This window comes from Ambystoma mexicanum, chromosome 6p (assembly GCF_040938575.1).
Source record: "Ambystoma mexicanum isolate Mex_15411 chromosome 6p, UKY_AmexF1_1, whole genome shotgun sequence".
Lineage (NCBI taxonomy): Eukaryota > Metazoa > Chordata > Amphibia > Caudata > Ambystomatidae > Ambystoma > Ambystoma mexicanum.
Genome location: NC_090935.1, coordinates 1,056,337,469 through 1,056,481,647, shown reverse-complemented (window position 1 = coordinate 1,056,481,647; position 144,179 = coordinate 1,056,337,469). Strand labels below are relative to the sequence as shown.

General features: G+C 47.7%; 1 long non-coding RNA gene across 1 annotated transcript; it reads left to right on the top strand.

Moving 5' to 3' along the window:
- Window positions 1-56,057: 56,057 nt before the first annotated feature.
- LOC138510178 (uncharacterized) lies at window positions 56,058-120,666 on the top strand. Its single transcript, XR_011280338.1, has 3 exons — window positions 56,058-56,218; window positions 56,341-56,458; window positions 120,367-120,666. It is a non-coding gene; the product is annotated as an uncharacterized lncRNA (long non-coding RNA).
- The last annotated feature ends 23,513 nt before the right edge of the window (window positions 120,667-144,179 follow it).

Sequence of the window (144,179 nt, the reverse complement as noted above, 5' to 3'; positions counted from 1 at the left end):
TCCAGAATGGTTTCCTTTTAAAATAAGTGTAGGAAGAAGTTGAAACTTGCACTTTCACTGTGCTTGACGTTCCCTTAAACAGCAGGCACATGTGTTTGAGGTTTTTTATTGTGCGTGGCAGGGGGCATAGCGATTGGGTTTGTGGGGAGCAGGCCAGTAGGGAACATAGTTCCACTACTTCTTTTCGTACAGTTGGATCACTGGTACCTAGTGCGTGTAACCTAGAGCAAGTAGGGAAAAAAAGTCTGTCATTTAAACAAAGCAAAAATGACGCTGTAGTTTTTCCAAGGGGTGGGACACTTTTTGTTTATAACAGGAAATTGCGCAGTTGTTTCGAGAGACTTTTCAAAAGACCACCACATCGACTTTGATTGCCGAGCCATCGTTCTCGCTGGCAGTGTGATGATAAAGTACAGCTGGTGAATTCTTTCTGCGTCGTTTTTTGCAACATCACTTGAAATCGCTGGGAAATTTCGATGAGCGAATGCAGCGTCCCCTGCGCACTCTTAGACACCCCCTTAAGACGTAAATCATGAATGTGCAGTGGTGTAACACAAAATGAGCGGGCCCAATATCAATATTCTGGGAGGCCCCGCTTGGCCAAATCCCAAGAGACTTACTGGGCCTTACAGGGGCATCTTTCCTAGTGGGCGCTCCAGTGGGCTACATGGGGTGCCTATTACACCTCCATGAAGGTGAGCACACGTACCGCACATTCTAGAGTGGAGTGTAGTGACAGAATGGACTGAACAAAAAGTAACAATCGTCATCTGTGTCACAGAGAGGTTGAGTGGGAGGGGCATGTGGTTTACAGCTGGTTTATGGCCCATCTTTTGCAAAGTGCACTATCTTCCTGGTTACACAATAATTGAAAGAACATGTTAATGCATACATATTCAAACGCAAACAAGATATAATACATTCTGGTTGTGTTTGTGAGAGAAGACACACATGCCAGAAAAGTTGGCTGTTCATGTGGAACATTGTAAAAATGACATCATTTGGCAGTGCTACTGGGTGATGACATGGTGAGGATTAGAAGTCCACTTCAGTTATACATTCTATTATTCAGTAGCCCACGATTTAAAAGATGATACAATCTGCTTACATCTGTGGGTTTTTCACTTAAATTGGCAGGACATATATATTTCCAAGGCTGCAGGGATTTAAGTTGACAAGAGACATCGGAACCCAAGTAAAGTTGACTCAAACCTTCCTCTCATGCGGCTCAAGCCTGGAAATGACTCGAAATATAAAGAAGCTCCTTCTGCTCCCAGGCTTAAATTGCTCAGAGAGGATCTCTTGCTTTGCGAACCGCATGTACGTCTTCGTTTTTCAATTTAGCAGTCCAAATAGTGTAAATGCTGCCTGGGCTTTGTGAATGCGCTTCATGAATTCTATGGAATCTTCCTGATTTTTTTGCTGTTGTTTTTGCTGTCGTAAAAATCAGGCGGATTCCATAGGAAAAGCCATCCTGGTGTAAAATCAAGGATTTTCTGAGGTACAGGGTAAAGGGAGGCGGAAACATAACTCTCATTCCATTCCACCTTGTCTCCAAAAAGCACAAAATTGCCAAGGAGCCTCAAAAGAGATATTAAGACTGGCATAACACCTTTACGCCTGTCTGTAGCACCTTTATTTATACTCTGCGGACTTGGCAAATAAGCACCAAACTGTGCAATGGGCGCTAACAGTCACATTTTTAGTGTGGTGGAAAATACACTGAAAATAGCCCCATAGCATCTGCTTGGCAGATTCTCATGTTTCCCCTGTGTGACACATACTTTGCAGAGCAGAAATACTGAATGCATTGCAAAGTCCATGTGTGTAGTGACACCACACAGTGTTTATGAGAATTACCCACACAGAAATACCTGTTGCGCCATTACTACTTCGGAGTGCCTAGAAGGCATGGTAGCATCATATCTCTATACACATGAGGAGGGACCTCGAGACCCACCCTGCACCACTGCAAGGCCCTTTGAGGCTGTGACAGCCCTCAAGGGATCCTGAGAGGACCAGCAACCAGGGATAACCCTGAAGGCATCATGCCAGGCCGTTCAAGTTTGCGTAGAATGGTGCGCCCCAACTCTCACCCCCATCCCCAAGTTCGTAGAACAACACGCTCTGAGCTCCTGCTACTGCTAACCTGCCCTGCCTGCCCCTATTTCTCTCCTGCTACTTGTTGTGTCTTGCCATACTCGGATTGCTCCTAAAGCAGCAACTCCTTACTCTTGTTACAAGTTACAACAGGCTGCTCCTTTCCGTACCTGCTTTCCTCGTTTAGCATCCCACAACATTGGGTTGTCGACCAGGACCATGCGTGTGAAGCTGCACATTGACACTATTCGCTGACGACGAGCTTCATGTCTTCATGGACTGCAGCATGAAGGAGAAGCCCTGTCCTTTGGGGTCCGAGGTAGGTAAGACAACAATTCACCTAATCTGTGGGAGAAATGTTGTGGCATGGTCAATGTGGTGGATGACACCCCTGCAGCTTGTAGGGTGTCATAAAGCACTGGCAAGATATAAAGGGGTGTGTCTGCAACATGGGGGAATGGTTTCAAGAGGTGATGGTTATCGTGCCAAGCCCTGCATCTCTCTTAAATATAAACATTTTATTTGATTCACTCTTCAGTTGGAGGAGGTGAGGGCCATATCTTTAAGAATGGCTCTTCCTCTGTGGAAAACAATATTGAGCAGGTGTAGAACACTCCATTGTAAAAATACCTATGTTCTCAAAGGGCTTTGCTGAACATGTCCATCTAATTTATTTACACGCTAGTATCCAATTCAAGCCATCCCTTTACCAGGATAATCATCTCCCAACATGGTATTCTGTGCACGATTTTATATTGATTCAAACATTTGATCACTGTGAGGCTTTAGTAGTTGCTGAATCCAGCATTTTCCATCATGCTAGTGTTCAAATGGTTGGTTAAAATAATTAACACTTAAAACATTAACTACTATTGCCTTGCCACTGTATTTCATGGAAGGAAGCCTATGTTTTAGCCCACATATATTGGGACTAGTCAAGTGGTATCTATTTCTTAAAAGCCTTCACATTTGCTGTTTGGAATGTCTTATTGCCTGGTTAGCATGTTGGAATTGGTTCGGGCAAAACTCAAATATCCCAACTGTCTACATGTTTGGGTAATATTCCATAGCCCTCACTGAATTTGGCCAGGGACTGCAAAGGCTACAAAACTCTCCTTAACTGAAGGCACAGCCTGAGCCTCCTCCTTCACCACACACAATGAAGCCTTCACTACTGCCTCGTGCATCACCTCCTGTCCCTCCTCCCAAGGCGTCTCCTCTTTCTGAAGTTCCCACTTCAGGCTCTCCGCCTCCTGAGCCTCCAGCTGCTGCTTAGCCACTCTTCTCCTCTGTCTGGTTGCCCACCTAGCTACCTTTCTAGCCATTGACCACACCCTTTTAGTCAACTCAGAATTTGACTGCAGAATCTGCCCTCTCCTGCTTCAGCAATCTGGATACAGCCACCACTGACACCTCGTGCATGCCATCTATACACTGCAAGCTCTTCACAGCTGATATTGTTGGCTTGGAAGTCTCGCTCACCTAACCCAATTCAAAGCATCATCCAAAATAGAGCTATACTTACACATCCAACTTGCCCTCCTCGGATGAGCTGTGTCCGGGCCGAGATTGCGGCCCCATATCCCTGCCACTTCCCACACATCCATTACCTACACATCCTCATCCAATTCATTAAGACATTCAAATAGGTCAATCAATAATGGCTCCCATGACATGTTCCCTGCAGCCCAATACTTAATATAACACAGTAAATGAAATACAAATACAAAGTCACAACATTTAAACAACAACAAAAGGAACTTACAATGGGAACAAATGTTTAAGGAAAAAGTGAAACCATACCAAAGACAGAACATAGAAAAAGCAAACGTTTTGTTTCTTTTGTCTTTTTCAAAATGAAAACAGGAAACGTCGGAAACGTACAAAGGAATGCAAGAAAAAGGAGCCCTTAGGAAACTTTAAGCACATGCACATTAAAACACAACATGGTGCAAAAGAGCATCCTCCCACCACCATCTAGGGAAACCTTCCACAACTCCTATAAAAACCTCTCTGCATAGTGTTGAAATCTCTCTACCCCCTGCTGTTGTGATCCTGCCGCTTTGAACCATCCTCCAAAAGTGTAATAAAACCACTAAAGTAAGAGAAAGTAATGTATTCCTTTAAAAGCATCTCAAACCTCCCTTCAAAGAGTCAATGCTTTTGATTGGTAGCGCTAATTCATTCAGTAAGGTTTCTGGCTCCTAATTGGAGCATTGGATCACCTCTAGATTCAACTTTAGCTCAGAGAGATGAGTGAAAGGTTGAGCTCCTGTGATTCGAACTAAAATCACTGGGAAACCTAAACTCTATTTTGCGATCCAAACAAGAGCTCAAGCTTAGGTAGAACCTATGGCACTCCCACCAGTATACTAAAACTCCCTCTTAAACATAAGGCAATTGGGTCTGTTTTCGAGCATACATTTTGCTGAAAGGTTCAAACTAATTCATAGTAAGTCAGACGATCACCTGATCGAGCAAATATGCCAGTTCGTAAAAGTAGTCTGCATTAATACAGGACTATATTGTATTTATTGTGAACCTTGTATTTTGAGATATGCTAAATAGTTAGTAAGTCATGTAGTGTATGTTTTTACCAGCAGGTACTGTACCTGCCAATGGCAAATTAGAAAATGTGTTGGCCTGGATGAGAATCAAACCCAGCTTCCTTGGCTTTCGGCCACCAGTAGCGCGCGCTATCACGGCTTCACCAGCAGAATTGTGTGGAAGAAGCCTCGAGAAGCATGGAAGAGCATTGCTCCATCCCCTTCCATCACAGCGCACTATGCTGCATCACATTGCACTGTACCACAGAATGCATGACTCATTTCTGCTCTGAGTGCATCTGTTTCTGTTTCCATGTACACTGTTACAAAACCAACATTAAAGAAATCGTGTGCTCAGAAATATTATTGGCCAAAAAGATGGGCAATAATAAAAAAAAATCTAAAAAATATATTTTTTAAAGTCCCTATGTAAAGTATTGAGCAAATGAAGCTCAAACTTTAAAATGGGAAGCACTAGGAGGGATCCATTTTGTGAAATGGATGCCGCCTGTGCTTGCCTTTGCGGCACTAATGAAGCAAAAGCCAGCCAGCTGTAGTAAACAAAAGCTACCACTTGGTGGCTTTTGCTTCATTGGTGCCGGACTCAGAGGACGGAGACCAGAGACTCCAGGCAGGAAAGCTGCAGCTGCATCTTGGTAAGTGCTTATTTCTTTTTTAAATAAGCACTAGCTGTGTTTTTTTCCTAAGTTTTCTGGGCTGGAGGAGCCCAGAAAACTTAGAAAGAAAACCTCAGCTTTTAAAACGTTGTATTTATGTTTGCGGTAGCTTCAGCTTGGAGCCCTATGGGCTCCAAGCTGAAGTTACCGGAAACATAGATACAACGTTGTTGTGTTCAAAAACGCTGCAGGTTTCTTTCTAAGTTTCTCAGGCTACGTTTCTCAGGCTCCTCCGAGGAGCCTGAGAAACGTAGAAAGAAAAACCGCAGCATTTTTGAAACACAACCGCGTTGTGTTTCTGCCTGCCTTGGCTATCCAAAGTGAAAGCCAAGGCAGGCAGAAACACAACGCGGTTGTGTTTCCATGCCGCTGTGTTTCTGTCTGCAGCAGCTTTCACTTTGGGGATCTCTGGTTCCCCGGGGGGAGCCCACGAGCCCCAAAGTGAAAGCCGCTGCAGGCAGAAACACAACGCGGGTGTTTTGAAATGCTGCAGTGCTTCTCACTGCGGCAGATTTTGCATGGAGTCTCCTGGGCTCCCCCAACCATTAGGGAGTGCAAAATATTCCAAGCGAAAGCTGCCGCAGTGAGAAATACAACATTTTTGTATTTGTAAATGCTGCAGTATTTACAGATCCAAAAACTTTGTTATTCTGAATGCAGCAGCTTTCGCTTGGAGTCTCCTGGACTCCCTCAGGGTTGGGGGAGCCCAGGAGACTCCACGCAAAAGCTGCGCTGTCAGAATAACAACGTTGTTGTATTTATGATTTCCGTGGTTTTCCAACAGCGGCAATCACAAATACAACAATGTTCTATTTTTAGTTGCAGCGCCTCGGCTTTTTGCCTTAATTGTACGTTTTCTGTGCTTCCCTGGGGTTGGGGAGCACAGAAAACGTAAAATGAAAGTGAAGGCAGCCTCCTCAGCTCTGATCTGGCTGCAGTAAGCAAAAGCTCCCAGTAGGGGGCTTTTGCTGCTTGTTTAGCACCGCAAGAGCAGAGCTGAGGAGGCTGCCTGAAATCACAAAATGGATGCTCCCATGTTAACACTTTGAGCCTCGTTTTCTCAAAGTGTTTACATAGGAACTTCCATTCAAAATATGTCTAAACTATGTTTTAGACTATTGCCAATCATTTTAGCATTTAATATTTCTGAGCGCACCATTCCTTTAACACCATTGACAAAGGTAGTAAGTGACGGCATCAAATCAAAGCACATGTGTGGGGAGGCATCTCCCAGAGGGGCTCAGGACCCCTAATTTATTGTATGAGCTGAATGGATGTAGCCTTCTTTAAAGAGATAGTAATTATGAAGGGAATGTTGCCGTATGCGAGAGAAAAGTAGCCGGAGGACACCCTTACATTATGCATTTTGCAGGACAATGACCCCCTGCTGCTTTTATGGTTTAATAGGAGTTCACCAGTGTTAAAACTCTGCTGGATTCTCCTGTCCTAAAATTAATGGCAGGGTACTGTTGAGGGTGACCTAAAAGAAGGAATAGGGTGCGAGGGTGGGGTCTCCAAACGCATCCTACTGACTCACTTCTGTGCTTTCTATTTAAAAGGTGAGAGCAGGGACCCACGCCTTGCACACCATTAGTATTTCCAAAGTGTCACTGTTTTGGCTCCATCTGTGAACAGGATTTTGCAAGCCCTTTCTGTGGACCTTTAGCTTGGAGTCCATCCGCTGCATGTGGGATGCTGTGTGTTGGGAGCGCGGGCAGGAAAGTTGCAGGTTTGGCATACTCTGCAGTTCGAGTATATGTCCCTTCCGCTCGTTGGTGAAGTCCTTTGCCACTTTCTCCTTCTCCTTCTCAAACTGTAGAGTGTCTTGTGGCAGCCTCTGATAAGAAAAAGGTTACATATGTTAAAACATTGCATTACTTTATTTGACAGAAGAGAGGGAGAAATAGAAAGGGGGGTAGAGGTAGAGAGAGAATCATACTGTAGAAAGAGGAGAAAGACAGAGATAGAGAGAGACCACACTAACATACTATAGAGTAACAGACTGTAATACAGGCAGAATATGCTGTACCATTTGGCAGAACCAAGCTCAAGGTTCTGCAGGGGGAAGACCACTGACTCTTGGGGGACCTCTGATAAGCAAAAAACGATTTAAGAATATTTGAACACATAACTAGATATATAATGTAGCAGAACATATTGTGGGAAGTTGCCAAAGAAAGTATGAGGCAGAGATAGGCAGAGAGAGAGAGACAGAGATAGAGAGAAAGAGAGAGAGAGAGAGAGAGAGAGAGAGAGGGCAGATAATCATTGAGGTGAGAGTAATATTTTCAGAGATTGGTGGGCAGGAAAATACTTACCCTGCTCAATGCCAAACACCCTGTTTTTCTATTACACCTGGCGTAATTACAGCTGGCACAATTACAGCCGGTGGAATCAGCACTGACACAAGGAAGCACAATGACTGCCACAACATAAAAGTCCTGACACGGCGGAATTAGCACTGAAATACTGAGTACTGTGCTAATGCCGCCGAAAACAAGGCACAGTTACCTCCAGCCTCCAGGTGGAGGTAAATGCATACAGGTGCCACAAATGAAGCCACAGGTGAACCCAATCTACTCAAGAGGGCTACATAAGGCACACACCTTCCCCAAACACAGTTCCCAACACCATGCTGCCAGCACACATTGCGAGATGGGACATGGAGCTGCTCATGCTGCGCCTGGAACTACAGAGGTAGAATAACCAGCCCAGGGCACAGGGTGCAGAGAGGAGGATAGGCCAAGCAATGCATGCAATAATACCTTGGGTCAGGCCTTCACCCTGGACCCTCACTGTCAGTCAGTTGGTAACTCTGTTCCGCCTCAATATGGAGACCATAAGTGAGCTGCTCCCCACAATCCAGGGTGACATAGAGAGCAGGATCAACATCAGGACAGCTGTGCCCCTACTGTTAAATGCAGTGTCCATCGTGCAATTCCTAGAAACTGGCACCTTCCAGCACTCTGTTTTCATGCTGTACGGCATGGCACAGCCAACATTTTGTGCTGTACTAGTCCAGGTGCTGAAGGACCTCCTGTGGCATGTCTCATGCTACATCTCACTGCCCACCACACCGGCACAGGTGCACGGCATGAAGGCACAGTACCATGTGGTTGCACACATGCCCTGGACTGTATCTGTGTGGCGCTGGTGTCCCCCGAGGCCCACAAAGCGGTCTACTGCAACAGGAAGCACTACCACTCACTGAACATGCAGGTGAGCTGCGATCCCAACCTGCACATCACACACTGTAGTGCCTGCTTCCTTGGTACCACCCACAATGTCATGGTCCTACGCAATAGTACATTGACTGGATACATGGAGAGGCACGGAGGACAACGGATGTGGCTAGTAGGTGACTAAAAGTGGCATCACATAATAAGTGAATGTGCTGCAATGCATCCAACAACATGGGGGGTGCATGTGCACAACTGCAGAATGCATGCCATGACAAGTCAATGTACAAGTCAATCTTCTCCCTCACCAATGACACTGTACACCCCACAGATCATGTACATGTCAGCATTAACAGTATAAATATGCCGATGTACATCAACAGTGAGGACTACCAACACACACATGAATACTGGTACCACAATGCAAGATCAATAATCAATGTCACACAAAGTATGACATTACATACCACACTAATGACCCTGCCAGTACCACAGTCAAGTACCCAAGTACACTCAGCCTGCAATGTAGAGCCGCTGCCCCCAGAAGGCTATGGCGGCCCGATGAATAATCCATCAGGCCAAATGCACGATACCAATATACTGGCACAAGACAGCCGCCATGTCATCTTGATATGACAGCGATAGACGCTTGATAATATATCTGCTGCAAGGGAATAGGGTGCATGTGGTCAGTGAATCAAACACATAGCACACAATGAATCCCCATATGCATGTATGTATGCACATGATGCCCTTCATCCTGATGCAGTGAAAGGCTACACCAACTCATACACTGTGACACATGGCTCTGCCTTCCTCCTTGCAGGTGACTTCGGATACCTGCAGCTGCCTTGGCTCATGACACAGACACCACAATAACGCTAACAACAGTACTTGTGTCTGTATAGAGAGTACCTTTGGCCTCCTGAAGGCCCATTTCTACTGCCTGGACCATACTGGAGGTGCACTCATGTATAATCCAGAAAAGGTGGAATCGTGCTGATGTGTGCCATGCAGCACAATATTTGCACACTATTTGCCTCCAGAGGAATGTCCCTCTAACCCCTGATGTGGACATGGCACCCCCAGAGGATGAGGTACTTGTGCTTGTGGCAGAGGGATCAGTATGCATCTGCAGAGATGACATCAGAGCTGAACGATTGGTGCAGCAGGAACTCAGGGACAATTATTTCTAATATTTTGACATGTATCCATACACATTTATGATTAAAAACAATGACACAATGAGGAATGTCCTTTCATTTTATCAGATGACAATGGTTTAATGTTGTGGTGCACAAACTATCCCCCCTCTTCACACCTGACAATACCACTCCAAATCACTAAGCCCCCCTCCACCCCTCAACAGCACCCCAACACACTATCCCCCTGAGCCCACCCCACAACACCTCCCCAACACATTATCCCTCTTCCCCGCCCCCACAACATCACCCCAACACACTATCACCCCTGCCCCACCCCCACAACATCACCCCAACACACTATCCCGCTGCCCCAACCCACAACAGCACCCCAACACACCATCCCTCCTCCCTCACAACACCACCCCAACACACTATCCCTCTCCCCCCACTCCACAACACCACCCCAACACGCCCACTGTAGGCAACAACTTGGGCAGTGTCACTTGCATGGCCTCTTCCCCCTCAGGCGACCACCAAGTGACTTTGGGCCCAGATTACAGTCAGACAGGTGCATTGGGGTGCTGGGCAGTGACCCCTCTGTAGGAGTAGCAGAACACACAAGTATGAACCCTGGCCCCTGGATATGTTGCAGTGTCAGTTCTATGCTCTGCTGCATGGACTCCGCAAAGGCAGAGATGCCCTATGTCATCCCCCTCACACGCTGACCGTACAATGTCAGTGCAGCAGTTGTTGCAGCTGCCTTTGCCCGGTTGTGCTCCATGCTGCACAATCCTGCGTGTGGCACACTCCATGCAGTCCCGTATGGGCTGGAGGTGGAGAGAGTGGTTGTTTGCAGTAGCCTCCATTTCAACTTGCCACCTCTCAATGGTGTCCAGCCTCTGTAGGATGTTGTGGCTTGATGTTGGCTGGGAAATGGGTTGGGGGCTATGTGGTGAGCCAGGACTGAAGCAAGGAGACCCATATGAGGGGGTGTCCATGTCACCCTCTGGCTGTTGGGTGGTTTCCTCCAGGCTGACTTCATCACGCCTGTCCCCTGTCACAGGTACTTGGCTGGCTGTTTGGCTGCACTTGGAGTAGTGGTTCTCCATGAGGCATGTGGGGTGGGTGCAGGGTCTGCGCCGCTGTCAGCAGGCCTGGTCTTATTGAGGCCAGGTGTGGCTTGCACTTGCGTGTCACATCTGGTCACCCTCCAGGAGTTGTAATGGGCATCGATGCCCTGGAGGCACCTATAGCCGATGGGCCTTCCCCCACATCCTCCTCAGCCTCTTCCTGAGCTGCCTGAGAGCCTGTAGGGGACAAATAACATGCTGTCAGGCTTCGTGTATTTACATGCATTAACATGCAAGTCAAACATGTAATTGATCAGAGTGACAACCCACCAATGTGACCAGATGGTTTAGCAGCGCATGGGTCAATCGTTTGTGCTCATACCCCCACACCCTTCCTCTGGCAATGCACACCTGCTGGGAGCAGATGTAGTTGCATCATCTAGGGCTGCAGCCAGCAGCGGTGCCCTGTTAGGTTTTGTTTTTGGCTCGCTTTACCCATGTAGGTGCCAGGAGTCGGACACTGCCATGGGGCTCATCTGACATACCAGCATGGGGCTGCTGACTGGGCCCTGCACATGTTGGTGTGATGGCTGTGCAGTGTTGTGGATCCTCACACACCACACTCCTGTTGGCACGGAGAGTGCATGCAGGGGAGTGGGGTGCATAGCACTTGGATAGGCCACTTAACACACTCCACACCAGCTTAGCGGTACACTTGGCGGGCTCCCCCCAGGCTGCTGTGGAGGGGGGCTGATGTGGCACCCCATTAGGTCACTCTTACTGCCCGGTCTAGCTCCTCGGCCTGCTGGCATGTGTCCCTGTCCATTCATAAATGTCATGCTAAGTGACACTTATATGGTTGGTCATTTGCAATATGCATTGGGGGGGTAAGTCACCTCCTGCCTCCTGGTTGCTGGCACCTGCTTTTGCTCCACCAACTCCCTCTATCCCCTCCATATTGCAGATGATGCTAGCCTTCTCCTGCCATGGTGTGAGGGCAAGGGGCTCTTTGGTTCCGCCTCCTGTGGCCATGGCCTTTGGCCGGTGTTGGGAGAGGAGGCCCTGCACCCTGACCCTTAGGTCATTCCACTGCTTGCGGCAGTCTTCAGCATCCCGGGGGATCATGCAAACCGCTGTGACCTTCTGGTTTATTGTCAGATTGCGGTCTTACGCTGCCTGAGGTTTTCCTCTGCCTGCTCCCATAAAGCTAATCACAGTATTCCACCACCTCATCAGTGAGGTTTCCAGCTCCCCCCCACTGAATTTGGGCTTCCGGAGCCAGTTTTCAGGCATATTCCCTTGGGTCCTCTCCTGCAACATGATCCCAGTGGCTTTGGAGTTAAGATGGCTGCAGGAAGTTGGGGATTCAGGGTTGATTCTGTTTTTAAAGATGGCCGCTGCCATGCTTCCCGTTCCGGCAATGCCTCTATTTTCACCGGCGCTATTAGCACTGACTACTATCCAGCGGTAACGGTAATTGTGCCAGGGTTTTGGCAGTGAGCCCTGTTTTGGCGCTGATTTCACCGGACGGAATTAGCGTTACCGTAAGAGTGGTGTGTACGTTCACGACACGTTGTGATCCGGCACAAATTGCACTGTAGGACACAATGGTAACGCTTACTCCGCTCAGCGGAATTAACACCGGAATACCGCCAGACTCCTGATGAGGCCCAAAGTCTTTGGTGCCAGGGGCACAATCACACTCTAACTAGGGCCCTGTTTAGGGGCCATTACCAAAGTGATGCATGGGAGCCATTTAAAGCCAGATGTGAATGCATTACTGTGCTCTAAGGGCTGTCCACGGGGAGGAGGTGAGGCAATTCAATTGTGGCTCAGTGGGGCAGGATAGTAAGAGACAAAGGACAGGAAATGTGTACTGCCTCCTCAGTTATGTTATATTTAAACTTGAAGACTGAGAACAGTCCGGAATGTATTGCCAGCTATGTAGGGCAGGAGGCTGGGGATTATGCACTTTTGTACCAGTAATGGAGCACTGGAAAGTGCTTCCAGTTGAGAGCATTTTCACATTGAAGCTGATGCTTAATCATCACAGCTCTAGTTGTAAAGGAGCCTCTGGTGACAAGAATCTGGGGTTTATTCCCAATTCCTCCAACAGCTTTAGGAATGTGCATTTGAATGCAAGTTTGTGCTTTTTATGTCCTAAAGTAATTACCATATAAAAACAATAATAAAATAATAATCTCTATAGTCACAGACACAAAACGCAAGGGGAAATCATAATAGGAAAAAGGAAAACAGAAACAGACTACATGCCCAATAAATGCTGCAGGTATAACATTTATGAATGAATGAACATTTTAAAAGCAGCAATGGTGGGCAGATTACTTTTTGGGACCCAGTTGGTTGAAGGGTCACCCAATTTAGGAGGTGTTCATCCAATTGATGAGACTCATACCAGGTTCAGACACTGGTCCCCAGTCTATCACAGTACACTACACGGTACGTCATTCAACACCACCTACATCACACTCTTCATACCTGCGGCCAGGGCCAACACATGAAGGATCATGTGCTCACTGTTCCGGATACTGGAAGGATACAGTTGTATGGCAAGAAGGCAGCCAGTGGTGAAATGATAAAACATTTTCTTGAAAGCCTGTGCACACTCAATACTCAAGCTATATTGGTGCTGGTCCCCAGCCTAGCACTGAGATTTGTTTGTGATGCATGACATTCCACCAATAAAAAAGCAATGCATTCAGAACTCACTCACAGGTGCAGTTGATCAGTTTTACACCTCTCCTTCAAGTAAATACTATTTAAATGTTCTTCCTCTTCCTCGACTGAATCCTATTTTACTACCTTTCCCTCAAGTCAGTGCTACTGTAATTGCCTATCCCTCTCAATTAAATCCTTTCAATGTTCTACTGCACCCTTCCTTCATCTAATGCTATTCCATCAACATCTCCAGCGGCCTCTGCCTTAAAGAATGATCCTGCAATTGAATCACACATGTCCACCTTAAACAATTTTAGATGGGACCAGCTGAAATGTTATAACCAAACTGGTAATAGGGTTCAGGAAAGCATGATTTCAATGAAACCCACAATGTTTAGGTGACTCTGAAAGTGCCCAAATATGTTCCCCCAGGCTTAATAATAACTGTGACAATCTGTGAAAGGAGGGATAACTGACTGTCATAAGGATACTCGCAACCCAAAAAGTGAATTGGCTAGTTGGTCACATTGGCTCTACTTAAGATGGGATTGGTCTCCGAGTGGATAGTGGTTAGTCAGATAATTGTCCTTAGTTTGTGCTATAAAAGGGGATTCGTTTTCCCAACCAGTGTCTTCCTTTTGGGTTTGGTCAGTTCAAGATGGGAAATTAATCTTTGTCTCAGCAGTATCTGGGTTTCAGTATCAGATCATTTTCACTCTTGCAGGGTAGCAGGACTTGGTACTGCGGTCTGCAGTGGATTCTCAGCAAACAGCTTCTTTAGCCCATCTTGGGAAAACTTGGACTCAGTATTCAAGTATGCAGTGGGTGCTTAGCTAGTCGTTTTTGCAGTTGCTGTGGACATTTGTACTTGGTATGCCACAATGCATGAACAAGTAATTTCTTTGATTCGTTTGGGATAGTAGAAGCAGTAATGCAGTAACACAGCATGCATCAGGTTCGCAGCAAGAAGATGTTCCCCGCAAAACAAAGCTTTTTAGTGGCTTTGCATTTTTTTCCAAGATGTTTCAGTCCATTCTCTACCACCAGAGTGGAAGCTTTATTCCTGGGATTCCTACACTTGTCATGATATCTTCACAGCTATCCTTTTCTCTGCATTTATCTGTGTGTCCGCAAACCTTCCATTTCCTCAGCCATTTGCTGACTGCTTTGTGTGGTGAGAATTCCAAGCAGTATGAAAGAGGCTGCAGAGTATGTAACCTCTCCTAGCTGACTTCTGTAGTAGCAGTTCCCATCCCCCTCTCAATGCCTGGCGGTTCATATGCTTCAGCTGGGATACCTCCTACCTCTTCATCTGCCTCTTAAAGATCAGTGACCAACAAGGGCTGCTACTGGTGGTTTTGCTTTGTCTGTCTGGTCTGCGCTTGGAAAGAAGACATTAAGACAATTGGTCTCAGAATGTCCCTCTTCTTGCCCACACTCCATGATGCAGTTCTCTAGTACCACACACAGCTTGTCTACGAAAGGATAACATCATGCCACCGGCTGCTAGTGACTACCGGTTTTCCTATGTACAGGCTTTTCTTTTAGACAACAGTGCCACTGTTCAGGCCTCATAGTCCAGGAAATGGAGAAAAGACCCTCAGTTTAGTGCTTGCTTCGGTGACCAAAATCAATTAATTACACCAGGTTATCTTCATGCACAGCCAGCATGCAGATGATGTTGAGGATCATATTCTACTGAAACAAGCACCAGGAAGACCTTTAATAACAACATTTGAGAATGCCCGTTTACATTTCCACACTTCATGAGCTTTTGAGACATCTTCTATAACAGAGCAGGACATCCATACAATTGCAATTGCTCATCAGCCAAGATTAACACAAATGGACTCCACTTAAAAATCTGAACTGATGTAAAGGCACTTATCGGGGATTACTGTACACCTACTTATATTTGACATAGTACTGGAAGCAATGGCAGCAACTACAGGGGGCAGCAGTGAAATGAGTGGATTGCAGGTCCCAGAAAGACCACAAAACACTTCTCTTTGCAGATGACATGGTACTGATTATATGGAATTCTAACAAATTGATTCCAAGCACTTGGGTCTGTAGCTGATTAATCTTTCCCTCTAGTTACAAGTCCAACTGGCTGAAATCAGTATTGATGACCATTTCACGACAAACCTCTAACGATGATTATGAACACAGGGGATTTTGATGGAAACCAAAGTGTCTTTCCTATCATGGTGTCTTTATCATATGGATAGACAGGACATCTTTTAAAACTATCATCAAACACCTGGAAACAGATATCAGTTTGGATATCTAGAGGTAGACTAAGTTTAGTTCATCAGTATATGCACACATAAGTGCAGTAAAAATGTACATTTTGTCAAGGATCCTCTACTTAATTTGCAACATATGCAGTATATGCCAAACTAAAAACTACAATAGAAATTTGCTGTGGCCGATTTACAGACATATTCAGGGAAAGGGAAGATTTGTAATCATAAAATTTCAAATTCCATTCATGGGTGGTTTTGGATAGCCGAATGTGCAGGAATATCGTCAAACTACACGGTGCAGAAAGCAATAAATTGGTACCTGCCGTACTGCAGAAACACTAAAATGGATCAATATCAAAGAAAACTGTATTGTAAACATCCCAGTTGCTTTGGCCAAAGCCTTCAATGATCTGATGCTTTAGGAGAGTAAACTGAATAACATTTCTCAGACCAAATAGGTGAAGAGATGATAATTAGAAGTACACCAATGGGGAAATATCCTCCATGGCATGCACTTCCTCAGTCAATGTGTATATTGTCAGAGATGGACTGAATGTGGTATCTACCTTGTAGCACTGCTGAAAGGGAACATGCATAGTAATTGCCTCAAAAACCTTCCAAATTAATGTCTTCTGCCTACAAAATAGTTTTAAATGTAATCAGCAATTAAATAGAGAACTGACATTCCTAATCTGGCAATTTCTATCTACAAAGACTAGTCAGCATCCTGAATCGCTCAAAAGACTTTAATTCTTTGGCCCCCACAGCTGCAATGATCTACCAAACCCTTTGAAATGAGAAGGCTCCTCCAAGTCAAAGGGTGACCTGAAGATGGCACATCAGGTTGCATTGTTTAAGAAAAACAGGAGCCAACTATTGAGCAAAACAAGACATTATGAGTTTGGGCAGTGGCTCATGATCTATGTCAGAGTCAAAAAAGTACTATGTGGACAGATGGAGCATGTGCGTAGTAAAACTAGACGGTGGATCATAATACACTCTCAATGGGAAAAGGAGACGGCTGCCACAGCAAGTTATTACATGGATTTATCTATGGGGTTTTACGATAGGGTTTGGATGGTGTACTCCAATCTGCTACACCCGAAACAAAATGGTACTTAAATCATCTGCCTGTCTGAGAGGTGAGCAGTTTCTTCATGAATTGTAAATTGGGGCAGCTGCCACTGAGAGTGGTCGATGGACTTGTACTAAAATGTTATATTCAGAAAGAACCTGATCTTCAAGTAAATGGAATCCAGGACATTAGTCACAGCAGTTGTATTTGATCAGCTTTCCATTAAGAGGAGAAATTGTTCTTGAAAACTTCCTTTTCTAAATATCACACACATGTCATCAGAGAGACCCTACTGCTTTTTTTTTTATAATGCAGTGATTATTGTGATTTGTTAAAAATGTGAGACTTGTTAAAGCTTTGTACAATTATATGTCTTAAGCAGAATTATGTAGTTTTATAGTTTTTTAAGTTGCAATATTTGTATAGCTTTCTGTGATGGCCTTACTATCTAAAACAAGAAGGGGTGAGTGTATACATTGAAACAATGTGCAGACAGCAACAACAGTTCTTTAGGATATATTGAATGGCAGTTAAATAGCATAAACTGAATTTTCTGGCCAATAACTAGTGCCAACATTGCAAGCCCTCTACAACAAATTATCTTCAAATAATTGTGTATTTCGTTCTCAGACTGATCAAAAGGCATTACAAACCAAACTGAATCTACATTAAGGTCTGATGTAAAACTGGCAAATTATTAAAACGTATTCAACAACACTACCAGCACTTGACACCTGACGTCTGCCCTTACCCTTGCACTTGCAACCAGATGGCCACACGTTTTATTTATTGGGCCTCATATGAGGTAAAAAGAAAATTACCGGGATGCCGGTGCTACCGTGTCCGTGTAGCACTGCTGCCAGAATCTACGGTAGATTCCGAGTCAGCATACATGTGCATTCCAGCATGCCGGTAACAGTAGCACCGGCATGCCGGTAATGCCCCCAAACCCTCATTACTAGCATCCTCAATGCGGCAGGCACCGGCACCGACGATGCCGTAATTACCGGTACCCCGATGCCAGTAATACCGGCACCGCAAACAACGTAATCGGGCCGGAACGAGAAATGCACCGGCGGCCATCTTTAAAAATGCAATCCTTTGCAATCCTCTATCTAGAGCTGTTGAACAGGAGAACAGAGTAGGCAAGAAGAAAGCAGAGGAACATGTCAACCAGGCAAGGCACCGTCGGTCGCCGTAAACCAAGGTTTAGCGACATTGAGCTGAACATGTTGGCCGACACACTTGTCGAACATGCGGACGTGGTCTTCTGTGCCGATCTGCACTGGGCAGCCCAACTACAGAAAAAACTGTGTGGGAGCAGGTGGCCTGCAAGATATCAGCGGTGGGGACAACACCCTGGACTATCTGCGATTGTCGCAAGCGGTGGGACGATCTCATCTGCAGGTCCGTATCCTCCTCTCTGCCGAGTGCACCGAGGGGCTGGGCACAAGAGGTGGAGCCCTGTGCCCCCATCAATCTTGCCACATGGGAGGAGACCTGCAGCACTGTCATCAACATGGAGGGCATCGAGGGCGTTGGAAATGCCGAGATGGGAGTTGCAACATCGGACCATGATGGTGAGTGTCCCTTACCGTAATCCCAAAGTCACAACACACACCTTCATCCCCAACTTCAATGGCGAGGTCCAAATGGCAAGTAGGTGGCACCAAATTTATGCCACATTTGCTCCCACCTAAAGCCACCTCCCACATAACTACAATGTCCCTGCCAGGAACACATCCAACAAACCGCATTGACACTCCCCACATGAGCCCTTAATTGCCAACGGAAGCACCATCTGCATGCACACACACACATACACATCACTGTACAGCTTCAGGCCTCACCACCATGCCATCTCATGGCAAGATGCACCGATCACCACCACCACTTGCACTCCTGACACACCCACCATGTCTATACACGCAAGGTAAACATCAATGCATCAACATAAAGAATGGGAGCACATCAGTTCCATAATTAAACACCACATGGCACATAGCCCCTGTGGCATGGCCACAACACGCAAAATACTAGACACATGTAGGCCACCCAACAGACACCATGCATAACATGGCCGCACCAGAAGGATGCTCTGACACTGAACCCCTCATTCTTGTGTGCACCACACCAGGCCCTCCAACATGTCCATGAGAATGCGGCTGACTCGGAATGTACTAGCAATGATGTATGTCGGATGTATGCAGACCCATGACTAATGCCCTGCCTCACTGTCCCCCACAAGCACAGAAACAGACAGCAAGAGTGAACATGCCCCAACACCCCAGAGAGCCCCTGCACGTCGGCGCCGTGGCAAAGACACCGCCTCCAGCCAGGAGCCTTAAACCTCCACGGGAAGACTGCAGCATGCCACACCTTCCACGCCACAGCCCCCCCACCAAAAGGGCACACAGGCTGGCCAACAGGCTGAGCAGGCACCACCAACCTCCAGCGAGGCCCCCCAACAAACTTCCACTTCTGGCAGCAAGGCCCCCAGTCAAGACCTACTCCTGGCAGCAAGGCCCTCCAGCCAAGATCTACTCCTGGCACCAAGGCCCCCGGCAAACATCCACATCTGAGGCACAGGAGCCACTTCAAGTGGACAAGCTGGAATCCCCCGTGGCCAGTGAGGTGAAGGAGCCACAATCTGCAGTGCAGAGTGAGCTGGGTGAGGCGGCCCAATCTGCCCTACACAGTGAGGAGGAGGTAGCCTCCCCAGGCCACAGCCAGCATGAGGACCTCAATCTTAACCACCCAGGCAGGCAAGACCACGTGGTCCACCTGCACTTGGCTCAGGTGCCCACAGCACAATGGTGGCCAGTGGCCTTGACAGTGACAGCGAGGAAGCTGTGTTCAACCCCTTGAAGCCATCACACCCCACTTCCCGTGCCAGCACCTGGTTAACAGCACATCAGGGATCTCGAGGGGCGACTGTCACGCATGAAAGGGCGGCAGGAGGCTATGCAGGACATGGTGAGGCAGTGCGTGGCGGACGCAGAAGCAACACGGCATGCCACGCTGGAAGCCCTGCAAGACACTGCAAGGGTGGTCAGCAGGGCCGTGTACCACCTGGCCAGGCGTGTGCGGGAAGGGAATCCAGTAATGGCTGCTACGACCCAGGCCATCACACAGTTGGCGACCGCTATAGCGGAGCAAAGAAATGTCACCACTACCTCCCAACCCGGTCCGTCATCGAACACGACACTGGCCAGTTTAACACAAACAAGCCCTGTGCATCACTCACAGTGACTTGTGCACCGCACAGACTCTCAACCCCCTCCTCCAAAAAGGGGGTGTGAATAGTTGTACTCACAAGTGCATGTTGGGATGGAGCAGTAGTGAAGTTGTTGTGGGGGTAGTTGGGGTGGGGGTGTTGGGGTATTGGGTGTTGGGATATTGGGTGTTGGGGTATTGGTTGTGGGGGCAGTAAGAGTAGGGGTAGTGGGGCTGGGGTAGTTGGGGTGGCAGTGTGGGGTCAATTCAATGGGATAGTGGTGGTAGTTAAGTAATGGGAATATGTATATAGTTAATAATTGATAAATACAGCTGGTGTGAGTAAGAAAAACACATGACTGGACAGTGCGTCTTGAGTGTGTGTCATTTTAATTATGTACAGTTGCCAGTGCCCAGTGTGTCCCATGGCCAGTGCCTTGTGTACTCCAGTCCATCAGAAGTATTAGGCAATTAAATCTTGGCATGTTGCACGTCCTTCATTCACATTGAGCGGCTGATTATATCCACCATCTTCCACATCATCATCCTCATCCTCAGGTGGCATTATGTTCATGTCAGGGGGCAGGGTTTACATTGCGCCGGATGCATATGTTGTATAGCATGGCACATACCAACACAATTTTGCCCACCTTCTACAGCCCTTAAATGAGTGCCCCACCCAACCTGCTAAGGCAGCGAAACTGGGCCTTCAACAGCCCAAATGTTTGCTCAATGGTGCATGTGAACGGTTGCAGTCATCTTCGTGCTTGTTGACTGGTTGCCTGATGGGGGTCAGGAGCCACGGCTTCAGGGGGTACCCAGCATCACTTGCATGGCAGCAATAGAAAGGGCACTTGTGATTAATTTGATAATTCCTTGTTATCACTGCCTGTACAGTGTTCATGATTACATGCAACAGAATATTCATAACTGCACATGACATGTTCCTTATTCAAAGACCCAGGTAAGTGACTTAGGGATGATCCATGGTTGGGTGGGGGATGGGTGCTGTTGACATCCCAAGGAACATTCAATCTGAACCTGCACTCTCACAAATGAAGTCCAATAGTCCATGATGTCCTCACATCTAATTGATGTGTTACCAATGAAAATGGCCTATACATGTACAGTGCATATTCACACATTTGCCTAATGTGCTTCATCAAACACAGTGGTTTCCACATTATGCATTCAACTAATTGATGTCACCATGTATATGTCCATCGACACCTTCCCCCATATGACTACAGCAGATTCACATTGGAGGTATGGGCCGCGGGTGAAGGGTTACGTTTCTGTGATACGGCTGGGTGGGGACTGGCATGGTGGAAATAAGGTACTTTGGATGCGTCCTGCTCCTCTCAATCACATGTTGCTGGTGGTAAATGATTGATGATTGCAATTTTTTCCATACTTGACCCATTGTACTTGGAGGTGCCCCTTTAGGTGACAAGACAGGCATACTGATCTGCGGTGTACCTGTGGACTGAGTGCAGTGACTGAGATTTCTCAGTGTGGAAGTTGGATTTAGCTCAGGCATGGCAGCATGACTTCTGATTTCCTTTGCTGTGATCATGTATTTCATGCATTGTGACTGCAGGGTGGTGCATTGTGGTACCTGTGGTTCATGTTTTATGATGTTCCAGATGCATGTGCTGGTGTGAGCAATGTGTATGTTGCTTGCATGTATGCACAGCTGTGTAGGCATGCCACCTCTGCATCCATTGGCTGTGTTCCACATTCTGTTGAATCTACAAGGATCACAGTTTTAAGCACCCAGGATTCTGTGTGTGGTCTTGTTCCATTCTATGTGTGTGATTTGTTATTGTACACGTTGGGGATGTAGAGGTATCTAGGTCTGAATCCTCATGCAACTTTCCCTTCTATTGCCCAACACGTTCTATCTGCACTTCAATTCATTCATGGTAATGCTTACGCCTATTTTCATGAGTGATTATGGATTAATGCAAGTGGTGTGCACTTGTGCTCCTCATGCATGCAATCCTGTGCTATGTTCCAACACCCCTCATGGCCCAGCCGGCAGACACGTTGCCTATGCTTGTGATCCCCCAATCAACACGCCTCATGTGCAAGCCGACAGACACGTTGCTTATGCTTGTGATCTCCCCCCGCAATCAACACCCCTCATGGCTCAGCCAGCGGACATGGTGCCTATGCTTGTGATCCCCCGCCAATCAACACCTCTCAAGGCCCTGTGGTTAGACTCACCCAGCAGCCAGGTACCTTGTGCAGCGTGTTGTGCCATGTAGCGGGGAAGCGTGGACCTGCGCAGCACCATGGCATCATGTGTGGAGCCAGGGAATCTTGCACAGCAATGCATGATGATTTTGTGTGCATCGCACACCATCTGCACATTCAGGGAATGGTAGAGCTTCCTGTTACAGTACACTACCTCCACAGCATGCCGGACTACCAGCTCCACATGAGTACAGTCGAGGGCACCAATTACATTTGGCATGCCTGCCAGTGCATAGAATGCTAATTTGGTTGCATTCACCTCGTCCGCAGTCCGTGGTAACTTGATATGGTTCCTTGCGAGTTTCAGGAGTGCATCTGCCACCTGGTTGAGCACACAGGAGAAACAGGATTGTGAGATTCCATGCAACTGCCCCACTGTGTACTGGTAAGTGCCTGTGGCAAGGAAGTGTAGCACAGACACTACCTTCATCAAGTGGGGGGGGTGGCTGACCAGATATTGAAGAGGCTCACCAGGTCATCAAGAATGAGGTCCACTATTGTGGAGATGGTGTCCCTGTCCAGCCAGTACAGGGTGTTGATCTGTGCAGGGGTTAGGTCAAATGGACTGGCCCTTAGGCGAGGGATTGGTGGTTGCCTGCGTGGTAGAACTGCCTGCACTATTGGTATGTGCTGGCCCAGTCTCACCCTCCTTGTCCTCCTGTGCCTCCGATTCATTCTCTGGATCACTGCCTGCTCAAAGAGTAGCAGTGCAGGCATGTCTTCCAGCTTGAGTACCGCAAGTGCTAATGGTAGCATTGTGGCTTTTGGAGGGGTGTGGGAGTGCTCCTTTTGTGCTGTGACAGACCCCATTGCCTCCACCTGTGCTGTTTCTGTGCACCTGTGGCAGGTTTCTACACAGCAAATTCCTATTAACGCCTGCACTCTAAGGCTGGTGTTAACAGCATCATTGTATCCGTTATTACCGGCATCACCATGTCGATAATTGCATGTCCATGCATCTCTTAATGTACACCTAACTGCGGCATGCCAGTGTCACTTGCACGGCTGCCACGTGTCAACACTCATAGCGGCAAGGAAGAGCCCGGTCACAGCGGGTCCCTGCCGATGCCGGTGACACCGGCATCGCTGCTCATAATACTCCAGTCTGGTAAATGATGCTGGTACGGTAATACCGGCATCGATGTTACCGGACCGCCAAACTTGTAATGAGGCTGTCTTTATTTATTTAATTTATTTATGTATCTATATTTTTTTTCACAGTTATCCTATGTAGTGCACTTACCCTCCCGCTTTCCCCCACGCACTTTTCCCTTCCCCCCTCTCCTGCACTTGCACAATCTCAAGGTCACCTGGCCTAGTAAGATCGCTATCTCTGTCTTCCCTCTGTTCCCCCTCCCTTGCCTAGTCACGCCTTGAAACACTTGTGTATAGGCGTGTTATAAATGCCATATCATATCATATCATATCATATCGCTGCTGATTTGAAAGTCCAGTCTCAGCACAAAAGCAGTGAATTATCTCTTCGTGCTGATAGCCACCAAACTACAGCACCAAAGGTCAGTCTGGTAACAAAGGGCCTCATTACGACCCTGGCGGTAAGGGGTTAACGCCAGCGTTAGCTGCGCCGACCCCTTACCGCCAATTACGAGTTCCCCTAGCGCCATGGTGCTTTTAACACCTGCTTTTAGCGGGTGTTAAAATCCATGGCGCTAAGGGACCATGGAGTTAATTACGCCACCGTAATTTACGGTGGCGTAATTAACGCCTTCCCCACTCCCATTATGCCCTATGGGGCAAAAATGGGAATGGGGAAGGGTAAATGGGGATTGGGGACTTACCGCCCCGCCAAGGTCGGAATGGGGCGGTAAGTCCGCCAACCACCATGGCGTAAACGTAGTTTACGCCATGGTGGTAAAGTCACGGCCCAGGCGGTAACTTACCGCCTGGGTCGTAATGAGGCCCAAAATGTGTATATCCAGAGGAACATACAGAAAGCATAGACTTTTTACAGTGATGTATTCATGATCACTACGCCTTCTTCTCACTCTTATGTTTTAACTTCTTATCGCCTACCACACATAACATATTAAACCCCTCCCATATATGGTTTAGTTTCAAGAAAACATTCATTTTAGGTGTATTTAATTAGAATCGTAGGGCCTGATATACATAAAACCCTTTTGAATGGGAAAACCCCATTGAAAAATGCTTTGTTAATCAGGCCCTTAGTCACACCAGGCTTTTAAGTTAAATGTGCCCTGTGCAAGGCCCTATTCCTTTATTTGCTCAAAATCTATCATAATTGCACATATTTCAACTGATCAAAGAGAAATTGTGTGGGTTTGTGGATGGTTTTGTGGTGAAGCATTGTTCCTTTTACAATTCCTCACCGTTTCACAAATCTGCACCAAATTTTGCATAGTTACCTGTTAGGACCCTCCAGACATTACTGGCTACATGACATTTGGACAGCCCACCCCTTTCCCATATTTCAGCAAAACTCTGAATTTGTGGGTTTTGTGGCTTACCAATCTGCATGGAATTGTGCATGATTACCTGCGAGGACCCTCCAGAGATTACTGGATACACTACCTGTGGATCCCCAGCCCCTTTCCCTGGATTTCAGCACAAGTGGACCAACATTTGTTTGTTGGTTTGTGGCTTGGCGAAGAGTTGTTCCTGATACAATTTAATACCGTTTCACCAATCTGCACCACATTTTGCATAGTTACCTGTGAGGACCCTCTGGACTTTACTGGCTACATGACATTTGGATACCCCACTTCTTCCCCTGGATTACAGCAAAACTCTAAATTAATTTGTCGGTTTGTAGCTTGGCCAAGTGCTGTCCCTTATACAATTTCACACTGTTTCGCCAATCTGCATCACATTTTGTATAGTTACCTGCTCGGACCTTCCGGACATGACTGGCTACACAAAACTTGGACACCCCACCCCTTTCCTCATATTTCAGCAGCTTCACACATGAAACATCAATGTGGTCGTGAAAGGACCGGTTTTCAACCGTAGAATGCATTGTTTCTGGGACATTTGCACCACAATGCACTGCAATGAATTGCACCATGCCAGGGTGAGGCAACAGGTGGGGAGAGAGCACAGTAGGTCCCAGTATGCGGCAGCACACCCACTCTTGCCTCCCCCAAAGTCTGCTCTGGGGTATGTCAGCCAGGCACACATGCCCATTCTCAGTGCAGTTTATTTCAAAGTGCAAGCCACATCAAGCGATAAGCGAATCGGAACAGCGACCAACCGGATCATTAGATTTTAACAATTGATGAGAGTGCTGGCATGTCTGTCCACAGAACCCATTAGGAGAATGGGTACTTTTTGCTAGTGTTTAATAAACATGAGTTTAATCATAACAGAAATGATAGTGGCATGTGGTCTTACAGCTGGAGACCGAATATCAGATGAGAATCATGACTTTGGAGTGTTTCCAGTGGAGTAACTTTGCTGAAAATGTTGGGGGGACATGACATCTGAAGAAAAGATGCCCCAGTCAAATGAAGGGGGACAAAATGGTGTGTTGTGAAGGTTGGGGGGACAAACACCCTTGTCCCCCCCCTAAAATTACGCCCATGAGTGTTTGTAGTTTATGTAGATACGTCTTCAAGAGCACTGTATAAATAATATTTTCAATAGTCTTCAAGGGTTGTGACCAATGAGGTGATGGGGAAGAGTTTAAGTAGGAGTTGGAGAAAGGGGAGGATTACTTGGAGCCAGTGTGTATGGTAAACGTAGTTCCCATTGAATGTTCTCACTTTTGAAATGAATGAGATGCTGCTGTTAAATATGGCTCTTAAATGGCAGAATTTGTGTACGGGTACTGAACGCCAGACCATTGCTAGTGGAGAAGGTCAAATGTACCAACAACCAAAATCTGTGATTTTTGGGCATTAATGCAAAGCAAGTTTGTTTCCATCCAGTGTCAAAATTGGGATGGGCAGTTTTCAATACAAAGATGATCCCCAGTTACGTCATCGAGTTTCAGTTAAAAACATGTACTGTTATCGTTGATGCAGAAGCCAATGTTGTGGACCTCAAGCCTGTCAACTAGCAGCAAAATGTAAATGGATGGACTGAAATTCAGTTAGTTAAGGACCCTCGCTTATGATGTTGGACTGTCTGTACAGAGTGGGACCAACTTGACGTGATGGTCTTGGTGTCAGGGAAAGGATGTAAACCATTCATGATGTGCCACCAATAACTACAAGCATTGTAAGACACTGAAGAAGTACATCATGGTCGATGGCATCAAATACTGCTGAGAGATATGCATCAGCCTTCCCTTGGTCTCGAAGAAGAAGAAGTTCTCTTAAGGTCTCAATTATGTATTATCTGCCCCAAATTGCTTGATTCCTGAATAAAAGTCGCTCAGTTGGTTCTGGCAAGCAAACTGCATTTAAACACTGGCCCCAAAAATGTGTGGATTGATATGAAATGCTGCAAGCCAGAATGCCCAGATGTATGTCCTTTGTTAGTTGGTAGAGTCAATGTGTACCTCTCAGATGCTGGATTCCACAAAGGTCATGGTGGGATGTTTGATAGGGTGGCCCTGTAAGGAAACTGTAGTCATTGGGCAAGCATCCGTTCTGGTTGTGGCTGAATAATGCCAGATGATCATTATCTAGATGAATTGTTTGCAGGCAGGCAAGAAAGTACATTCTGTGGCTGTAACTGAGTGTTCCATCGTTTTGTAACAAGACACAACAGTAATTGTTAAGAAAAAGTATTAAAATTGTTTCTGGGCATACAAGTAGATTCACAGTTTCTACTAGGTGTGCCAACTTGTTGTGATGGAGAAAATACTAGTTGCCAAGTTTTGTGAGGACAAGACAAAATAGCTGTGAACAGATTTTGTTCGAACTGCATGGAGGCAGAAACAAGAGTACTGCATTCTGTGGCCAAAACTAACTGCAATGTGTTTATAGCAAGAACAAAACAGCAGTTGTGACAACAAGTCCATCATAATATCTTGACAAGCAAATAGTAGTCGCTATACATATTCTTTGTAGCCATTTTTAAAGCCAGGAGTGTATTAAATTAACTGTCTGTAATGGAGTGCCTATCTTTCAAGATGTTAGCATGGTCTTTGGGTGCTGTATCATGTTTGGATCCTGACGTATGTTACAGACATGGGTCAGCATGGGTCGACCGAGGAGGTTAGCAACTTTCTGGTCTGGCTAAATAATCAAAATAGATATCTGAAATTTACGGCTTCCATGAGTTCTTTCGAGATCAACTATTTGGACTTAACGATTTACCATCAAGATCAACAACTTTGGGTAAAACCATATGTCAAAAGCACAGACAGAAATGCACTCCTTCATTATAGGAGTCATCACGCTAAACACGTGCGTGATAATTTGCCATTTGGGCAATTTTTACAAACGTAATAGTAGCAGGAAACATGACTATGAAGAAGGAGCAAATGGATTAATGTCAAAACTGATTGACAGAGGCTATTCCTCCAAAATTGTTAGACAGTCCGCCAAAAGAGCATTTAATAACAATCGGGAAGCTCTATTTCAGAAGAAATCTAAAGAGAATCATGATACCCCTTTGGTGTTTGTAAACACATTCAGTAATTCATCCTACAAAGTAAAGAGCATTGTATGTAGGAATTGGAAAAAGATCATGACAGGACCACCACCGATGGTTGCTTTTAAAAAAAGCACAAATATCCGTAACTTGGTGATGAAAAATGATGTTCACAAGATTGTGACTACTGAGAGTGTGCAGAGTACGTTGTGGGGTTTACCACGAGTTGTGGGGCATCACCCTTGTGGGGAATGTGTTATGTGCCCACAAACAAGTAAAACTACTTTTGTCAACCTTGGATTGAAATCAGAGTGGACATTAAAAGAACATACCAATTGTAAAACTGAAAATGTAGTATACATGATTAAGGGGGTAATTCATAGAATTCAGCGCACAAGTGGCGCACGCGGCTGGCGCACAGTGTGTGCGTGCGAATCCCTGCGCCAGCCGCGTGCGCCAAAATCCATTTCCACGCACAGCGTATTCATGGATTCCAGCCACCAAAACCAGCCGTGGCGCACAGTGGCGCAGCGACCCTGCAGCAGCGCCAGTTACGCCCCCAAGAACGCCTCTCGTGCAGGGAAAAGCCATCAACATACCCAATCCAGCGCAAAGGGCTGCGCTAACCCTGTACCAGCACAGCAAGCGGGCTCCGTGTATCACTGGGGTGCGCGGGAAGTACCTCACGCGATTGGCCCCCTGCAAGCAGGGTACGCGTATTTCAGGGGTGCGCGGGAAGTTCCACACGCGATTTCATCATGGTACGTGTATTTCAGGGGTGCGCAGGAATTTCCACACGCGATTGGGCCCGTGCGAGCAGGGTACACGTATCTCAGGGGTGCGCGGGAAGTTCCACACGCGATTCCATCAGGGTACGTGTATTTCAGGGTGCGGGGGAAGTTTCACATGCGAAATCAGCAGGGTACGTGTATTCCAGGGGTGCGCGGGAAGTTCCACACGCGATTCCATGAGGGTACGTGTATTTCAGGGGTGCGCGGGAAGTTCCACACGCGATTTCATCATGGTACGTGTATTTCAGGGGTGCGCGGGAATTTCCACACGCGATTGGGCCCGTGCGAGCAGGGTACGCGTATCTCAGGGGTGCGCGGGAAGTTCCACATGCGATTTCATCAGGGTACGTGTATTTCGGGGTGCGCGTGAAGTTCCACACGCGATATCAGCAGGGTACGCGTATTTCAGGGTGCAGGGGAAGTTACACACGCGATTTCCGCAGGGTACGTGTATTTCAGGGGTGCACGTGAAGTTCCACACGCGATATCAGCAGGGTACGTGTATTTCAGGGGTGCGCGGGAATTTCCACACGCGATTGGGCCCGTGCAAGCAGGGTACGCGTATCTCAGGGGTGCGCAGGAAGTTCCACACGCGATTCCATCAGGGTACGTGTATTTCGGGGTGCGTGTGAAGTTCCACACGCGATATCAGCAGGGTACGTGTATTTCAGGGTGCAGGGGAAGTTACACACGCGATTTCCGCAGGGTACGTGTATTTCAGGGGTGCACGTGAAGTTCCACACGCGATATCAGCAGGGTACGTGTATTTCAGGGTGCAGGGGAAGTTACACACGCGATTCCAGCAGGGTACATGTATTTCAGGGGTGCGCGGGAATTTCCACACGCGATTGGGCCCGTGCGAGCAGGGTACGCGTACCTGAGGGGTGCACGGGAAGTTCCACACACGATTCCATCAGGGTACGTGTATTACAGGGTGCGGGGGAAGTTTCACACGCGAAATCAGCAGGGTACGTGTATTCCAGGGGTGCGCGGGAAGTTCCACACGCGATTCCATCAGGGTACGTGTATTTCAGGGTGCAGGGGAAGTTACACACGCGAAATCAGCAGGGTACGTGTATTCCAGGGGTGCACCGGAAGTTCCACACGCAATTCCATCAGGGTACGTGTATTTCAGGGTGCAGGGGAAGTTACACACGCGATTTCAGCAGGGTATGTGTATTTCAGGGGTGTGCAGGAAGTCACACACGCGATCTCATCAGGGTACGTGTATTTCGGGGTGCGCGTGAAGTTCCACACGCGACATCAGCAGGGTACTTGTATTTCAGGGTGCAGGGGAAGTTACACACGTGACTTCCGCAGGGTAGGTGTTTTTCAGGGGTGCGCGTGAAGTTCCACACACGATATCAGAAGGGTACGTGTATTCCAGGGGTGCGCGAGAAGTTCCACACGCGATTCCATCAGGGTACGTGTATTTCGGGGTGCGGGGGAAGTTCGATACGTGATTCCATCAGGGTACGTGTATTACAGGGGTGCGCGGGGAGCACCACACGTGAATTGCACGTGTGGGCCCTCCCAGGTGTTCCCTCTACACCCTCCACGGCCCCTGCAGGTGGCTCACACCACAGGGGCCTACCCTGCACATGTCCTGCAGGCACCCCATCCACCATGGCCATGCCCCCCAGCCAACCCACATGTCAACTTGCACTACTGCCCACCAACGCATGTCCCCCTGCACCCCCAGCCACCAGGGGCACCCTCCACAGGCCCCCACCCATGTCTCCCACCACCCCCCAGCAGTGCAGGGGCACCCTCCACTAGGCCCCCACCCATGTCTCCCACCACCCCCACCCCCCAGCCACCAGGGGCAGCCTCCACCAGGCCCCCACCCATGTCTCCCACCACCCCCACCCCCCAGCCACCAGGGGCAGCCTCCACCAGGCCCCCACCAATGTCTCCCAGCACCCCCACCCCCCAGCCACCAGCCACCAGGGGCAGCCTCCACCAGGCCCCCACCCATGTCTCCCACCACCCCCACCCCCCAGCCACCAGGGGCAGCCTCCACCAGGCCCCCACCCATGTCTCACACCACCCCCACCCCCCAGTACTAGGGTCAGCCTCCACCAGGCCCCCACCCATGTCTCCCAGCACCCCCACTCCCCAGCCACCAGGGGCAGCCTCCACCAGGCCCCCACCCATGTCTCTCAGCACCCCCACCCCCCAGCCACCAGGGGCAGCCTCCACCAGGCCCCACCCATGTCTCCCAGCACCCCCACCCCCAGCCACCAGGGGCAGCCTCCACCAGGCCCCCACCCATGTCTCCCACCACCCCCACCCCCCAGCCACCAGGGGCAGCCTCCACCAGGCCCCCGCCCATGTCTCCCACCCCCCACCCCCCAGCAGTGCAGGGGCACCCACCACCAGGCCCCCACCCATGTCTCCCACCACCCCCACCCCCCAGCCACCAGGGTCAGCCTCCACCAGGCCCCCACCCATGTCGCCCACCACCCCCACCCCCCAGCAGTGCAGGGGCACCCACCACCAGGCCCCCACCCATGTCTCCCACCACCCCCACCCCCCAGCCACCAGGGGCAGCCTCCACCAGGCCCCCACCCATGTCTCCCAGCACCCCCACCCCCCAGCACTGTGGGGCACCTGCCAGCCGGCCCCCACCCATGTGCAACTCATGTACCCCTGCACCCCCACCCTCCAGCACTGTGGGGCACCTGCCAGCAGGCCCCCACCCATGTCCAACTCATGTTCCCCACCACCCCCACCCCCCAGCACTGTGGGGCACCTGCCAGCAGGCCCCCACTCATGTCCAACTCATGTACTCCTGCACCCCCACCCCCCAGCACTGTGGGGCACCTGCCAGCAGGCCCCCACCCATGTCCAACTCATGTTCCCCACCACCCCCACCCCCCAGTACTGTGGGGCACCTGCCAGCAGGCCCCCACCCATGTCCAACTCATGTTCCTCACCACCCCCACCCCCCAGCACTGTGGGGCACCTGCCAGCAGGCCCCCACCCATGTCCAACTCATGTTCCCCACCACCCCCATCCCCCAGCCACCAGGGGCAGCCTCCACCAGGCCCCCACTCATGTCCAACTCATGTACCCCTGCACCCCCACCCCCCCAGCACTGTGGGGCACCTGCCAGCAGGCCCCCACCCATGTCTCTCACCACCCCCACCCCCCAGCAGTGCAGGGGCACCCTCCACCAGGCCCTCGCCCATGTCCCATCCATGCCCCCCTGCACCTGGGTCCCACCAATCCCCAATCATGTCCGTAATGGCCATCCTCCCCTGCCAAAAGGCCCAACCAACTATCACATCCACCCACATATCAAAGGCAATTACATGTTACACACCCAATGTAAATAATGCAAATGAACACATGTCTGTCACACACAATGGCTGCAAGTGAATGTTAAAACACCCAACATGACATGCATGAAAGCAATGAGATGATACGACACATTGAAGGATGAAAATATAAATGTATTTAAAATCAACTTGAATGGAAATGAAATGAGAAAAACCACAAAGCAAAACAACCAAAAGAAGATGAATGTCCATGAAAAAAATCAAAAACACACAGCACAATCAAAATAAATGGTGTCCAAAGTCACAGTCAGAAAAGAATTCCAAGGGTAAATGATAAACAAAAACCATTGCTCCATGGCGATGAAAAAACTCCACAAAAAAGAACAATCCATTGAAGAACTATTTACAAGATAATCCCGGGTCCATGAGCCCAACCAAATGAAACCTAACTATGACAACTAACTAAAAACTGAACTACATACAAAAACGTGGCGCATTGTCCAATCGCAACCAAATAAAAAAAAAATAAAGGAAACCTAACACTAACTATATAACTATATACAAAGGGGGCGGGCAAGTCCAGCGGCTCACTCTGTGGTGTTCTGGGCCAGGGCATCATCGAACTCCTGTTCGATGTCCCGGAGGCGGTCCTGTTCCACGGCCCTGAGGGTCCGCAGGGACGACGGCGTCTCCTCCTCCAACCCCCTGCGGATTGCCTAGAGGCACTCGGCCCGCCTCAGGGCCCTCTGCATGGAGTTCTCCGCCCTGACCATTGTGAGCCGCGCCTCTTCCGCCCGCCGCTGCTCCGCACCTATCTGCTGGCCCAACCGCTGCCACACAGAAGACACACCCCGTCCTGGGTCCACCTGCCCTCCGGCCAATGCCTGCCCCTCCGATGTTGAAGGCCCCGAGCCTTCATGGCTCCCACCACGTTGCTGCTGCTGCTGTGCCTCTGCCCGTGCACTGCCTCCTGCTGCCTGCACATCCTCCGCCGGCTGGGGTGCAGTTGTTGATGTGGCCACCCCTGCTGGACGTCCGACTCCCGACTGTGGCAGGGATGCCTCCTCCACCAGCCTGGCCGCACCGTCAGAGGCAGCTCCACAGGGCACCCAGGTGACTGATGGGTGGGAAGATGGCACAGAGGACGACTGGCGCATAGGGGGTCCAGTTGAGGAGGGGGTCGAAGCAAGCCCCATCAGACGGAGGAATCCGGCCTGGGTGACCTGTCCCAGCAGGCTGACGTGGTCAACGAGCCATTCGAGATGACGTGCAGTCTCTCCATGAAAAGACTGCAGGTCACCTCGCATGGCCCGTTGACGCAACGCCACACTAGCCAGGACAGGCTCAACCCGGACCTGGATAGCCACGTCCGCAGGCAGAGGAAGGCCAGTTGACGTGAGCTCATCCCCTGCCTGAAAACGGGTCTGGACGTAGGCATCCCTGCTGGTGCAAGATGATGCAGGGACAGGATCGGGGACAGGATTGCACACAGGCACCTCCGCGGCGGCCTGTGCTGCCTCCTGTCCCTGGTCCTGCACTGCACCACTAGCACCAGTGGGATCCCCACCTCCAGACCCCGTCTCTGGTGCTTGCACGGCCTCCTCCTCCACCAAACCCCCCACCAACCTGGATGACTCCGTGCCATATTCCCCTGTTGGGCCCTGTGGGGTCCCAGCTGCCCCTTCTGCTGCCGAGGAGTCCAACTCCAACCTCCGCCTCTTGGACCTCCCCCCTGCAGCTGCGGCCTGGGACGCGGCACCGGACTCCTCACTCCCCGGCGAGATGACAACCTGGGAGGGGAGCCGGGCCTTGCGTCTCCGGCTGGCGGTCGGATCCCCGCCGCTGTGCTCCACAGCACCTTCTCCGCCCTCTTCATCAGTTGACGCTGCAGACAGGGAGAAACAAAACACAGGCATCAGGGCACTGTACAATGGACACATACACACATGACAGTTGTACATGAGTGGCATTGGCAAACCTCAGACATGTCATCACAATCCCCAACACACATGTCATTACAACTCGCACACATGAGCCATACCACAGCCATATCGCAACTGCCACCACCATCCATACACATACAACAGCATGAGCAGCCAAAGGTGAGCCAGACATCACATGCAACACAGGAAGTGCACCACACATGTACACACACTTGCATGCATGTGTACACCTCTGCCAAGTGTCGCACTGTTCAGACGGGCATCCATGTCACATCTGCCAATCAGGCTTCCACATACCGCTGTCACATGCATCCATGTTGCATCACTGTTGCATCCCTGTCAAATACACACACATGCACATGTACACAGTGCTGATACATGCAGCCAAAAACAACATACATGCGTGACATCACGGACATGTCTACTTACATACACATTCATCCAAACATGTGTGCCCACACAACTGCATTTGGCATGCAAGCCTACACACACAAGCACCATCCATGTCTCACACATTACAGCCCTCGCATGTGTCCGCCCCACGGCATTGTACACCCCCACCCATACTCGACCCCATACAAACAGATGTGCAACCTGCACACTACTGAATAATCACCACACGCACTGCTCACAATCAGGATGCATGTACACTCACCGCTCGACTCCAGACGGGTCTGCTTCTCAAGGACCTGGACGTGGAGCGCTGGGGATATGCGTTACAGGACCCTCATCTGTTCTTCTGACAAGTGGCCCCGGCGCCCCTTGGCATCTGCTGCCTTCAAGAGGCGCCGGGCCTTGTTCAGGGTCCTGGACCTGAAGTTCTACCAGCGCTTCCTGACATGTTATAAGTCGCGGACTGCCACCCCCTCCGCGTTGATGGCAGTCACGATGTCAGTCCAGATCCGAGTCCGTCCTTCCTTGTCGGCGCGGGAACTTCCGAAGAGGGCATCATACTGCCCCAGGACTTGCTCCACCAGGACACCAACTTCGGTGGCACTGAAGCTGGTGCCCCTATGCCTCTCTGGCCGGGGGTTGTCAGTGGTCACAGATGGTGTTTGCCCCGACATGACAACCCCAGAGGCAGGAGTGGGTGGGCAACTGGGTCCTGGGGCTGGGCTGTGGAGCGATGGAATCCCAGTCGGGAGTCTTCGGTTCCAGCAGGGGTGGTCACAGCAACAGCACTCCTGGCTGATGTGCAGGCAGCAAATGGCAGGGCACGTGGGCAGCAGGCAGTCAGGCAGCAGCATATGGCAGGTGGGAGCGTGCTCAGGGCTCTGGGGGCCAGTAGTTCGGCCTTCTGGGCAGGAGCGTGGTCTTCCGTGTGCTTACGCGTGGCCAGCTTGATACGGAGTGATTTGGCACGTGAAAAATCTGCACGTCAGCGTGTTATTGGAGGAAAGGCCCTTAGCGCGTAAGTGCGTCTGCACGCATACGCATTTTCATTGGACAGAAGGCCCCTCAAGCGCAATCGCCCCTGTGACGTGACGCGTACAGACGTGCATGGGCATTTCAGCGCACGTGAAAAACTGCACGTCCGCGTGTAATACGAGGAAAGGGCCCATGCGCGTATGCACGGCAGCACGCATATGCGATTTCATTGGACCAAAGGCCCTTAGCGCGTGAGCGCGTCTGTGACGTGACACGCGCAGGTGTTTCCCTCATTGCACGTGATGACAGAACACATGTGGATTTCCACCAATCGCGTGTGAAAGTTCCCGGCACCCTGGAACACACGTACCCAGGCTAATTGCGTGTGGAACTTCCCGCGCACCCCGAAACACACGTACCCAGGCCAGTTGCGTGTACGCTCACTCCCCTCCGATCACACGCGAACCGTATCCGAATACAGGAAACTCGCGCACGGCAAAAGACGTGCACAGGCGTCAACGCGTCTGCCACTCGAAGGCAGGCGGAAGCATCCCCGCGCACAGCATAAAAGTGTGCGCAAACAACAAACGCGTATATACAGCTACAATGAATGCCCCATTTGTCGCTGCACTGATCGTGGGACACCGCAGGAGGAGGAGAATATCTAGGGCACGCATTTTCGCACCACGGACAAGCCTTTTTGGGATGCCTGACGACCAGGTCTATGGCAGGTAGGTTTCCACCCCATATCATCCTAGACCTGGTCAGGGAGTGGGAAGATGACCTCACATCCCCCACCCTTTGCTCCCAAGCATTGAGCCCCTTGGAGAAGCTGCTCAATGTCCTGCATTTTTTGGCCACTGGGTCATTTCAGCGGACCACTGCCATAGTGGGGGGGGTCTCACAGGCCACGCAGTCACGCTGCCTACACCAGGTACTGGCAATCATGACAGCGCGCCCCTCAGTCCGCAGGCACATATACATGCCCAGAACACCCGCAGAAAGGCAGGCCGTTGTCCTGGATTTTTTCAGGGTGGCACACTTCCCCAAAGTGCTCGGTGCCATAGATTGCACCCATGTGGCCCTGCGTCCACCTAGGGCCATTGAGCACATCTACCGAAACCGCAAGCACTGGCATTCCATCAATGTACAGGTGGTATGTGATGCAAAGGGAATCATCACCTCTGTCTATGCAAACTACCCTGGCTCCACCCATGACAGTTTCATATACAGAATGTCCGCCCTAAGCCGGGCCCTGGAAGCTGGGCAGCATGGCGACACATGGCTCCTAGGTCAGTACAAATGCCCTTGCACATGCATGAAAGTCACACACAGACAAATATCCAAACCCTAATAATCTCAACTATTATCACCTCCCCAGGGGACAGTGCCTACCCTCTGAGCAACCACATGATGACGCCAATCCGGAACCCCACCACACCACCCCAGGTAAGATACAACGCCGCCCATATTGCAACCAGGGGCATAGTGGAGCGCACATTCGGAGTGCTCAAGTCACGTTTCCGCTCCCTTGACCGGTCTGGTGGCCAACTACTCTATGCACCACCAGTAGTGTGCAGGATCATTATGGCAGCATGTGTCCTGCACAATGTTGCAACATGGCAGGGCGTCCCGGTGGACATGATGGTGCCCCCACATCCCCAACCACAGGCACAGGCGCTGGCCATGGGAGGGGACAGGGCACGTGGCGGGGAAGCCCGGACCCAGCTTGTGGCCACATTTTTCACCTAAACTCCCACCCCTGCGGAGTGCACACAGGCCTGGCACATACCAGGTGACAATCGATGATGAGAAAGAGACAGTTAACTGTCACAACCCTACCACCCTGAGAAAGTTGCCATGGAAGTGCCACATCGTCTGCATCCCTAGCTACTTAAACACAAGCTAACCTGTGTGACCAAAAGGCACACATATGACATATGACATGATATGGGCCATGCACAAGTATTCCAAGGCGCAATGAGGCAGGGAGGGGGGAACAAGGGAACACAGGGAACGGTACTACTAGGCCAGGTGTCATTGGGATCGTGCAAGTGCAGGGGTAGGGGAATGGGAAAAGTGCAAGGGGAAGGGTGGGGTGAGTCCAGTACAGGGGAAGTAGCCCAAAAAAATAATACATAGGTCGCCTGGTGGCAACTACAAAGGTAAGTGCAGACAAGTGCTGGGAAGGGAGGGCTGTAGGGATAGAGAGACAGTACTGCAGTGCAGGGGTTGCCAGGGAGGCAGTGCAAGTGGAGAGTGGCTGGGCCAGGGACCGAGGTCGGTGAGAATGGGCCAGTTGCAGCTCCTGTGCAGTTCCAGTGGAGAATTCTGCAAGGGAGAGGCAGACAGTAAGCAGAAGCAAAGAGGAAGGTCTTGAGGTGCTTTCAGAACTGGAGATGATTCCCCTCAAGTTCAAGTCAGGCCGGAAGTCTGTTCCAGGGGGAGGGCCCTGCTGCGGAGAGAAATCTACCCCCAGCTAGTTGCTCTGAGAAGCGGATGACACGGACATGCAAGGTGTGCATCACACACACCTGCAAAACAGGCCATGGCCATCACTGTCATGTCACTCAAACCCTCCCAAACATCAACATGACATGGCACGCAATACCCATACACCAATGCAGTAATGATAAGGTACACATTGCCATGTCCTAAATGCACAGTGGCATCGGACACTGCTGCCTGACCCGGAATCAGATGAAATGACAGACCAACAACCTCCCACCCAAAATAAGTCATTTCCAAATGCATTACAACAGTCGTAGACGTAACATCACAATGAATGCCTGTCTACATGCACATTATGCATTGCAAAATCAACACTGCAGCTCATGTGTGCAGTGTCCTACTCCTGCATCACACTGCTCAGCGCACAGCACAGTGAACAGCCATTGTGTGTGATGCACACCCTGAGCATCACATCTAAGTGACAGACCACGTCAAACATCAAATTAGGCATGTACTGGATCCATGATCGGTCACAGGACATGTGCTGCCGGGAAACAGTGGGCACCAGAAGACAAACAGTGTACACGTGGATATGCAAGGGTGGGAGTACATGTAGTGCATCAGAGTGCAAGTGTGTGGTTCTGCAAGGACATGCACTCCACATATGCATGTGCACTCAAGTGACCATCAGTGTTCCCTACACATCACATGTGAACATCCACCATGTGTACACCCCAGCATGTCAAACAACAACTATCCCCTCGCACCTGAAAGGAAAACACAACACATGAACAGGCATTGATCAGCAGAACACACCATGTACATAGGATACCACCATTACTATGTCAGAGTTCCCATCACACTGCAGGGCAAGGCAACTATCAACAACAACGCCCCCTCCCTCACAAATGACCATGACCCACTGAACAACTGCACCTGGGTCATGGAGCCTCCAAACTTCAATTCCACCTAGCCACAGGATCACCTTTACCCTTCGTCACCATCTTCCACCTTGTGTGTAAAAGATGCCTGAACCCTCAGAATCCACACTCATTTCCAAAATCACAAAATCCAAGGCATAAAAACGACCCGAACACCTTCCAGTCGATGACTTGACGTAGCAGTACCTCACAAAGGCCAAGTACTACCACAATGATGCAACAACCAAGGTAGCACAGCAAAACAATGTCACGACAGGATGTGAGACATGTGTGGTACATGACATAGGATGATGCACCATGAATGGATGTCTACTGTCACAGGTCCCCTGTACAGGCGCGGGAGTGTCACGAAACAACCACCCCCACCATGTCCCGGGTGCCTGCAAGGCCAGACTCACACAGGCCCCTGAGACCCTGGTGGGGAAGGAGGTTCAGGGATATGCAGTCGGGACAGGTGTTGACACACTGGATGACTGGAATGAGCGGCAGGAAAGGGGAGGAGGAATGACACATGAAACTAGGGAATGCACGAAAATGTACAACCTGCATGAACACATACACAATCCAAACAGACTTGGACATCATTGTCATGGCCTTCTGTAGTCCAGGCTCAGGAGTGGTACGAACCAACCACCCCCTCTAGGGTTTTGGCGCCTGCAAGTTCGGGGCTTACACAGGCATCCACAACCCCATTGGGGAAAGAGGGTCAGGGAACGTTGCTTGGATAGGCACGGGAAGCAGGAACACCGGGTACAGGGTACAGGTTTCAAAATTGCATAGGATCACGGGTGATTAGGGAGAAAAAACATACCAAATTGAACCACACATACATCCATGCATCAGTATACTCCCCAGCAAGCCTATGCAGAGCAGTTCGTAAGAAAAACAACAAGACACTTAGCTCTGGTTTTGAGTGCTGGCCTCCTGCCTGCGCACTCTCAGGTCCGGTTACAGGAGCACTGCAATGCTGCAAAGAGAGACACAGTCAACAACCTGTACGTGCCAATTGCACAAAAACACAACACCAAACATGCCCCATAGCAACAGACTACTCTACAAACAGACAATCTGTGGTTGATGCTTCGTACCCATATATAACATCACCCCTGTGACGGGTCATACACAGTCAATGCAGTAAGGCAGCCGCTGCTGGATGCATGGCAAATTTCGTGTCACAATTCACACAACATGCAATGTTCCCTGGGTAAGCAGACAGACCCATATAGCAAGCCATGACTACAGAGCAAGTTGCGTACCACCATGACCGAAACAAAGTTGGCAGTGCATTTATCATGAAGTACGTGGAAAAGACATGCACTGCACCCGAGTAAGTCCCTTGCTGTATGTCCCTGTGAGCTGCCCCTTTCCATGTCTGGGAAGGCTACATGGTTGATACAAGTGCCTCAATGGACCTTGGTGTACCGGAGGGTATGTGCCACTGCCCCTGCATGTGTCCCAGACAACCCTACTATCAGCAGCCATCAGTCCACAAACACATCTGAGCTGCATTGTGTGCTTCAACACCAATATTCGTCTAAGCTCACCCTCAGTGCTGTGACTAAGCCTGCATGTGCAACTCGCCTGGTGCAAGCTTTGCTGTGTCGTGGCCCCCCTGTGATGCTCACCTTGCCTTGAGTTCCTTGGAACATGTCAGCAGTTCTAGGATGTGGGTCTGCAATCACTGTACCTCTGCTTCTGCACACATGTGCATGTGGGCACCAACAAACGGGTCCAGAATTCCGTCGTCCAATGGGCCATGTCTGCTGGCAAAGGTGCTCTGGAGGCTCATCCCCCTGCAGAAAGGGCATGAAACACATGATTAATGCTTCAAAGTCATCTGTGTGTGTCTCATCAGGCATCTCATTACTTGACCATGTCAGAGGGTCACATCACAAATCACACCATCAGTCCGTCTTTCACCTCCAAAGTGTGGAACACTATCTACAGCATGAATTGCAACAGGCACATGTACAGGAAAGATATGAAACATACTACACAATGCATAGCAATCAATGTCCACATTAATCATGACACACCCCATCTAGCAAAAGCTGAACAGTGGACAATGACACCTAAATAATCCCCACTAGGGGTGTCAACACAAGTCACACAGCACCAGACATGCCACAGATATGACAGTCCAAAGCCCTTGTGTAAAATGCTGTAACACTGAACCATCCTTGCGAGCCCATGGATAAGGGAGGCAGGAGTGGCATATGTGAGTCAAGGAACCCAAGCAGCAAACACATACACAAGACAACCATGAAAGGCCCAGCTGGAACAGACAGTGGATGCCTTCAAAAGCCACAAAGCACCGCACCATCACATGAAAGCACAATAGACTAGCAATTTTAAACTAAATCAACTATTAACTAATTACGCTAACTATGGAAAACCTACATTACCTATTTAAACTAACTATCAAACAGAAACTTAACTAACTAAACTAAAAGAAAAATCAAAAATGGCCACATACGACCCGGGGGGGGAGGAGAGGCACCCAGGAGGGGAGTGGTACAGGGTGCTGCTCAACATCCACATGCGATGATGCTGAGCCAAAAAAAAATCCTCCACGGGCACAACGCCTGCACAGCACGACCTATGTGGGAGATAGATGGTCGTCCGAGTGTGGCTCATCCTGGAAAGGAGGACGTGGCACAGTAGCCTGGCCACGCCTAGCCGCAGCTTGCCCCTCGTCGGCAGCAAGTCTGCCGGACGGGTGAGCCTGGTTCTGTGTGGCGATGTGACGCAGGTCTGCATGCAGAACCTCCCGTGATACACGTGCTTCCTCTTGCAAGGTAGCACGTGTAACACAGAGTTCCTCCTGCAAGGCCTGGCTGGACAACCGCTGCACCTCCCGGCAAGCCTGTAGCTCAGCCGAGATGGTACGCTCAAGCTGTGCAAACCTCTCCTCTGCCTGCTGCCTCTGGGACATCATAAGGACACCCAGAGTGGATCTGAGGGAAGCATACTCCTCCCTCACGGCATCCATATGCGCCTCTGCGTGAGCAGCAATTGCTTGACGCAGAGACGACATTTCAGCCTGGCGTGCCCTGTCTGAGGCCGCCATGCCCAGCCTGAGTGAGCGGGCCGTGGACCGTGCCACCTGCTGCTGGAGAAGCACCTGCCTAGCAGGGGGAGCACAGATCGGGCCACATGCTCCATTCTCTCAGTGATGTTCTCCATTGCTGCCCCCTGCCGTTCGGAATTGGCAGTCATGTCTTGCTCCCACTCAGTATACAGCGGTTGCGTGTGGCGACCGCGTTTCCGGGCTTGACCCCTGCGGGACCCAAGGACCGGGGGTCCTCGCTGTGTTGGCACCGCCTGTGGCTGCACGACTACATGCCCCCATTGCCGTGATGTCCCAGGCACATAAGTGACTGCTGTGGAGGGTGACCCTGCGTCCCGATCCACCATGGGCGGAGGAACCAAGACTGTCTGATCCCTCAGTGCAGGTGTCGCAGACAGAGGAGTGTCCACATCAGAATCACTCACCCCTGACACATGGACTTGATGCTCATCCAACTCAACATGGACGTCAGAGTCGTCATCAAGGCTGGACTCATAGGCAGCCAGAGACAAGATGGACTGCAGCACTTGGGGGTTTTCGTGGCCTACCACCCCACGACCCCCACTAGTGCCGGGTTGTTGTGGCGTTACCAACCCTGTGTCTGGCATGACAACACCATCCTCTGCCTCCATTGCGTCATCACCTGAAAAATAGAGAGAAAAAGGTCAATACACATGTCAGAAGCACACGACACATACACACACCGACAGCAAAGGCATCCGGCAGACATGTGACACACAACATATGACCTGGCATGCATGCTGGGTCTACTTTGAATAGCTTCTGTGATCAGACCTGTTGAAAGGTGGCAGTTTCCATGGAAGTGGGTCTATGCAGTGCAGAAAATGTGTACGCCACTCACTACCTACATGTACAAGCACTACATGGTGTGTGCCAGGAAATGTGAAGGCAGTGCAATGTCAAATTCAGACATCACGTGCATTGTGCATTCAATGTGTACCATGTCTAGAAGCCAAGCACCCCTCCACCCCAGTACCAAAGCAGGGATGCCTAGCATGGAATCAAAAGGCTGACCATACACCTGTGTATTGACAGGCAGTGTTGACTGGCATCAACAGCTTGATGTGATTCAAATTACAACACTGCAAATGATGCTGGGACAGTGGGCAGGACACATGATGGAAACACCGGAGGACGCCCACGTGTGAAGAAGACACAACAAGAGTTGGACAGAGTCATTGGCCATTGAACAGGCTGAGGCCTGTGAGCCACACAGATTGTCAGAGCCTAAACATGTGTGCAACGCAGGACTGAGCCACAGTTGACATGGGAAGGCTGATGAGATGGCAGGCAATGTATGTAACCAAGGACTTATATTACAGTGATCATCCAGTCAAGGACACATAGGGGCATGCGTGCAATGCACATGGAGCATGAATGGGCACTCATGTCCCTGCGGGACATCTGACCCATGCACAGTACAAGTGAGATACCCTGCATCGAGTACTAAGGCTGTACCACACGGCATATGTCTGGCAGATTCTACGCTGGAAGTTTGCATCTACATAGGACACATGAACAAGAAAGTACACATTGGCAAGATTGAAGCAGACCAGTGCAAAGGTGGAACTGGGGTGCAGAGTGGCGGAGGAGGGGCAAGGGAGCATGCCTACATGTAGTCCCGCATGCAGGCAGAGGAGACATGCATGACGGTAGCATTGCATTACTTACACATCAGAACCATGTACACGTCACATGTAGCAGCAATCATGCACAACACATCCCACAAGTGAAACACACACGTCCTCAACAAACACGCATCAACACTCACTGGACTGGGCATCAAAGTCCAGCTTCTCTCCCACTCCTTCGACCAATTCTGGTGGTATGAACTCCGCAACGAGAGCCTCATGCGGAGTGAGTTCTTCCTCCTCTGGTGCAGGCCCACCGCCAGTCACCAGAATCAAGTTGTAATTTGAGGCACGCTTGGCCTTAGTGCTGCGCTTGATGTCATTCCAATGCTTTTTGCACTCCTGCGCCGTGCGCACCTCATGGCCGAATGAACTGACATGTTCCGCAACATGCTTCCAGTGGGTGTCACGTTGGGCAGCCGTGGTCTGACTATTGGCACCCACTAGCATGTCACGGCTGTGGCCCCGCACGTAGTCCACGAGGAAGTCCAGTTCCTGCTTACAGAAAGGCTTCTTCCTCGATGTGCAGGAGGTCGTGGCTGTGTGTGGGGTCCCAGCCTGTGCTGCAGGTGCAACCTTCCTCCTCTTGGACTGTGGTGCAGACCCTGGCTGGCTAATGCCGCCCTGACCAGTATGGCCAGTGGGTTCGGTGGATTGAGCCAAGGGAGTGGCAGGTGGAGGGATGACCAAAGGCCTGACTTGTGTCAGTGGCAGCTGGGTGCCCACTAATGGACCCTCTGCAGCAACATCAGCTGTGGCAGGGTCGTTGGCCGCAACGGTCCTGGTTGGCAGACTCACAACCGGGGTGCTGTTGGGTGCATCTGCCCCTGCACTTGCCAACACCCGGCTGTTCGGGGCAGCGGATGACATGACTGCCCCAGGGACACGTGTCTTGGTCTGAGCAGCCCGGGCTGCCCCTTTGGTTTCCCCCCTGCCCTGTTGGAGATCTACCAAGGGCTCTTCAAGTGCCAACGCAGCCTGCGCTGGCAGACCCTGAGCCTGGGTGGCGGTGTCCACAGCTGCACCTGCAGCTACCACTACCCTTGGGCCCCTGGCAGTCGATGGAACGGACTGCCGGGTCATATGGGTGACAGTGCCAGATACAGGAGCTGCATCCCCCGGAACCACAGGGGGTGGTGGCATGGCTGCACCAACACATGGCACAACATTGTGCTCAAGTGGCACACCCCTGCCTCTTCCCCCTCTGTGGCTGCCCTGGACACCCTGGAGTCCCCCTACTCCCTGGTCACCATGGCCACGTCCCCGACCACGCCCGCCACGAGGAGTACGCCCAGCTGAGGCGCCCCTCACCTTTGGTGGCCTCCCAACCATGGCACAGATGTAGTAGTGCTGGCAGGGATGGAGTCGTGCCAATGGGAGGTGTACACCACAATTGACCTGGGCAATTGGGGTGAAGGGGGTGGGAAGCAAGATGTTAACAGCCCCCCTGCACCTGCAAGGCTGTATGTGACCACGGTGATGTGGTGACGGGTCACGCAACGCTCAGGCATCCCAAAACTGCAGTATAACCGTGCACGCAACCCTGCAGCCTACGTGCGTGGATTCAACCTCCCGCAGTACGCGGTGGCACCCAGTAACACGAATAACGCGTACGCGTGGGACACGCAGGCTACTATGACATCGAAAATGGGTGCGATACACAGGGGCACCCGCAGCGGGAAAAAGAGCGTGTGCGACTCACCGTCTGACTAGCGCGATGCAGAAAAACACGCGTAGCCAATACCCCCGCCAAAAGAAGAGATACGTCCTTGATAGCTGTGAAGTTGTGATGGCGCGCGAAACAACAGGAAGCAGCAACACACGTCGGTCTCCACGAAAGGCACGTACAGCGAACTGCTGGGCCCGCTCACCTTTAATCCGTGCTTAGGGAAACGCACGCGCGCGTCACGTCACTTACACGCATGGGCCCTTTCCTCGTATTACACGCGGACGTGCAGTTTCCACGCACGCTTACGCGCATGGCCCTTTCCTCGTATTACACACGGACGTGCAGTTTCCACGCGCGCTTAGGCGCATGGGCCCTTTCCTCGTATTACACGCGGACGTGCAGTTTTTCACGCACGCTGAAATGCGCATGCACGTCTGTATGCGTCACGTCACAGGGGCGCTTGCGCTTGAGGGGCCTTCTGTCCAATGAAAATGCGTATGCGTGCAGACGCGCTTACGCGCTAAGGGCCTTTCCTCGAATTACATGCTGACGTGCAGATTTTTCACGTGCCAAATCACTCCGTATCAAGCTGGCCACGAGTAAGCACACGGAAGACCACGCTCCTGCCCAGAAGGCCGAACTACTGCCCCCCAGAGCCCCGAGCACGCTCCCACCTGCCATCTGCTGCTGCCTGACTGCCTGCTGCCCACGTGCACTGCCATTTGCTGCCTGCAAATCAGCCAGGGGTGCTGTTGCTGTGACCACCCCTGCTGGAACCGAAGACTCCCGACTGGGATTCCATTGCTCCACAGCCCAGCCCCAGGACCCAGTTGCCCACCCACTCCTGCCTCTGGGGTTGCCATGTCGGGGCAAACACCATCTGTGACCACTGACAACCCCCGGCCAGAGAGGCAGAGGGGCACCAGCTTCAGTGCCACCGAAGTTGGTGTCCTGGTGGAGCAAGTCCTGGGGCAGTATGATGCCCTCTTCGGAAGTTCCCGCGCCGACAAGGAAGGACGGACTCGGATCTGGACTGACATCGTGACTGCCATCAACGCGGAGGGGGTGGCAGTCCGCGACTTACAACATGTCAGGAAGCGCTGGGAGGACTTCAGGTCCAGGACTCTGAACAAGGCCCGGCGCCTCTTGAAGGCAGCGGATGCCAAGGGCGCCGGGGCCACTTGTTGGAAGAACAGATGAGGGTCCTGGAACGCATATCCCCAGCGCTCCACGTCCAGGTCCTTGAGAAGCAGACCCGTCTGGAGTCGAGCGGTGAGTGTACATGCATCCTGATTGTGAGCAGTGCGTGTGGTGATTATTCAGTAGTGTGCAGGTTGCACATCTGTTTGTATGGGGTCGAGTATGGGTGGGGGTGTACAGGGCCGTGGGGCTGACACATGCGAGAGCTGTAATGTGTGAGACATGGATGGTGCTTGTGTGTGTAGGCTTGCATGCCAAATGCAGTTGTGTGGGCACACATGTTTGGATGAATGTGTATGTAAGTAGACATGTCCGTGATGTCACGCATGTATGTTGTTTTCGGCTGCATGTATCAGCACTGTGTACATGTGCATGCGGTATGTGGAAGCCTGATTGGTGGTGTGGTGGTGTGTGTACATGTGTGGTGCACTTCCTGTGTTGCATGTGATGTCTGGCTCACCTTTGGCAGCTCATGCTGTTGTATGTGTATGGATGGTGGTGGCAGTTGCGATATGGCTGTGGTATGGCTCATGTGTGCGAGTTGTAATGACATGTGTGTTGGGGATTGTGATGACATGTCTGAGGTTTGCCAATGCCACTCATGTACAACTGTCATGTGTGTATGTGTCCATTGTACAGTGCCCTGATGCCTGTGTTTTGTTTCTCCCTGTCTGCAGCGTCAACTGATGAAGAGGGCGGAGAAGGTGCTGTGGAGCACAGCGGCGGGGATCCGACCGCCAGCCGCAGACGCAAGGCCCGGCTCCCCTCCCAGGTTGTCATCTCGTCGGGGAGTGAGGAGTCCGGTGCCGCGTTCCAGGCCGCAGCTGCAGGGGGGAGGTCCAAGAGGCGGAGGTTGGAGTTGGACTCCTCGGCAGCAGAAGGGGCAGCTGGGACCCCACAGGGCCCAACAGGGGAAGATGGCACAGAGTCATCCAGGTTGGTGGGGGGTTTGGTGGAGGAGGAGGCCGTGCAAGCACCAGAGACGGGGTCTGGAGGTGGGGATCCCACTGGTGCTAGTGGTGCAGTGCAGGACCAGGGACAGGAGGCAGCACAGGCCGCCGCGGAGGTGCCTGTGTGCAATCCTGTCCCCGATCCTGTCCCTGCATCATCTTGCACCAGCAGGGATGCCTACGTCCAGACCCGTTTTCAGGCAGGGGATGAGCTCACGTCAACTGGCCTTCCTCTGCCTGCGGACGTGGCTATCCAGGTCCGGGTTGAGCCTGTCCTGGCTGGTGTGGCGTTGTGTCAACGGGCCATGCGAGGTGACCTGCAGTCTTTTCATGAAGAGACTGCGAGTCATCTCGAATGGCTCGTTGACCACGTCAGCCTGCTGGGACAGGTCACCCAGGCCGGATTTCTCCGTCTGATGGAGCTTGCTCCGACCCCCTCCTCAACTGGACCCCCTACGCGCCAGTCATCCTCTGTGCCATCTTCCCACCCATCAGTCACCAGGGTGCCCTGTGGAGCTGCCTCTGACGGTGCGGCCAGGCTGGTGGAGGAGGCATCCCTGCCACATTCGGGAGTCGGACGTCCAGCAGGGGTGGCCACATAAACAACTGCACCCCAGCCGGCGGAGGATGTGCAGGCAGCAGGAGGCAGTGCACGGGCAGAGGCACAGCAGCAGCAGCAACGTGGTGGGATCCATGAAGGCTCGGGGCCTTCGACATCGGAGGGGCAGGCATCGGCCGGAGGGCAGGAGGACCCAGGACAGAGAGTGTCTTCCGTGTGGTAGCGGTTGGGCCACACCATAGATGCGGAGCGGCAGCGGGCGGAAGAGGCACGGCTCACAATGGTCAGGGCGGAGAACTCTATGCGGAGGGCCCTGAGGCGGGCCGAGTGCCTCGAGGCAATCCGCAGGGGTTTGGAGGTGGAGACGTCGGCGGCCCTGCGGACCCTCGGGCCATGGAGGAGGACCGCCTCCGGGACATTGAGGAGGAGTTCGATGATGCCCTGGCCCGGAACATCCACAAGTGAGCCGTGAAACTAGCCCACTGCCCTTGTACATAGTTTCTAGGTAGTGTTAGGTTTCATTTTTGTTTTTATTTTATTTGGACCTTTCGGACATTGGCCACATTTTTGTATATAGTTTATTTTATTAGTTAGTGTAGTTATTTTGTTGGGATAATGGACCCTGGATTGTTCCCATGTACATAGTTGACAGTTGCTTTCTTTTTTATTTCCCATTGGATTTTGTTTTGTGGACATTGACTTTGGACATTACTTTGGATTTTTATTTTTGGTTTTGCTTTTTTTGACGGACATGCTTCTTTTCATTTTTGTAATTTCACGTTTCTGTTTCTTCATTTTTTATTCTATTGATGTTTCCTTTAATACATATTATTTTTGGTGAACTTCAATGTGTGGTATCTCATTGGTTTCATGCATTTCATGATATGTGTTTTGAGATTCACTGACACCCATTGGGTGTATGTGAGGGAAATGTGTTTGATTCGGAACTTGCAATTGGTGTTCTGTGATGTAATTGCAAATTATGAGTGGGTGGATGCAATACTCGGGTGGGTGTTTTGCATTTGGAGGCTGACCATAGGGACCAGGGATCTAGATTGTGATGACATGTTGGCTGGGGAACATGAGTTGGACATAAGTGGGGGCCTGGTGGAGGCTGCCCCTGCACTGCTGGGGGTGGGGGTGGTGGGAGACATGAGTGGGGGCCTGGTGGAGGCTGCCCCTGGTGGCTGGGGGGTGGGGGTGGTGGGAGACATGGGTGGGGGCCTGGTGGAGGCTGCCCGTGCACTGCTGGGGGTGGGGGTGATGGGAGACATGAGTTGGACATGAGTGGGGGCCTGGTGGAGGCTGCCCCTGCACTGCTGGGGGTGGGGGTGATGGGAGACATGAGTTGGACATGAGTGGGGGCCTGGTGGAGGCTGCCCCTCCACTGCTGGGGGGTGGGGGTGCAGGGAGACATGAGTGGGGGCCTGGTGGAGGCTCCCCCTGGTGGCTGGGGGGTGGGAGGGGGTGGGAGACATGGGTGAGGGCCTGGTGGAGGCTGCCCCTGGTAGCTGGGGGGTGGGGGTGGTGGGAGACATGGGTGGGGCCTGCTGGCAGGTGCCCCACAGTGCTGGGGGGTGGGGGTGGTGGGGAACATGGTTGGACATGGGTGGGGGCCTGCTGGCAGGTGCCTCACAGTGCTGGGGGGTGGGGGGGGTGTGAGACATGGGTGGGGGCCTGGTGGAGGCTGCCCCTGCACTGCTGAGGGGTGGGGGTGGTGGGAGACATGGGTAGGGGCCTGGTGGAGGATGCCCCTGGTGGCTGGGGGGTGGAGGTGGTGGGAGACATGGGTGGGGGCCTGTTGGAGGCTGCCCCTGCACTGCTGAGGGTGGGGGTGATGGGAGACATGAGTTGAACATGAGTGGGGGCCTGGTGGAGGCTGCCCCTGCACTGCTGGGGGTGGGGGTGATGGGAGACATGAGTTGGACATGAGTGGGGGCCTGGTGGAGGCTGCCCCTGCACTGCTGGGGGGTGGGCATGCAGGGAGACATGAGTGGGGGCCTGGTGGAGGCTGCCCCTGGTGGCTGGGGGATGGGGGTGGTGGGAGACATGGGTGGGGGCCTGGTGGAGGCTGCCCCTGCACTGCTGGGGGGTGGGGGTGGTGGGAGACATGGGTGGGGGCCTGGTGGTGGGTGCCCCTGCACTGCTGGGGGGTGGGGGTGGTGGGAGACATGGGTGGGGACCTGGTGGAGGCTGCCCCTGCACTGCTGGGGGGTGGGGGTGGTGGGAGACATGGGTGGGAGCTTGGTGGAGGCTGCCCCTGCACTCCTCGGGGGTGGGGGTGCAGGGATACATGTGTGGGGGCCTGGTGGAGGCTGCCCCTGCACTGCTGGGGGGTGGGGGTGGTGGGAGACATGGGTGGGGGCCTGGTGGAGGCTGCCCCTGGTGGCTGGGGGGTGGAGGTGGTGGGAGACATGGGTGGGGTCTGCTGGCAGGTGCCCCACAGTGCTGGGGGGTGGGGGTGGTGGGGAACATGGTTGGACATGGGTGGGGGCCTGCTGGCAGGTGACCCACAGTGCTGGGGGGTGGGGGTGGTGGGAGACATGGGTGGGGGCCTGGTGGAGGCTGCCCCTGCACTGCTGGGGGCTGGGGGTGGTGGGAGACATGGTCGGGGACCTGGTGGAGGCTGCCCCTGGTGACTGGGGGGGTGGGGGTGGTGGGAGACATGGGCGGGGGCCTGGTGGAGGCTGCCCCTGCACTGCTGGGGGGTGGGGGTGGTGGGAGACATGGGTGGGGGCCTGGTGGAGGATGCCCCTGGTGGCTGGGGGGTGGAGGTGGTGGGAGACATGGGTGGGGGCCTGGTGGAGGCTGCCCCTGGTGGCTGGGGGGTGGGGGTGGTGGGAGATATGAGTGGGGGACTGGTGGAGGCTGCCCCTGCACTGCTGGGGGGTGGGGGTGCAGGGAGACATGAGTGGGGGCCTGGTGGAGGCTGCCCCTGCACGGCTGGGGTTTGGGGGTGGTGGGGAACATGGGTGGGGACCTGGTGGAGGCTGGCCCTGGTGACTGGGGGGGTGGGGGTGGTGTGAGACATGGGTGGGGGCCTGGTGGAGGCTGCCCCTGGTGGCTGGGGGGTGGGGGTGGTGGGAGACATGGGTGGGGGCCTGTTGGAGGCTGCCCCTGCACTGCTGGGGGTGGGGGTGATGGGAGACATGAGTTGGACATGAATGGGGGCCTGGTGGAGGCTGCCCCTGCACTGCTGGGGGTGGGGGTGATGGGAGACATGAGTTGGACATGAGTGGGGGCCTGGTGGAGGCTGCCCCTGGTGGCTGGGGGGTGGTGGGAGACATGAGTGGGGGCCTGGTGGAGGCTGCCCCTGGTGGCTAGGGGGTGGGGGTGGTGGGAGACATGGGTGGGGGCCTGGTGGAGGCTGCCCCTGCACTGCTGGGGGTGGGGGTGATGGGAGACATGAGTTGGACATGAGTGGGGGCCTGGTGGAGGCTGCCCCTGCACTGCTGGGGGTGGGGGTGATGGGAGACATGAGTTGGACATGAGTGGGGGCCTGGTGGAGGCTGCCCCTCCACTGCTGGGGGGTGGGGGTGCAGGGAGACATGAGTGGGGGCCTGGTGGAGGCTCCCCCTGGTGGCTGGGGGGTGGGAGGGGGTGGGAGACATGGGTGAGGGCCTGGTGGAGGCTGCCCCTGGTGGCTGGGGGGTGGGGGTGGTGGGAGACATGGGTGGGGCCTGCTGGCAGGTGCCCCACAGTGCTGGGGGGTGGGGGTGGTGGGGAACATGGTTGGACATGGGTGGGGGCCTGCTGGCAGGTGCCTCACAGTGCTGGGGGGTGGGGGTGGTGTGAGACATGGGTGGGGGCCTGGTGAAGGCTGCCCCTGCACTGCTGAGGGGTGGGGGTGGTGGGAGACATGGGTAGGGGCCTGGTGGAGGATGCCCCTGGTGGCTGGGGGGTGGAGGTGGTGGGAGACATGGGTGGGGGCCTGTTGGAGGCTGCCCCTGCACTGCTGAGGGTGGGGGTGATGGGAGACATGAGTTGAACATGAGTGGGGGCCTGGTGGAGGCTGCCCCTGCACTGCTGGGGGTGGGGGTGATGGGAGACATGAGTTGGACATGAGTGGGGGCCTGGTGGAGGCTGCCCCTGCACTGCTGGGGGGTGGGCATGCAGGGAGACATGAGTGGGGGCCTGGTGGAGGCTGCCCCTGGTGGCTGGGGGATGGGGGTGGTGGGAGACATGGGTGGGGGCCTGGTGGAGGCTGCCCCTGCACTGCTGGGGGGTGGGGGTGGTGGGAGACATGGGTGGGGGCCTGGTGGTGGGTGCCCCTGCACTGCTGGGGGGTGGGGGTGGTGGGAGACATGGGTGGGGACCTGGTGGAGGCTGCCCCTGCACTGCTGGGGGGTGGGGGTGGTGGGAGACATGGGTGGGGGCTTGGTGGAGGCTGCCCCTGCACTCCTCGGGGGTGGGGGTGCAGGGATACATGAGTGGGGGCCTGGTGGAGGCTGCCCCTGCACTGCTGGGGGGTGGGGGTGGTGGGAGACATGGGTGGGGGCCTGGTGGAGGCTGCCCCTGGTGGCTGGGGGGTGGAGGTGGTGGGAGACATGGGTGGGGTCTGCTGGCAGGTGCCCCACAGTGCTGGGGGGTGGGGGTGGTGGGGAACATGGTTGGACATGGGTGGGGGCCTGCTGGCAGGTGACCCACAGTGCTGGGGGGTGGGGGTGGTGGGAGACATGGGTGGGGGCCTGGTGGAGGCTGCCCCTGCACTGCTGGGGGCTGGGGGTGGTGGGAGACATGGTCGGGGACCTGGTGGAGGCTGCCCCTGGTGACTGGGGGGGTGGGGGTGGTGGGAGACATGGGCGGGGGCCTGGTGGAGGCTGCCCCTGCACTGCTGGGGGGTGGGGGTGGTGGGAGACATGGGTGGGGGCCTGGTGGAGGATGCCCCTGGTGGCTGGGGGGTGGAGGTGGTGGGAGACATGGGTGGGGGCCTGGTGGAGGCTGCCCCTGGTGGCTGGGGGGTGGGGGTGGTGGGAGATATGAGTGGGGGACTGGTGGAGGCTGCCCCTGCACTGCTGGGGGGTGGGGGTGCAGGGAGACATGAGTGGGGGCCTGGTGGAGGCTGCCCCTGCACGGCTGGGGTTTGGGGGTGGTGGGGAACATGGGTGGGGACCTGGTGGAGGCTGGCCCTGGTGACTGGGGGGGTGGGGGTGGTGTGAGACATGGGTGGGGGCCTGGTGGAGGCTGCCCCTGGTGGCTGGGGGGTGGGGGTGGTGGGAGATATGAGTGGGGGGCTGGTGGAGGCTGCCCCTGCACTGCTGTGGGGTGGGGGTGCAGGGAGACATGAGTGGGGGCCTGGTGGAGGCTGCCCCTGGTGGCTGGGGGGTGGGGGTGATGGGAGACATGAGTGGGGGCCTGGTGGAGGCTGCCCCTGCACTGCTGGGGTGTGGGGGTGGTGGGAGATATGAGTGGGGGACTGGTGGAGGCTGCCCCTGCACTGCTGGGGGGTGGGGGTGCAGGGAGACATGAGTGGGGGCCTGGTGGAGGCTGCCCCTGGTGGCTGGGGGGTGGGGGTGATGGGAGACATGAGTGGGGGCCTGGTGGAGGCTGCCCCTGCACTGCTGGGGTGTGGGGGTGGTGGTAGACATGGGTGGGGGCCTGGTGGAGGCTGCCCCTGCACTGCTGGGGGGTGGGGGTGATGGGAGACATGAGTGGGGACCTGGCGGAGGCTGCCCCTGGTGGCTTGGGGGTGGGGGTGCAGGGAGACATGAGTGGGGCCTGGTGGAGGCTGCCCCTGCACTGCTGGGGCGTGGGGGTGATGGGAGACATGAGTGGGGACCTGGTGGAGGCTGCCCCTGGTGGCTGTGGGGTGGGGGTGCAGGGAGACATGAGTGGGGGCCTGGTGGAGGCTGCCCCTGCACTGCTGGGGGTGGGGGTGATGGGAGACATGAGTTGGACATGAGTGGGGGCCTGGTGGAGGCTGCCCCTGCACTGCTGGGGGTGGGGGTGATGGGAGACATGAGTTGGACATGAGTGGGGGCCTGGTGGAGGCTGCCCCTGCACTGCTGGGGGGTGGGGGTGCAGGGAGACATGAGTGGGGGCCTGGTGGAGGCTGCCCCTGGTGGCTGGGGGGTGGGGGTGTTAGGGGAAATGAGTGGGGGCCTGGTGGAGGCTGCCCCTGGTGGCTGGGGGGTGGGGGTGATGGGAGACATGAGTGGGGGCCTGGTGGAGGCTGCCCCTGCACTGCTGGGGGGTGGGGGTGGTGGGAGACATGGGTGGGGGCCTGGTGGAGGCTGCCCCTGCACTGCTGGGGGGTGGGGGCGGTGGGAGACATGGGTGGGGGCCTGGTGGAGGCTGCCCCTGGTGACTGGGGGGGTGGGGGTGGTGGGAGACATGGGTGGGGGCCTGGTGGAGGGTGCCCCTGGTGGCTGGGGGTGCAGGGGGACATGCGTTGGTGGGCAGTAGTGCAAGTTGACATGTGGGTTGGCTGGTGGGCATGGCCATGGTGGATGGGGTGCCTGCATGACATGTGCTGGGTAGGCCCCTGTGGTGTGAGCCACCTGCAGGGGCCGTGGAGGGTGTAGAGGGAACACCTGGGAGGACCCACACGTGCAATTCACGTGTGCTGCTCCCCGCGCACCCCTGTAATACACGTACCCTGATGATATCGCGTGTGGAACTTCCCGCGCACCCCTGTAATACACGTACCCTGATGGAATTGCGTGTGGAACCTCCCGCGCACCCCTGGAATACACGTACCCTGCTGATGTTGCATGGGATACTTCCCCCGCACCCTGAAATACATGTACCCTGATGAGATCGCGTGTGTGACTTCCTGCGCACCCCAGAAATACACGTACCCCGCTCAATTGCGTGTGTAACTTCCCGTGCACCCCCGAAATACACGTACCCCGCTCAATCGCGTGTGTAACTACCCGCGCACCCCCGATATACACGTACCCCGCTCAATCGCGTGTGTAACTTCCCGCGCACCCCCGAAATACACGTACCCCGCTCAATCGCGTGTGTAACTACCCACGCACCCCCGATATGCACGTACCCCGCTCAATCGCGTGTGTAACTTCCCGCGCACCCCCGAAATACACGTACCCCGCTCAATCGCGTGTGTCACTTCCCGCGTGCCCCCGAAATACACGTACCCTGCTCGATCGCATGTGTTGCTTCCCGCGCACCCCCGCAATACACGTGCCTCGCTCGCACAGGCCCAATTGCTGTATGTGCCACTTTTGTGATGCGCTGGGACTCTACCGCCTGCCTTCGTGTGGCGGACGTGTTTCAGCTTGTGCGTGTCTTTGGCTGTGCGTGGCTTTGCCCTATTCGATTCCATGAATACGTGTGGTTCGAGTGCGTGTGGGCGTTCCGTCTGCTTCCCTGCAGTACATCCCCAGTTACGCCCTTATTTTCGCGCGTTGTTCCCCATTCCGTGCGTTACGCCCCGTGTCCCGCCCACTTTCTGGTGTATGCGCCGAGGTTGTGCGCTTTCACTGTGCGCGTCGCGCACGCCTTTCGGGATGTTGCAGTGACTTGTGCACCATGCACGGGTTTGGCGCACATCCCGAGGTGAACACGCGCAGGGACTTCCATGAATCGCACGCGTGCGCGTGCGCCTGTTTTTTTCCGCTTGCGCCTGCTTGCGCCTGCTTGCGCCTGCTTGCGCAACGATTTTCGGCGCACGTTTATTCCATGAATCGGCCCCTAAATGTCCATGTAATCTATTGTATATTGGAAAAACCAACAGGATGTGCAAGACCCGTATGATCGAGCATAAAAGCTGCTTAAAAAACCGCACTGAAAAGGCACCCTTAGTTGAACATTTTGTAGAAAAAGGCTGCTTCTTCACAGAATTTGAATGGTGTATTTTAAAAAAGGTTAAAGGAAGAACACAAGAAGAAATTAATAAGAAATTAATTAATCTGGAGCAAATCTTACCAATAGCCATTTGACAGGATTAAATGAAAATACTGAGTTTACATAAGGTTAAATAAACATGACCAGGCTTGTTCTGCTCGACTATGCAGGGTTCTGTACTTCACTGTTATTACTTTTTGGTACTTGATATAATTGGAGTTACAATGAACATTGCCACCTGCTGCACCTGTGGTCAATAAGTATATACCTTTTTAGATCATATGCTGCGTTTACTAGATACAGGGGCCAAAAATGCAGTGTCTCTGTTCGGGTTGCCATACTTGAGATAATATGTTTTGATTTAATTAATCACCCTTTATGGTGCTCTGTGTTTAACCCCGAGTGAATTTGACTTTTAAGTACGGCTGAGTTTTTGTGGCTGAGTCTTTCTGGCATGTATTTGTAAACTCGAATGATTTGACGCCGCGCTCCAGTTTATTATTCAATATTTTTCAGTTTGGGTTGGATACGTTTCCATGGTAGTGCGATGCGCAACGTCATCACGTTGTATCCAACGAGATGAAGTTGGATAGGACTGCACACGTAAACTAGGTAGTCCTTTGCACCTATTGGGCAACGCGGCCGGGCGGAACATATTACGTTATCACGTTATACTTAACTTGATGACGTTAGCAAGTGAGACGCTCACAAATAAGGAAGGACCTTGCATTAATGGGCGCCGCGGTTAACCTGAACACGTTTGTTTTGGTTTTGACGTGTTGACACTCATTTTGAGTGTTTTCTGCAGTAAAGGTAGGTGAGGAGCGAATAAGCGAATATGAACTATCGCTGGTGTTTCTCTTAATTAGGGAGATACTTGTGTGGTCCTCGGGTTGTTGTTATTAACCGCCAGGATGTGTTCTTTGTCCTATTAGATTCCTATGGAGACTGTGTCCATGATGTTCTGATCTACGTTGAGGCATTGGATTGCCATGTTAAGACATTAGTAGACATTTCTGGTGTGGGGGAAGTACACAGTCACCCCAGTTAAAGGTAAGGGATAGTGCCGATGATTGACAATCTGGAACATATACGGGTATCGTCCTTACGTTGGTGTTAATCCTCCAGTTTTACATCCTTTGCAAAGTCAGAATTGTTGAAGACCTGTTGGGTGTTATAAAATCAAAAGTCCATGGCCGTAGGGTAAGCTTCATTCATCATATTTTTTGTGAGATCTGACATAGAGGTGTGTAACTCGTTTTTCTAGATGACCTATTACTTAAATGTTATATGTACTTGTTGCAGGTACCTTGGACTCCTAGTGCTTTGTTTATTAGAGAGGTGAAGAGAAGGATTGGGTTTTGCTATTTGAGTCAGAAGATATTAATTACTTTGGACTGATGACAGGTATATTAATAACTTGTATGTCTGTCTACCCTATGGGTGATTAGGGTCTGGCTAGATTTATTTATTGACCAAAGATGCCCATGTTGTAATGTGTATTTATTGATGTGTCCTTAGATATTCAATCTGGTGTGAAAGGAATGGAAAAGATCCACTTGAAGCTCAAGATTACTGTTTGGCCCCTGAAGAATGTCCAGTGATTTTGAACATATAGGACAGAAACTAAATCGGGCTATTGAAACATGGTGGGAAATAAGATGAATTAAGTTGCCACCATTGTTTGGGGAAAGAAGTGATTTATGACTTTTTGTGTTGTAAGGTGGAATCATTTTATGATATATAATATTCCTCTATTTTATGTAATGTGTTTTAATACGTCTATGTGATTTGTGTTGTTCTTGAATAATGAATTAAAATTGAATTTTATGCTATGTTTTTTGAAATTTATGTGCATCAGATGCAACTTAGTATGTCATTGTAACACCATATCTAGAGGACATATCCTGAATGCCATACCTGGAAGAGAGTTGTGTATCTCCTTCCTTTTGATTATATATATTCACAAGTGGAACATTCCTAGAAGTTGCATTTAATACCCATTCAAAACTGTTGTCTTTGACACGTTCTCTCTTCACGCACAATTGCAAATGTACAGATCATTATTGAACCTTTCAAAATGTGTAACAGGGTTAACCTGTTTTAACTGCACTCACAAAAAGCTTGCTGCATTTAAAAAATGCATTATTTCTATGCAAAAAGCCCAAGATGAGAGCTGAACTGAGCAAAAGGCCTCAGTTCTATCTTATGCGGTTTATACATTGTTTTTCAAAGCAAATGCTCTTCCTGCTTTACTATAATGAGCGCATGGCCACATTATTAGGAAAGGACCTTCTTGTTCAAAGCAATGGGCCTCATTACGAGGTGGGTGGTAAGGGATTATTGGCACCGGTAAGGGCACCAGTGCCGGTAATCCCTTACCGCCATACTACGAGTTCCCTTTGCGGGTCCTCCCTTAATGCCTCGTTTTTCCAGGCGTGAAGGACGGGACCCGCAAAGGGACTCTGGAGCTAATAACGGTACCGCAATTTTAAATGTTTTTTTTTGCGTTCGTATAGGAAAAAATACTAGATTTTCGATTTTTCGAAATTTCTTTTCCGGTCCTTTTGATTCAAAACTATTGCATTCGATTCTTTTGTATTCAAACCTTTCACTATAAACTGTTGGTTGCATTTCCAATGTAAACAAACACGATAGTCAGTTCTACTGTTTCTACTGATTACATGAATGACATCATCATCTGTGAGTTTGGAGGACCACTGATGACCCACACGACTTGACCCTGCCTGGGTAAGGAACTGGCAGAAACTTGAATGACTAGACCATGACTGTAATTCTAGTCTATGAGCCTAAAAATGTGCTCTTTGCCAATTTTGACAAATTCTGATTTTTTGACTGTTTCAATATTTTGAGGGCTGAAATAAGCAATGTTTACCAATTTTCTAACAATATATATATTATTTCTTTCACATGGGAAAGCCATTAAGAGACACCATGATGCATTTTTGTAAGGTTAGCCATTCAACATTCCCTGTGCTGGTAAAGGTGGTATGAGTGTTGGCACATTGTCAATATATAACCTGTATTTACACTCATACTTTCTTGGCCAGGTTAAGGGACATTATCAAAGCACAGAGGAGGGCAAGAGGAATCCTTTGCAGGGGTATTTAAAGTGATTTACCTGCAATCTTTTTTGATCCAGGGCTGCAGATCACTTTTAGATTGTTCCTAGATAACTGCCCATAAAAGCCATGGACTGTTTGATAGAGTTTGTATCCCTTTCCACCTAATGGGTTATCTGGAGGTTGGACTGTAAAACCTCACCTGCCTGCTGGCTTGCCAATCCACACCATCACCATTGTGGGTACGATTTTAACCTTTACAGGGCTGCAACGGCTACAGACACACTGTTGATTTGCGGTTGCTAGCTGAACATTTTAGAAGTGAATAGAAGAAAAAAATGCTGGGTATGTACTCAACTACTTTAGCGCTAATTCTAGAACCTATATATTATTATGTTATTATTAATGTCTTACTATTTATCAGTATAAAATACACAATATTACAAGCGCACACACTTGTTGGTTTAGTGATAAAACTGTGTAGTGAAGATATTGATAGTATCTAATGTTAATCATACACATATGAATTGATACATAAATTCCACAAAAAGGTACACCGCTGGCAATATTTCTATTAAATAGTAAGCCTAGTTGTTTCTCTTGCACTGAAGCATACAGATGCAACGTTCTCCATAGCCCTACTTTGGGCACAGCACTATTATGTTCCACAAAACCTGGCACAACCCTAGGTGGGTATTTAGATCACCTTTGAGGTAGGGCATGCAGGATATGTTATAAATCATGCCAGTGTCCTCACCCAAGGTGGATGCTTGTTTTGGGGCGAGACTCACCTCTCATGATAAAGTGTTTCGACCAGCAGAGGTGTCAGTTGCTGGTAATCACAAACTCAGGGATTAATGAGAATATAAATTTGAAGCAGCATCTCCTGGAATGAGTATGATTGTTTACTAGTTAGTCAAAGCCCCTATTGTGTGGACTTGATGAGTCCTTAATAGTAGGATGTTGTATGTTTTCCCTAACAATGTTTAGGCCATCCGGGATGAAGGATTGCTGGGAGATATAGAGGCGATGCTGAAATGTTTGCTCATTTGATACCCATATCTGAACAGCTGATGTTCATCTGCAGGTCTGAAAGGGTGCATATGTTCCTTCAGGCCCATGCACAGAGATATTGTAGCCCTGTGTGAGTCAGAGCTGAGCAGGTGGATTCATCATATGTTGATACAGGCCTTTTAAGTAAGGGGTGATGTAGACTTCACCTTTTGTGACAAATGTTCTGAACACAGGTGAGTTCCCAGTGCCATGTGTGAAACTGGATTGTAATCTTGTGATGGCCTGGCCATAATATCATGAAACATTAGTTGTCACAGGAAAGAAGCTTGTCCACGTATGGTCACAAGGAAATAGGGTTATTCATCTTCTTCATGTAGGTAACAGGCGAGTACAGAAATAAAAGTATAACAGAGACACACACACACCAGATCAGCCACCATCCAGTGAATCTAGAACTAACTACCACTTCTGGAACGTTCACACACTCACCCACACATTAAACACAAACCCCGCATTTCACATTCATCTCACTTAAAACAGCAGGTAGCTTCTTGTCCTGAGGTAATGGTCTTAGTCCTGATGAAGTAAGGGTATTGCTGGGTTGGTGGGCTGTAATCAGATAGTGTAGCCTTTTGAGTAGGACATTGTCGTCAGTGCTTAAGGTGCATAAAAAAAGAAGTAAAATGAAATGGAAAGGAGTACATAACGCATGTGTAGGGAGCTTCTGCATTGTATGACACAAGATGGTCAGTGATGAGTGGCTCCTGAAAGGACATGGTGGACAGATGATGGTAAGGCTAGATGGGGGAAAACCATGAGTTCAGTCTCCAATGTGGCTAATACAGTACGAGCCAAGATACAGGAGTGGGGCCAGAGAAGAGGATCACAAGGGTGGATGAGAAAGGGATGATTAAGGTGCTGAGCAGGCTTTGAGTTGGCTGCATTCAGAAGGCTGTGAATCCAGGCAGGATGACTGCAAATAATCCCTACACCGGGATCATAGGGTACACCACTAATGACACCACAGATCACCCTATGGATGCATGGTCTTCAGTTTGGCAAACATTAAATACGTTAGACATCTGCATTGAACAATAATGAGCAACTTTATTCATAATTAGTAAGAGAAGTGCTGAGGATTTGGGAGGCATGGTTTTCTTGAATTTCTGGTTCAAAGAAACAGGGCCTAAGTTACCACAGCGCACACAGCCATAGGCATCAAATGAATCCCCCATGTCCTTCACTTGCTCCCCCTCAGTTCAAATTCTTCTGTTTCAGAATGAGTCTGAAAGCCTGCAGGGGATTCTTCACAAGGAGGTTGATAAGTGCTAAATTAATCTGGGTTCACCATCCCTTGCCCTAAAGGGGATTCTCTGTCTTTTTCATTTTTCCTGTGACAGTGGTCTTTAATGTACAATGAAATGCATATATTTTCTTAAAATATACCTCAACACATTTCAAAATGATATCTACTGATAATGGTATGTGTTGTCCACCAGTGTTCAGTAAGCAATATTAAAGAAGGAAAAGAAAATCCATCACAACCAAACTATCACATATATTTTCTGACCTACCACTTTTGTCAACAAAATAAAGGCATATGAACTACACAAATACAGCATGTTGTGTCTTCAGGGAGTGAACCCAAAGGTTTTTTTTTAGAAGAAAAACATAACGAGGCGGAACAATACATCATTTAATACAGTCTGCTTTGACATTTTATAAGGAGGTATAAAATACAATAAAACATTGCAACATTAATAAACAACCGACACAGTCATTCAATTGTTGTGAAATATCTAAGAATAACTTAAAATATGAGTATATCTTATGTCTTAAAATAGCAGCATTAGGTTGGTTTTGTTTTCATTCAAAAAACTTTAGTTTTAGATGCAATAGTTTGCAGATGGGGACATGACAACTACTTAGGATACTTGCAATATATTTACTTACCTCGGGTTTCCGAAGCCCATACATCACAGGATTCAGAGCAGGCACAGCTGTGTAATATAGACCCTGGGATAACACCTTTGTGTTTATTATCCAAGGATGACATATGAAATGCTCCGCAATGCAAGAACTATACATAACAAACCCAACAAGGTATGTAAAAACCGGTATTAGAAGATGCTCGGCCAACTTTAGTTTTGAATTTTGTGCCATGCCTGTACCTTTCACACTTTTTATTTCTTTAAATATGTTCTTGTATGTATAATACTGCCAGGAGAAGCAAACTACTATGATGACATATATCATAGGTACATTGAAGACGATGTCAAACGTGGAAGATGGTTCAAGGGCCTTGGTGATGGAAAGGTGCTCACAAATATAGCCTATAATGAGCAAGGGTTTCCCTAAGATTCGCACGCAGAGACCCACATATATGGTTGCTATTGTTAAGGATCCCACCCAAGTCAATACCAAAATGCTGATGTTCCTTCAACGGTAAAGATGGCATGGTACGCCATTTTTTAAACGTCATTAAAAGCACACACATGTTTAGTTTAAAATTGCACAGCCTAGTGCCTTTGAGCACATTCTAAGCACATAAAACATCTTTAATCGGCTTGTTTCAGAAAGAGCCTGAATATCAATAGAAGTTTCACACGCCCTTAGCTGCATGCTTGAATACAACCACACCGATTGTACATGTTTAGAAAATACACAAACCAATACATTTAAGTTAACTTAAAATACCCCTGTGCTCACCTTTTTAATGTTGTTGAAACCAACTTGAATAAACACCAGGCCCAGTTTCCAATCAATAACTTTGCAAGGGGTCTCTTAGAGCCAGGATAAAATCCAGCCAAATAACAAGGTTCCCTGCAGAGTTACAATCAGCTCTTCCAAGTTAATTACTGGCACTGCATGAGATCATCAGACCAACACTCTGACAGAATTCCCAATCCCAGACAAAGGGGGTACACCTGCTGGAGTCAGGCACCCCCTTTTAAGGTTTTTAAGGGATAGCACCATGTACCCCATCCCCATTGCTGTTCCTTTATCTTTTTTTAATTTTTTTATATTTGTTTTTGGTTTTACCAGAAAACCTTTACAAAGCAAAAATCAGGACACAAATTTCATATAAAAAACGGAATTTTACATGTCATAATTAAAAATAAAGTAGAATCAAGGCACAGAAACCAGGGATTTGGCTGAATAGTCTGGTCCAAAATAACTGAGGAAGCTCACTCTCTTAGCCTGTCTATTATTGGTTCATTAGTATAGAAAAAGTCTCCAGAACTTTTACTGTTGCAACAGCGAGCATTACTTCTTGGCCAGAGATCAGTCTATCCCAGAATGCATCTTGGGCTAAGCTCTCCTCTCTAGTTACGAATCTCCCCAGTGATGACACTCTAATGGGCCATGTACCTTCGCACTCCATCAGCAGATGCTTGAGAGATTGTAAGTTCGGAGAGTGGCAGATCTTACAGAGTCTCATTGCCTTCTCTTCCTGGTTTCTTTGGGCCAATATTTCGCCCGTGTGGGCTATGTTCAATCTGAGTCTGAGGAAGTTGTTTCTTATTCTTTGGTCAGGAAACATTTCCAAATAGCGTGGGATGGTGTCGAGTTTTCTGTCCTCTTTCAGGAAATGGTTTGGGGGGTTGAGACTTCTGACTCCAGCAATTGTTTGGATCCAGTCAGCCATCTCTAGTTTTTTTTCACTTTCATGGGATTTTGCATGAGTGTTTCTGTTGTTAGTTCCAGCCTATACAAAATATGTCCAATTTTTTTTCTAAACCTAGAAGTTGTTTTGATTTTGCTTCTTTTAGATGTTGGTTTACATCAAAATGAGAGTGGACATACTGGCTGTGATTATGTTATGGTAGAGGGACAGAAGTTTCCACTCCGCACGGCAACTCAAAGAGTTCAGTCCCAATTCAAATCTCAGACTTGCAAGAGGAGTACACATTGGGAGATGAATAGAAGATTTCCACAGGAGGCCCTCAATTTTGCTCCAGTAGTAATTCCACAACAAGGGCTTTGCCTCAAGGCCATAGAGGAGGACCGGGACTGCTTTGCCTATATAAAACTTCTTGAGTGGAAGTATTGAGAACTTGCAGAATCTTCTATTCAGGTTTTTCATTTGTGCTATAATTTTTGAGGTCTTTCCAAGGATGGAAGGTATCACCTTGTTAAAAGTTGGATGAGCAAGGATTTCATATCCCAGGTATATCAGTTCCTCCACACGTGAAATTACTTTACAGTCCAAGACCCAGTTCCTTGAAGTCACCTTTTTTTTCGGATGTTTAAAGATTAGGATCTTAGATTTTGATGGATTAATTATCAGACCGTTTAGTTTGGCATATTCATTGAGTTTGAACAGGAGTTGCTGCAACCCTATCGCTGAACCATCCAGGAGCACTAGGTCATCAGCGTAAGCCAACCAATGGAGTTTTCTACCATTAATCGTAGGACAGATTAGCAATGGTGAGGCTAAAAAGTCTCCAATGTCTGATAGAAATAGGTTGAAGAATAGCGGTGCACCCAGACATCCTTGTCGTACTCCCTTGAGGATCTGGATTGTCTCTGTTAGGTTGCAGAGGTCATCCAACCTCACCCTGGTGGTAGTGTTCTTATGAAGCTCTATGAGCATGGCTAGAAGAGGGGCCGGAATCCCCCAATTGTAAAGTTTCTGCCAGAGGAGGGATCTGTCCACGAGATCAAATGCTTTGGACAGATCGACCCATACCCCATACAACGGAGATTCTTCTTTCTCATTTGATCTTTCGATCAGCAGGTTCAGGATGAGTCCATTAAGGCTGGTGGAAAGACCTTTCCTGAAGCCTGTTTGATGCAGGGGAAGAATCTGTCTAGAGTCCACCCATAAGGTAAGTTCTTTCAGTAATATTCTCATGAAAATTTTGCTATCTATATCCAGAAGGGCGATCGGTCGATAAAATGCTGGGCTTAGCCTATCGCCCCCCCTTAAAAAATGGGATAATGAGTGCAGTCTTCCATGATGGTGGAAACATTTTTTTCTTTAGAATTTCCTGATACAGATGAAAGAGTAACTTTGCCCATAGTTTTGGCTGGTTTTCTAGCACCAGGTAAGTGAGGCCATTAGGACCTGCCGCTTTAGAGGCGGAAGAAGATGTAATAAGATCCTCAATTTCTTCTTCTGTAAATGCCAGGGACCAGGAGATGTTGGGAAGAATAAGGTCTCTTGAGCCAGTTGCTTCGAAGTTTTTGGAGAGGTAGTCTACCCACTTACGCTCCGAGACTAGGTTACAAAGGGAACTGTTTTGGCTGGTTTCAAGTTGATTTAATGCTCCCCAGAAGTTTTTACAATTATTTGCATTGAGGAGAAAAAGCATTCTTTCCCCGTCTTCTTGGAGTTTTTGGTGTTTGTGATTCTTGGTCCAGTTCTGGTAGGCTTGTTTGACGTTCTGAATTTTTTGCGTACAGCCGAGGGGGTCTTCTGCTGCATTCTGTTTTATATGGCGTAGTGTTTGTCGCAGAATTATTTTCTTATTGTATGTTTCCTCATCAAAATATTGGAGATGTGCCTGTTTCCCTACGCTCTTTACTTCTTTTTTTTTTTTTTTTTTTTTTTTTTATTTGAAAAACTACAGCATCTCTTTACAACATACGGCAAAGAAAAACTTTTGTTTCAAATGTTTCCAAACAAACAAACAAGGTTCCAATAAACAGAGGAAAAATTACCAACCCAAATTTAAAAGAGTGGTCTCTGTATAGTGGGGATTTATGGAGTCCAAACCTCAAAGACCTCGTAAGCAAAGTCTACTTTAAATTACTCACGGACTGTTTAATAGTTATGTCAACAAAGCCACTCAAAAAGGACATTTTAAGACTACGGTTAGATAGTTTACAGTGGCACATACATATTTGTTGACATTGCCAGAAACTAATGTAAGCCACCAGTTATCAATGTCATCATCTAGGGGTTTAAATTGACCAAAATGAATAGTTCGTAAGGTGGACAATTCCGTACATTCTGCCACTAGGTGCCTTAGTGATTCGACCGACTTCTTACAAAATCGGCATACATTGTTGCTTACGGCAGGATTTTTCCACTTCCAAAGCACCTCCTTGCAAGGTAAAATGTTTAACCGAAATCTAAGGAATCGGTCACGGTAAAAAGCCGAGTAGCAGCATGTTAGGTAAGACGGTTGTACATTCAATTTCCTGTGTGGAGGACACAGCCAGAGATTATGATTGTCAGATTCATATCTTTCAAGATTGATAATCCATGCCCAGTTATCATATTTGCATTTGGCATGTTTAGGCCTCACATACAAATCAAAGTTGTTGATGTCCGCAGCCTCTACCCATTTTGTCGAGCTCTGCTGCCATTGATGTAAAATAGCAGTTGAGTCTACTGAGCTACTAGGTACAAGTATGTGATAAGGAGAAGAAGCTTTTGTTGAAGTTGACATTTTTCTCATAAGGGAGATCGATTTCCACACGACGTGACTGTATAAAGAATTTAATGACAATTCATGTCGAATGTTGACAATCGGAACGCACTGTGGGAGATCTAGTGTACGCCTCCAAAAGCGCCCTTCCACCTTATTCCAACAGTGTTCTTCTAATTGCCAGCTTGCTTCTGCGCCAAAGACAAGTGTCGGAACAACTTTCTGTAGATAGAATGTCAAGACTGGTTTCAGTGAGAACTTTCCAAAGTTCTTATGGAATTTTTTCGCTTGTAGAGCAAGCTTAGTTGCTTTCAACAAAAGGTCTTTGTACCAGTAAGATTCGCATAGCGAGTTATTAAATTGCACTCCTAGATATCTTATAGAGTTGACCTGACCCAACTGTTGCCCTCCCACGAACCATCTAAAGCTTTTATCCTTCCTGTTGCTACCCTTGCCAATTGACATTACCTTGGTTTTCGCAGCGTTAATGAATAGATCGTTCTTCGACAAATATTCGCCTAGGCACTGCAAGAGGCGTTGAAGGCCAATTTGAGTTCTGTCTATCAAGACAAGGTCGTCAGCATAGACTATATGTCTAATAGATGTTTCGTTTATTTTTGGCGAAAGACAGTTGACCTGAGCTAGATGAAGTGGTAAATCAGCTATAAACAATTTAAATAAATCAGCAGCCAAGGGGCACCCTTGTTTTACTCCGCGAGTAGTTTCAATTATATCCGAAAGGACGCCTTTTTTATTTAGGCGCACACGAAGAGATGTGTCTGTATGCAGTGCTTTGATTGGGTTAAGAATATTAGCCGGGCAATTCCAGTTGGTTAATTTTGACCATAACATGTCTCGATTAATGGAATCAAAGGCCTGTTTTAGGTCAACGAACGCTAGGAACAATTTAGATTTCGACCTTAAGGTTTCTAATTTTAGAGTTGTGAGAATCGTAAGATTAACATCGACTCCCACCTCTTTACAAAAGCCAGTTTGTCGTACATCCTGGATGCCGGCGTTATAAGCCCAGTTCGACAGTTTACATCTCAAGTTGGAACCAAATAGTTTCCCAATTGAATCAAGAAGGGCGATCGGACGATAGTTTGCAGGCTCTTCTCGATCGCCCTTCTTGAAAATAGGAACAATCAACGCTGTTTGCCAAGACTTTGGAACTTTGTTTATACGAGCAATGTTTTTAAACAGGACCTGGATAAAAGAGGACCACATGACAGAGTTCTGCTTCAGTGCCACATTACTGATCATATCAGGACCTGAAGCTCGAGAGTTTTTCAGCAGACCAATAGCATGAATGATGTCATCTCGTGGCATTTCAACGTCCCAAGGTAAGGAGTCATTCTTAGGAAGTGAACTAGATACTTGTCTTGATCCATTGAATACTTTACCAAAGTGCTCGCACCACCTTGCACCAGTGATAACATTTGGAATAGAGTCATGAAAGGTCGTCTGACCAGTGTTCAGGATCATCCAGATATCACGGGTGTTTTTTGTCACCATCAATTTCATCATAATTTCCGCTCTGTCCTGCTCCACAATACTTTTGTGTGATTTTAACCAATTCGTGTAGATCCTCCTTCTGGAACTAATTTCTCTCCGAGTAACCAGACCTTGTGCATGTTTTTTCCTTAGATGTTTTAGATCTCGTCTTAGCTCTTTTTTTTTCTCCTGAATGATCATACTGAAGGAGTTTTTATAAGCTTTTAGATGTCGATTACTGGCATTTAAATTACTTAGGAGAGAAAAGAGCATGGGAGCATAGTTTACTTCATGTGACGAATTCTCAATCAAATTTGTTAGGCCATTTATTTGATTTTTCGTCACTCTTAGGCGGTTTCCACTATGATTTGATTCAATTGCTGGTGTGTAGATCAAGTCTTCCGTAACGACAGGAAATTGACAGCCAAGAATAAGTAGATTGTGGTCGCTATTTGGTCTGATGATAACTCGCATTGATTTAGTAGAAGATAGAAAATTCTTCGAAACCCAAAAGTAATCAATGATACTATGGGAGGCATCTCGAGACCAAGTTGATTGAGCGGGAATGTCTCCACTTAGGGATCCATTAAGCAAAACACAGTCTCGTATTTTCATGGCGTCTGACCAATAGGACTCCCTGGGACCCAATGCATCTTTATCTTTTAGTTTATAGGCTTGTGCAATGTGATCGAAGGTGAACCAGGATCCATTTAGATCGCCACAACAGATTATTGCTAAGTTTTTGTGTTTTAGCATTGCGTCATCTATAAGATTACATAAATCGTACATAAAGATTTTAGTACTGATTCCTCGAGGGTTCCAATAGCAATTAATGATTAAAAGTGATTTAATTGCATCAGGTAAGGTATTACGTAAGTGCAGAAGGGTACCTTGGATAAATGGATTTGGATTGATACTGATCGGCATTGACAAACATTTAGATAAAGATATTAGGGTTAATAGCCCCGCGCTTGGGCGACCTTTATCGTTCTTAATTGCAGGGTTGATGAAAGAAATGAACCCATCTCGGAATGGTACATCAGACATCCAAGTCTCCTGCAGGCAAATTACTAAGGCATTCTCCAACGAAAGGTCGAAGTCCATGAATAAATGAGAAAAGCCCCGTGTGTTCCATGATAGAATCGAATGGAGCACCTCACTCGGAGCTAATCATGGTTAATTTTGATCATTTCGCTTCCTGCTATTTTCTTCAGAACCATTTAAGTGGTTTTGTCGACGGCGTTGTGAATCAAATTCAAGCTCGGACCGAGCATAGGAAACTTCACATTCAGTGGACCATGGCTTTTCACTCCTTATACATCTGGACTCTGGCTCTGATGAAAAATGACCGGTTTCCACAGAGACGTCAAAGCCGAAGATCATAAGATCCTCGGCTGCTTTTAAGATTGAATTGCGGACGCCCATAGAATCAATGTGGAGCAACACTGCGTCAGAGTAATCTTCAGTAATGTATTCTACGATTTTAATGTCATCTGTATGTATCATTCGCAGGGGAGGAATATGTTTAAACAATCTCAAGACATTGGAGCGGTTCAAGTTCAAGTCTTTGTCTTCATTGTGAATATTTTGAAGTCGTATTTTACAAGCGGCGTTTGTTGAACCTTGTTGGGATTTTACGCTCTTACGTGACATTTCGGTACTCTGCATCTTTAGTTGATTTGAAGTTAATTTAGGGTTCAGTGACTGTGAAAGACAAGGCGACTTTCTCATTTTTCCCGCCGCTTTCACCACTTTTTCATGTTTATCGGCTTGAGACAATAGATGTTTAAACTTTACACTTCGCCTCGTGTCTAGACGCGGACAATTAAGGGGATTGGATGGGACCACGTCCAGTACTGACGGGGTCACATCAACCTCTGAACCGGAATAAGTAGACAAATTACAAAGATCAATAGAAACCGTGTCAATTGAAGTTTCTAGGCTGCTGACATCTGAGTCCAGTCGGCGTCTTTTTGTTCCTACTTTTATTAGCGCAACGCCATCAGTAATCTGAGATCTTTGTACTGTGTTGATTTTTCGAGTAAACATACTGACTTGCGGTGGTGTTGTAAGATTCCTTATGAATCGTTTAGTTGAGGAATGAGACGCTAGGGTGGATTTAAGGGCTGTCTTAGTAGATTCAGCAGTAGTATCTTGAGATCGGGTCTCTTTTTTTTTTTTTTGCATTGACACTTTTTTCTTGGGTTTCGCACCGGCACCTCCAGTCGGCACTACGTTGTTAAAAATGCCGAAAGTTGAACATTGGTTTATCGTAGGTGCAGGCGGTAATTCGGCTTCTGATGATCGGCCCAGAGCTTCAGGTACCGGGTCCATGGAAGCTAGAACAGTGGTTAAAGGATTCTCGAGTGGGGCCACAACTTCAAGGAATTTGGTAGTGACTTGATCAGTAGGACATACGACTATACAGTCTTCATCGGCATTGTTATAGATACCTGTTGCGACGCCGATATCTGGTACAGAGACTGTTTCAGACTTTCCCATAGGTCTTAAAGTAGAGACATTGCCTACTCTGTTTTCGAAACTTCTCACAGTTTCGTGGGGGCCGTATGTCTGATTACAGTTTGCCAGATCTTTTATTACCTCTCCAAAGCTTTTTATCAACCGATCGTATCTGTCTTGCTGGTTTGTTATAGAATCATATAGGCGGATATACCGTTGTGCATTTGATTCCGCTTCGGTTTGCGTCAAATGATCCAACGTGGTCACTAAACTCTCAAAAGTATCCATTTTACTTAAGAGATTTGATAACATAGCGCCTTGATCGCGGATAGTTTCATTCATTGATTCGTAGAGCTTCACAAATGGAATCAAAGCCTGCGAAGATGCAGCTAGGACATTGTTGTGGATTTGAATCGCAGCAGCCACAGAGAGACTTGCTTTCGCTTGAGGCGAACTTGAACCATCCATTCCAGGGCTCTGTGTACGCAGATGATCCTTATTCAGGGATGATGGTCTGAAGGGAGTTTGTGGGCACTGTGAGGAATTTGAGTTCCTCGGGCGTGATTTTCCATCCCCTTGTGCCACAGCCGATGATGATTGTGAATTTGGCATATTTTCTCGTTGGTCAATATATGAAATGTGATGAGACTTTGATTTATGGCCAAGCCGATGATTAGATGACTCTTGAGTCAGGGCACTAATCTCTTTACTGCCACGACCTGCTGTGTCTTTGATTTCTTCTGATATATGACAAGGTTGGGATATCAAACCAATTGGATTAGTATGGAGGACACGTGAGGAGGGGACCTCAGATGACGCTTCACTCAAAGAAGAGTTCGCTGCGGGACTCGGACAGCTGTATTTGGCACACTGTAACTCTGAGGTAGGTAAGTTAGAATCGAGAGTTCTCCGACTACTTGCTCTGTTACACTGTTGAGGGATCAAAATAGAAGTGTGGTCCAAAGGTCGATCAGCAGCAAGAGGATGAGCAATCGAGTAAGTCGAGTTCAAGGCTGGTTGCATAGATGACTCTTCAATAGGTAGCCAAGCCTCATCGACCCTTAGATCTTTACTTTGCTCATCTAGGAATTTACCAGCTCGAGGGACTTGAACAACTTGGTCAAGAGGCGTCAGGGCATTGGCTGGGGTATCTTGTAAAGAGACCATGTTGGCAGATTGTGCTAGAGAGCCAGGGTTTAGCCGTGATTGTAATCCCAAAGGGCCGGAGCCCATATCTATGACAGGAACACTCAATTTAGTGTTGCTCGGCACGAGGCATGAGGAGGAAGCCGCGTCGCCGGGCTCACATAAGCCATGGTCTTGATTAACGGATGTAACTTCCATCAGTTCTGCATCGGTTAGATCGAATGGCGAGAAGAATTGTAAGCTTCTCTGCGGGATTGGTTGAGAAAAAATCCCATTTTCAGAAGATACTGATTTATGAACATCATTTGCATTGATTTGTAGTAGCGAGGATATTGGTACTAAGTTTGTCAATGAAAGTAAAGCTGGCAAATTCGAGCGCACTTCACTTGATACAGCACTTTTAATAATGACAGTGTCAGTGATAGTATCAGTGTCAACAATATCAGCAGTGTCAACAGCCACAGCAGCATCAAGCCTTGGTAGTGGAATAGCTGGCTCGCCAAAGACACAAGAATCCAAGCTTGGATGGATCAAAGGCACAGCAATTGATTCACAGGTTGCAATCGAGGTCTGGGACCGAGTTAGAGTTTGAGGTATAGTGGAGATTTTACGCCGGCTTACCTTGACCGATGCAAGGTTTGATGGTTGTGCCGGCAGCGCTGTCCAGGGATTCAACATCCGTCGCTGCTGGATGGTTTTCCGCCGAGTTTGGGGCCCTCCAGAAACCTCAAGACCTGTTGCAAGTGCAGAGGAGTGGGCAGGGGTGGTCACCATGGTTCCGAGAGTCCCCAGCGAGGCCAGGCGAACTAGACAAGCTGGGACTCAACCGGGACACCGCGCCACGCACCGCGCGGGAAATGTTTTTTAGAGAAGTTAGTTAGAGGCGGAAGTAGGACTTGTTCGTGCGGCTCCTCACAGCACGTCACTCCTTCGGCACAGGCAGCAGAATGGCTGAGCAAACTGGAAGACAGCAGGACTACTATGGTGTTTATATAAGAGCAGCACCTAAGTGTGCCTGCATGGAATTTGAGTATTAAATGCAGGCGTTGTTAGTAAATAATCTTCAAATGATCGCAAGAAGGTAATATAGTCTGATTACCTGATCGTGCTCCAAGGCGTTAGGATCCAGCACTTTACGAAAATCTTTGAGGGTTCATAATGACGGATTTCCGTAGCAGTCTCCCTCGTAATGCCACCCCTGCCTAACAGCTGCACAACAGCAAGCGCCCTTTCCCCTGTCGGGCTTACCGCCGCGAGGGTAGCTGTCTCGGGGTTTTGATGGCGTCCCTGGTCACGTGATTGAGCCCGTGACAGGTATGGCCCCGCCTCCTCCAGGAAGTGTAAGAAAGTCGGCAAGAGCACGGATGATGCTCGCAGTGCCGGTTTGTGATTAATCTGTCCTTCAAAAGCAAAGCGGCTTCCTTCACAGCAAAGCACACGCCACTCGGCCAGCAGTCTCGGGGTTTTGATGGCGTCCCTGGTCACGTGATTGAGCCCGTGACAGGTATGGCCCCGCCTCCTCCAGGAAGTGTAAGAAAGTCGGCAAGAGCACGGATGATGCTCGCAGTGCCGGTTTGTGATTAATCTGTCCTTCAAAAGCAAAGCGGCTTCCTTCACTTGGTTGGCAAATAGACCACACACATTTTCCAAATTTTTCTGGGTGTGTTTCCTCGGCCTATACTGACGGAGGGACTTCCTCCAAAAGGTTATTCAGCTCCCCCCCCCCCCTTGTTTGTATTTGACCACTTTCAGTTTACCCTTTAAACCCTCCAGTTCCTGTACGATATAAGGTTTGGAGGATCTCTGGATTTCAGGGAACAAAAGTTCCAACCTGGCATGATAACTCCCCCCTTCCCAGTCTAGAGTAAGACTAGGGAAAAACAGGGTGAGGGACGATGAGACGGAAAAGTAATCCAGAGTTGATTGCCACGCCCCTTGGCACCAGGTTGGCCCAGCCATTCCCCCACACCTGTTTTTTTCGTTTATCATATCTAGATCCCATGACTGAAGAAAGTCCCACCATTGTTTGCTTTTTCGTATGGTGCTATGTTTGGTTTGGCCGTTTCTCCCGTGTTCTGGGTGAATATGGTCTGTATTCAGGTCCCCTGCGACAATGATCTGTGCTCCCTCGTAGTTGATCTTTGCCGTTGAAAATAAGGTGTGAAGTATTTCTAGGAAGTCTTGAAGTTTCGAACTGGCTGGATTCCAATAGATGTTGACCACAATTACAGTAAGTCGGGAGGCGTTTTGTCCCATCTCTACTTTACAGGTTTGAATGCCCATCGTGTTGTTACATAGTGGAACAATTTCTTTGATGCTGGAGTTTTTAATTACGATTAACAAACCTCCTGCTGGTCTCCCTTTTAATTTTTGTGATGCCTTGAGATTTAGTACTGTAAACCCCTCTATCTCGATAGGGTTGGCCAACCAAGTCTCCTGGAGCAACAAGATATCATTATGTTCAAAAAGATCGTTTTTAAGTTGCTTTTTCCTCAGGAAACTTGGGCCTCCCGTGTTCCAGGAGACTAGTCTAAGGCCCCTTTGTCTAAAGACTGGTCTGTTCCTCTCCAAGTTTCAAAAAGATTTGAGTAATCATTTCTGGAAGTTTTGCTATCAAGTTTTCATTTAATTTAAGCCCAGAAGAAGCTTTACTTTGGGGCTCTCTAGATTTTCCGGCGGTGGCCATAATAGTTGGTGCATCCTCCCCCCATGTGTGTTTTGAGCCTGGACGATTTCCGCACCTGCCTTCCTCCTCTAATTCATAAACCCAGAGGCCTTCTTTAGCCAGGTCATTTTTGATGTGAATGAGTGCGTGCTGTGTCTTTCTTGAGGTAAGAGCTATCTCCACGAAGAACTTGTCTTCGCTAATCGAAAGGAGAGATACTCGATATCTTCTGAGGCAAAGAGAAACAGGTTGTAGTTCTTTTTAATTTCCGACAGTAAAGCAGATCTACAGAGTGATTTTATTTTGTTTTGTTTTTCTAATCTAAGCCATACTTTTGGAATTGTAAAGTTTGGCATTGCAGTTTCTTCTTTTTTTGTGGCAGAATAATACTGATTTCTTTCGAGTTTCTCACTACCTCCATACTGAGGACGTATCTCAAGGATTTTGAATTTCCCTGACCCATTCCAACAGTCTACTTCTACTGGTGTGGAACTTGATGGCGTCTCAGCTTGATGACCTGATGGGGAGGTTCATTGGATGGAGGTAGTGCAGAAACTGTTTTCCCTAATGGTTTTAAGAAAATTGGTGCCAGTTTTGTGGCAACTAGCCTTTTCTCCACATTAGCCTCAATTGTTTTCCCCTTGTGCGATTTATGTTTTAGAAATATTGGGGCAATCTTGATGTTTGTGTGGGCCGGTTTTTGTTTTGAGTTATTGGAAGTAGCAGGTAACAGGATTATGGGTGCCGTTTGCACGCCAAAGTTTGAGGTTTGAACTCTGATGTCACTGAGACCCTCCTTGTGTGTTTTGAGTGCCTTCTTTTTCCCGTTTTTCCCGGGTACTCGCTTGCTGGTCTGGGGATCGGTCGAGTTTGAAGTCTGCGAGGAATTGGTGACTTGGGATACAGTTACAGAAGAGTCAGCCATCTTGTCGCTCTCAGGAGTTGTCAGGTTTTTCAGAAAAATATTTTTTCCTGTTTTTTTTGGGACCTGATTTTTCTGGTTTTTTGATTTCTTCATAGTTTTGTCCCATTGTGTGTAAAAGACGGTCTCTTTTGTTCTGCCCTCTTTATTCCTTTTTTGCCATTTTTTACTCTTGGGTTTTCGGAGTGCTTCTGAACTCTGACTCGAACTACCATTCGGATGCTCTTGTGGATTTTCACCATTAATTTTTTGAGTACTGTCTTTAGTTTCTTCAATTACGTTGATGTCAACATTTGCCAATCTTCGAAATTCTTCCAGAATGGAGTCCGAGAGCGGGGTGTCATCAAAACAGTCTTTGGTACCCTCTCCTTCCAGAGTGTCAGTCTGACTTTGAGGATTTTGGATTTCCAGAGGGAGCTTCTTTAAAAGCTTGTGGGTTGTGGCATTACCTTTTGCCCCCTCTGTCAAAAGTTTGTAAATTTGGGCAATGTCCAAGCCTTGTTTGACTCCCTCTATTTGTGTTTCTTTTAAAGTTGGAATCAGAATAGTGTTCATGATGTTATTTGTGGCAACCAATGCTGATTCATTCTTAGAAATCTCATGTGATATTTCCAAAAGCAGGACTGCTTGATTTTGTACTTCTGTTTTTAGAAGCTCAAATACGGAGACCAGCAAATTTAGAACAAAGCTCAGGGCTGCCAATGTGCTTTCGCTAGCTGAGGGTGATCCGTCTGGAGAGGAGGCTATTGGCCCTTCTTGTTGCTCTTGGTGAATAGGCGAGCTAGCCCTATTTTCTTGAATAGTGTCTGTGGTCATTGGCATAACTTGGACACTCTCTATGGTGGGGGTATTTTCCAGATTTGTATGATTATAGTCAGGTAGCTGCCAGGTGGTATCCGTAATATCGACCAAGTCATTAACACTCTTATTTATTTTTCTAGGGAAATGATCATTGATTCTGCTCTGAATTTTTCTTGTTGTCAGGGTGTACTCTAACCCTCGTTTCCAGCCCTTCTGAATATGGAGATTTGGAAATGCCATCTCAAGGGTTTGCTGGCTGTCTATGTGGCTGCGAGGTTGGCTGACAGTTGGATGCAGCTGTACTGGGGCAGGGTCAGAGACATTGGAAACCTCCTGCCCAGTCTCGCTCCCTGTCTCCAGGTATGAACCATCCTGGGTACCCATCTCTTCCTCAGAAGGAGAACTCCGTAATCTCATTATAAGCGTAGGTTGTCAAATATTGTTAAGATGGTGAATAAAAATACCTTGGATTTATTTAGCTTTTTGCTGCCTCCCCAGTGCGCCAAACAGTCGGTCAACAGTCACTGGGCTTTACTCCTGTCGGGCTTAACGCCGCAAGGGTATTTGGGTCTGCGCTTTGTAGACCAGGAAGTCACGTGATTGGTCACGTGGGCGCAAGTGGGCCGCCTCGTCCAGGAAGCGGCCGGTGCACAGCAAGAGCCCCCTGCGGCTCGCAATGCTGTGATGACAGTGATGATAGCAGCAAATGAACGTTCAATGCCACAAAAATGCAGTTTCCACAGGACAGCAGCACGTTCCCTTATCAACAACACACAGAATTGTATCTCTAATAACTTTGCAGAAATGGGGTTTGTAACAAATCTAATTTTAACTGTTTCCTGGGTCTAGAGACACTGTGCATTATCAACAAAGCATGGCATTCTATTTCATGCATACTCAGCAAGAATTAGTGAGTGGCACCTTAGATTATGAATAGTTAGCTTCCTGTATCCTTATCGCAAAATCTAAAATTAAGCTCAGCCTGTAGCTGTTTCCTGTGCCGTCCTTCTGTCATAAGTTAAAAATAGCCGTGCTGACTACAGTTTGGTTTAGTTCAGAAATAAATGACCATGTGTATTTTCATGGGGTGTGTTTATACATCTGTGGCAGAACATCCTGTATTCTGGAAAACTAAATCTAAAGACTGGTCTGTGTTTTCTGCTGCCCGCATGAGCCTTGGTGTGAACGATCAGAATTGCTAGGTTTCTTGGCATTCCATTATGTATTAATCAGCTGTGGTTGAGCAGTACGAAACCCTCTCCCATAGCAGTGCTGTTTCACAGCTGCTCAGCTCAGTCATTCCCCTATAACACGCTGTTTGCTGGGTCACAGAGCGGCAGAGGGACACGCAAGAGGTGCCGTAGACTCAAAAAGACAATAGTTTGACTTTTTTATGGGCTCTGGGAAGCACAGTTTACTTATAACGTGAACTGTTTTTCATTATTTAAAAGAAACACGCCTTGTCAAAGGGTCAAAGGCAATAGTTTGAACTTTTGTACAGGCTCTAAAAAGCACACTTTACTTATAAAGCAAATTCACGTAGGGCTGCCATGAAAGTGGGCCTCATTACGAGGTTGGAAGCAAGGCTACGTCCAAACTCGCATCCGGGTCCGGTACCCGCGAATGGGCAATTACTGGGCTATTCCAGCCCAGCCAGACCTGGTAATTACCCTTTGCTGGTGCTGGGCCTGGTACATCCTCATTCGCATTGAGCCCTATAGGGCTCAATGGGAATAGGGAGAGTGGTAGCACTGTTACCGTTAATAAGTTATCAGTGCTACCATCATGTTCTGCTCAGGGGTGCCGGTACGGCCACCAGGTCAGACCTGGTGGCTGCAAGGGCACCCGCGAGCAGAACTCCTAGTATGGCGGTACAGTAGCAACGGTGGCGGTAGCGATATAAGCGCCGTTGTTGCCTTACCACAATACTTGTAATGAGGCTCTATTTGCACTCTGTATCAAAAACAGTTCATATACCATTGATATACATTTTTATATCAAAATTCTTATAAAACTTGTTTTGATATCACATTTTTTGGGCAACTTTGAATAAACAATGTATATAAATATTTTATATAAAAAAGCATTCTTTTTATATACATTTCTATATAAAAATATTATTTTTATATTGATTTTTATATACATGTTTATATCAAAACCAACATTTTCATATTCATTTTGAATATACATTTTTATATTAAAATATTAATGTGTATATATTTATATGAAAATATTATTTTGGATGTACATTTTTATATTTATAAAATATCGAAATTGTTTGAGAACATTTTCCACTTCCTATCCCAATGGGCAGAACCCCTCTGCAATGTTTTCACCGCATCACTCTGCAAAACCCTAGATTCAAAGTCCCCGTCTTCGGACCTCACTTCGCCCCCAACCCTCAACTAAACAACACCACCGGCAGATGCTCTCAGCTTTAAAGCATTTTGATATAAAATGTATATTCACTAATATCAAATTATATAAAATGTATACACCCTCGATATAAAAATATACATTGTATATCAATTGATATAAAATTATACCCACTTCGTACACAAATATACATTTGATAAAAAATGATATAATCTTTAATCTATTTTATACATCAAATGTATATCAAAGTATATCAAAAGGGGGCAGGACTAAGACCGGAAACAGGGGGAGTTGCCACCTGTCAAAGTTTAGATGGAGACAAAAGGGGTATCCTTATACTACTAAAACAGTTAGACAAGGAGCTCAGAACCATGCAGTGAGCATTGTCCTGGTCGGGGGTGGACTGGGAACCAAAAAAGGCCCTGGAATAATGTGTAAAGTGGCCCCATTTAACACATTTACAGCAAACCCAAATCCTTCCTATGAGAACATTTGGAAATATAATACATTGCCACAAAAAAATGCCCAGGGTGCGGAGGCCTACCGGGAAATCTCCAGAGTGCCCTATAGGCCAGCCCACCCGTGGTCTTGGTGGAATATTGGGAAACACTGAACAATGAGGAGAAATATTAAGTATTGTAACAATGAATGAGGTCCTCTGCAGACCCGTTGCTTACAATGGCTTGCCATAATTACGTTATGATTAAGATTTAAAGACCAGGTGTGAGGGCTGTACCCTGAACAGACCCTCTAGAATATTGCGGCATGAGACTGTAAATTTAGTGGCATAAAAAAGCACATTTTGTGGCACACATTTTTATTAATTGCAGCATTTTTAAGGAACATTTTGTTATTGATTGGAGGGTGTAAATTTGGCACTTCACAGGAAAGAGGCAGTGTGCCGCACTGCAAGAGAGCCAGATTGTCATTATTCGTACCTTTTGTAGCATTTTGATAGGAAGAGTTCCAGATGTCACTGGCTTGACAGAATTGTTTGTTTTGCTCTATGTGTTTGGTTTAATATGCATGGCTATTTAATATGAACTGTTTTGAAAATATTCCCATTATATGTTCCCCAATTCCCCAAACCCTCACATACCTCTTTCACCAACACCCCTCAGACTCACCAATTTCCCATCACAAATTACACTCCCAGTCTTCTCACTCTTCGTCAGGCACATACTCATGTGCTGTCGCACTGCCAAATCACAATTTGCACTCCCCAGTCCCTGCCACACTCCAACTATTCCAACGGCAGTCTACAGTCCTTCAGACTTTCCTGCTACTTCTGCATCTTGCATGCTTTCTCCCATTCTATTGTACTCTTCCCTCATCCTTTCTCCCAATCTGCAGCTCATTGCCTCTTTCCGGCCAACCACTTTCTTACTGCTTTCTGGCCCACTGCTCCCCTGATGCCTGTGCGCCCTGTGATTACTTGGCTGCTGCTACTTCTCTGATTTCTGGCCCACCGGCCCACTGTTTCCTCTCTGCTCTCTTGTCCACTGCTTCCCCCTCTGACCCACTGCTCTGCCTCTAATTGCCTATCACTCCCCATCTGACCCCTCACTCCCCCTCTCTCTCCTTAGCCTGTCCTATTGTGACTCTTTTTTAAATTTGTAAAAATGTACATTTTGGCCCAGATCCTCAAGAGAATGGGGCAGCTAAAAATAAAGCAGAGGATATGCTATTTTTAGATAACCCATTTTTTGCAACTGGGCAGGCCACCTCATTCTTAAAGGTGCCCTGCACAGTTTGCATGGGGCAGAGGTGTAGCACACATGATGAGCTGGCCAGCCGCCTTCAATATATTGGTGTCAGGAGTGCCAACTTTGAATAAAACATGTGTATAAATATTTTATATTAAAAAGTATTCTTTTTTTATATATATTTCTATATATAAAATATAATTTATATCATAAACATCATTGTTATATTAATTTTGAATATATATTTTTGAATAATTAATTTTTAATATACATGTTCAACAGGCCACTGTAAAATGTGATTACAAAAAACATTTCTGTCCCGTTTGAGGAAAAGAAATGCAAGTTCACCTCTGTTGTCGCACTTAAAAAAAGTTGCAAGACATCTCAGGAAAGAGCTGGCCATGCAATGTGCATTCGCCTCCCACATGCATGGGCTTACCTTAGTTTTCTGCACATTTAAAAGCACATCCTGTTTGAAAATTCAGTATGCACTATTAAATGCGCAGAAACACCCCCTAATTTGTGCAAATCCGCAAAGAGGTGAAAAAGACATCTGAATGGGTGCATATAACATGTGCCCATTCTAATGTCTTTTACAGATTGGGCTACATTTCTCTGGTGCATCTGATGAGATGTTCTTGCACATTCTATTAGTTGCGTCAAAGAAAGTTTTGAGAACATGGCTCCTTGTGTCTTTTTTTATAACAAAAAATGCTGTTTTTTTTCAAAAACTGTATTTATTTGCGCTTGTAAAAGAAAATCAAGTTTTCACAGCGTTTTTCAGGATCGCAAAATTGCTATAAGCTGAATTGTCTGCTTGAGGACAGAGATAAAAGCCTTTAATATGGTTTGCAAGACTATGATGTTTGGCTTCCCCCAAGGGTGGAGTATATAAAACTGTAATTTATTTATTTATTTGCATTATTGTTCACTGCTTGCTTTATCCAGAGGGTTGAGTGCCTTACAAGGTCCAAAGTTTGAAAAGTGGGAGCAGAAGTTACAAATTGTTTTCAGGATAGGCTAGTAAGATTAGGATAGCCAAGTGGTAGCAGGGTACGATTGAGAGGCAGGGTTATGTGTGGGGTTTTGGAATTCAGATTGTCATGAAGGTAAGATGGGGTTTTGTGGTGGATGGCATTGAAAACATTGCAGAGACCTCTGAAGGCAATTCTTTGGGGTATGAGGAGCCAGTGGAACTAGGCACGAGCTGGGATGATATGTGAATTTTTGGGTAGGTGGAGGATGAGACCGGCTGGTGCATATTGTATGCCTTGCAGGGGAGCAAGGGTGCTGCTTGGGAGTTCAGTAAGGAGAGCATTGCCATATCCTTGGAGTGTGGTTCGGAAGTCATCAGTAGGAAGGACGTGTCTGATCTTACTTAGGAGGTGTAGTTGTAGAGTGCATGTTTTGGTGACAGCAGCTATGTGGTGTGTGAAGAAAAGGCGAGGGTTGATGATGAAGCAAAGGGATTGGACGGGCTTGGAGAGCATATTTGTGAGTTATTGGTGGCAAGTTCATTGATCAAGGGGGTGAGTTTGGGTTTGTGTCTTGGAGGCAGATCAGAAGGTGTTCTGTTTTGAAAGGGTTGAGCTTGAGAAAGTTGGTGGCCATCCAGGTGGTGATAGCAGAGAGACATAATTTTAGGATGTGGAGTTGTGAGGTAGATGAGATTTGGAAGTATATTTATGTGTCGAATGTGTATTGGTGGAAATGGATGTTGCATTTTCTAAGGGTCTGTCCCAGTGATTCAACATATAGGTTGAAGAGAAGTTGAGACAGGGAGGAGTCTTGCAGGACCCTGTACTTGACTTGGGTGATGCTGGATCGAAAAGGGGGCATGGAGACAAAGTGTGTCCCATCAGTAAGGAAGGAGGTGAACCAGTCGAGTATAGTGCCTGAGAGTGTCATGCTTTTGGGATGGTTATTGAGTAGAATGCTTTGGTTGATGCTATTGAAGGCTGTAGAGAGGCAGAGGAGTACAGGTAGTGTGTGTCTTTTGTCTGTGATGTTGTGGTGGTCATCGAGTGTAGTGGTCTCAGTGTTGTGTCCAGGTCAAAAGCCAGATTGGAAGCGGTTGAGTAGGTTGTTTGTGATGACTTGTTGTTGCAGTTAGGTAATGACAAAGCATTCCATGATTGTGGCAATGAATGGCAGTGAAGTATTGGGGCAGTCATTTTCGGGAAGTATGGGATTGAGAAATAGTTTTTAGAGGAGGGGTGTGATGTGCCATTTTTGAGTGCAGAGGGGATAGTACCATGTGAGAGACAGGAGTTGATGATGTTCAGCCAGTGGGGAGCGAGGGTGGTGATGCAATTGGATGCGGCTTTAGGTGGGCATGCGTCATCCATGATGTGTGCAGGTTTGGTTTTGGTAAAAAGGGTGTCTGTGGTGATGGGGTGGAATGTGTCCTATGTTATAGAATGTTTGGGAGGGGGGCAGGAGTGAGAGAACAGAGGGCAGAGCATGCCTGATGTTGTGTATTTTGAAGTTGAAGTAGTCCACGAGGGAGCTGTATGCTTCAGGGTATGGGGTGTGGAAGGTGTGGATGGTAGTTTGGAGAGGGATTTGCCAATGTTGAATGGTTTCTGTGTAAGGTTAATGACAGCTTAGAGTTCTTGGATGCAATGGTTGGCTTTGGCATTGCGCATGTCTGTTTTATGTTTGTTTCAGCAGTGCTTGAGTGGTGTTTTGGTGTTGGAGCATTGGTCCTGTTGCCACATTCTTTCTAGGCATCTGGCTTCCTGCTTAACAAAGAGGAGGGAGCTGTTGAACCATGGTCTATGGTGGTGGTTGTAGGATTTTTGTGATATGAGGAAGGCAATTTTGTCAAGTACCTTTGTGATGATGTATTTGTTGAGCAGAGTGGAGGGATGTGCATGTGAAGAGGATATGGCTGTATGAGCGATGCAAAAGCTTTGTCTGTAATGTGTTTGGGTTGTCTTGTGTGGTAGAATGTGTATGGAACGGATAGCAATGTAGTCTGACCATGACACCTAGATTCGATTTTTCACTGAGACCTACTTTTTGCATGAAATCAAAAGGTTGTAGGGTAGACCTCCAGATAACCAGACATGGAAATAATGACAACCCTCTGGGGAAAAAAGCTTGATACACCTTTTGCAAGGATAACAAACTTTTACTTCCAAAAAAGAAAATACTTGTCAGCAAGGGCATTCAAACCCTACTGACACGGAGCGCACTGGGTAGTTCAAAGCAGACAGAAGATTTTGAAGGGCAGTAACATCACTTATGATGCAAACAATGTACAGAATCATATGATCATCCTCATTGGTGGGCCCCTGTATACATATTGTCGTCCCCTTATCGAACACCATATGATTGACTTTGGTTTCTTATGCCGATCTTCTTCCACATCGTGCTTGGACTTGTTGATTTTACACCCTAGCAACACAATTGGTTCGTTAGAAGAGAAGGGTCCTTTCCCTACATTTCAGCCATGTGATGTGCACCTTGTAATTAGACATGAGCTCAGTGGATACTCTCGAGGTTAAGATAGCTCTCTGAAATGCAAGGAGCTTTGTTTGATCCCAGACACTCTGTTGCCCCCACCATGCCTCCCCACCGTTGACCTAAATGTATTACCCTCACCCCACGCACCTCGCAGTACAAATCACAGGGCATTCTGTTTGTGCTCCCCCCTTGGCATCTGCCCCCTCCCTCGACTGCCCTCGACGGACACACTAATAAATTGACCGCTGAGAAATTTAGGAGTTCTGATAGTGGGCATCTGGTGGTTCAAATGAAATGACTGGGGATCTGGGGGGCATGCAGGCTCTAAATCTGGGATGCATGTTTTGGCAGCTCCAGACCTCTGTCCTGCCTCCCACTTCAGTGACAGGCACACCCCCACCACCCTTCGCTGCTCACATTCCTTTCGGATTACATGGATTTACAGTGTGTAACAATGAGAGGGTATATCTTAATTGATACAATGACCTTCTAGTCTACCGCCTGGTATGGGAACAGGGATGGGAGAGTGTGTTACTGCTGAGGCCTGTGTATTCTTCTCTGGTACTTGGTCCTGGCCCCTCTGGACCTAGCTTCCAAAATGGTGGTGGGTCAGTATATTTTCAATGCTTATAATGCCTAAAGTATACAAATTCTACACTTCCTACAGGCTTCTACATTCTATCGTCCCTTCTATATACCTCCCGCCTCCCCATTGCCACCTTGTGTCATTAGGTACACACACTCCAATCGTATTCTCTCAATCTAAACCGCTTGGGGTACAGGGGAGCTGGGCATGCATCCCGGCAAGGTCCATGGCGTTGTCAGCTGTGTGTGTGTAGGGTAGGTGATGAGTTTTGTGAGGCCATAGGGGTGAGTAGAGTGATGATACCCTTTAGTATGTGGTTGCTGTCTGGATGAGAACTACCAGGGTTGAAGTCACCAAGGTAGGTATTGATGCTGGGGGAGCTGTGGTTGTTAGCTGTAAAAGCTAGTAATTGTGTGTTGGTGGGGGTAAATTAGGTGGGTAAATGTGGGTGCGATGGAGGGGAGCATGTGAGAGTGAGTGTTTAAATGGATTTGTATGGTAGTGTGTGGAGTAGCTAAGTGTGAGTTGCTGTTTAAATATGATGGCAATGCCACCACCTTGTTTGTGTGGGTGGCCTCTGTTGTGAATGGGATAGTGTGGCGAAAGCATGCCTGGGATAATAGTGTGTGGTGGGGTTTGAGCCATGGAGTGTGTGCTAATGAGTTTGTTGTTTTTGTTTTCATGTGTGAGCAGGTGCAGAGTGGCAGTTGAGAATAATGCAGGTACAGGCAATTAGTTGTTTTAGTGGAATACTGTGGTTGATTTGACTGCTGGTTGTGTATACAAATCTATGTTGCTCTTTAAAGTAAATGGTGTACATGTCATTTATACCACAGTCAATTCTCTGCACACCCCTGCACGTTTGGAATATCATTCCACCTGGGCTGTCATAGGAAATTGGCTGCAGTTACAGACTGCACTTCCGGTAGCATTGGAATGTAGTGTTCTGAACAATATACAGATAATACAAACTATTCTACTGGCTATGCTGGTTCTTATAGTCCACTGAAAACACTAAGGGCCCGATTCATGGAATTATTTGCGCAGTAAATCGGGACATTGTGCGCCAAACCACACATGCAACTCGGTTTGTCGAGTCATGGAATAGTCTGTGCAGGGACTTTTCCGTACTGTGCAGCGACTTTGCGCAGGCTCAGCACATCTCTGCAAGCGGCCGAGTGCCTTGCAAGACACCTCACATATTGTGGGCGTGGCCTGTGCATAGACCGGAGTTGGGGGCGGAACATGCAAAATGGGGAAGAACAAGGGAAAATGTGGACATAACGAAGGACAGACCGCAGGCAGTCTATTGCACACCTACTATTGCGTGTAATGATACGTATTCATGGTTCTGACCGCTCAACCTCTCGCCAGGGAAATGGCCATGCAATGCACTCAAACTATCCGCAAACCGAAGACAGGCGTACAGACACTTGTGCATAGGAATCTCCATGCAGAGGTAAGATCGGGCATCTGATTAAGGGGTGCATACATGCAGTCGGGCTTCCGATTGCAACTAGGGGTGCTCGTAAGCAGTATAGCCGGGTACTGGAACCGTTCACGGGGGTTCACACGCATGTGTACCGGAAAATGTCGATTTTTATGATACGTGATGCGCATGTTGAGGGGGTGCTGGGAAGAGTTACGGGGACCACACGCACCCCCGCTGCGGCGCTGGCCTGGTTGGGGGGTATGCAGGCTGTTTTTCCGGGGCGCATCGCTATGCACGTGAGGAGTGCACAAAGGTCTGTTTCTATGGCTGGAATGGCTCTGCATGTGGGCGTGTCAAGGGCGTTCTGGTCACGACTTGTGCATGGGGTTACTTTGCGTGGACAATTCCATGAATATGCATGGTGCGCAGATTTTCTTATGCGCCTGGGGCTGCACAGGTTCATTCTCGGCAAGCAGGCTTTGCAAGATCTATGCACACCTTTAAATGAATTGGGCCCTAAGCATACATTGCAAGGGTTATAATTTTGCATTAAACACCTGTTCCAAGGGCTGGAACAGGTGTTAATAGCCCAGGCCCGAGTTAAACGCCTGAGCGAAGCCTAATAACATTGAAAGCAGACTTTGTGCAATTAAAGCAGCATGTGCAGGAACAAAGGTAAGTGCACTTCAAAACATATTATGTGTAACCTTTAACATTCATTTGTGCTTTTGCCTGGGATCTAAAGGGGTTGTGGGAGGGGAAGTAGGTAAGGCACAGGGTGAGGGGCATGCAGCAATTTGAAAGCTCAAAACACAGGCTTATACTAATAAAACCAGCCCACGCTTCAATATTCCTGATTGGTTGTCGACCCACCTGGGGTGCGAACGGTTGATGTAGCACATAGATTGATCAGTGAGAATGCTTAGTGATCATTTCAAGAGTTGTAACTGACCCTTATAGACCCAGTACAAGGGCAATAATGCACATCATGGGCCCAGAAGACCGAGTTAAAGACCCTAGCTCAGTGTCAGGGCCTATAATATCTAGTATGGCCAAGGATGGGGTCTGCAAAGTTATTATAACCTTTGTCACTCTCAAAAGTATAAGGTTAACTTATTAGTTCTGCAGCCTACTCCCTGCAAAGGCCCAGGTGGATTTAGTATAAAGGTAGTTTTCACAGAATTGTAATAGAGCGTGATTATTCAATACAGGTGGATATTTGTAGTGACCACTTTCCAACCAGGCTCGTGCTTAAATTGCAGTTTAAGCATGCACTGGCAGGATTATTTTACCTGCCGGACATGTCCATCACACAAGAAAGGATATAATAAAATGGGAGTTTATTGATCGGGAGAGTTTACAGAGGGATATTGTTGGGCGTGTGCTTGATAATTTTTTATTAGGAGGCTCAGACCAGGGTACTATTTTGTCAGATTTTTTGTTAATCTTGTCCACTTTATCATCTGCATTAGCCTTGAAGATCAGTAAAAGAAAATAAAGGTCCTAGCCAGTCTAGTTTAACACACACTGTATGAAATCAATCCTGCTTGAAACTGTGAAGAACCCATTGTCCTCAAAAAGGCACATAGTTAGTGCCAAAGCCGCCTATAAGTGGGCTGTTTCCACCAGGAAGTATCAAATTGAAGCAGAGTCATGGGAGGTTTGGGTTAATTCCTGTGCAACCAAGGTTGAAAATCTTTTTGGGGATATAGTGAGCAGTGGGCCATTCTATAAACTCATGCCAAGTCGTACGGATGCTATGGATCCCGATCAGGCTTGGGTGGCCCATTTTACCTGCCTATACAGTGCCGGTCATGCAGAATTGGTTGTTGAGCGTCTGCTAGCTATGGATCCTCAGCAGAAGTCATTATCCATAATGGAAGGAAACATTATTTTTACGGTAGGGGAAATTGTGCCAGCTATAAAATTCCTAGCTCGCAATAGGGCTCCGAGGCTGGCCAATGTCCCAGCAGACTTGTTTATCTTAGAACCGGGCCTCTGGGCCATTTGTGCAGTGGGTTTGTGTGATGCTGGAAATGCATCGGAGGGACAGGGCATCCGTATCCTTGTCCTTTACTGCTTTTTAGCGTGTGTTCTGTCGTGTTTTTCGCGCAGTAGCTCATGTGGGACTCCTGGCGGTGCAGCTCTCTCTCTTTTGGTTTGGCGAACAGACCCATGGGATACCCTTATGGCACCCATGGGTAGGGGTACAACCCTGTGCCCCTAGTGTATGTTTTTGGGCACCTGTGTGTGACCCACAGAGCAGGGTACGGGCTGGTGGCAGCTCTGTGCTGAAATGACTGGTGCCCTGAGCGTCCTCCATTTTGGGATGCCCAGGCCCTGTCATTGGAATCGGTAGATTCCTGATGGAGACAAAATGGCCCTCATGGCCTCTTGCCTTCCATCACTTGTTACCATGATCTTCCCAAAGTCCCGGGAAGCCCTGCCTCTGTCCCTTCCCCCCGACTGGCTATTGGGTGGAAGTTCCGTATATGGTAGTGTGGGGAAGTGCCGACCAGACTGGCTGGAGCCTTCTCAACGACCGTATGTTTTGGGTACCTCTGTGGGTGGGACCTGGGTGAGTGGAGTGTGTGACGAATATACATTCTATGTTGTGACTGTCTAGTATCTGGTGTTTGACACAATGGTTGAGACAGCCCTGCCCGAAACCGGTATGAATGCAGCTTGGAGTGTTGAATGGCTCGGTACTTGTCCCAATACACATAACTTGATGTGAGTGTCTGGAGAGAAGTGTGAATGGGAGATCAACAGTATATCTGGGGACCTCTCACTGCTAGGAATCGTGTGCAGAGTCTGAAGTCCACTACAACGAGTAACTGGAGTGAAGCTTAACCTTGAGCCCTGCTGGACGAGAAGAACTGCTGTTGCTCTCCTTCGCAATCTGAAAGCTGCTGTGCTTCAAGAACTGACCCAGAGAGGACCTGGTAAGGTGCCCTCTTCCCGAGCTACGAGGGACCATCATGCACAGCTGATCTTTGCCTAAACTCTCTGGTAGACAGAACCAAGTTGATTTTACAGACACACTGCGCGCACACACAAGATAAATTACAGTTGGTATGTGTTTATTTCCCAAAAAGGTAGCCTGACACGTGTTTCGAGCACTTGCTCTTCTACTGAGGCTACAGGTTAATGTACATGCAGAATAGGCCAGTACATAGAATTACAGAGTAATGTATTATACATGAAAATGACCCAAACAACAAAGCAAAAAGAGAGTGGCAAGTCACCATACAATTGCACATCAGGCATATGAGATCAAAGCAATCATATTAAACACAAAGAAGCAATCAAAGACATACAAAGGTAATTCGATTGCCAATTAAATTGTGCCAGTGCATATGGAGCCAAAAAGAAAAAAAAACAATTCAAGAGATGGCAAATAAATTAGCACAACGAAGAAGGAATGGGGGTAGAGAAAAACAAAAATAACAAAAAATATACGTTAGCATATTTCATCTGGGTTGGCCATCCAGTCAGTTAATATATTTCCGAAAGGTTGAAGCAAATTACCTGAGTAGTGGGAAGTCTTTATTAATAACACTAAACAAGACAAGAAAATGGAAGGGAAAAAGAGCGTGTGAAAAATAATAGCTCAGTTGAGGACATGGTAATTGGAGAAAACAAGAAAAGTTTAACTTACCAATATGTGTGGTAAGCAACAAAAGATAGAAGGATCGTGGGCTCCACTGTAAAAATAGCATAACATACACCATGTTACCTTAAGATGCAGTTGCAAGGTCAATTGAAAGCGTAATCGCGTGAAACTGCAAATGCAGCGGTGAGTGGAGGTACACACGGAACAGCGAGCCAGGTCGCAGACAGGAAGGGAGAGAAGCAGACAGAACAACATAATTAGTGATTGAGCGACGGTGCGCGTCTGGGCACAGATGGGATGTACGCGTAGCCCCTCTGTTAGGTGAGGGGTCTACGCGAAGTAGCTGGTCTTACCAGCGTCTCGGCTGTAACAGTGAACAGGAGCCAGGCGTGCGCAGCTCCTGCGAGTAATTAAACACGTAGCCCGAATGCCCATTGACGGCGCAGGTGGTGAAAAAAAGGACACCATCTTGAGTGAGGACTGGTTACTGAGCGGTAATGCTTGGCGATGCAAGGGTCAGAGGCCCAAGTGTAGGGATCAGCTAAAACACACTGAATGTGGCGAACTCTAATAAATAAGTATGCTGGATTAGTAATAATTACAATTAGTGCGAATGAATTATGAAAAGAGAAGGAAATTGAGGGAGGAGACCAACTTGAAATGAAAAGAGAGGGAGGGAGTGAAAAGAAAGGACTGACCAGGAGTGGAGAAACCAAGTTTCTACAAATGTCATCAGAGAATGGGGAAAAATGTGGGAATAGAAAATAGTATTAAGGATAGCCAATGTTAGGGGTTAGATTCAAAAATCACCTATGGCGGTGGGTGGGGGCGAGTTAAGCCCCATAGGTCTGCCTCGGGGGTTCCTGTCTCAGTTAGGCTGGTGACGGAAACGGATAAGTATATATGGAATAAGTACTAAATGGATGGCCACCGATGAGTTAAGGTTGTCCGTCTAACGACAAGGTTACAATGTTACAATATGAGAGCAATTGCTCATAAAAATACAGATAATTCATGGTCTGTATTGAGACCTTGTGTAACAGTGCGGTATTGACAAATGAGGCGAGCCTCTAATTGTCTCAATTTGAGGACAAGGTTACCCCCACGTTGTGGCAGGGTCACTTTCGCCATCCCAGTGAATTTAATTTGTGCCTTATTGTCCATTTGATGGGCTTGTTGCCAGTGTACCGACAATGGGTACTTTGAGTCAACCTGGGAGATGGATGTGAGATGTTCCCTTATCCTAATTTTTTTTTTTTGATAACATATTTTATTGATTTTATAAACATACAAATTAACAACAATTAATACGATCACACCAATCAGGCATACAAGCTTTCTCTAAGCACGGCTCAAAAAAAAAAAAAAAAAAGGTTCTTCATATAGTAGGTTTTGGGCTTCCAATGTATACATAGTGCAAGTGGGTCTGATAGGGACTCCAAACGTCTATCGCGTCTATTCATGAGTTCTCAACATTTTATGTGTCCTCCCATTTTTGCCAGATCTTGCGTGCTTTCCCTGGGAATCCTCTGGTAGTGTATATTCTTGTTTCCATTTGCACACAGATATCTACGTCCGTTATCCATTGTTCATATTGTGGGGATGAGGGAGAGCCCCACAGCTGGGGCAGGTTCCTCTTTGCGAGCCCTGTGGTCATTGCCAGCATGAGTTTCTCAAATCGGGATATATCTAAGTCTTCATCCATCCCAAGTAATAGCAGTTTGGGGTCCATAGGTATTCGTTGGCTCATGACCGATGATAATCTGTCACAACATTTCTGCCAAAAGATCTGGATTTGTGGACACTCCCATAAAATGTGAAAAAAGGTCCCTCTCGCCTGTTGGCATCTTAGACAGTTGGGATCCGTTGCTCTCCCCCACTGATGTAAGGCCTCCCTTGGGTAATATACCCTATGTAGGATTTTAAGTTGAATCAGTCTGATTCTAGCCGATATGGCGATTTCCCTTGGATACATGAGTGCTTTGGTCCATTCTTCCGGTTGTATTGGTCCCACATCTCTTTCCCATTTTGCTTTCAAGTCTGTAAGTTCCGTTGTAGCGAAAGAGGCTATTGCATTGTACATTATGGAGGTTATTTTAATATCGATACGCTCTACCACAATGTTCTTCTCAATTGGTGTGCAGTCTGGAATGTTCTGTGGGTCTATCGCACATGTGGTAAGTGCATGTCGCATCTGTCTGTAATGGAAGTGTTCCGTGGAAGATAGCTTGAATTTGTCTCTCAGGGTCTGGAATGGTATTATCACGCCATCTTGCATTATATCTGCTAGCCTTGTTATCCCAGCTACCTCCCAGGTTGCCCATTTTGGAAGTTTACCAAGCTCCGGTAGGTGCCTATTCCACCATAGGGGCTGTGCCAGTGTGAGCTTCCCTTCCCAACCTAGATGCTTGTGTGCGTCTATCCATATTTGCGTTCTATGTGCTGTAGTTGTGTTGGGGATCGTGCGTGTCCTGCTTTGGTAGAGGGTCTCTAGTGGGGTGAGCCCTGTTCTCATCTGGCTATCCGCTCTAGTGTGTGGTAATTTAGGGTTGTTGTGAAGGATGTCATTTATTATTGGCATCTGGGCTGCCCAGTAGTATGTTTGCAGGTGGGGAAGTCCTATACCTCCTTCTCATACGGAGCGTTGTAGGGTTTTTAGTGCAATTCGGGGGTGCCCTCCTCCCCACAGCAGTTTCCTGAGAATCTCGTCTATTTTATGGAATTCTATTTTGGGTATATACAGTGGAGCGTTATGCAGGATGTATAGAAATCGTGGTAGAGCCAGCATCTTAAACATTGCCGCCCTTCCTAATAGGGTAAGAGGGAGGGTCATCCTGTGTTTCACATCGTTTGCAAATCTATCTCTAATTGGGTGTAGGTTTTGGGATACGTATTGCGTGAGATCCGTCGTAATTTGTACCCCAAGATACTTGAACTGACCAGTTTCTATTCTGTATGGGCAGTTATTTAGAGCTGTCGCATCGATTCCTTTAATCGGGAATAGAATGGATTTACTATAGTTTACCCGTAGTCCACTAAATGCTCCATATCTATTTAGTATGTGGGTGACAATGGGATATGACACTGATGGATCACTCAGGTAGATCAGTAGATCATCAGCATAGAGGGAGACTCTATCTTCCCAGTCCTGGGCCCATTGGAACCCTTTCCACAGCTGTGATCCTCTCAGCATTATTGCAAGGGGTTCAATTGCCAGTGCAAATAGCACCGCAGAGAGGGGGCAACCCTGTCAGGTCCCTTTACCCAAGTTAATGCTACGTGAGGTCCATCCATTCACCCTTATCTCAGCTTTCGGTGCATTATATAGCAGCTTGACCCAACCTATGAATTGTTCACCCAGCCCCATTCTACCCATGATGTTCCACAAGGCCTCCCAGTGGACTGAATCAAAGGCTTTCTCGAAGTCAATTGTGAGAAGTGCTAGTGAATCCTGCAATGTTGGTGTCTTTTCAATAGCGGCGTGCAGCCTATGAATCTTCATCCGTGTGGATCTCTGCGGCATGAAGCCACATTGGTCTGGGTGGATAAGAGTGTTCATTACTGTCTGGAGCCTGTTAGCCAGTACCTTGGCTAGTATTTTGGCTTCTTCTATGTTTCTAAGTGAAATCGGCCTGTAGGAGCTGCATGCATCTGGCGGTTTGCCTTCCTGTGTATCACCACTATAGTGGCCTTTCTTAAATCCGGGGGCAGGATTCCTCTTCCTTTGGCATACAGGAACATTTTACGCATGTGTGGTATTATTTGTCCACTGCCAATCTTTTTCCACGTCTCTACTGGGAAGCCGTTAGGTCCTGGGGTTTTCCCATTTTGGAGTTGGGATAGGGCTGTTGATAGTTCTTCTTCTGTGATTTCTGTTTCTAGACTCATTCTTTGCGTATCGTTTAAATGTGGAATGGTGAGTGTATCTAGAATGCTGGGATCTTTCAGAGTCGTTGGGGGGGCGTATAGCGCTTCATAGTACGCTGCAAAGGTTTCCGCGATGTCTGGATCATTCGAGGTCCGTTCTGCATTTATGGTGGTTATGCATCTTATCTGGCGTTGCCCCTCCTCTCTCTTCTCCAACCACGCCAACATCTTGCTGGCTTTGTCTCCAGTCTCATATAGTCTAGTGCGCATGGCTCTATGTGCTTGTTTCGCACAGGTGAGTGTGATGTTATGCAATTTCTTTTGTGCCATTTGTAGGGTTCTGTTGTCATCTGATGCACCCGTGTTTATATATTGCATTTCAGCATTTCTCACCTCTGTTTCAGCGTCTTCAACCTCTTTCCTGTGCGCTTTTTTGTGTGCTGCTGTCCAACTGAGTATTTCACCTCTCAAAGTTGCCTTATATGCTTCCCATATGGTTCTTTCATCGTTTATCGAGTCTTGATTTAGCTCGAAATATGAAGCGGTAGCCTCCTGAATCTTTTCTACCAGCTCTGGGAATCCTAGATAATATGTATTTAGCCACCATGTCGGTGGGGGCAGGGGTCTTTCTGTTTCAAGTAGGATCATTAACGGGGAATGGTCTGATATCCCTCGGGGCTGTAGAGTTGCCTCTGTTACCTTGTGTATGTCTTCGCCGGGGAGGAAGAAATAGTCCAGTCTAGACAACGATGCGTGTGCACCTGAGTGGAACGAGTATTGTCTTTCTGTCGGATGCAAATCTCTCCATGCGTCCTTCAGCCCCATTGCTGTTGCGAAGGTGGCTATTTTGGTTGGTATGGCTGGGTTTCTCCCCCTTATATGTGTGCGGTCCTTATTGACATTCATTACTTCGTTGAAATCTCCACTTATTACTAGTATATCTGCAGTATTATTGGCTATGATCGTTGTGTTGTCGTCGAGTAGAGTTGTTATAAGTGCAGGGGGAGCATAGACCGCCTGTATGGAAATGGTTTGGTTCCATAGTGTTCCTTGTATGAGGACAAATCTTCCTCCAGTATCCTGGGTTATACTGGATATTTCAATAGGGATTATCTTATTTATTAGTATTAACACACCTCTCGAGCCCATTGAAAAGCCTGCATGTATTGCTGTACGGTATTTGGTTCTCTTGAAAAATTGGCATCTTGTGCCGGCCAGGTGTGTCTCGGTAAGTAGTACTATGTCTGGATTATGACGATTCAGGTATTGTGTTACCAGTCTTCTCTTAATACTGTTTCCCAGGCCGTTAACATTCCACGCCATGAGAGTAAGCTTTTTGGTGTTTGGTCCACTCACACTCATTCACTCCTTGTCGTGTGTGATTGTCTGTGTCAGTGGTCGCAGTTTAGACGAGAGGAGTCCTGCGCTGTGACTGTTTGGGCTGCCCTGGTGTCCTTTCAACTCAAAGTGCATGTCCAAGCCGTGCTTTTCCTGCTGCCAACAAATAACGTGATCAAGTCCCAACTCTCCCCCCTCCCCATACTCCTTCCCCAACTGAAGCCTCTGTCGCCCACACAACCAAACTTTAATCAAACTGTTGAACTTGGGGTGTCTCTTATTACTGCGGCGTTGGAGGTGCTGCAATGGAGACTCAGGGTTTTCTTTTCGCCACCGTGGATTGGAGATGCCACAGTGGGTGTTTGCAAGTTATCTTCTTTGCCGTTTGCAATCGAGGGGAGGGGGTGTGTGGTGTGGTTTATCGTAGCCGCCAGCCGTTCTGTGCGGTATTTGTTTCCAGCTTGTGCCTCCGTTTATCCACTTGCGGAATGTGTTTCTATGCAGATGCCTGTTGATTGTGTTTAATCATCTCCGTTTTGTGGTATTTCTTCCATTTGCTGCTGTGGCGGCTCATTTGGCAGTCTGTTTGGCCGGGGTCTGTTTCTCCGGTTTTCTTGCCGTCTCCATGGGCCCCAGTCACCTTCCAGGTTGCATTCCGCCCAGCTCCATGTCTCTTTAGGGTCTGTGAAGTGCACCGTTGTGCCCTTATGGTATATTTTCATCTGTGCCGGAAATAGCAAACTTCAGCCCTTGTAGCCGCTTCTTAAGAGGGTCAAAGGATTGCCTTGCTCTTTGTACTTCTATAGTAAAGTCAGGGAAGAAGACTATCTTGGAGCCGTTATATGTCATGGTCCCTTTCGTCCTTGCCATGTGGAGTATCGCATCTCGATCCCTGTAATTTAGGAACTTGGCTATCACTGTTCGTGGTGGTGTTCCGGGGATTGGTCTGCCAGTTGGTATCCGGTGCGCCCGCTCAATTGAAAAGAAATTTGAGAGGTATTTGGGAACGAATAGGTCAGCAAGCCATTGTTCGAGGAACAGCTCCATGCTAGGTCCCTCTGTTTTTTCGGGCAGGCCGAGGATTCGAATATTATTCCTTCTCGATCGACCTTCTCCTTCTTCCACCCTCTCCTCCAGTGCTTTGATGCAATCTAGTGCAGTATTCATTTGTTGACCCATGCTTCTCATCTCGTCTTCCGTCACTGATATGTGCGTTTCTGCCTCCCCTGTTCGAGACGATAGTTTCTGGAGATCATGACGCAGCAAGGAGACCTCTGTACAGATGCTGTCCATTTTGACTTCCATGGAGGTTCGAGAATTGGAGATGGCGTTCATCACGTCTCTGAGGGATAAGTCGTCCCCAGGCTCTGGTGATTCGTCTGTTTTATTCTGATCCGTAGGCGGTGCCGGGGTAGACATTGTGTATAGCTCCATTGTGTTCTGGGTGCCACTTCTCTTGATCCTTTCTTTGCCCATTTCTGGCGTGATATATTTGGCTTTTGTGAGGTTCTGGTATGTAGATTGTTACGAGGCAGCTCAGGTTATCAGATTAGTTGCCCTGCTGTATTGGTGGTATAGGGGCAGCTCAGTGAAACAGATGTGTCACTCTTCAGTGGCGCAGCGTTGCAATCTCGTTCTAGTACAGTTTCAGTGTGACCCACTGCCAGTGCTTTTTGTGCGATATATTTGCTTGTATCAATCCATCTCCACTTGGTCTCGTCTCCCGGAGTCCTATTGGGTCTTTTTGGTGTCTTTATACCATATGTTTGGTGGGCAGAGTGTCACTCATGAGTGGTGTATCTTTGCGTGCCCTGGTGCCCAGAGATTGCAGTGTAATGGTTGGGTTGACCCACTATATGTGGGGCCTGCTACTAGGCGCCTCCACCTTTCATTCCAGTCTTTCTGGGGGTGCCCTTTCTGTGCACGAGTGATTATGTTGTCTTGCAAGCGAACACTTTTCGCCTCTATTATCTTGCCCTTTGCAAGCTGGACTGTGATCTTGGGCACTTGCCTGCGTTGTGGAGAATATTGGTCCTGTAGCTTTGGACGTCTGCTCACTGTGCCCTTGCACCTCTCCCCCTTGGTTATTGGGCAAACCGGGTGGTTCTCCCCTGTTCGTCCGGGCGCGCGTGGGGTCACAGCGCGTGGTTTTCTCCCGGATATTCTTGGCAGTAGGTCGGGCTTTGGAAGTCAAGGGGGTGGAGAGAGGCAGGCGGACAATCAGTTCGGGGTGCCGTCTGCTGTGCCTCGGTGGTTCAGGAGATCGTGATGGCCGTTCCCCTCCCTCCCTTCTCCTTACCAGTCCTTCCCTGCGCTGCTCTCCAGGTTCTCCTCGTCGCCGCAGCGGTCGCTGCTGCTGGCAGCAGGCGCTCTACGGGGGACCGGAGCGCCCGCGCGGTACTCAGCCTGCCGTATATTAGGCGTGCATGCTCGCTGGATGGAGGTAGGTCTCCTGTGGTACGCTGGTGCTGTGGGCCTCGGGGAAGCCGGGAGGTCGTCCCGCGGGATGGCTAGCCCAGTGAGGGCCATGGGGGGAAGGGAGGTGCTTGTTTCTTTCGGTCTGCAGCGAGTGTCAGAGTGGAACTGGCTGACTTTCCCAGGCGGAGGTCGGCGCCACTTCCGTCGGATCTGTGGGCTGGGTCTCTCACAGTTTTATACGGATTATCTTCGGCGTCCATTATAGGCAGCGCCTGTAGTTCTAGCTTGTGTCGCCGTCGGCCATTTTGGTTTCATTTTGGCGCCGACTGCTTCACTTTACAGATGTAAATATCTTGGGACTGACGCTTCGGATTCAGCTCCAGTTGCAGATGGTGTTCCTACTGGGTTTCCGCCACCTTTGAGGAACCTTTTTAGGGATATATTTGTCCAAATTCCCAGGATATTTCAGAATGTGGCTGGCGGCTACGGGAGCTCTACGGGCTCACATCTTCATCGGTCGCTAGCTGGCCACGCCCCCCCCTTATCCTAATTTTTAATGGTCGAATGGTACTGCCAATATAGCACTGTCCACAAACACAAATAATACAATATACACAAAATTTAGTGTTACAATTAATGAAAGATTGGATTCCATGGGTGCCCAGTTGGCCAAATTCAATTGTGCTGGTTTCGTATGCATAAGCACACATAGAGCATCCCCCACACTTGCAAAAACCTTTGTTATCTGGTTGGTGTAACCAAGTAGTTGTATGTTGTGGGTTCGACACAAAGGGGGGTGAGAGGATGCCCTTGAGATTATTGGCCCTAGTGTAGATGAAGTTGGGCGAGTCATCTACCCAGGAGCCGATGTCTCTGTCAAGCTGAAGGATATGACAATGTTTATTGACGATTTTATACAGACTAGAACTATCTGCATTATATCTTGTAATGAATTTCAGTTTGTTGCTATGCGTACTTTGAGAGCGTACTTTAGGAGTAAGCAAATCCTCTCTCTTCATGGATTTAACCTCACATTGTGCTTTGTCTAAGAGGCTGCTGCTGTAGCCTCTAGCCAGGAACCGGTTGCGAATTAACGCATATTCTGTGTTAAAATCCTTGTTTAGAGAGCAGTTGCGTCTGGCACGTACGAATTCCCCTTTAGGGATATTTTGTGAAATCGATTTCTTATGGCAGCTGCTCGCATGTAGTACTGCATTAACTGATGTGGATTTGCGATAGGTCTTTGTAACAAATTTATTGTCCGAAATGCTGATCGAAAGGTCCAAAAAATCAATAATGGTGAAGCTAGAAGTATGGATAAATTTAATACCGCATGTGTTGGAATTTAAGTATGACACAAAATCATTAAGAGAATCACAAGAGCCTTTCCAAATCAGAAACACGTCATCTATGTATCTTTTCCATGTATGAATATATGGTAAGAGCAAATCATTAGTAAAGACAAACATTTGCTCATAGTGATGCATAAATATATTAGCGAGGGCTGGGGCATAGCTGGCTCCCATTGCTTTGCCTATCAGTTGTCTGTAGTAAGTATTATTGAACAGAAACACATTGTTAGAGAGTGCACATAATAAAATTTCTTTAACCAATTCTATATGCTCAAAAAAGGAGGCCGAATGTTCTCGAAAAATAAAATGAACACTGGCGATTGCCCTTTGATGGTTAATAGAAGTGTATAGTGCCTTCACATCAAGTGTCACTAATAGCATATTTGGTAATACAGAAAGTGAATCTAAGATGTGTAAAATATGCATAGTGTCTCGAATAACACTTGGAATGGAGGTTACCAGAGGTGCAAGACATTCATTGATGTAGATGGAGATTGGCTCAAACCGGTATGAATGCAGCTTGGAGTGTTGAATGGCTCGGTACTTGTCCCAATACACATAACTTGTTGTGAGTGTCTGGAGAGAAGTGAATGGCCTGAAAGCCTCGTGTACCTGATTGGTTGCTTGTCTGTATGAATGCACGTAGTCGTGATTGGATGCTTGAGTGCGACCCAGCGGAATGAATGGGAGATCAACAGTATATCTGGGGACCTCTCAGTGCTAGGAATCATGTTCAGAAGCTGAAGTCCACTACGACGAGTAACTGGAGTGAAGCTTAACATTGAGCCCTGCTGGACGAGAAGAATTGCTGTTGCTCTCCTTCGCAATCTGAAAGCTGCTGTGCTTCAAGAACGGACCCAGAGAGGACCTGGTAAGGCGCCCTCTCCCGAGCTACGAGGGACCATAGTGCACAGCTGATCTTTGCCTAAGCTCCCTGGTAGACAGACCTTCGACAGACTGCCGACCCGATACGGGGATTGCTGTGGAACTCCAAGGAGAAGCTCCCGGACTGTTGTCTGTCACTGTCATCGACCGCTGTTGCCCACTGAAGCCGCCGTGCTCCCGTTGCCTAAGAAACTTCATTGATCCAAGGACGCTCTCGTCTGCATCGTCGCCGCTGTATCCTGCTGGAGAAGGCCTGACCGTCGGTGCGCCGAGGAGCATCCACCAGTGGGTTTCCTGCCACCCAAAGACCAGAGAGACACCGACCACTCAATACCCTTGCTGGGCCACAGTTCTTCAACTCTTTGCGGTCCAGAACTATCGACGCCGAGGTGCCCCGCACACCTCTTCCTGGCAGGACGTTTACGCTTCCCCATCAACGAGCACCGGTAGGAACGACGTGGCCACTTCACCGTCGTAGCTCGACCTGTCCTCCGTCGGTCGTTTGACGACCCGTGACTCCTGCCTGAAAGGGAGGACACTCAAGAAGGGTTGTCGATTTCCTCGACGTGGGAAGTCTAAGGGTGAACAATATATGGACTGGGCTTGTATCTTTCTACTACAGGTTGCCCAGGTGGGGGGATCTCCACACAGAGCTGTGTTTAACGGTAGTTACCAGTATTCTGCCTATTGCTCAACCATCTTGCTTTCCTTCCTCTCTCTACTGTTGCTTTCCTCTTTATTTTGATCTGTTTGTCATTCTGACCGTATGCACTTTAATAAGATCGAGTAACGTTAGTGGTACCACTTTAGAACTGTACATATTTACCATTGTTGATTTTTGGAGTACAAAGTGAGTTATCGTGATTGTGTATATGACTTTGAATATTAATTATATAAAGACTGTGTTTTAACTGATACAGTGTGTGGACATTCTTTCGTGGGGGCTTGGGGACTACACTGTACATAAGAACCAGCTCGCATCACCTCCCGAGAAGCTAGGCCTTGATTGCTCGTCCATTGCTACCGTAATAGAGAATCTTGGCAGGGGGTCTCTGTGCCTCCCCTCTACCATATAGAGAGCGGAAGTGCAGACACCCCGTCCGGTCTTTACAGTTTGCACCCAGCTTTATGGTCTAGTGCTGTGATCTAGCCAATCTATTAAAAGGGTCTGAGGATGCTACCAGCATCGTATAGATTTGTGTTTAAAACCAGGAGGAGGGCTCTTTTGGGGAGATTGGAGTCCTAGGTGGAATGTAGTAATATTCTTTATCCCATCTAGTTAGGGTTCAGACCTTGTCTTGGAACAGCTGAGCAGTCTTTGAATCTTTATCTGCTGGTGACCCATTCACTGTACATTAGGGAGGAGCCAATTTGTGTTGCCTTCATGGATCTGAGCACCGCTTGCGACAAGGTCAATCGCGATAACCTTTGTTGTGTGCTCAGATCCATGAACTGTCCCGTAGTATTGGTGGATCTCCTGGAGAGATTGCATCTTTCAACAGTAGCCTGTGTGAGGAGTAGGGTAAATGGACGGTGTACTTCCCTCTTCCAGGTGGAGCGAGGGGTGCACCAGGGCTGTGCGCTGGTCCCCCTGCTCTTTTGTTTGTATATCAATGGTCTTTATGATCACTTACTTAAATTCACTCCGGCTATCCCCAAGTTGGGTAGCAGGCATCTGCCACTACTGGCCTTTGAAGACGACACAGTCCTGCTGGCCCCTACTCCCCAAGCCTTGCAGCACCTTTTTGAGGATTATTCCTCATTCATGGATTCTTTGGATCAAAAGGTTAATGCACAGAAATCAGCTGTCATGGTACGTAGCATGGTACATAGCTGGGGGAAGTGTTCCCCCAGATGCCAGGCAATGTTCAGCAAGGGTGCACTGATACCTAGAGTCTACAGTTTTGACTGTCTGGGTGTCCGATTTTAGGTGAACGTTGGTGCTGAAAGCCATGTTAATAAGCAGGCTGCAAGATTCAAACATGATATTTGGGGGTGCTGAGAGCAATGGGCAAAAAAAACGGTGGAGATGCTACTTAAAGTTTACAATGGGAAAGCTACCTTTGTTGCTAGGTATGGAAATGAGTTGTGGGGATATAACAACATCAAGCTCCTACAGGTGGTGGAGAACACCTTTCTTAAAAGAGTATTGGGGCTTCCTTGATCGGCTCCAGGTGATGTGGTGCACCAGGAACTGGGTTTCAGGTTTATCAGTGGTATTATTGCAGTCCAGCCTGCAAGTCATTGCTGTTTTGACTCATGGGATAATGAATGATCTGGTCCCCAGGGATACTTATTTGAATATCCCCTGGTTTAAGCAGGTAAAAGCCATAAGGGTGGAAGTGGGTCTGGCTAATATTTCTATACATCAGAGGTTATGTCTAACAAGGTTTTGAAGTCTGCAAAAGTAAGGGTACTCAAGCATATCCTGGAAAAAAGGGAGTCATTGGAGATCCTGAGGCCTGCCAATAGGAAACATACGATCATAATGGGTCTAGGTCTTCTTAATGCACTGTGATCACTGGGGCGCATTTTAATTGCATTCCTTTGATAGCACTGGTGGCTGCCTGGTCTAGCGTCTATGAGAACAAATCATGTATTTTCTGTGATATGCCCAAGGAGGACTTGGCCCATTTTGTATTGTTTTGGCCAGCCTTCTCTCCTATTAGGGATCAGATGCTAAAGCCACTCCTGCGGGGTCATGGATTTCTTCAGTGTGAACCTGCCCTGTGCTATTTGTTATCAGCGGATTCAGTATGTGTGGTTTGGGCTTTATTGTCATTTTTAAAGAATGCATTAGCTGTTATAAAATATTTATTGAAAACTGTTTCAAATGTTGCTTTTTGTATTTTTGAAGGTTTTTATGGTTGTCATACTGTCAGAACTTATTTATGTGTATTGATCTGTAATTATGTTTTTTATTGTTGATGTTTTTATGGGAATGTTCTGTATTTCCGCAATGAACTTTACTACCTACCTATACTTTTCAAGAGCACAAAAAATGTGAGGCAGCTGTTTCCATTCATTTAGCAGCCCTGGACGCCATGCTGCTGGAAAAGCTTTCATAGGAAACAAAGTAAAGTGACGTGTTTTTTTCCCACTGTTGGCCCTCTATTTCTATATTAGAACTCTGCGGGTAGGCTATTTGAATGGTGGAATGCTCACTAAGCATTCTCATCGGACAAAAGCCCACAGAGTTTGTTTGTTTGTTTGTTCATTAATTTCTAATGCGCACCAAAACCTTAGGTAACAGGGCACAGCAAAAAGATAATGCAAAGCTTACAACGTTACAGATTTGTGCAGGTTGCAATTTGGTGCACAGAAACATAGGATAACAGAATAAATTACAAATAACATTACAGTTAATGTGCCAATTTTCAGCTACAGTTCTGGGAGTGCAGGTTATATGCGGTTGAGGTGGCTGGGATAGGTAGGCAAGGGCAGCGAGGATGATAGGGTGACTAGGGGTCATTAGAATATATGTGTTTGATAAAGTTATTTCTGAAGTGTAGGTAAGGAAGGTCTGCTCTTAAGTTATGTGGCAATGAGTTCCACAGTTTAGCAGCCTTCACAGGAAAGCTGTTGCCACCAATCGTGTACAGAACATTACATTTCAGTGGTACCAGCAGCCTGGAGTACACCTGCAGCCAATTCCCTGCTAGCACCCAGGTAAATTTAGGACAGAAAGCAGGAAATTGGCTGCATGGACATGCCATACTGCCGGTAGCATTGAAATTTACTGTTCTGAACAATTTGTGGGCTATAGTCCAATGAAAAGAGTACTTAACATTTCAAGGATTATAATGAATGTTAAAGATTATTTTATCTTGACCAAACAGAATCCTCCTTGATAACTGTTCAGATTAGACCAGATAGTAAGTCTCTTTTCATAAACAAGAGTATGAACAAGGTGAACACATCCTATAACAACAACTGTCAAAAAACACAAAAACACACCAGTGACAACAGTGTTACAGAGGTTGGGGCGGGGGGGGGGATCTAAAAGAACCCTGCAGCATACGGTTCATTGTTGACAGTTTGGGGTCATAGTTATCTGATCGACAATTCTGTTCAACCTTTTATTTGTGGCAAAAGAAATCTCTAAAGAAGCCTCACAGGCTCTGTATTAGTTCCATTGGTAACCTATCCAAACAGTATGGGGATACAACTGGAGATCATGCAGAGCAGGGTGCTTAACTGAAATAGGGAAATTGGCTCTTCACAAATTCAATCCACTTTAAGGCAGAGAGCATCCATTAGCCCATCAATATATGTCTTTCGGATAGATCAAAGAGGGAGAGGGGACTGCTGCCTCCCACTTTGCATTGAGTCTGCAGCTCGACATAGGTCGCATGACATTGGGGAACTATGGCCTGATAGGAGTCATGGCAAGGGGGGCTTGCAGACCTGCACATCATGATCTCAGGTATTAGCATAATCCAATATAAGGATTTTGAAATAGGGGAGCTAGGGGATACAAAATGTTGCATGGTTTCTGCTCTCACACATAACCTGTAAGTGTTTGATATAGCACAATAAGTGTACTTTTCTTTGGGGAGTTAATCTGCACAGTTAACATCAGGACTCCCAAAAGAAACAAACCAAAAAGTCAATTTCTTTTTAAAATAACATGATTGTGTATGCAGCTCCAGATATTCTGCAGCGCCGCTGTGTCCCCTTTTCCGTAACACAAGGGCAGAATGTCAAGGTAAAGAAGTGGAGGCATTGCAGATGTGTTGCCCCAGACACTAAGACTAGAAACAACCCTCTCTGACAATGCAACTCCAGGGCCTCCATCAGGGCTAGTTCAAAGAGCGGCCAGCCACCTGGATATCGGCCTCCCTGGCAAGACTCATCCTGAAAAATAATCTGTTGGGGATCACTCCCTGTTATGTCAGAGGGACACTGGAAGTCCTCGGACTTGGAGAGCCCAACTCCCTTCTTCTGAGACACACAGAGGACTCAGTCAATAGCAAATTCAAATTGTGGTTTATTACAGGCAAAGACCTTCCTCGGCTCGCAGGCCGATTTTAGTGCGATATTTCATCAGCAGGACATCACAACCTGGGCCCTTCTCCAGAAAACCTATCGGGCTCCATGATTGGGAGTTAAGCACCTTCCCACCCATAGTGAACACCACACATGTTATCCTACTGGCTCTAGCATGTCAGGTGGCTGGCCTGGCCCATCCCCAAATTACAATCTATAACAATGTTGCATTGTAGTGGGCCTACCATTGGTTCTTGCCCGTTGCTACCCACCCCCAGGGTACTAAGCTGTGATTGGCTAGAACTGACACCCCCCGGCCTGGGATCTGCAAAGATTCTCAGGTCTCGGTGTACCATTTCATGCTAATAAGAGTGACTTTGTGTCTGCAGTGTAACTTGTGTATACCACCTTAGTCTATAAGAGTGCTCCTCTGCTAGATACAACACTTGTCTCACATTGTACTATTTTTGTTGCGGTCTTATGTCTGGTAGCCTGAGTTTGCCTCTCTTTCCCACCGCTGGTCGCTGTCCATTGTCTGCTTCGGCCGGTTCACGTGTTCAGCCACCATGAATATGAGCTGTGCAGCTCTGAATTATGAAGAATTATTCACATTTACTGCAGCTGGTTCCTTTGTAGTCTGATGGTTGGAATGTCATCCATATCTCGTGGCTTTGGCTGCGGGTCTCCTGTCTCACACGTTTTGCTCCTTGTCCAGGCTGAATCGGCTCAGCTCGTCTCTGGCTCTGAGAGGCCTGTCGCCTGCTGTAATTTTCCTAAACCATTATAATGCAGTTTCTACAGTGTCCACGCTATACTTTCTCCATAGGTTAGTCACACTTGGCTTTGTCAGGACCCATAGGTGCTCCTGCAGTTCCATGGGGTTATTCACATGTAAGCATCTCCAAGCCCTGCTCACAATCTCTTGCTTCTTGTGGTTTCTGCATGCTACATTTAGCTAATGGCAAAAATAATAAAAGAAATGACAGTATGTATACATGTCTGTCCTCTAACTATAGAACTGCCCGCTCATGTTCTTCATGTATTCTAGTGTGTGTTTGTGTCCCAAAGTGCATATGGCAAGTGTGCTTCATGTCTAATGCTGCTATGTCGTGGTGTCTCTAATGACATCATCAACATGGCTTCTTGGTGCTTAGTCCTGGCTGTCAAATAGAGGTATCTTTGATCATGGCATGTGAATCTTCGTCCACGCTGGGGTAAATTCGCACAGCACCTGGTCTGTAAGGCTGGTTGATGGAATATGGTTGGTCAAGGGGATTTCTCTCAACATACTTGTTAATCGTGGGACCTTTGGGAATCGGTCTGAAATAGAATGGGTGATTGCGGTGCTTTCTGGCCTTCTTCAGTGTCATGAATTTTGTAGGCAGGGAAGGAGGGAGAAGGCGTCCCCATCCATCTTCAAATCAATACAGAAACAACCAGGGATTTGGGGTATGCCACTGAGAGGACTGCAATGGCACATCTGTCTTCAACACAGCAACTATAAAATAAGCACAAGAGAAAAGATCAAGAAAGGAAGGTGGCAAACATGTTTATTTTGTGGTCAGTCATGCAATCTATATCCGGGGTAGGGGAAGGTGGCTAACATTCATGTTAAATTTACAGGGCTATCAAGGTTTCTATTTCCTGAACATAAATTAGCCTCATACAATGAGGACTGAGATGAGTTCTGGGGATGAGGGGGCAATGGCAGCCACCGTTCCCATGGAGTTTCTAATCTAAACAATGGACTTTATCAGATCTTTAAAATGTTTACTGGTCAAGATAGAGATGTGACAACTCACTAGGTCATTATATCCTGGGTACAAATTTAAAATTTTTATGTCCATGTTCCCATCTCGCATCTTCTACACAGTCTCTAAGTAACATTTCCTGCACTTTTGTTTACTTCAATTCCCAATCATTTCCCCTGTGCATTATTATTTTCCACTCTGCTAGCATAGATAAACCTTCCACCCACTCCACGAAGGGGGACATGCCAAGGTTATCCATTTAAGCTGTCAAAGCTGCATAACTGTAATAGGAGTCTGAGAAAGCTTTCTGTTCATGTGCCTCTTTGAAATCTATGTATGCTAATGATAGCAAACATTAGGGCATTCATGCCCGCTCAGGAGGGCGGACATGCCTGGTAATGGCCCGCCAATCTGAGCTAAGGCAAGCCTGAGCAAAGCTACATGTCATATCAAATTGGAGTTCTAAAATAATACTGCAGAAAGTTTGGGAATGTAAATTTAGGACCTCCTGGATTTATTTGTATTATTGTATGGTTTTTACCATTTGAGATATACAATGCTCTCTTCCTAAATACCTTCCTTCTCAATCCCTTCGCTCACCTACCTCCAACTTTCTAAGGGTCAGACGCTTCTCCAGGCAGAGATAAGGGGGTAGATATCTCTCCTCTGCAGGTACCTTCCTCTGGAATGGCCTCTCTGCCCCTCTCAAACTTGAGCTGGGCCAGCTGAAGTTCTGGTAGCAGCTCAAAACTTTCTTCTCCTACTCTGCTTTCTCTCTCTCCCTCCCCTGCTAACCTACCTGTATGCCACACTGACTGGTTGCTTAGCTACCTTTATAGTATCACTTGGTACCAGGTACTCTCTTGATCAATCACCCCTGCACCGCCTCCGGGACTTCCACGCACTTAGGGGCTGTAACTGTAACCTCTACAGTCCCTTGCCTCCTGCACTTATCCAGAGCCACGTTGCCTGTGCTGCACTTACTCAGAGCATTGCTCCCCTGTTTTTCCCCCATCCCTCTACCTGGCACTTCTCCCCCTCCCTTTCCCCTTGTACTTCTTGCTCTCGCACTTGCATGATCTGAATGACACAAGGCCTAGTAAGATCATTTGTCTTGTCCTCCCTCTGTCTTCCCTGCCTTGTCTTGTTGTGCCTAGAAACACTTGTATACAGGCATGTTACAAATGACTTATCATATTATATTTTGGTCTGCAAATATTGGTCCAGATTCTCTGACTTCACTAACTGCTTATAATAGTTTTCCATTATGCCTAGTTTCTCCTCTTCCCCCCTTCGCAATTCACCGTTCGTAACTGTGTAACATAATTCTCGATGCTTATGTAACTTAGCTGTCAGGAAGCAGTCGGCCTTATAGCCTTGTCCAGTTTGAAGCAGAAGATGGGATGAAATGTCTGCCACATGGGCTTCCATTTATGCTCTAATATTCTGCAATTCCCTCAATGATCTCAAGATATTCTTGTGTGCATGATCCTTTGCGGTTGTCCCTACTTCCTGTTCCAATGCCAGCCATACCGAGTCTTGCGCCCGTAAGAATGCAACTGTTTCAGAGATAAGCTCCCCTCTAATCACTGCCTTGATAGCATGCCACACACCTCACCAGTCCATCCCCACTGTATAATTTTACTGAAAGTAATTCTGGATAACTTCCTCCATGTGCACCCTGAGTGCTATGTCCCACAACACTAACTCATTCAGCTTCCACAGTTTCCTTTCTTTCGGTAATACAACCCCTAACTCACCCTGTAGCAACACTGGGGAATGATCAGAGAGATACTGTAGGCCTATGTCCACAGAGCCCACCATGGGAATCAATGTAGCAGAAACCATTAACATATTGATTCTTGAAAAAACCCTGTGCACCGCTGAACAAATGTGTGTACTCTCTTCGGAAAAAACCTCCAAGTCTCAATAAGCTCAACTCCCTTAAAAACCTCACCAGTTCCTGTCTATGTCTATTGTCCTTAGCCATTGAAGACAGCATTTTATCCATTCAAAGGTCCATCATAGAGGTGAAGTCTTCACCCACCATCAGCTGACCCTCAATCAGACCTCCCAGATGAACTCCCAGCAGCTTAATGAAATGCTCCTGCCTTTCATTGGGGGCATAAAGTGCTACCACAATAAAAAAGCTGTTCCCCCAAGCAATCCCTTCAAAATCTGTATCTTTATACACAAATCATTTTCTAAAGCTCATATTCTTACTGATCAAGATTCCCACCCCATTTTGCTTTGCTCCAGAGGATACATAATACTATGTGGGCCTCATTACAAGTTTGCCGGTCTGGCAACTACGGTACCGGTAAGCTTGCCGGTACCGTAGTGACCAGACTGGCAAACTACTAGTTCTACTCGCATTCTGAATGGTGCCGGTGCATCCAACCTCCCTATACCCAATGAACCCTAAGGGCTCAAATGGGAATGGGGAGCATTTAGTTCCGGCGCCCGCAAATGGGCAATTACCGGGTCCGGTTTGACGGAAGCCAGCTGGTGTTACCGCCAAACTTGTACTGAGGCCCTATGTCTCAGCCATTTTTCATCATCTGCTATCAGGGTTGTTTCCTGAAGAAAAATAATAGGAGCTTTCATTTCAGCTAACCGCCTCAAGACCGACCTTCATTTTGAGGGAGAACTAAGACCTTGTACATTCAGGGTAATCATTGGTCTCTCCTCCATATACCTCTCCACAGTGAGAAGTGACCAGCCAACAAACACCTTCTGGATCTCATCCTCAAGCCACAGTAAACATTCAGTGGAAACATAAACTTCTCCAGTTCGATCCTTTCCCCACCCCAAACTCCCCCCCAACACTCCTCCATGACGCACCCCCTGGGACTGTATCACCATCCTGGAAACTCAGGGTTTAAATCCAGAACCCCTCCAACCCCCGCAGTCCCCCCACCTCCTGTATTCAATAAAGAACACGCTGTTAAACTGCAAGCCCCCCAATTAACAGCCTCGCCGCCTAAACTATGCAAACAATAAACAGCACCGCTTGTACAGACATCCATGATGAAATACTGGTTCCATGTTGACCTATCAACAACCCCACAATCCCTTTATGGACTTCCCACCCAAGGGGACCACAGTACGACAATATTAATTACAGAAACAATGTCCTCAGATAACCTGCTGTGTTTGTGAGCCCTTCCCCTTTCCTTTAGGATATGGCAGAGCGGGTCTACATCCATCTTTTCTAGAAGTGCGCATTTCCTTCCCCTCCACAGTCACCTTGTGTGACCCCTCTGCTTGTCGGTTTTCTCTCTCCCCCGTCCATCAGTTCTGCTGCCTCTTCTTCCTTAGTGATATTGTAGGCTCTCCCACCATACTCAAAGCTCAGTCAGAAGGGAGAGGTCCACCGGTAAATCACCCCCTTCTCTCGCAACCAGCTGGTCACCAGCTGCAGGCTCTTATGCCTCTGCAGAGTCATCTGGGCCAAATCCTGATAAATCCTTATAGAGGAATCTCAAAACCGGACCACGTCTTTTTGTCTTGAAGCTCCCATAATTCTCTCCTTCGTTTGAAAGATGTGGACCCTGGAACGTACGTCAGGTAGCAAATTCGTATTCTGCTGGTACTCAGTGTATACTCAGTGTGTATGGTCAAGTAGTATCTCTTCCTCCTCTGGGGTATTTAGGACCCGATGAAACAAAGCACAAATGTAGGCCTCTAAGTCTGCATCTGACACCAATTTGGGAATCCCCCGTAGCTGAATGTTATTTCGTCTGGACCTGTTTTCTGCATCCACCTGAATATTCATTACCAACTTCAGTTGCTGTTCCAATTCCCCACTTCATTTCGAGATCTCCTCCTTCTCAAATCCTGCTCACATAGGTTAGATTCCTCCTCGTCCATTTTCTTTTCAATTGCCAGCACATGCTTGCTCAGCTCTGAGATTATCTTGGAAAGCATTGCCACACTGTCTTTGATTTCTTTTTTTATCTCAGATAACAACAGTTGGATATCGGATCTCCTTGTGGGTGGATCCTCAAATTCGAGCTGCATGGTAGTCAGCGAATGGACCTGGGCTGCCACCACTACTTGATTCTTCTTTGCACTGTTTTTTTCCTGCACAATTGCTTTAACATCTCCTGCTGGCAGCCCCTTGGTTTTAGCTGCTTGTTTGGCAATTGTTGCGGGAAGCACACACCTCTTCTCAGAGGGCAATCGCACACCAGATCCACCCACTGTACTCCCCTGGTCACACACAGGCAATGGGTTGGTGCAGCGCCCCCTATCAGGAAACTTGCCAAGTGGGCCCTCCCAGGCACTCTGTCAAGTTAACAGTGACTTGAGGCCTTCACTGCGCTCATTCCACTTCTTCGCAGGGACGTCATTTCACCAAAACGCCAGAGTAAGCGGAAGTGACATCACACAACCCTTGACCTCTGATGACATCACAGAAAGTGATGTCATTTGACTGCACCCTGAATTGACATCGCGGGAAGCGATGGAACACAACTTTTCACCCCTTGACAAAACAGCAAGTGGCATCACATAGCATTGTTTCTAAGTACACTACGAAAAAAATGGTTACGATATCACTGTAAAGTGATATACATTTCATACAAGAATGGATCACCATATGTATCATTAATATCAGCGTGTATAGGCACATTTACCAAATTACTGTGAATGCAAGCAGACGACCAAGGCCAAACGATAATCATGTTATTATACAGCACTTACGCTTAAGCGCTTCATATAGAACAAATATGCATACAATATCTCCCAACCTGTATTGGTACTCATTTATCAACCTCAGCAGAATGAAATGCTGAGTTAACCTTGCCGAGAGATGAACCTGCAACCTGCAGATCACATGCACATTGCAGCAGCGAGCGTTCAGCCCACTGAGCTATCTTGACGGCTATAGCTATCAGAAAACCAGCCACTACAGAAACAAAGAGCCACATGCTGCTGGCCCAAAGACCCACATGCTGCTGTCCACAGCCCAGGATCCCCAATTTTAAAAAATAAAAGTTTTTGTTCCTTTTTTTTAGAGGTAGCAATGGAGACCACAGGGGTAGCAAGGGAGACGTCAGGGGTCGTAGTTGCCACCCCTGGCGACCCCTAAATGACGTCCCTGCTTCTTCGGCTGCCATAGATGCTGATACAGGCCAAGCAAGCCCTGCCCGCTGACCTCACATAGAGCGGGCTACTCCACTAACGGCCTGAGAGTGGGATCTCCCCTCCAAAACCACTGGAGGACCTAGGTCCCTCTGCGCTTTCCACTTAATCCGCACAGCTTTCAGTGGTCTCCAGGAATGGCACTCCTCACTGTGTATTTCGCTGCTGATGGCCGCTCACCTCAGCGCTCCCCTCCATCGCTGCTGCCGCCTTGCAGCTGGCTTCTCCGGCTCCCAGATGCAGGTCATCGTACCAATGGAGATCGCACAACAGCCTGTGCTCCGCAAGCCAGTGCAATGTTGTCCCGCTTCACAATCTCTCCTGGACTCAGCTCCACTCTTAATGCTCCACTCTTATAACCCGTGGACCCATATGCAGGCAGAGTGGTAACATGACCTGGTTGACAATGCGCCCCATGCCCCTCCACCCCAGGTAGTACGCAAGACATTGGGTAAGTGTTGGCAATAAAAGGCTGTGGCATTTTATTGCACAGTTATGGTCATAACAGACATAATCATAATTACAGTAACCATAATATGTTGTACCTTTGGGCATCGGGTCCCGAGGATACCCCCTCTGGCCCGTGCTACCACGACCTGGATGGGTTACTGGCTGTCCAGGTTCCCCCAAAAGTTGTGCTAGTATTTTCCTAGCTGAATTGTCTGTTCCCATTAGTTTGGGCTAGTCCCTTGACCGTGCCTGGTACTGGCCCCTGTAAGGGTTTTGTCATTACCTAGTCTTATCCTTTACAGGGTGCGTTAATATGGCAAAGCCGTTCTCCCGCTATATGCCCACACATTGCTGGCTTGTAGTTATGTGCGGCCCAACGTCTTGTGCTGGCCTCTTAGTTCCCCTTATACAGCAGTCTAAGTTTGTTTCTTTTTAGTAAAACAATCAAAACCAGATTGTTTAAGAAAATTAGATCTTGGCTACCCCTTTAGAGGGATGCTTCCCGCTCTGACCGCTCGCGGTCTTAAATGGTTCTAGGCCACCCTTCTATTTCGTATACTTGATGTAGTACTTATGCATAGCCCTGCTCGGAGGGGCCTTCAAGCCCATCTGCTGTGGAGTAGGTTTTCTACCCTGTATTCGCTGCGTGGGTGGTTACGTTTTATTACTTCCGTGCTACTTGTAGCTCTCTGGCCACGGTCCTCGGGCGTTGGCCTGTTATATTATGCTGTGTGGTGTTTATTCCCCACTGCTTATTATTTTTGTACAAACCGTTTTCAGGTTCAGAGCTTTTCCCTCCCCAGCTCCAGCCCTCGGTTGTTGGCCTTCTGTTTACTTTATTTCTTGCTCGTATTTTATTCAGAGTATTTTTTGCTGCCTTATGAGCTGTGTCGCCCTATTCTCTAGCATCCTGATGTACTATCAGCCTGACTTGTGATTTTTCACATGTGTTATGGCCTCTCTTTGTGTTTAAATACTTACACCTTATTCTCTTATATGTTCCGATCCCTCTTTTGTTTTTCCCCCTCTTCTCTGTTCTGTACCATTTGGGAGGGTGGTGACTATTTTTAGAGATATATCGCCCTTTTTGTTACCCTGGCTGCCCTTTGTGACAAGCCTGGGCTTTTATTCTGGCCCCTAGTTTGTGCGTGTTTGTCCTGCTTTCTTGTGTTGATGCTCCTTCTTCCTCCATCTCGGTTGGATAGGCTCGTATCTGAGGCTCTGTTTTAATCAGCTGCCAGGAAACGTGCTTCTGTGTTTTCCTTGGTGGCTCAAAAACTGTTTCACCCTTGCTGTGGTCTGCCACCTCTAACCGCTGGGAATAACTGATCATCAACTTGTGTACTACCTGCATGTTGCAGGAAATCCCAACGGTCTGGAAAGCTTCTTGTTTGTTGACACCCTAGTTTCGGGGTTGTTATAATATTGGCTCTCACTTTGGTATGTGTGTTGTAGGTGCGAGTACCTTGGGCAATTGCTGGGTCTTTGTCCTGCTAAACTTTAAATTGTGTCCCTTGAATCTCTGAGTGCTGTACTATTATTACCCCTGATGTGTGGCGCTGATTGTTTGCCCTCAGAGAGGTAAAAGGCTGAGTTTGGCTCTGGCGGGGTTTGAAAAACTGCATCCGCAGGCTCTGGGCTGATGTTAAAAGGAGCGCGGTGCTTGTTGTGCTAAAGGCCCGGCCCTGCATTTCTGTGCGGGTTTACAATATGCTACGGATAAAAAAAAAAAAAGATTTTTAAAGGCTGGTGGGCTGTGTTTGGTACTTCCCAGACTGTACACTGGAACCACCGTCTCTGAGGGGATGTATAAATGCCAGCACTCTGCTTGCTGTGCTACCTGACTGGTGTGTTTCTTTGGGCCCCTGGCTGGCTGTGGGACCGTCGGTGGGTTTGAGAAACCGTTTGTCTTCTGATGTCCCCCGTGAGTTCCCTTCTACCTACCTTGCAGTGGTGTTTCTTTGGTGCCGTCTCCCCTTCTTCACATGGATCCTTACCGCTAGCACCCAGTGTCCCGAACGCCTTTGTGTTCTTTTGCCGTATTGTCGTTGCCCCATTCCGGCCTGTGGAAAATTCTGTTGCACTACCTCAGTAGTGTTGTTGCAACTGGGTCCCCCGAGTACGGGTTTCCTTAGTTGTGAGGTGGTGTTTTGAACCCCGTTTCAGGGTTGTATTGTTTATTCTGCGTGCAAAGAAATGTTTGGCAAGCTCCGTTTGGATAGCTGCTTGGAGATCCTTTTCTATGGGTTCTCCTTTTATGGCCTTCTGTTTCTGGCTGGTGCTGATTCGCATATGGCTTGTGTGTTGGCTCTGCTGGGTTTGGCAAAACTGCATCAGCAGGTTCTGTCCGGATGTACAAAATTGAGCGCTTCTGCCAGCTGAGCTGACTGTTAGGGTTCTTATAAAGCTTGTTGGGTGCGCCTGTTCTATGGCTTGTTTTCCCCATGGCAGGGTAATGGTGTGTAGCTGTAAAAACCTTTTCATGGGCATGGTCAAACAACATTGTTTTGCTCGTGAAAAGCAAACCTTGACTCGTGTGATTTATCTTGGTTTAAATAAATATTGATTTGTACTCAAACAGCGATTTTGCTTAATCCGTGTCTAAAGTTTTCAGGGAGCTTGTTCGTTTTGATGACATTGGTTATGCTTCCAGCTTGCTCAAATAGGCAAACTGTATTGGTGGTGCCCTCCCTTTTTGATGAAGATCGTGCACCAACCTGCGCCTGACAATCTTGTTATGCTCCGTGTTGTCCTGCTTCCAAACATGCGGAAATTTATTTACCCATGTTAAGACCCTTCGTTATTTCTGTGCCAGCTGCAGTGTCTCAGTGGAGCTGGATGGATTGAGTTTTGTAGCTGTCCCTTGGCTCTCTTGTCTTTGCCGGTCACTGTGGGCTGTCCGCCGTGTGCCTTTGTCCTCTTGCCTGTTGCCCCATACTTACTGTCCGAATCCGTGTCAAAAGCTGGTGGGGTTGGGCCGATGTCAACAGTTTTGCATTTATTTAGCGCTACGATCCCTCAGGCCTCTGAGCAGTGCTTTTTATTAATCATGGTGTATGGTGCTCATTTATCGACCTCAGAAGGATGAAAAGCTGGGTTTGGCCCTGCCGGGAGTTGAAACCTGCATCAGAAGGTTCTGTCTGGTTGTCCAAAATGGACATTCTACTTGCTGTGCAGCTCCGGGTACAGGTTTGCTTTGGTGTCTGTTGCTTGTGTGATCTTGGCAGATGTTGATGCTGGTTCTCGCTTGTTCTCCTAGCGTGTGTCGCTGTTAAGGCTGTTGTGCATGGTCATGGTATGCACTTGGTGCTGGTCCATTAGGTGATGGGTGTTGCTTTGGTGTGTGTTGCTTGTTCGGTTTTGACAGGGTGGATGGTGGCGCCTGCCTCGGCTGATACACCGTCTTCTTTTTCGGGTCTTTGGCTCTGAAATCCAGTGCAGAGGCCGGAGATGTACATCATTGGAGCCGTAGCCTGTGCGCGGCCAACTTGTTTTGCTACCCGTATAGGTAAGTGTTGTGGTGTGCCCCGTAGCAGGGTACTGTTATAACTTGAGGTTTCCTTTGTTTGTTAAAAAACCCATTGAATGTGGGGTGCGCCCTATTGTTATGTGCTTGTGATCCAATTAAAACCGTTTTTTCTCGGGTTGACATTCTTTCCCCCTTAATTCGCAATGTTTGCTACAACCAATGAATGTGCGGTGCACCCCATTGTCACGTGCTTGCGACCAAAAACACAGCGGTTTTTCTCAGGTTGACATTCTTTCTCCCTTAAAAATGTGCAATGTTTGCTACTGTTTTCGTAATTTCATTTGCATGGAGTGTGATATGTCATGCATTGAAAACATATGAGTCATGTGCCTGGGCGCATGACCCCTGGTTTATCTTGCTTGGAAATGCTTTTCCCCACTTAATTTGAGAAAAAGTTTTATAAAATTTTTCGTATTATCTAATGTTTTTGTTCTGCTGCGTATGTGTTGTAAATTGTGCTTAAACAGGGAACATTCCCTTGCTTATTATTTGCTGTCACTGCTCCGAGTCGTGTAAACCGTGCCCATTGTGTCACCAGACTTCTGCTTTGTCCGTGTGGTTTACCCATGAATAACTCCTATTCCTGAAATGATGTGCGTCTTAACTTGTTTTGCTCTAGCTTTGCAATTGACCAATGCCGCGAGTGCATATTTACAAAAACACGTTTCGGTTTTACATGTGCGGTATCGCTTCCCGCCGTTGCTCTGCGTCAGCTTTTGTATACAGCTAGAGGGACCCCTTTGTGCACCAATGTCTTTTTATTTTGGGCGGGTTCCCTCAAACAGTGTATTAAAAGGTCCTGTAGCACTGCTCTGAGGAGTGTAATTGGCTCATGTAAAACATCTCTCGTGCTGCAATGATGTGCATGTGCACGCGTTTCTTTGGCTTTGTAAATCAAATTCTATGTCAAGACCAGAGGCTCGGATTTCTGAGCATTTGTAGTTCATTTCTATTGGTCCTCAACTGACCATGTGACAATTCCATAAACCAATAAACAAGTCCTCAATGAAACAAAACTCCTGTCCTCTTTCCCTTCCTCCTCTTTCTTTGCTGCTCGGCAGCGAGTTAAGAACTTTCTTTTATTAATCTATTGTGAATGTTGGTGTGCATGATAATTTTCACCTACATGTGACGAGAGTGTTTATTTTATAAGGCGGAATATTCCGCAACGGTTAGGAGGTTCTAAGGGGCCGCGACCGTGACGGGGCTGGTGCTCCGGCGGCCGCAGCTCCTACGAACCGTCAAAGAGGGCACTACATAACGGAAGGGAGAGCGCGACGGGACCGTGTAGTTCCGGCGCTCTCTCCTTCGTTTTTCATTGCAAAATGTATACGTTAGGAGTTGGACACGAGTGAGATTGAGCCGAAAGAAAGATTCTTTTATACGAATAAGGGCTTAACAACACGCATCGCACGAGCGTAGCGTCCTGTTTACAAGCTCAGCAGCGCCCCTGCAGGCAATCTTCTGACACCGCACCTAAAACGTGCACAGTCCCAGGTAAAACCTGTGGATTGGAAATACTGTTACATCTTTGATATAAACAAAACCAGGGAAGACTTATAAATTACAATTTTAAAACAATATCTGAACCTCTGTACTGAGAGAACCCTGGTATATATTTTATATATATTTTTGATATATATATACATATATATATATAATATCATAATACTACTCCCCAGGGCCTGGGAATCATGAGTTCCTCTAGTGATGAGGGGAAGGCTGGGGTCAGCCAAAAGAGGAGCCACTCGGACATGAATGTTGTCTTCCAGAAAGCCCTGGGGGCTTCTCTGGGACATAATCCTCAGCAGATAGCGCTGATGGAGGATTGGCTCAGACTCTCTCAGGGCCTGGAGGAGGGCAAGAGTCTTAAGGCACGGATGAAGACAAAAGGGGGCAGTAAATTGGCCGGTAGGGCGGATGAAGCCCACACCCCCCCGGGCTCTCCACCTAAAAAGAAAGGTGGTAAAAGAAAGAGAAAGGGTAAGACGGTGCCTAGCAGGGGACGAGAGTCATCCTCCGATTCCTCAGACGAGGGTGAGAATGATTGGGAGGAGGAATACCCTGAGGAAGAGGAAGTGTTATCAATATCCTCATCAGGGGATGAGAGCCATGAAGCGTTAAAGAAAAGGAAGAAGGAGGAGGAGGAGGTTGCCGATGAGGGGGATTTTGATCCAGAAGCACTGATCCATCCCAGATCATCAGAATGGGAACCCCCCAGAAGAATTTCGGCATACTTAAAGAAACGCCTGAGGGTGCCATTAGCCAAAGAGGCGAGAAGCAAGATGAGGGCGGAATGGCCCAGACCACTCCTCCCTGAGGGGGCGGCAGACACGCCGGTAATAGATGAAAAAATGATAACTTTTATGAGTAAGTTTACTAAAGATGTGAGGAAGGGCCTTGATAGATCCTGGCGTTCGTGTCAGGACAAGATGCTTGATATGACGGGACCCCTCACAAAGATTCTCCAGATGGGAGAAGAAGCGAAGATGAAAGGGGAGCCGATAGACCCGGCAATCCTTATCGGATGGGCCCAAAGGGCGATATGCATGTTAGGGAACGCTAATCATGCCATAACTACAGAAAGGAGGAGATGTTTACTAGTAAAGATCGACCCAAAATTGAGCGAGTTAGCCTCCTCAGAATCCGCCACTTCGGCGAAGGGAAAGTTGTTTGGGGACTCCTTTATCAAGGAGCTCACCAAATTTGTAAACTCCTATGCAGCTTTGGATAAGGCTCAAGCCTCCCTTAAGAGGGTTTTCGGAAGGCAGAATTTTGGACGGGCCAGCAGAGGAAGGGGTCGTTCGGCTGGCCGGTTCCAATACAATCGATCCTACCAAGACAGGACACAATGGAGAGATTATGAGGAGCGCAAACAAACACCTTTCTTCCCATCGAGAGGTAGAGGAAGAGGAAGAAACTGGAGAGGTGAACGTCAGCAAAACAACCCAGGTGAGATTATCAATCCCACATCTAAATATCATAGAAGTAGGTGGGAGAACTGCTCAGTTTTTAAAGAATTGGTTGAACATATCAGGGGATACCTGGGTGATTCAGACCGCGCAAGGCTTCTATATAGATTTTCTAGATACACCTCAGCAGGAGAAACCACCAAGAGGGATAGTATTGAGCAGGGAAGACAAGATCTTACTGGAAAGAGAGTTGAGAGGTCTGGAAAGCAAAAAAGCATCAGATCAGTCAGGAGGTTACATAAGCAAAATGTTCCTAGTAAAAGGGAAACACAAGACAAGACCAATAATCAACCTAAGAGGTCTAAACAATTACGTAGTGTACAGACACTTCAAAATGGAAGGGATACACCTACTAAGGGATATTCTAATTCAAGGAGACTGGCTAGCCAGGATAGATTTGAAAGATGCATACCTGACTATCCCCATAGCAGAGGAACACTGCAGATTTCTGAGATTCATCTGGGGGGAAGCGACATGGGAGTTTCGATGTCTACCATTCGGCCTAGCATCAGCACCATGGTGTTTCACCAAGATGATGAAGCCAGTTGTATCACACCTCAGGGCTCAAGGGATAAGACTCATAATATATCTAGACGATATATGTCTGATGTGCCAAGAGAAGGAGACATTGGTAGAACAAGTACAGTTAACAATAGACTTATTAGAAAGCCTGGGCTTTATTATAAATTGGGAGAAATCCAGCTTAGTTCCAATTCAGGCAATGGAATTCCTAGGCTTCATAGTGGACTCGAATCAGGGAACCCTCAGCCTACCCATTCACAAAGTGAACGAGATCAAGAAACAGCTGAGACACACACTAGCGAAGGGAGAAATATCGCTGAGGGACATTGCGAGATTAGTAGGGCGCCTAGCGGCATCAATACAAGCGATTTTTCCAGGGCCACTTCATTACAGAGCACTCCAGAGGTTGAAGATTTATCACCTCAGGAAGGGCGCTTCATACGAATCAAAGGTGAACATTTCCCAAGAAGTGAGGGAAGAGTTGAAATGGTGGCTCATTCATATGGATGCATGGAACGGGAGAGCCATATTTGGTTCATCCCCGGACCTGATCATAGAATCCGACGCCAGCAGATGGGGCTGGGGAGCCCGTTGCGGAAACCTGTCGACAGGGGGCAGGATGGTTGGATCAGGAGACGAATCTCCATATAAACTGCCTGAAATTACTAGCAGGGTCTTTTCCAGTGAAATGTTGGACACAGGAGAAAGTTCAATGTTGCGTTCTGCTGAAAATGGACACTGTCTCGGCAGTCAGATATATCAAAAGACTGGGAGGGACAAGATCCAGAATTCTTGCAGAACTGGCAAAGGAATTCTGGGAACTTTGTCTGGAAAGGAGAGTTTCAGTGAGAGCAGAGTACCTACCGGGCCAACAGAACGAAGTGGCCGACTGGAACTCCAGATACCTCAGAGACACCAGCGATTGGAAGCTGGACGAAAGGGTGTTCCAGGAACTAATGTCTCGGTGGGGTCCATGCCAGATCGATCTATTTGCATCGAGATTGAACAGACAATTACCCTGGTTCTTCAGCTGGAGACCGGACTTGGAGGCAGAAGCGATAGATGCTTTTCTGCAATACTGGGGTCATCAGAGGAACTATGCGTTTCCTCCGTTCTCCATAATAACGAGGACGCTTGCTCAGGTGAGACGTCAGAGTGCATCCCTAATCCTAGTCACTCCGGATTGGAGAAGTCAGGTGTGGTTTTCCAGTCTACTGGAATTGACTTACCAGAACCCACTGGCTTTACCCAACGGAGAATTAATCATTCAAGATCCCAGAGGTCTCAGTCACCCTTTGGTGAAGTCAGGCGGACTCAACCTCTTAGCGTGGGCGATTTCAGGGGATCTTGGATTAGGCCAGGACTATCGGACGAAGCTGAGAACATCATCAATGAATCCTGGGCCCCAGGGACACATAAGGCTTATAAATCAGCATGGATTAGATGGAGTAGCTGGTGTTTGGAGAGGAACATACATCCCGATTGAACGGATGTAGTGCATGTAGCAAATTTTTTAGCGCAGATGGCAGCGCAGGGTAAGGCATATAGGACCATTAACACGGCCAGATCTGCGATATCGGCTGGGCATCCTAGAGTTGATGGCTTAGCGATTGGGGAACACCCATTAATTTGTAGACTACTAAGAGGAGTAAAGATGATTAAACCTCCTAGCGAAAAATATAGTCAATTATGGGATGAAGATAAGGTCCTGAGATTATTTTTGACATGGCCAGATAATCAAGATTTGACTCGTAAAGCAATTTCAGGAAAGTTAGCTATGCTCTTATGTCTTTTAGCATGTAAAAGATCTTCTGATGTTAGAGCTCTGGAAGTTAATAGGAAAAGTATATCCCCTAACGGAGTGACTTTTCTCATTTCAAAGAGGACCAAAACAGGATTGAGATCTATTTCATATGAATCGCTTCCAAACCAACCGAAATTATGTCCAGTCAAATGCCTAGCGGCATACGAAGATATGACGAGGGAAGTAAGGCCTCAAGGGATAACTCAATTATTGATAGCAATTTGTAAACCTTTTAAAGCGGTTAGACCGGCTACCATAGCCAGATGGCTTAGGTGGGTGATGGCAGAAACAGGCATAAATATTGAGAGGTATGGCGCCCACTCAGCTAGAGGAGCGATGGCTACTAAAGCATATAACATAGGCGCTAGAGTAGAAGACATTATGAGGTCTGCGGATTGGTCGAATGAATCGATTTTTAAAACTTTCTATTTTAAACCTTTGGAAAGTGCAACATCGTTAGTGGTAAGTAAGCTTTGAACAAGCATAATCCGAGCCTCCGGTCTTGACATAGAATTCAGATTTTCCACATATTCGTTACAGAAAGTCATAATTCTATTAAAGACATGGAGGCGAAGGATTATCCCACCCGATCAATCGTAAGAATGAGATGTTTACATAACATGTTTCTGTTGTTATTTATGTAACAAATCATACAAGAGGTATAATGACTATGAAGATGTTGCTAATGATCAATGATTATACAGGTTATTACTAGATGTGGAATTTACGATTGACCCACCCTGTATCGGTTTATAGTCACTTTTCTAATTTATGTTTTCTTTAGGGACGACGTCAGATGGCAAACAAGCAGGAAATTGAGAATGGAAGAGAATATCAAAGACGTACAGAACTCATCCTCGCAAGGACAAAGAAAGAGGAGGAAGGGAAAGAGGACAGGAGTTTTGTTTCATTGAGGACTTGTTTATTGGTTTATGGAATTGTCACATGGTCAGTTGAGGACCAATAGAAATGAACTACAAATGCTCAGAAAAACATGGTTATTGTATTTTTTATCAGATTTGTATTCATGTTCTTTGGTAATGTTTCTTTGCTGCTGAACAGTAAAGTTGAAGAGTAAGCATAATCCTTTGCCTCCGTGTCTTTAATAGAATTATGACTTTCTGTAACGAATGTGTGGAAAATCTGAATTGCCTGCGTTCCTTTATGTGACACACTTAATTGGTGTATGCACTGATGAGCGTGTTGCCCGCGTTTGTATTAGTTTATGAAAAACTCGAATTGCCTGCAGCCGTTTGTACAAAAAACCCTTGTTTCCCAGGTAACTTGCTTCTGACTGTTTAAATCGATATTTTGCCAAACATTTGTGTCCCCGGTAAATTTGTTTTTTGCTTGAGCTTGCTTATAAACCACTGCTCTCATGTTGTATCTTTTTATTCCTCAGAGCGGTATGGACACTCGCGGTTGCTCTGTGCCGGCTTGCTTCCAAAATGAAAGCGCCATCCTTTCAGACCTCACAGGGCTCTTGCGTAGCCCAGTTGCTGGGAGACCACGGCGTAGAGGCTGACTTACTTGGAAACAAAGTTGCAAAGTCCGCCGCCTGCGCCGGGTTCCCTTGTTGTTGCTTGGACGGCTCCTGGACCGCTCGTCTTTTCTCGCTGTCCCTGCTCAGACCGCTTACAGCCCTCGGAAGGTACCACTGCCCGCGATATCTTCCTTCCTATCGTCCGCCTGCTGTTGTCTTTCGCCGCCAACCGCTCTTGCAGTGCCGCACTGGATATTTGAACAGGACAATGTTCAAAAGTGAGAGGGGAAGAAAAACAAAAGATGCTGAGTGCACAGTGAACTTTTGTAAAGAAAAAAGGGGGAACGCTGAGAACACAGCAAACTCCCTTGTGTTTGGGTCCCAGTGCACGGTCCACAAAAAAGAAGAGACTCTGAGTGCACAGAGCACTCTTTGTTTTGGGTCCCTGTGCAGGGACCACAAACTGGTTCTGTAAAAAGGAAGAGATTCTGAGTGCACTGAGTACTCTTTGGTTTGGGTCCCCGTGCAGGGACCACAAACTGCTTCTATTTTCTGCTGCAAAAGCAGCTCCTTATAAAGGACCCAGGGACTTTCCCCTGGGTCCTTCTGTGTGGTGGGGGCTGTGGTGCCTGACCCCTGGCCGGCTGATGCCGACAACAAATTACACCTTATGGTGCCTAAGACTTGCTCCCCCGCCTACTTCCTGTCTTTGGGGGCCCTGGTGCTTTGCATCCCTGTGGGAGGAGGGAGAGGTGTTGATTAACACCTTGCCCTTCCCTCTGTGTTTCCCGGTTCAGCGACTGCGCATCACCTTTGTAGTTTGGTGGGGAAGAGGGAGAGCACTGGCCCATTTGTTGGGCTGCTGCTCCCCCTCTCCCAGCCTGCCTGCCATGGGGCACAGGTCATCAGGCCTCGCCTGGTGCCTGCAGCATTGCCCAGTATCGGTGTCCACGCACCCTACCTCCCACAGACCACTCCGCTTCAGCTCTGGCCGCCATTTTGGCAGCATAAGGGTGCTTGCTTCAACTAAGGTTTGTCTCGGTTCTCTGTATCAGCGGCAGCCACTGCTTCATTATAGGGTGCCCCCGACGTTCTGACACCTGTGAGGGTGTATAAAACCACCAGCAATCACATCAAATAGGTGGGGGAAGGGAGCAACTGAGGGGATGTAGCACAGAGCTCACCAACCCACGTCCCCATGTTTCTTCGACGGTCACGCCCCCTTAACTTTTATTCTGAAAAGGAATATTGCTTACCCAGCTTTGACTCGAAGCACCGTAGGTTAAAAGGTATGCAACCTATAGCTCTCCATATGGTTTTGTACTAATACTCTGATGATCCCTCACCATTAGCTCTCCTGGTTAGGGCAAATGGGAATTGTTGTCCAAAACACCTGCAGAGCCAAAAGTTGCAGACTCCTCCTGCCCTAGGTTGACATAGAAGCAATTCCAATTTGTGTTAAACGGCCATCTTCTACTGTTTGGATCGCAAGCAGGTCACACGCCTTTCTACACTATAAACACATTTCAACGTTAAATCTAAAAGCATAGGACTTGCCTTTGGATGCCACTGGCTTAGCTATTCTTAGGTTTGCAAAAATCACGCGTTTGAATGTGTGATCATGCACAGGTTTTGATTGTTTACTCACGGACTCTTACCTAAATTTAACTGGGGGCTTCTGCGGTGCGCAAACCACCATTATGGGGGCTGGGAGGGCCCCAGAATAGGGGGCATAATGCTACCCTCAGCAGAATAGTTGGAAAACAGACAGATATTTGTTGTGGTAAATCTAGGAGTGCTGTGGAGTATAGACTGTGTTTATATTGGTTAAAAGTGGCTAACTCGAAACACCTTGGCCACCATTTTGATGCAACACTGGCTCTGAACTTAAAGCTTTTGCTTATTTTGACTTCCAGGGAGATAGAGACTTGGGTGCATGTTTTTCTTTGGCCGTGTTTATTTTCGATCTTGTAAAGCAAAAAAAAAGAAAAAGGTAAAATCCGTTTATTTTGTCTGTTCAGAAAGCAGTCGAGTAGGCCAACATTTTTGATGGACCGTTTATTTGTTTATTTGGCAAGGGGGCTTCTAGTGGGACATGTTACGTGCACTGGGCATGGAAATTGAGTCTCTGGAAAAAACGATGTGCCCTAAATGTTATTTTTTACTCATTATTAGAAATCGATTTACAGCAATATATTACAAAAAGTAAAATCCAAGAAAGTAAAAAAATCTTATTACATGATAACCTAAAAACACGTTTGGAACATGGTGACTAAACCCTAGATTAAACTAAATGTTCTAAAATGCACTTCTATCACGTGTACGTGCAAGCAGTAAGGATGAGCACTTTATTCATGCACAATGTGTGCTTTTAACCCCATGAATCAATAGCAGCTGCACATGTATTTACTTTTTCAAAACAACAGTACTGGAATTGGGCGGGATTTCCCCGAATTCAGAATCTGGAAAACATTTTCTTACCATATTCCCAAATACGGGAAAACCTAAAACCCCTGCCCGAGTAACTGCATAACACTCTACCTGCAGTAGACAGCTGTTCCCGGCTGTTCTGAGAGATGGAAAAAGAAAATTCCGAGCTCAACTGGAATTTGCCTTTGTTTTCACGTTTCAGCATGGTTAACATTAGATAGCTGCAGGTGCATTAGTGTGTGAGTAATGGGGGCGGCTATGGTTTGTGTCATGTCCCTTAAGAGCTAAAAAGGATGGGTGATTAGACAGGGGAGGGGTGCATGAAGTGGAATGGCTTTGTAAGCAATGTCTACACGCAGGCAAACTCATGATAGTACAGTTGTAAAACAGAGATTTTTTTAGTTATGCATTAATTTTTGTGCTGTTACATGTATGCTTGTGTTCAAAATACAGCTACAATTATGCCTTTTTTGCTCAACGGGATTCTTTAATACTTTACTTATTGTCAGGCTGATTTGTAATGTGATTGGTACATATTTAAGATAATCTCTATGAAACTGGTAATTCTTTAGCCTTTTCTTTAATCACGTTTTAGAAGCATATCACTTGCCCACTATGACTTCTCCGCTGTCCCCCATCTCCGCCTGGCACCCAAAATAAGCATTGACAAAGCCAATAGTTTTGACTGATGTATCTGCTGGGTAAGATCATTGCTTGCACAGGTACACATACCCTGTCCAGAGTTTGCCACAAACACATATATAGAATCCTCAATGCAGATGTGGTAACAATGATGCATTGAAAAGATCTTCGGAGGCGGTAAGTGTATTTGAGTTCCTTTATTAATACAAGCCCACCCGGAGGCTTCCGCTCTCTTCACTGTCTTCCCAACCGCTCCTGTTGTCATGCGATGCCCAAGTTCTAATCACAACAAAGGCAACGCGTGACAGCACGAGAAATAAACAAACATCCAACTCTCTACATATCTCCCTCCCTAAAGAGCTGAATAAAACTTTAAATACAATGACAAAAATGTGTTGAAGTGGAAGTTGTTAAATAGAAATCTGAAAAAAATTATAACAAACAACAACTCCAAAAGCACAGATACCTTTGATAATACAGAAATGATTAAAATGCAAAGTTAAACACGTGACAGTTTTTCAAGAAAACACAATGGAAATGAAGAAAATGTAGTTTGAGTACATTTTCCTAACATACATAAACACTCAACCAAGCAGGTTTTGACCTTGTACTTTGAGCGCCCAAGACAGTAATTTCATCTCTCATGACACTATTCCCACTCAATCTATTTCCCTGCAGGGCTTTTAGCCCACCATCACCTTTCACATCCATCACGCTTGCAATTCTACCTTTGGAACACAATTCTCCTCCTTCCAAGATAACTACACTCTTCCTCACCACACATATCCTCTTTTGGACCCAGAAATGTACTCTCTACACACTTATTCACCTATTCACCGACCTGGGATTTTTTACGTAAACCAGATCTCCAACTTTCCATTCTCGATCCTTCACTCTTTCTCTTGTGTCAAACAATTCTTTATTTTTGTCCGGGTGTATGTTAATAAGTCTCATTATCTGATCCCTGTCTACTTGAACAACCTTCGCCATACCAAGCCATCCTGGACAAAGTTTTGTCTCTGGTTCTCTCTCCTTAATGGACACATAAGGAGAGACACCTGTCACAGAATGCGGCGTGGTAACATAGTTCCAAGTCAAAAGGTTCAACACCTCCCTCCAAGGCTGCTTCAACCGCATGGCCATTTGCAACCCCCCTTTCAAGTACCTGTTAATTCTCTCTACAAGCCCGTTAGCCCTGGGATGGCATAACACCATTCTTGTGTGTTTTATACCGTAACTCTCTAGGAATCTCTTCATTGCCTCCGATACAAATTGTACTCCATTATCTGACACCAATTCCTTGGGTACTCCCTCTTTAAGAAAAACTTTTTCCAGAAACAACATCAAATCCCTGGCTGTGACTTCCTTGACCGCATCCCATTCTATCCACTTAGAATGAAAGCCCACCACAACAAACACGAATCTCAATCCTTGACCCAAACCTGCAATGGGACCCATAATGTCCACTGCTAATTCAGTCCATGGCTGGTCAGGAATAGTGTTAGGAATTAATGGAGTTTCCCTTATGACTTTGCTCTTATCACTTGTATGACACACCATGCAGTCCTTTAGATGCTTCTCAGCTATTTTGTCAACCCCTGGCCACCAGTAACTCAGCCTTAATTTTCTTTTCATGCCCCCTTCCCCTGGGTGCCCCTGGTGAGCTAGTTCAACTAAGATGGTTCTGAGTGTTTCTGGAGGAACTACACAATGTCCCTTCCTTAATCTATCCTGATATTCAAGTCCTCTTTGATATCCCACCAGACATCAAACTTCCTATCTAACAGCCTCTTATCTGGCCATCCTGTAATCATCCACTCCTTAGGGTCACTATCAAAGCTTTCTTCCTGTAACCACTTTCCCTGACTAGCAGCACCTTCCACCTCTGCTACCACCGATTCTTCCTCCTCAGCACTCTTAATCTCTACTTCCACTCCTACTGGCAACTTGGATAGGCAGTCCGCCACCACATTTTTTTTCCAGGTAGATAGCTCACCTCAAAATTATAATTTTGGAGACCCACACCTCACCGACTTATTCTGGGGGACCCCAAAGCCCATTTCCCACTCTCGAACAATTGTACCATGGGCTTATGGTCAGATCTAGCTACGAACCTCCTTCCCCCCAAAAAGTATTTAAAGTGGTCAATTGCCCAAAACATTGCTAATGTTTCTCGCTCAATCACTGAGTACTTACACTCTGCATCCCTTAGCGCCCTTGAGGCAAACACTATGACTCTTTCCGTGTTGCATTTATCATATTTATGCAAAGTATCACCCACACCCAAAACATTCGCATCCACCACCAGAACACACTTGTCTTTGGGATCAAACCTTCCAATTGAAGGTGCTTCGCTTACACCCTCCTTGATTTTGTCAAAAGCCTTGCAACACTCTGGAGTCCATACAAACTTTGAACCCTTTTTGAGGAGAGATCTCAGGGGCGTGGACACCATTGCAAAGTCTTTGTTGAACTTATGATAGTATTCGGCTAACCCCAAAAAGGATCTCACCTGATCTTTATCACTTGTTAATGGTGCACACTTCACAGCCTCCACCAAACATTTCTTAGGTTGCACCCCCTCTTTGTCAATCGTATGCCCCAGATACTCTACACTCTCTACAGCAATCTTGCATTTGTTCCTTCGCACTCTCAAACCAGCTTCACCCAGTTTGTACAAAACTTGTGTCAACATTTTATCTTGTTCGCCCTTGGAGTTAGCATAGATTAATATATCATCCTGAAACCCCACAATATTTTGCACTCCATCCATAATAGTCTCCATCACCCTTTGGAACACAGCCGCTGCCGAGGCCAGGCCAAACGGCATCCTACAATACTTGAAAGTTCCAAATGTTGTTATAAATGCAGTGAGATGTTGACAATCCTCCTTGAGAGGACTCTTGTGATACGCTTAAGAGAGATCTATTACTGAAAATATCTTGGCATTGTTCAATGTCGACAACTTATCTGCAATTATAGGTAGAGGGTGTCTGTCTATTAATATGTTCCTGTTGAGGTCCCTTAAATATACGCAAAGTCTTATCTCTCCATTTGATTTCGCAGCAACCACCACTGGCGACAATCACTCTGAACTTTCCGTTCTCTCTATGATCCCTTTTTGCAATAGCGCTTCAATCTCCAGCTTAAGTCTGTCACTTAGGTTGTGAGGCACAGGCCTCACCTTGTGCACCTTTGGAATAGCCCCGGCTTTTAAACGTATCTCATGTTCAAATCCCTTCAACTTTCTTAACTCCTCTTGGAACACCATTGGAAACTCCTTCTCCCACTTGTCCTTTATCTCAGCCACTGCAACTGGTTCTTCAGCGTTTGCCTGGATTCTGATCCCCAACTTAGATTGCTCACCCCATCCTAAGAGTGATGAACCTTCTTGCGTGACATACACATCTGATTCACAACTCCTGCCTTTGTACTTTATTGATGCATGGAATTTTCCTAGGATCTTAATCCTTACATTTCCATAGGCATATGGTTCTATTTTGTGCTCCTTTAATTGCTTGACATCTCTATGTAGGCATCCTTCAAAGGTTCCTTTAGACATCAAAGTCCAAGGCGAGCAGCTGTCCAGTTTCATAGTTACAACTGTACCGTTAATGAGAAACACATCCATTGGTGAATTTCCTTTATTCGACAATTCTGAGACTTCCAACACATGTTTGGGATGACCATTTAGCGGGACTACAAGATTTTCTTCTTGTTCTGGTATTCTTCCACCCGACTCAACGTTCTGTACATGCCTTGACTCACGGCATACTCTCGCGAAATGTCCCCTTTTTTTGCACTTCAAGCACAAAACCTTCCTCGCAGGACAAAACACACTAGTGGATATATGACGGTTACTGCCACATTTGTAGCATTTGACTTCGTTACATGTGTTGATTTTCCTTAATCCTCCCAGTGCAGCAACTTCTCCTCCTTGCTTGTTCCCTCTTAAGGTTGACATGTATTTATGAGTTTGCTCCATGCTTCTAGCTGTTTCTACTGCCACCTCTAAGTTCACATCCTTAGACAATAGCCTTTATTCTATTTTCATGTTATTAGGGGAACGGACCAGCTGGTCATGTATGAGTGAGTTTGTGAGTGGGCCAAATTCACACGTGTGGCTCAGAGACCTCAATGCTGCGATGAAATTCTCTATGGGCTCTTGCAAATCCTGTGACCTTTGGAAAAACGTATGCCTTTCAAAAGTAATGTTTTTCTTTGCCTCAAAATGAATCTCTAACTTTCTCTCTGCCACACTATATTGGTCCATATCTCCATGACCTTCTTGTGGAGGTTCTGGTTATCCGTCATAAACACTACGCCCCTCCGTGCCCAGATTGTGTAGCAATATTGGTTCCTTCCTTGCAGGAGAAGATTTTTCCCCACCTATTGCCACTAAATAGGTATCAAACAACCTATTTCATCTGTCCCATCTTATAACTGGTGTCCCTGGTTCTGTGTCCGGTTCTGTGTCCCTGGTGTCCCCAGTTTTGTGTGCTAGTTTAAAACTACACTTTTACAGTGAGAGTCTGCTAAGCAGGGTTGTTGCTGGGTCTGGAAAAGATCTGGGGCTACGCTAATGTCGGAACTGTCGGGACTGAGGGCTAGCTATCCTTTTGGTTGTTGCTCGTGAGATTCTATCCGGGGCTACAACCAAAAGACCAGGGGCTATAGCCCCCTTAGCCCCCCTAGCAACGCCTCTGCTGCTAAGGTTCAGGGTTTGTATGTTATGTTTCTAGTCTTTAGGTGTGTTCTGCAGAACCACAATGCCTGTCTGTTCCACTGTTTGGCCTCACGTGTATCTATAACTTTGCTGCAAGTTTTCTAAGGACTCTCTCTGAAACACCTTGGCTCCTTCCCATTCACAGTTCTGGGTCGATTGAGCTTGTTTTCTTAATACTGCTGCTTAGCCCAATAAGAATGTGAGGGCGAGCAGCCAATGAAAGCTAATTAACACTCTCCCACTGTCTCTAATGTGCTTTTTGTGCCGCCATTGGCCGTCCTTCCCCCTCCTCCTCACCTCAGAGGTCCAATCCTATGTGCAGAGGGGCAGGGCTTAGGGGTACAGTTGCCGGCGCCTCTGCGTTGCGGCAAACTCTCCGCAGGTCGGCTCTCTCACCTCAAGTGGCGGCACCTGAATGAGGAGCGTGAGAGGCCTTCCCCCAGAGTTGCCGTGCTACGCGCCCAAAAGGTCCGGAGAGGTGACCGCAGTGCGATGGGGACAGATGTGCAGGGACAGCAGCGGTCCGCTCTGGGGAGAAATGCAGGTGCGCTGGTTCCTGCGGGTTCGCTCACGCTGGGGTCTGTGTCTTCCGCGGCAAGCTCGTTACGTTTGGGGCCATCCTCGTCACCATTGAAAAGATCTTTGGAGGCGGTAAGTGTATTTGAGTTCCTTTAATATGAACCCGCCCGGAGGCCTCCGCTCTCTTCACTGGCTTCCTAACCGCTCCTGTTGTCACGCGATGCCCAAGTTCTAATCACAACAAAGGCAATGCGTGACAGCACGAGACATAAACAAACATTCAACTCTCTACAGACATCCAGGAGAATACAGATATATTGAGTAAGGGTGAAGTTCACTTGGCTTAGTGGTCTGCATAAAGAGAGAGCTGCTTTTATTTTAGGAATGTATTGAATATTTGATATCAAATGGCAACCTACTCACATCAATGCCATCAAAAGCCCAGGTCTTCATAACATTTCTATGCAGTGCCCAAAAAGTCACACCATTGGTAAGGGTATGCCCAGATAGCATAGTGCTGATGGGTTGTTTCATTCTGAACTAGGAGACTAGCGCCAGCTTCTGGCTTTTCTGTGCTACACAGTGTAGCCTATTATGCCCACATAGCAGAGCAGTGGCAGAGACCACTTTACACAGTAGCCACAGCAGGGCTGGGTTCTCCTTTAGGCCCAATTAGCACAATAGGCACAGACGCTATTGTTCCAATCAGCACAGCAGTCCCAGAGGTGATAGTGTCCACTGATCAAAGCAAGGCAAGATTTCAGCAATATACCCAAAGTGCATACTACCAAGTTACCAGAGCGGGGACAAATATCGTGCCCAGTGTGCCCAGCGGTGCCAGTTCATTATGCCGAGTTTGTACAGAATTACCAAGATTTGCAATGATGAATAAGTAAGGATGAAAAACAAAGGAGCGGCAAAAGGAGGACAATACAGACGCAGGAGAGGGGCTTACAGATGTGTTGGGAGTTCTTGAACACAGAAAAGCACTTCCATGCTGCATATGTTTGGGGTAGCTGTCCACCGTCGCAACACCCTGGCACATCCCCCACACTCCATATGCCTCACAAGGCATTTTTCAATGGAACTCCCCATCCTCCCTATTTGCATGCGCCCTTATACAATCTTACAGAATTGTACCCAACATGTCCATTCTAAGACCGATTGGTAACAATTTACTACGCATTAAATGCTAAATAATTCATCGGGACCGTATGCTATCGACCAATGTTTCAATTTGTATTGGTCCTTTCTTTTTCACAGCATTTATTTAATGCCATTTTTTAAATCAATTTTCTGATTATTGCTTTTACTTTTTAGAAAATAGTGTGTGTCTTAAACGTTTTTGAAGAACTAGAATGAGCATGAACTCATTGTCATGAAAATATACAATAGACAGCCACTTAAAACACGCCCTAACCAAACACGAAAAGTAAAACACGATGTGCTGTGAAAACCACTAGACACTTGCTTTGAATCAGGGTCCACGCTGATACAACGCAAACTGCTACAGCAACATACTGAATACACACGAAAGATGCATGCAGAGAGCACTGATCGCTTTACAGTGAGACTTCTTTTTCTTTATCTCACACCATGAACTGGTATCTATTTGTCCTTAAATGTTTGATATCGTTTTCCAAACCAACCTTGCCCATTCAATTGACTTTCACATAGGTGGGGACTTAAGCATTGCCCCTAGGACTATAACGTCTTACTGGTGGGTAACACAGTTCTCTGCAGCAGGCACATTACCCAACTGGCTTGCCTTAGTAGCGTTGGAAGGGTGCCTGTGAAAAAAAGAAACCCACAATGCTGCTCCGCTAGCCCTCAGAAAAAGATGTATCGTCTTGATCAATAGAGATAGAGAATCTCTAGGAAGGGCAGCTCTTTAGTTGCAAAATGTTGGCAAGTGTTAGAAAGTGAAGAAGGACTTACAAAGAGAGTAGCCGAGCCAGTGTTAGGAATCCCAAATAGGGAATGATGATCTGTTTTCCTGATGTGGGAATGCACTATGCATTACCACTCCAACAACACACAAGTTTCTGTGCCACGTTCGTAGTTTCTAAATGTGTCCATGTGATGCACGATGATTTCTGAGAGTTCTGGTTTAAAAGGATGGACGTGAAAATGAAAGTGGGAAATGATTAAGGTTATAATCCTAATTGCCAAAAGCAAGAAGAAGGACTGAGAAACTGAGGAGTAGAAGAAAGAACATTATATGGAAGTGTGTACACACCTTCTGCTACAGTTTGTGATTATTCACAAATTCCTCTTTTGGGAATCCTAACAAATAGGCAGGGATTTCTAGGCTGCGTATCCTCGTGGATGATAGCACACAAAGCTGTCAAGTGGCCCTTTACAAAATGTGAAGCCTTCAGCCAGACTTTGTTAAGCACATTGCATGCTGGGACTTGTAGGCCAATATACTGAATCGGAAACATTAATGAACAAGTCTCGGCATGCAACGTGTTAAACCAGAACTCTCAGAAATCATCGCGCATCACATGGACTCATTCGGAAACTACGAACGCAGGTCACAAACGGGTGTATTGTTCGAGTGGTAATGCACAGTGGTAATGCACGGTGCATTCCCACATCAGGAAAACAGATCATCGTTCCATGTAAATCATCCTATAAAAATCAAGACCTGTGTGGAAGGTTTACTTTGCTTCAGAAAGCATATCCCATTCAGACTGGTGTTGGCACCTGGTGGGTTCCTCTCAAAGTCACATCCCATTGGCATCCCAATGAATTAGTTTTGTGCAAAATGCCTCTTCTAGCGTGCATTTTGACGTGCACTCTTCTGATGCCTGGTGGCAAGGTCATAGAGGCTGCAAGCTCTGGCTAACAACGGACTGGCAGGGAAGATGGGCACATCAATGGACTGTGATGGCATATGTGCATCAAAGGGAGGAAGGGGGCAGTGTCGGATTAAACCCTGTGGAGGTCCCTAGGCAGTAGGAAATTCGGGGCCCCCCTCGCAAATTATAAGAATGCTAACGTGGCGCAGGCCGTTGCGCATTGCAGTAGTGCATGAATGCCTCTGCCTTCCCGGGGCTCCTTAAAGGAGTGGGGCCCATAGGCCGGTCCCTACTTGGCCTAATGGATAATCTGGCACTGGAAGGGGGTGATAGACGGAGGAAAGGCGAGGAGCAGAGAAAGCAATGGAAGAACTTTACTTTGTTGGGGTTTGGACTTTCAGCCATGGGGTTGGGAGGGCGGGGAGGGACTCGAGGCAATATAAGGAATTGACTCCCAGGGATATTCATCAGGATGTGTCTGCAGCTCACATTGTAGAGTCTGAACTTTCCTGCTTGGATTAATGGTCCACAGTAAGGAACCAGCAAGACACATTATTCTGTCCCCTTATATAAAACCAACACCTCACAATACAGGAATAGTTTGCCCACAGGTTGCTTCACCACCTTTCAGCAAAAATAACTCAGTATATATACTAGATGTAGTGATATCTGCCCTTGTCACCAAGTTACTAGGTCAGACACTGTGGTTTTTGTGATCAATAAAAGAGGGAAGGTCGCTTCGGCTGGTAGATGTCTGGCATACAATTGCACAACCCGGCTAAGATCTGTTCTGAAATGCCTCAAGGCTATGCACTTGTAGAGAATAGAGCTGCTCCCAACATTATCAATACTTTCGACAAAGTAGCTCAGGTGATTCAGGCTACATTTTATAATTAGGGCATACGTGGCTTTATGTAGAGATCAGGTGGGTAAGGCAGAGGCACGTGCTTGCTGGAACAGTCACGGGACTAGGCTTTACTTGAGGGAGAGGTAGAACGTTAAAATAAGCTTTAGTTGTGATATAGCACATTAAAATAGGATTTTGCTAAGGGAGACGTACACAACTGAAACATAAACCAACATATTGGTGTCACTACTATTGACTTTAACATATCCCATTGGCTCCATACATTGCATGAACTGTTAGTTCTGGCGAGGAGAGAGTTGCAGTGACTGACGGATTTTCATGACATCAATGCACAGACATGACGTTTCTTGTCTGGGTAGAGGAATATCACAGAATTGTTGGACGCAGGCAGACTACATTCAGTGGCTGTGTAGGACAACCTTTCGTGCACAGATCACATACATGCTGCGTGCAAAACTGTGAATATCAAATTGTGGTATTATTTTTAGGCAAGAGAGTGCATTTAGTGGCAGTAAATTAGTGTGGTGCCTTTAGGTGATTGAACAATTTCAGTACTTGGGAAGAGAGAATCCCAGCAACTGACGACCTTGCAAGGCATAAACATGATGCATTACTGGTCACCAGGAGGATAACAATACAGACATGTCTGGAGGCAGGCAGAAGATTACAGTTGGTGGCAGTAAATCGGTGCAATATCTTTTAGTGGCCATCCCCAATAGCTGTTGCTTGTGAAATTTCAAATAACATATCTAAAAAATCCTTTCAGGCAATAAAGTGATTTCTGGTGCTGTAATTTAGTGTCTTTCTGTGTGTGGCAAGAGATATGATACATTGGAGGGAACATGTATTCTAATTCGCTCTAGGCAGGGGAAGATTATATTCAGTGGCTGTAAATCAGTGTACTATCTTTTGGTGGGTAGAAAACATCATGTTGCTTGCAAATGTGTGTGTGATTAATGAAACTTAGAATTCTTTTTTAGGCAAGAGAGTGCATTCTCTGTGTGCTCAGAGAAAATACTATTAGGCGAGAAGATATGTATAAAATATTACGTTCAGTGACTTTAAGTGGCTGTGATACCAGTGGCTAACCAGCATGCATGACATAAATATATGCCATATTTGTTGTCAGTGTGAGGAGAAAACTTCAAAGAATGATTTGAAGCATGTATGAGATTATGTCAGATAGCGATGGCAACTTCCTCTGGGAGTCACGGAAGACAATGGCAGTCACTCCCCCTGGTAGGAAACCCTCCTCCTATGTATAAACAAAGCAAGAATTGTTCCATTTTCTGAGGTAGAGGCGGCTTACACACTGCACTGCGTTTGTAGGGAATACCTCGGATCAGGATGTGGAGTGAGGGATAAATAACAGACTATGAAACTCTCACTGTACTGTTCACTTCCTTCCCTTTTTCCCAACTGGTCATACCTGTTCTCTGCTGAGCCAGGCTCGAACCACCTAGACTCCTGGACTGTTTCTGTTGTACTCTCAGGACAGCTAGTCCCCACACAAAGTAGATAGAACTGCAGGACAGCAGTGAGGGTAACTGCTCTAATAGTTCAACGTGAAACTCAAGTAAATAAAGGCTGGTGGACCTTATGAAGAAACTGTTCCCAACACATAAAATGAACAAACAAAGATGATGCTAATTACCTAATAAAGTAGCGTCCTCTGCGGGACCCTCCAAATGAATCATTTGTGAGACGTGAGGCTCTACGTCTTCTGTGCTTTCAAAGAAGTGCTTCCTCATTTCCTGATGGGAATCATAAGGCGTTTCTTGCGTCAGCGCCACAGCCCATGAGAAAAGGACCCTCTCCCGGCTTGACGTGTTTCGTCCTGACCGGGGTGCCACCATCTTGGGATTGGGCATGCAGCATGGAGGCCCCCATTTTTGGACTCACCCACATAGAGTTTTGAAGACGACTTCTAAATAGCAGTGTGTCCATCTAGATTGCCATAGGCGACCTGGTAGTAGATGAGTTGGCCTCCAGGAAGGTGGCTTCCTACCAGTTTAAAGCCAGCGGCTGCTGATCAGTGTGCCATTTCTTAATGGCCAGTTCAACTGCTTTCTGCTTGTGAAGTTGTGAATAACACATCTTAGATGTTCTTTTAGGATACAGAATGCATTCAGTGGCTGTATATGAGTGTTTTCTCTTTTGAAAAACATATCTTATAATTCTCGATAGGCAGAAGGCGATTACAGTCAGTGGTTGTAAATCAGTTTGTCGTTGTTTTGTGGCCAGACCAAATACTTATTGCTTCAGATGTTTTGAATTACACATGCTAGAGTTCCTTTTAGGCAAGAAAGTGCATGCAGTAGCCATAGGTCAGTGTGTCATCATTTTTGTGGCCAGAGGAAATACCAGTTGCAGAAAACAGCATACTAATTCTTGGTAGGTAGGAGAAGATTGTATTCTGTAGCTGTAAGTGAGTGTGAAACTAGAGCACGAGGGAGGAGAGGCTCCTAGTGACTGGCCTCCATGCATGACATACACATTTGTGACATTTCCTGGTAATATAAGAAGAAAAGAACATAAGACATGTTTTTGTAAAAAGACAGGAGATTATGCAGTGGTTGTAAATCAGTGCATCACATTTTAGTTGCCATCTACAAAACATGCAGATGGATTTTTTACTGAAAGAAATCAATCGAAAAACATTGATTTTTATAAATAATATATATGTGGGTAAGCGGTTAAAATGGGTGGGAATGGGTTTGGGGGTTAAAAACATAGGGTAACAGAGGGGTTGGGGACCCTCCCAAATAAAAAAATAAAAATTCAGTGATTTATTCAATGGATTTTAGTCGGTAAAATATCCATTGAAATAATGTTTTCCACTAAAATCACATAGAACCCAACATTTCTAGTGTATCTGCAACACCTACAGTGGCCTGCACCTGCATTATATAAACTATTGCCATCATACGACATGTCAACCATTTGTGACACAAGGAGTTCTTGTGCTGTCCCAGCCACCTCCACTTCACCTACTTCTATATCCCACCATGACATAGAAGTGAGCACTAGAACGGTGAATCAACTGTGCTGTGGGTTACATAGAAGAAAAGCCCTGCCGCATGTTTTGGATGGGTGGAGACGGTGCCCAACAGTACTCTATAGTAATTGAACATCAAACAAGGTCCCTTTAACACAACTGAGCTGGGTCGTAATTAGATGTGAATTCTCATGGCATTGTCACGTCCACCCAAGTGCTCCAATTTATACAATCTATGGTTGTCATGGTGTTCCTAATGCACATACAATAATGTTCACGGTCAATGTGTTGGTCCAATTAGTCAAGAACCAGGCTGTGTGAGGCCTGTTCAACTCCAGCCTTTCTGTGTTAATGGCGAGCACCCACATTTGACCAAGATTGAAAAAACAGAGTCAAAATCTTTGCACCAATTTGCCTTGATAAAGAGCCTGGCAGGGATGAAACATGTGTTGGCTGTAAGGTCAAATGATGTATACTGTTACACGTTGGAGCACTTGCCATTTATTTAAATAAGATTGGGACTTTTTTGGAAAACAAAACCCAGCGTGGACATGACAATATCACGAGAATTCACTTCTAATTACGAGCCAGCAAAGTTGTTTTAGAGGGGCCTTGTTTGATGTATCTCACTATGGCAGGGCAAACCCTCCACTGTCAACCCTGTCTCTCCTTCTCTCTTTGAACTGCCCCCCAATGTCGCTAGCATCTCAGCCAACACCTGACGTGCATCTTTGGCATCTACAGGGTTAGAAGCACAAGAGGCACGCCCTTCTTGTCTGTGACCTCCACATGGCAATTAACCGGTACGACGTCCTTTGATTGTGGAATGTTTTTTCACGTTTTATTAACTGCAATTTTCTTTTTGAAAAAACACTTTGAATTTTTTAGGGGGGGTTAGTACATTATATATATGGGGTGTGGGTGTTTGTGAATAAATACAAATTAAACAAAATTCAGAGGTTTGGGGGGTATCCCCCCAAAAATAATGTAAAAAAAAAGTGATGGGTTTTTTCGTAAAAAAAATTGCAGTAAAAAACTCAGCGAAAAAACATCCCGCAATGAAATGACATGGAACCAATTAACCTACTCACACTCCAAGAAGTCAACCTTCTCTTCCTCCTCCAATGCTTTCTTCTCAAAACAGAAATCCGTGCCTCATCAGTTCACAGTTGCAGTTCCTTCTTAGGAAGGACTAACATTAGACACTAATAACAAATAAAGTACTGAATTGGGAAAATACATGGATTTACATGAGATTTTAAGAAACGTCAAGATAGGTAACTAAATTAGAAAGGATTCTCTGGTTCACAAAGATAGCTGAGGTGTTTCTAGGTTCCACAAATGTGTTAACACTAAAAGGAGATTTTTTATTTTATTATTTTTTGGGTTAAAGGCAATGTACTTCTGTACTCCATTTCCTCAGGAAGACAATGGAATGGGTGTAGCTTTTCACTCGGATCATCACATTGTGGCTCAAACTCTCCTGGCTCCTTACCAACTTAGATATCACTTTGACTGCAAGTGATTGATGACATTCACTATGTCTTGTATGGTGGTGCTACATGTACTCTGATTCTGCCTCATATTTTTTGTAGCTTTGTTGACCCTGGGGATCTCCTTATCATGGAGAATCAGATAGATATTTGTGAGAGTCATTGCTTTTTCCTGGATCGCCATTCACATGTGGTCAGGAGGTCTGAGTCTAAGTCGGCACTAGTCCCTGTTCCTTGCAGTGTCGTCGAGGGGGTCAATCCTGTCACCTGTGTTGATTCATCTCTATCTGAAGCTGTGGGCAATCTGGCTGCTGGTGAGGTGTTCATCACTGCCATTAGGCTGTTAATACCCAACTATGACTGCAGGTGTCCTCTGTAGAAGACATCAGATATCTTAACTCCTGCCTTCAGAGGATCAGTCAGTGCATGGGAAGGGTTTGGCTCAAGTTTAATTCTCTTATTTCTCCTTTTTTTCCTTTCCTTTTTCTTTTTTTGTGAGTTTATATTAAACGTTTGCATTCAGGAATAAATCCCTTGGCTTTATTTTGATTCACAGAAGCTCAAATATAGTTAAATAACTTCTTATTAAAGTGCCCTGACTAGAGATGGCAAGACATTGTGCAGAATCCTATCTCAAATGTTTCAGTCTAAAGGTTCATCGCCTTAGCACTGACACGTCACTATCCTTCTCAGATCCCTGTCCTAAGCATGATGTGAAAATGTGTGTAGATACTCCATATCTAAAGTAATTGCATGCCAATGTGGTATCATAACATTCATGCTCATTCATTTAATTTAATTTCCATTTTCCTTTAGAACAAGCTAAATATTGGCTTTATTTTTTTTAAATATCTTTTTAACCAACAATATATGATATGATTAGTCATTTATAACGCCCCTGTATACAAGTGTTTCTAGGTGCGACAAGACAACGAGTGGGAAACAGAAGGAGGACAAACAATGATCTTACTAGACCTTGTGTCTATCAGATTGCGCAAGTGCAGGGAAGAGTTAGGGGGAAGTGCCAGGGGGAGGGCAATTAATTCAGCAAGTGCTGCCAGAGAGTGGCTCACAAGTGCAGAGAGAGGGACTGTAGGGTTGCAGATACAGAACCTAAGTGCTGGGGGAGCCCAGAGGCATTGAGCGGGCAACTGGATATGCAGGAGCCTGGGCCCGAGTTCAGTGGGTGGCCAGGTGACCAGTGCATGCAGCAGTCAGGGAAAACAGCAGGGGAGAGCAAGAGAGAAAGCGGAAGCAGAAAGGATGGTCTTGAGTTGTTCTCGGAACCGGAGGTGGTTCTACCCAAGTTTGAGAGAGGCAGGGAGGCTGTTCCAGAAGGAGGCCCCAGCCGAGGAAAGTGATCTACCCCCCACTCTCTGCTTGGAGAAGCGTCTGACCCTCAGAGAGTTGGATGTGAATGAGTGGAGATCTCGAGAAGGAAGAAGTTTAGGAGGAGAGAGTTGGAGATTGTGCGGCCCCAGAAAGCCATGTGGACGATGCAAAGGGTCTTGAACTTGATCCTTACTTATTTATATTTATTTATATTTATTTATTTATTTGGATTTGTAAAGAGCCCAGCAGCCCAGAAGCATCGTGGTGCCATTGCAGAATATTCACTTGGTGCATCTTAAGGCATTTGTTACAGAGGAGACAAGCATTGACAATGTTGACAGTTGTTCTGAGGGTTAAAGAGGAACAATGATGGAGGGCGTACAGTAAGGTCATGGTTTAATTAAACAACTTTGTTTTTTAGCACTTTTCTGAAGGTTGTGAGGGAATCTTCCTTCCTTAAACAGAGCGGAAGCGAGTTCCAGGCTTTAGGGGCCAGTACTTCAAAGCTGGATCCGCCCACTTTAGCTCTGTTGAATTTTGGGACTGAGAGTCTGTGTGAGTATTGGTCACGTGCTGTCCTATGGGCAGGAGCCTGGTGTATTCTTTCCACTAGGTAGGTTGGTACGGTTTTACAGCCAGATAGAGCCAGTGGAGAGATTTCAGAGATGAAGAGATATGGTCCTTGGGCTTGAGGACAAGGAAAAGTCTTACATTCCATTTAGGGTGAGTTGTAAAGGTCGAAGAGTAGAGACAGGCAGATTTAGGAAGAGGCTGTTGCAGTACTCCAGCCTAGAGAAGACAAGGGATCTGGAGACAGTGAGCTTCTGGGGGAAGTGAGAACATTTAGAATACCTCTGAGGAGGTGCAGCTAATAGTTTGACTTCTTAGAGATGTCAGAGATGTGAGGAGAGAAGGAGAGGGTGAAGTCGAAGGTGACACCAAGGTTCTTAGCCTCTCAGGAATGAGCAGAAGGAGGGCACAGGGTGGGCGTCCGGAGAGAGAGAGGAAAGGAGGGAGCAGATGTCCTGATGAGTAGGAGCTCTGTCTTACTGGCATTAAGGCAGAGATCATTTGCGGCACATCATTCCTGAATTGCGGCCAGGCAGTCTGGTATGAGAGAAGGAGCAGAGGTGCCTGAAGAAGAGCTGAGGGCCCTCCGCATAACACTGAAAGTTAGAGCAGAATGTAGCGATGCAGTCGGTAAGAGGTGCCAGGTAGTGGTTGAAAAGCCATGGAGAAAGGTTAGACCCATGGGGAATACCACACGCAGAGAGAAAGATAGAGGAGAGGAAAGACACTAGATGGAGCTGGGAGGGTCGGTCAGTGAGAAAGAAGGTCAACCAGGCCAGGACCTGACCATTGATTCCCAGGTTGTCACAGAGGCGATTGAGCAGGATGGCATGGTTGACCTATCAGAAGCAGAGGATAGATCAAGGAGAATTAGGACAGAAGGAAGATTAGAGTCAGGATTAGAGAGAATATCTTCACAGGTGTTCAGGAGAGCAGTTTCCATGCTTCTGGCAACTCTGAAGCCAGACTGGTGGTCGTGGAGACAACCAACATATTCAGTATGCAGACTAAGCTGGGAGATGGCCAGCTTGTCCCAGAGCTTGCCCAGGAATGGAGTGATGGAGATCAGGCGTTAGTTAGCTGGAGAGGAAGGATCGGCAGAGGGCCTCTTTAGAAGAGGGTGCACAAGGGAGTGCTTAAAGGGGGAGGGGAAGGTTCCAGTGGCAAAGGAGTGGTTGCAGAAATCAGCCAAGGCTGGAGCATGGGTGTCGATGTGGTCTTTTATGGTTCCGGATGAGCAGGACAGAACTTGCTTTGGCAAGACTTTCATAGATCAGACTTGTCTAGAAACATTAACAGGAGTGAACAGGGGAAAGAAGAAGAAAGGAGGAGGACAAACGGCTGAAGATGGGCTGGGGTGGTAGAGGAGGAGGAAGAAGAGGTAGAGGAAGAGAGAGTGGACCGCATGCCCTGGGTTTTAGTGGTGAAATGACAAGCCAGGGTTGTGCAGAGGGCCTAGGAGGGAACAGGAGAGGTAAAGACCGCAACAAGATTGGCCAGCTCCTTGCATATTTTGAAAAGTTGCCTGAGTTGTTAGATGCCGCAGAGATGCAGGCTTGGATGTAGGCTCTCTTCTTAGAGAGGACAAAGAGTCTGTACTGCCTTTGGAGCAGGCGCTATGCCAGTTTGTCAGAGGGTGTGCCTGATGCTGTCCACTTCCTTTTAGCCACCCTACACTTTCATCTTACGTTTATGGGTGGCGAGGTTGGAATCGTACCAAGAGTTGCACTTGGATGTAGGCATCAAAGGGATCCTCATGACAGGAGCAATGACATCAAGAGTGTTAGAGATAGAGAGATGAAGTTTAGAGAGGGCTGTGTTAGAGTGTCAGGCAGCCGAAGGTGTAGGAGGAGGAGAGAAAGAAGCAGCAAAAGCCTCAACTGCCACACACATCATGGGCCAGATAACCGAGAAGGTAGGTGACAGTGCTGGGGACGGCTTGGCGTGGGGGGCAGAGAGAGAGAGGTGGGAGGAAAGGAGAAAGTGATCGCTGCAAAAGAGAGGAGTGGTGAGAGGGTTAGAGGGGGGGAGGTCTGAGGAGTTCAGAACATCCAGGGTGTGCCCTGCAGAGTGAGTTGGGCCAGAGGAAAGAATAGAGAGAGAGAATCGCAGACATTGCAAAAGAGCCCTGAAGGGGGACTAGTAGCATCCAGGTAGATAGTCAGGTCTCAGAGGAGGAGAAGTTGGGAGGCTGAGGCAAGAAGGGAGGAGTAGAGTTCAGCCCACTCAGAGAGGAAGACACAGTGAGAGAGAGGTCAGGAGAGATAGAGAGCCTGCAGACAAGGCATTCAGTAGTCCAGCATTGGAATGACAGAAGCAGATATCCACTTCAAGAAAATCAAGGCTACACCCCCGTCAAGACGGTTGGTTCTGGGTTCGGAGAGTAGCTTGTAGCCATCAGGAAGGAGAGTGTCAAAGCTCATGACAGAGCTAGCCATGAATCAAGTCTTGGTGAGACCGAGTATATCCAAATCCAGCTCTTCCAGGAGACGGCAGATGTCAGAGAAATGTTTGACAGCAAAGCAAGCGTTTAGAGTAGCAATGTAATATAGGTTGCCACCTTTGAAGGACTTCCGTGGAGGGGTACACGCCAGAGGTACACCCTGCAGATGTGTTGGAGTTGCCTGAAGATGGGCATAGGAGGAAGGAAGAGATAGCAGGATAGTCAGAGTGGAAGAAGAGAGGGCCAGAGAGGTGGCAGAGGAAGGAGGCAACATGGTGGCCAAAGAAGCAGCAGAGGGTGCCAGAGAGGTGGCGGAGGAAGACAGCGGCAGAGGAGCCAGAGAGGGGTAAGTAGGGATAGCAGGAGAAGAAAGGAAGTCGATAAGGAGCGGGAAGCATCTGTCAAAAAGGAGGAGATTGGCCTGAGTGCCCTGGACCAAGACAGTTCCATATAAGTAGACATTAATGATGGTTTTAGAGGACTGGAAGGGGGCCAGAAGGGCCTCTCACTGGGTGCCATCATTAATGGTAGAAGAGGAAAATGGAGGGAGAACAGAGACCATATGGGGGTCCATAGGCCTGGAAAGGGAATGACAAAGAGTATGTTGGTAAGGATCGGTCTGGAGGAAGCACTGATGTAGGTATCAGTGATAGGGAGGCCTGGGTTGGAGACCATGATGTCCCTTTTAAGCTACTTCCTGACAGACTTAGTGAGAGGGATAGGATAGTCGATAGAATAGCAGTTAGAGAAAATAGGTGAGACAGAGAGCAACATAGAGGGTGTGGGGTGTAAAGAGGGGGGAGCCAAGCAGGGGGACGGGGGCTGGAATGCTGGGGGCAGTCAGGAGGAAGGCACAAGGGGGGAACACAACAGGGAGGGGAGCACAACACAGAACAAGAAACACTAGTTCTATGAGTCAGAACCATCAACCAAGCATAAAATACCCCAAGGAACTTAGAAGTAAAGAGTGCAGGCACTGGAATGTAATGCCAAACACCATAAAACAACACAATGTCAAAACCCACAGCAAAGCACTATCCAAACCTTGAGGTAAAGAATGCAGAAGATGCAATGCAAAAACCAAAGAAAACAACACAATGTCAATACAGTAGAGAAATGAACAGTGGCAGTGTCAAAGTACAGTGCAGAAACCCAACCCACCAAGGCATAGTACACAAATGAAGAACCTAGAAGTGGAGGAAAGCAGGCAATGCAAGGTACAGTAGTGAAACTACACAATGGATTGTCCAAGTAAACACCACGCAAGGGGGGACAAACCATTAGATCAGAGAGCAAAGCGGCGAAAGATGCGAGAGGAAGGGAGGGAAACGATGGGAGGGGAAGCGTGGATAGGATGCAGGGAACTACAATGCAAGGGAGCGCACGCTGCCTAAGTTACCGGGGAGCACACACAGCCTAAGCTGTGGCATGGCCTGATGAGAGGAAGTGCATGCAACCTAAAAAGGGGTGCGGCCTGGTATGAAGGAGCGCAGGTGGCCTAAAATGCGAGGGATCGCACATGGCCTAAGTTGCGTGGGAGCGCATGTGGCCTAGGTTGCGAAGGGTTGCACATAGCCTAAGTTGCAAGGGACTGCACATGGCCTAAATTGCAAGGGAGCACACATAGACAGGGGAGAGATTGAGCGCGTGGGGGGGAGTGTGAGGACCAATTGCTGGGGGAATGTGTGTGCCGAGGGAGAGGGGAACAAGGGCGGGGGTGCGTGGAGTGTAGCAAGGCTTATGCTCCCCACACCTTCTCACCTTGCAGATGGAAAAAGGAGGGTGAAGTCGTCCGCGCTCACAGTCTGCGCCGCTACCCCATCACTGCCAAACACCTGCGTTGCTCAACACAGCGCCCTTGTCCTGTGAGGGCTTTGCTGCAGAGGGTCCGAACCTCAGTTCTTAAAGGCCCAGAAGTGTGGACGTAGTGTTGCGTGCTACATGGAATACTGCAGCGTCTCCTACGCCCCTGCATCGCTCAACACAGCGCCTTTGTGCTGCGAGGGCTTTGCTGCAGAGTGCGGACGTAGTGTTGCGTGCTACATGGAATCTGGCAGCGTCTCCTGCGCCCCTGCATCGCTCAACAATGCGGCCATGTCCAGCAAGGGCTTTTCAAAAGTTTAGTAGCCAATTATGTTTTTGACATGACTGAGTGAAACATTTGACATGCACATTTCTTTACAATCACATGCAGCTTCTCTGTAGAAAACTTTCAATCAGGATTCAGTCTGAAATGGAGACTCATGTGATGGACCCCCTGTTGCACACACTCAGCCAGGGACACTTGCC